Source organism: Alligator mississippiensis, chromosome 3 (assembly GCF_030867095.1).
Source record: "Alligator mississippiensis isolate rAllMis1 chromosome 3, rAllMis1, whole genome shotgun sequence".
NCBI classification, from domain to species: Eukaryota; Metazoa; Chordata; order Crocodylia; family Alligatoridae; genus Alligator; species Alligator mississippiensis.
The window spans coordinates 206,604,740-206,748,918 of record NC_081826.1 but is presented as its reverse complement, the minus strand read 5'-3'; the positions used below and the strand labels follow the sequence as shown (position 1 = coordinate 206,748,918).

The following is a 144,179-nucleotide window of genomic DNA, read 5'->3' as shown; positions in this document are numbered from 1 at the left end:
AGGGGTGTTGATCTGCCCCGCCACACCGCTTCCCTCCCCCCGCCCCATCCACCACAAGAGACTTACCAGCAGCACACAGCTCTCCAAGCTACTGGGCTGTGCTCCTCGCTGCCTACATGCTGCTCTATGGCTGTGCACATGCATGGGCATTTATCAGCCAAATTATTGGCCACATCAGGCTGATTTCCAATATAGTCAATTTTCTTTATATCAGTGCCAATCCAATATCAGACCAATGTATCAGTGCACCTCTAATATTTGTTGTACAGAAGAGAAATTAGGGAGCCTATAGATGTTTAAGGGCTGTGCTGTAACTCATGGCACTTTACACAAAGTACCATAAGTTAGAACACCCCCGTCCCCTCGACCCAACAGACATTTGCTTGTTGGATTGGCGGGAGGGGTTGAGCCTTCCTGCACCGGTCCTGGCCAGCAGGTGGGTGTGCTCCACCAGCCTTAGAGGAGGTTGCTGAACCACCCCTCTCCCCAGCCCTGCTGCCCCAGCTCCAGCCACCCACAGGGCTGTCAGCAGGGATGAGAGGGGGATGGGGTAGCACACAGCTACCAGCTGGGCTTTTCCTGGCTGGAGCTGTGTACTGCTCCCTCTCCCACCCCTCTATCCCCCTCTGACAACCCCAGGGGCAGGGCTGGGCTGGTGCTCACTCCAGGTCACAAAATGTGAAAAACTAATCCTCGAGGGAACACAAGTTCCCTAAGGCATTCTGTTCTATAGTGCCTTCAGCTAATAGCTGATCTAACAAGGTTTAATTTTCACAGGATCAGCCATTTTAAAAGCACTTTGCAGCTGTGCACATGTATTATGTCATGGCTGTAGAGCACTTTCAGGAGCCCAATCACACAAACAATGCAATTTGTGTAAGCTCCCTTAGGGACACTTGATAGTAAAATTGAAAGCAAGACTCTATGACAAAAGAAAAAAGTTAACAGTCTTAGAATGAATGGATTTAGGATTCCTCCAGTTACAAATGACCAAGCAGGTAGACAAAGACTAGCAATTCAGATGAACAGGTTCAAATATCAAATCAAATTCTTCTCTAGCAAAAAGATGGACACTTTTTTGTTTTAGATCAACTCTGAATCTACCTCCAGTCTAAACATTTCAAATATTCAAATATCCAGATGTAAGGGTCTGATTTGGAATCACCTCTATATTGCTGGCTTTGAAACATTTCCATAAAGAAATATAATTAATTTTTAGAAGGAATTTCTGGGTTTCTTCATAGTTCATTCATGTGAGTACAAGTTGTGCTTTCTATTAAAATAGTGGTCACCAACCAATGGATCTCAAAGCACCAGTAGATCTTGCAGCCTCTTCGAGTTGATCCAAGGCTGGGGTGAGGGGCTGAGTGCCCATGTGTATGTATGCATGTGCCCCAGCCCAGCAGGTCAGTCCGTGGGGGAGTGAAGGGGCGGGGCCTAGATCGAGGCCCCTGCGGTGAGGGGCAGTGCCGCAGAGGCAGGACCAGGGGTAAGTTGAGTGGGGCCCCGGCCAGGTGGGACTTACCTGCTGGGGAGGCGCACCCCCAAATCATCTTTTCTCCCTCTGCCTCAATCTGCCCCCCGCTTTCCCTCCCCACAGACTTACCTGCTGGCCAGGGTAGGGGAGGGATGGCAGTGGCACACGGTAGATCTTGGGCTGCTTTTAAATACCAAAGGATCTCCTATTTAAAAAGGTTGGAGGCCACTGTATTAAAATAATGCAGTTTGACCTTTCTGTGCCTCCACTTTCTAATGCTATGCTGGACCTGCTATACAGAATAGTGAACTGAAAGGGGAGCACCTTCTCCCAAAATCCTTGGGGTATCATATTTTCTTGGATGCACCCAGAATGAGCATCCCTGTGTTTTCTTAAATGAAAAACTGCAGCTGCTCATGGCCATTGCACTGGGTACAGAGGAAGGAGTGATGAAAGAGAACCATTGAGTTCCATCCTCTTGTATAAGTGCCACACAATCTTATCTTAAGAGAAAAAGATCACACATCTTCTTAAAAGCAATGTAAGGTAGCTAGTTAAGGAACCTTGATGTTCCTCATTCACTTTATAGAATCCCTTTTCCTAATGAGGGCAAGGGGGAGTTTTATTAATTTATTTGTAGATGCACGTTTATGTTTAACTCCTGTATAAGTAATATTAAAGCTCTAAAAGATGTACTCTCTGAAATGGCTCAAAATGCTCAAATAATGCACATAATGCCTTTTTGGGAAAATATAAGTATGCAAAACATCCCCAGGGGATAAGTACATCTCTTATGAACAGATTCTGTCAGACAATTTCCAGTGTGCTAAAGTATTTCCAATATTTTAGCATACAGGAATATGCAAATAAGAGGAAACATAAAGGTGAGGGAGAAATAGAAATTAATGATGCACATGAAAACTGTCAAAGAAAAGAGAAATCAGATTAAAGGAGGCAGGTGGAGAGTGTGTGTTTAAAACACCCTTTTAAACTTAAATGCTGCTAGCTATAGTTGGTGCATTGATTGATCTTAGGAGACTGACATCACAGCATAAAAGCACCAGTGTGTTATGCTTTTATGACACCAAGTGGTTCATCTGTAAAGCTGCATTTCACTGATTTCTCCCTATGTGCTCCATACATGTGAGAATTTGTGGGAAATCAATTGTACAAAAATCTAAGGTAGTAACATAGATATTCATCCTCACAGATGTTGATGCATCTACCCTCAAGGCCTAAGAACAAACTTTCTTCTTTCAACAGATTTGTATTTTATTCACTCCCTTTCACCTTTTGAATGGATATTCAGCTACTTATATATAAGATATTGTTCTACCCTCCAAAATGAATACTAAGTTGAACAGAGAACGCCCCCACCCCCTACCCCCAGTTAGGAATCATGCAGAAAGTTGCTGTATGCAACAAAGCAACCCAAACAATTTTTTTTTAATAAATAACAAAACAGAAGAAAAAGATAAAGGAGCTGCACCAGGTGTTTAAAATAAGTTTTAACCCAAACTGGCATCCCTCTCTACACTGCACATCCTGAAAGAGAATTTAAAAACCAATAATTAAAAAAGATAAAATATAAAATAAACGAATGGGAATTAATGCAATTTTCCCATGCCTCTGTGGCCTATTTGTCACGTTCCTTGATTTCTAGGACCCATATGACTGTAGGCTGTCTCTAGCTGCTTCTGCAAACCTTAAACACAAGTGTCATAGAGGAGAAAGCCAACTATGCTTTAAAAATTCAATCCTCTATTTAACATCTAAACTTGATAAAAATATTGTTTCTAAGGTTGTCACCAGTATCATATATACATACTTAATACTTGAGTACCTCAAAGGGACTCTGTTCTTTGTCTTTCCTAATTTCGTACTTACAGTATGTTTTAATTTTTCTGTGCCTGTTTTTAGAGTAGGGGCTATTTGTTTCCTTTTCTTGCTGGCTATACAATTACCTTATCTTTGGTTACTGTGGATAGACTTTGCCTGAAAGCCTTGCAAACTGTTCTGTTTAAATTTAGTCTTATTCTTTCCAGTAAGTTCCCCAACACAGAGTTAACTCTTGACCAAAAGTCCTCTTACCAGCTTTTGAGACTTTAAGAGCTGCATGTAGATCATATATATGCACGTTTTTCTTCAAATTTTTGAAGGCTGAGCACTCTTTTTTTTAACAAAAGCTGAGTTTCTGAAGCCATCATTTCTATTCCAGGAAATGGGGTAATAAGTAAACCATCATGAGTCTCATGATAGAAACAACAAGAATTGGTCATTCTTGGGGAGCTAGATCCCCAGCATGGCACCTTCTCATTTCCTTCACTCTGCAGCAGCCATATAAATGCCTCAGTCATTGCTCCATAAAAGAAATGGAAACAAAACTTGGATTCAGAGCCTGACTATTTTTATAGCATGCTCTCAGCTATATCCCATGAATATCCAAAGTAAGAATACATACAAAAGATTAAATAGGCCTGCAAAAGTGAGGAATTTCACGCTGGCACATTAACTATGCAAAAGCCCTCTATAGAAACTCAGAATCTGAGATCCAAGTGGCAAAGTAGATGACTGGCCCCTTCTGGGTTCATTTTCTAAACTCTGTGGAGGAAATAACTAGAAACCTTCAGACAAGCTTTCCCCTCTGAACTCTGGAATGCTTCTTTGTTCAAGGAACGGTGTTGGGCTAACCCAACTATTATTTCCTTTTCCTTCATTTTCTTGTTTTGGAACTAGAGCCAGGCAAATAACTCATTCCGCTAAATAGCAACAATCAGACTTTTCCCAAAGAGAACAGTCCAGTTCAGTAGCGCAGCTTAGATGAAACAAAAGACATATATTTTACGGTACATCAGAGAAACACACAAAGAAACAAAAGAATTGTTGCAGCTAGCTATGGATGTGAAGAGTAACAAGAAGGGTTTCTACAAGTATGTCAGGAACAAGACAAAGGTAAAGGAAAGTGTGGGTCCCTTATTGAATGGGGGAGGCAACCTAGAAACGGATGAGGAGGAAAAATCTGAAGTACTCAATACATTTTTTACCTCAGTCTTCACAGGCAAGGTCAGCTCCCAGTCTACTGAACCTGATGGCACAGTTTGGGGAGAAGGTGAGCAGCTGGCAGTGGCAGCATGCTGTTATCTCGCATGCAGATCCGCAGGCCCACACCCCTGGGGGGGGCTGCAGGGCTGTGCCAGACTCCTTCCGAGGGGCACGGGCCCTGGATCTGCGTTCAGGATGACAGCAGGCTGCCGTCCCTCCCCCAGAGCACTGGGATTGGAAGGGACCTCAGGGACAGATCACAGACACTGGCCAGCTATAGATGTCAATATCAAAGCAGTCCTTTCCCTTCTTCCCCCTCCCTCTTTTTAGTTTCTGTTTCCCTACAAGCCCGGCTCCGAAACTCCGTTATTTTCCAAAACGTTTCAGATCGTTTCATTTTGTTTTGAGCTGTTTCAGAGCCTTCCGTTTCATTTCAGACTTGGTGTTTTGGGCACCAAAATGGGCCAAAACACCTCTGAAATGAAATGGCTGCCAAAGTTTCACACAGCCCTACTGTAAGATAGATAGAAAACTGGCTGAATAATCAGGCTCAGAGGATAGTAATCAATGGCTTGATGTCTAATTGGTGTATCAAGTAGACTGCCCTAGGAACCAGTCGTAGGAGCTGGTTGTGTTCAGTATCTTCATCAAAGATCTGGAAGATGTGAAGGAGTATTCCCCCAGCAAGTTTGCAGATGACATCACGCTGAGGGAAAGTAGTAGATACACTGGAGGGTAGAGTTAGGATTCAGGAAGACCTAGACAAAATGGAAGATTGGACCAAAAGAAATCTCATGAGGTTCAATAAGGAAAATGCAAAGTTCTCATTTAGGATGGAAAAATCCCATGCATAGATACAGGTTTAGGATTGGCTGGCTAAGCAGCAGCTCTGCAGAAAAGGACCTGGGGGTTATAGTGGACAATAAGCTGAATATGAGCCAGCAGTGTGCCATTGTTGCAAAGAAGCCTAACAGCACACTGGGCTGCATTAGTAGGAGCATTGCCAGCAAACCAAGGCAAGTGATTATTCACTTCTTTGGCACTGGTGAGGCCATATCTGGAGTACTGTGTCCAGTTTTGGGCCCCCCACTACAGAAAGGATATGGACAAATTAGAGAGAGTTTAGCAGAGGGCAATGAAAATGGTTAGGGGGCTTGGGAACCTAATTTATGAGGAGAGACTGAGAGAACTGGGCTTATTTAATCTGGAGAAGAGAAGACTGATTTTATATCAGCTTTCAACTACCTGAAGGGTAGTTCCAAAGAGGATGGAGCTAAACTGTTCTCAGTGGTGGAAGATGCCAAAACAAGGAGCAATGGTCTCAAGTTGCAACCAGGGAAGTTTAAGTTATATATTAGGAAAAATGTTCTCACTAGGAGAGTAGTAAAGCCCTGGAACAGGTTACCAAGGGAGGTGGTGGAATCTCCATCCTTGGAGGTTTTTAAGACCCGGCTAGACAAAGCCTTGGCTGGGATGATATAGTTAGGGATGGTCCTGTTTTGAGTGGGGTGTTAGACCAGGAGACCTCTTGAGGTCCCTTACAACCCTAATTTTCTATGATGCCATGATTCTATTATTATTTATGTGATATGTAAAATATCTGTAAAAAGCTGAATGCAGTGTTGTGTAATTCCAAAAGATGACTTAGGGCTTGTCTACACATGAGGCATAACTATTCCAAATAAATATTCCTATGTGACTTTATACTCAATGAGTCCCATTATGCATAATAGCTTCACTATTTGAAAGCTAATTCAGATACGAGTGAAGACGTGGAATCATTCAGGATGAGCTAAACTTTACATACATTTTAAACACTACTTTAACTTGCAAATGCAAATGAAACCTTACTTAGCAAGTTAGAAATGAGATGATTGGTATGATTAACCTGTATTATTATGGGGCTACACAGAAACATTAGGAAAATTAACTAAAGGTGTGAATTTATAGTGTATTAATTGAAAGTGAAATAAAACTCCATATGGAAATTCTTATTCTGAAGTAAAGTGCCCTTAATGCTTGTCTATACAGGGAAATAGTTCCAAAAGGCTAACATGAAGATATACTCATGCTGTGGCAGATCTAGAGATATGGTGGCAGGATTGCACCCCACTTTTGGACTATGCTGGAGGAGCAGCAGATGGTGACATTTTGAAGTTTCTGAAGCAAGTAGGAGTCCCCTCCATGCCCAGCAGCACAACCCCTCCCCTTCCATTCTCCCTCTTGCCCATCTACTACTATGGCTGTCTCTACTGTCCCCTCCTGACCCAGAGGCAGGAGGAGCTCCAGAACCACTCCTCCCCCACTCTGTATGGAGAGTCAGGCTCAGCTGGGGACAGTGGCAGTAGAAGGGTCCCTCCCATCTTCCCAGCTCCCCTAGGTGTTCCCCACCAATCTAAGAGCAGACTCAGGGAGGGGGAACCTGCCTGTCATTGCCACTGCTGTCCCTCCCATTGCAGCCCAATCAGAGCAGAGAAAGAGTGGCTCTGGATTTACCCCCATCCCCAGATCAGCCAGAGACAACAGCAGCAGTAGGTGGGAGACAGGGCTGTGCAAAATTTTGCCGCCAGTTTTGTTTCAACACTGTTTCGACCCGTTTCAAGGTTGAAATGGCAAAATCAAAACAGAACAGATATAGCTGAAACAGCCTCAAAACAAAATGAGGCTTCATGTCCTCATAAGGGGCTACCATTCCTCCAAGTTGTATCCAAATCGAGCCAGAAATGACAAAGTTATAAGCTGTTTTGTCCTTCCCCATTATATCCTATGGGCGAAATGTCGAAACAGTTTCGCCGTTTCAACCCTGTTTTGATGGAATGGAATGGAACAAATCGAAACAAAATTATTTCAAATCGAAACAAAATTCAAAATGATACGCTATTCCATCAAAACGTTGAGACACTGGTCGAAACGGCACACTGCGGTTTCGCACAGCCCTAGTGGGAGAGGGGAAATTGGAAGATGAAAGGATGTACCACCGAGCAAGTTACCCAGAGAGGTTGTAGAATATCCATCCATGGAAGTTTTAAAGACCCAACTAGACAAAGTCTTAGCTAGGATGGTCCTGCTTTGAGCAGAAAGTTGGACTAGATGACCTCCTGAGGTCCCTTCCAACCCTAATTTTGTACAATTCTAAGATTCTTACCTGATTTGGGCACTTGAAATCCCTAGCTGCTGCTCCCACAGCATGGTCCACCCACCCCAGTATGGACCAGGGGAATCTAAGAGCTGCGGTGCAGCCACTTCTGCAGCACCAGTCACTGTTCCTGCACCCCACTTCACAAAATCCTGGATCTGCCTAGGTTCCCATATGGACACTCTTACTCTGCACCGAAAGTCTCTGTGTGGGTTAGCTTAGTTTACTTCCAAAGTGCACTAACTGCCTTTTGATGAAGACACTGCAGAATAAATGCTTCCACATGGGGAGCTAGTACCAAATAATTGTTATGTTCTAAACTCAGGTTGATAGTGTAAGAGTGATGTAGCTGTGATGGTCCAGGAATTATGCGAGAGACAAAGATTTCTTAGGGTGATATTTTTTATTGGACCAACTGTATCCGAACTACATAGTTAGCCCAATAAGAGATATCACCCTAAGAAATCCTTGCTTCTTGCTAAATTTACAACCTAACTAACTTCACCATGACTTCCTCTTGTAACTGTTTGTGTGAACTGTTTATATGAACCTGATAGCTTCAAATTAGTGATCTTATGAACGGAACTAGCAAAGCTAAACTGGTACCTTCAGCAAATACTCAGTCAATTAGCTAGTTGTGTTACTGAGCTATCAGTATCCAAGCTAGCTATTAGCTCATCTGAGGTTTGCTTGGGTATGTTTACTTCAAATTGGAGTGGACTGGATAACCTCCTGGGCTCCCTTTTAGCCCTCTATTTCTATGATTCTATGAACAAAATCAAGAAATGCTACATATGGGAAAATATCAAATCAAACTGAGACCTTAGTTCTGGGTTTTATGTAGTAGGTGGTTACCAACAGAACACACTCTGTTCCCTCACAGCCTAAGTAATACAACACTTAGTTGAACAGCAGCTAAGAGTCAGGACATTAGTTCAACAAAGAGTCTATTTTTTTTTAATCTAGCTACCTTAAAAGAGATTAATTCAGAGATTTCTGTATACCAGTTACTATGTTCATATGTCAGTGGTCCTGTCTGAAGATTTAGGTATTCTTTTTGTACAGTAAGTGGCAAAATCTTGATGTCATTTCTTTGGCAAAACTTCAATAAAATCTACTGATGTTAATAGGAGTTTTGGCAGAGACAGTTCTGAGGTTCCAGTTCAGCAAGTATTCATAATGAAGGCAATGAGAATCCTGCATGTGGAGCACTTTCAGGATTGAGCCCTAGAGAATCGAGCCCATTCGATGTGCTTTACAGCATGCTTATGTTTTTAAAAGGAAAGCTTCTTTCCCTTTCACTGTTTCACTCATAATGGCATAATTTGTTTCAAAAGATTGTTAATCTGCTTCCAAAGAGACCATTTAATTTCTTAATGAAATCAAATTATAGTTTTGCCCTATTTCTCCATGCATTCATTATTCTTTCTTTGTACACACATCTCTATTTATGTGTTTAGTTTTATGTATGAACAAGACTAGAAGCAAAATTAAAACAGAATATAAGGGGGAAATACTGATAAGTCAAATGTACATTTCTAGGTAGAGAAAGCCTTGAATGAAAATGCATTAACATATCAACTGTAACACATCCCTCTCTAATTGGAACATCTGTAAATAATGCAGTGTTATCTATAGTTGCAGACTGGTAAAAGGTCATTTAAATTAGTTGTTCTAATTCATGTTTTGTTGTTTCATTATGCTAGAGTTCTTGATTTGGAGTGTTGAACAACCATCATTGCCCACAACCTTGGATTTCACACATGAAGCACAGAAAAGTAAAAACCAAAACAAGAGAAGATAGCAAAAGAATCACTAGGTTTAGCACTTTCAGTCTCCTATCAATTCTACCCCCAAAAAACCCATTAGAATTCATTCATCTTCCCTGGTGTTCCATTAAAAAAAAATCTATAAACTAAAGCTATTACAAAAGACTAGTATTTTGTTGTCTTTATTGATTACATAAACCTTTAACAAAAACACTTTATATCATTTTGGTTTACCAGTCTTTACAATGGCATCACATCATTTCTTCATCTAAATAGAATCACTCTGTTGGCACAAGAAAGCATGATTGACATCCTATTGTTTGAAAATTCTCATTAGATCCATCACCCCCAAGCCTCAGCCCTGTAATCAGCTCCACTTAGGCACTCACATGGAGCCCCAGTGCTTTCACTAAAGGTCTGCTTCGCCTATGAAATTTGATGGATTTGGACCTTTTAAGTAATATAACAGAGTAACATTTGTGCCAATCCTACTATCCCTTAATTCTGCCAAATAAAATTCTAGAAAGTAATGTTATCTTTGGAAAATATCGGAGGATGGATGAAATTCTGTGCTGACTTAAACCACATGGGAACCCATTGAAATCAATGGGTGATCATCACAGAATTTGGACTTGTCAGGGCATGTTTCCACTAATGATCATTTTCCACTAATGCAACCAATACATGGCCTCTCCTAAAAAAAATTATAATCCCTGCTACCACCCTTGGATGGGAAGTCTTTTAAAACTGAGGCAAATGGAGGCAGTAGCTGTCTATGAGGTTTCTTCTATCAGAGCCCCTCTCCACATTGCATATATGCTGTGATTAACACGTGAATCACAGCATAAATGACAAGGGTGTTTCATAGTTTCTAGGGTAGGAAGGGACCTGAACAGATCATCAAGTCCGACCCCCTGCCCTGCGCAGGAATGAGTGCTGGGATCGTAATACCCCAGCCAGATATCTATCCAACCTCCTCTTGAAGACCCCCAAGGTAGGGGAGAGCACCACCTCCCTTAGGAGCCCATTCCAGAGCCTGGCAGCCCTAACTGTAAAGTAATGTCTCCTGATATCAAGCCTGAACCTACTCTCAATCAATTTGTGGCTGTTATTCCTTGTTATCCCAGGTGGTGCCCAGGGGAACAGAGCCTCACCTATTTTTCGCTGGTCCCCACTGGTGAGTTTATAGACAGCTACCATATCCCCTCTCAGTCTTCTCTTGGGGAGGCTGAATAGATTCAGGCACTTTAGTCTATCTTCATAGGGCCTGGCCTGCTGCTCTCTGACCATGCAAGTGGCCCCCTCTGGACCCTCTCAAGGTTAGCCGCATCCCTCTTGAAGTGCAGCACCCAGAACTGGACACAGTAATCCAACTGCAGCCTGACCAGCACCGCATAGAGGAAAAGGATCACCTCCCTGGACCTGCTTGTGATTCATCTGTAGATGCACGACAAGGTGCAGTTAGCCTTACTGACCGCTTCCTCGCATTGGTGGTTCATGTCCATCTGGGAGTCAACAATGACTCCAAGATCCCTTTCAGCCACTGTGTTGTTGAGAAGGATGTTTCCCAGCCTATAGGTATGTTGCAGGTTCCTTTTCCCTAGATGCAGCACCTTGCACTTGTCTGCGTTGAATTCCATTCTATCTCATCTGCCCACCTCTGTAACCTGTCTAGATCTAACTGGATTCTGTCCCTCTGTGCCCACTTCTCCCCACATCTTTGTGTCATCAGCAATTTTGGACAGTGTGTTTTCCACGCCTACCTCCAAGTCTCTGATAAAGATGTTGAAAAGGACAGGCCCAAAGACCGACCCCTGAGGAACTCCACTGCCCACATCCCTCCAGGTCAAAAACGACCTGTCCACCACCACTCTCTGGGTGTGACCATCGAGCCAATTTGCCACCTATCTGACTGTGTAGGCATCAGTGCCACAGTTGCCTAGTTTTTTTATGAGCATGGGGTAAGAAACAGTGTCGAAGGCCTTCTTGAAGTTCAGGTAGACAACATCCACCTCAACGCCCACATCCAAGGACTTTGTGACCTGGTTGTTAAAGGAAACAAGGTTAGCCAGGCAGGATCTGCCCACAATGAACACGTGTTGGTTGCCCCTGAGCATCACCTCCCATGCTGGGCCCCCGCAGATGTGCTCCTTGATAATTTTCTGAAAGGTCTTCCCAAGGACCGAGGTGAGACTAACTGGCCTATAGTTACCCAGGTCCTCTTTTCTCCCCTTCTTGTAAATGGGGACCACACTGGCCCTTTTCCAGTCCTCTGGGACCTGGCCAGAGCACCATGAGTGCTCATACAGCCATGCCAGGGTCCCTGCTATGACCTCTGCCAATTCCCTCAGTACCCTTGGATGACGAGCATCCGGACCTGCTGATTTAAACACATCCAGCCCCTCCAGAAGTTCCATAACTACATCATCCCTAACCCTAGGCATGGCGTCGTGTCCCCTGAACCCGTCCATAATCCTAGTGGGGGAGTTGTTCCAGTCCCTGCTCAGATATACAGAGGCAAAGAATTCATTGAAGAGATCAGCTTTTTCCTTTGCTGTAATCACCAGATTGCCAAGCTTGTCCTGTAGGGGCCCCACGTTACCTGGTGCCTTATTCTTGCTCCCTATGTATTTGAAGGACTTTTTGTTATCCTTAATTCTGGTCCCCAGCCCTAGTTCTATCTCTGCCTTGGCCTTCCTAACCACCTCCCTACAATCATGAGCAACGGAGGTGTAATCCTTCTTGGTGATAGCCCCTTGCTTCCACTGATTGTATGCCACCTTTTTTGCCCTCAGGCCCTCCAGGATGTCTTTACTAAGCCAACTAGGCTTTATAGCACTCTTTCCCACTTTGGTTCGCGTTGGGACTGACTCCCTCTGAGCTCAGAGGATCGTCTCCTTAAGGAACAACCACCCAACCTGGACTCCCATCTCATTGAAGCTCCAAGTCCCCAAAGTCTCACTTACTAATCTCCTTATCTCATTGAAGTCGGCCCTCCTGAAGTCAAGGACTTTTGCCTTACTGCTTGCTTTCACCACCCTATGCCAGATAGTAAATTCCAGCAGATGATGGTCACTAACAGCTAGGTAGTCGAACACCCGCAGATCCCTCACCAGGTCATTGCCTGTGGCAGGGACCAAGTCCAGCAAGGCATTTCCTCTGGTGGGATTGTGTACCTCCTGGGTTAGGTAGAGGTCCTGTATGCAGGCTAAAAACCTACGTGAGCATTCAGACCTGGCTGACTGCTCCTCCCAGCAGATGTCTGGGTAGTTTAGGTCACCCATGACAACCACATCCCTTGTCCTTACGGCCTCCGTGACCTGACCTGAGAATTCCAGGTCCAGCTCATCCCCCTGGTGAGGCGGTCTGTAGTAGACGCCCACTATCAAGTCCCTTTTCCTACGACCCCCTTCCATTCTAACCCAGAGTGCCTCAGTTTGCCCCTCCTCTGACCCCATCCTGATTGAGGACGTGTACTGCTCTTTAACATAGAGCGCTACACCACCCCTTTTTTCCCTACTCTATCTCATCTATACAACCTGTAGCCCTTAATGTCTACTGCCTAGTTGTAGGTAGAATCCCACCAGGTTTCTGTAAGCCCAACCAGGTCTGGGTTTTTGCTAGCTAGCAGGAGGGCAAGTTCCTCCTGTTTATTCCCCATACTTCTAGCATTTGTGTAGAGGCAATTGAGACCTCCTATCGGTGTTTGTGCTGCCCTCTTGTTCCCAAGCTTGCCTGGGCCTGTTATGTCTCAGCTGTGTGTTCTTGGGAACCCTGGCACAGGATGCAGTCTGTCTGACTCACCCCCACTCCCTCCCCTCCTCTACATAAATGAAACTGATTAAGATGCAGTGAGAGACACACCTAAGACCCTCCAGATAAGGGTGACAAGAGTGAAACAACTGCCCTAGGTCTCATTTACATCCGAGATGGAACCAGATGACCATTCATTTACATGAGAGATGGAGAACAGAAAGCCTGCAGTGAATTCTGGGACCAGAGAAGCAGGGGAGCACTGCATGATGGGGAATCTGTGCTCAAAATGCTAATCAACCCATGTTCACACACACCTAGCTCAGCATTTATCAGACCAGTTCTAATCTGGATTTACTAAGGACTTTTCCCACCCCCCAGACACACACACACCTCTAAGTTTAATAGGCATCTCGGGCCATACATTCCCCGGTCCCACTATGGAAGGCCTATTTAAACTTGATTGACTAAAACTCGGTTGCCGGGTTAGGGAATGCTGAGGCAAGAGACCGAGTCAGAGGGGGTATGGGCAACATTTGAACAATGGTTAAGGGTTCATCACAGCGTCCAGCCCGTTGGAGCCCTAATCACAGGTGTTGTCATACTTTTCCCAAGACAACTGGTGGGAGTCCTCTCCACAAAAGGTTATGAGCACCCCAATAATTATCTTAAGTCTGTTAAAAGACTACAGTAAGATCTGGAAAAGTCATGCTAAGCTGAGGCTTGTGCACAACAAGTAAAAATCCAAAATCCTGATGCTGCAAGCTATCTATTGTTTCTGAAGAAACCATGAGATATCCCATCAGTATATCTGCTATCCATAGGAATTTCAAGCTGGTTCCCAAGTATCTGGTAACTCCCTAACATTATGTGTTTCCTGGTTATCAATCAGTTTCTTGAGATGTTCCAAACCAGATAACCCCTTGTCAATAGAAAAGACAATGATTTACACAATTGAGGATGCTTCGAAGCAGCTGAACTGAGGGTATAAAAATCTGTAAAAAGTGTGGGTGCTTCAGAGAGAAAGAAGGAAAGAGAGAAAGAAAGAAGAGAGAGAAAGAAAGAAGAAAAACTCCTGTGCTGACACCATCCCCTGTTGTTCTTGGGACACTGGAAGAACAGATGATCTCCCTTCAAGGACTGTGCCTGTCAGCTTTGCAGCCCGAGTACCTTGGACTGGTGAGATCCCAGCGCTCTCTCTCTCTCTTTTCTCTCTAGGCATAAATTTCTGAACCTCAACTGTATTAATTAAGCTTGAGCTAAGTTTCCCCAAATACTTAGTGAAACCAGGGTAATATTGTAATTGCTTGTGTTTTTCCTTTGCATGTCTATTACTGTTAGTACCATTATATATTTCATATGCTTAGCAATAAATAACTTTTATTCAAATTGGTAGTAACTGGGTACATTTTTCTTTCTCTGCTTCTCTTTCCTCCCGTGCTCTGCAGCAATGCTTCTTTTACCTAAGCTAAAGATCCCTGTGAAGCCCAAAAATACTGTGGGGTCTGCTCATCAAGAGGCCAAAGATTGGGACGAGCTGAGTTTGAAACACATAAGGGGATCAGCTTGTACAGGCTGATTGACCCAGTTTGACTCAGACGTGCCCTAATGAACTGAATGCTGGCCCATGAGGGTGTCAGCTGGACACCCAGCCGGATTCAGAGGGATTCTGTTCACCTGTGTGCTTGTGTCTGACTGCAGTTTATTGTTGCTCTGATTAACTGACTCTTGACATATGAGGGTGTCAGCCTGTCCATGCTGATCAACCCGGCCAGGTCAGGCGTGTCATGTTAATTTGTGTGTGTTTGTGTGTATGACTGATTTGGTGACTGGAGGAACCCAGTCCCATTGAAGCTGAGTCCTGCAAGATAGCTCCACTGGGGGTGAGGGCTTGCAGAAGGGAGAGATACAGCTCTGTATAGTAACACAAGCAGCACATTGACAGAATTACCAAGACCCTAGAAACTATCCCTAATAAATGAGCACACCCCAAAGTAATAGGCAAACCTGGTAACAGGCCCTTGTCACTTACCTGGGTTGTTCCTGCTCGCATCACCTGACTTGACGTTGAAGCGTCCTCCTGCACCTCTGCATCCCCATCCCCTGACAAATCTAGTTTAAAGCTCGCCATACGAGATTGGGTGTTATACATGCACCTAATTTAATGGGCTATAAAATGGCAAACCAGCCATAAAAATGTCCCACATATAATACAGAACAGTTTTATGGCTGGTTTGCATGGCACCTTAAACTGAACATGTGGCATGTCTAGGTTGTCCTGTTCAAATGATTGTCAGCCCTGGCCCTGATATAGGATTATGATTCTGGGCTCCCCCTTCAGTGGCAAGTAGAAAGGGCATGATTGGTGGGTTGGGGATCAGATCCCAGGGTGCCTTTAAATGAGCATGTGCCAGGAGATTTTGTGTTCTATTCTACCTTAATTCTTAGTCCCTCTGCTAATTATAGGGATGTGGAGACTAGTACCCCAGGGCAGTTCTGTGGGGGTGAACTGGTGCACTTTGCACACTGCTTTGATTCCTAGTCTACCCAAAATTTAAAACCAACAGCCTGGCAGTGGCAGCAACATTTCAAGACAGACAGTGCTGAGGGAGTCTACCTGATCCCTTCTAAACTCTTCATTCCACAGGTGGTAATGATCCTCTCTTCTCTTCTTTTTAATGTTCTTGATGTTCTACCAATATTAAGCTATCTTTTGTTATGCAGTTCTGCAGTCTGTTAGCTGCTCCTGGGAATGAAGCTCCTATTTCTCAGCCCTGCATATTGTTTTTAACTCTTTTCAATTAAGTTATATTTGTTTTTGTTTCAGTTTTAAACTGTATAATACAGTTCTAGGCCCCTAGTGTATTAGTAAACATCTAGTTTATTTTCAGCTAGAGAAAAATGTGTGTTGTTTTATATGCAATGGTACACCTCACCATCTTCAACCCCCTTTTCAGAATTCTAGATTCACCCACGCTATTATTCATAGGTCACCACTCCTAATCCATTTAGTTTCCTGACAGAAAAATTCAGTAATGGAAAAGAGAAAGCTTTGCATTTTCTGGACACTATTTTTATTTTACTTAAATTGTTCCTTCAGGAAGGACACACCTAAGTGAAAATCATGTAGCTTTTATCCCTGAGCAGGGCACTTGTATTACCTCAAGCAGACACACAATAATCAAGGAAGTTAATGGTGCAAAATATTTAATTTTATATTAAAAAAATGAAAAACAAGATATGCACATATATGGTCCGGTGGGCTTGCAGTTGGAGATGAAGGAAGCTATTAGATTTAGAAAGTGGCAAATGTTCCAGTGACTATTTATGGGAGTGGAATGGAGTCCTAAATTAATCCCTGATCAAAGACAAATCCAAAGCATATCTTACATCAAAGTGATATTATCCTTGATTATAAATTAACAAATGAGAGGGATCTTTTTTCAAGGCACTTATCTGCACTTAAGTTAGCAAGAATTGATTAGCCTCTAGCCACTCTATTATACCATTCACTGGCCTTGGGGGAAAAAAATTCATAAACTATAGACAAATGTCATAACTGCTACAAATAATAGAGACAGCATAACTAAATCTAGTATTACATCCAGCTCTCCAGTACACAGAAAATACAGAAATAACCATAGGAAAAAATACTTTGTATCGTATACTTTTGCTATCTAGCCACAAGTAAGATATTAGTGAGGGAAAAAGATTACTCAGAATTACTGCAAGAATATATTTTGCTGCAAGAAAAATACATTTGATTTTTAAAAGTTACAATATTCTGACTTTTCACTAATGTATTATTTCTTCTGATAGTCAGATGCCAACATAGGAGTCTTAAACAATAGAGCAAAGTTCATGCTAATATAAGCATGTGATAACTATCCACTTCTGTTCTCAAGCTTCACCTCCTACTCCTCTATTTAGCTTACTGTACAATTTAACTGTTAGAAATAATTGGCTTACCTTCTAAAAGCTTTATAGACACCCTTTATCACTAACAAAGCGTAAGACAAACTGCTTAGTGACTTCAGTAGGTGGTTTGTTTGTTTGTTTGTTTTTTGCCTCTGTTTTGGGGTGGGGGTTGCAACCTTTAACCTTTTCCTCACCCTTTTTCTGTATGTTGTCTACTTAAATAGTAATTTCTTCAGGATGGAAATCTTAATTCCTTTGAGCTCTGCTCATAGTGATGACTCTAGGCAAACTAGTGTCTACACATGTAATTAGCTTTTCTCCTTAAGTCAACAGCATTTTCTTTCACCTGTTTCTAATTTACAGCATATGGGGCAGACAGCTACAAAGTGGAAATGGAGCAAAATTGTGAGCTCTGATTAAATGCACTGAAGGCTCTGCTTATGCCTTGAGGCTTTTGCAATATTTTGCTCAATATCTTTGTATTTAGTTTTGTTGTAAAGTCTGCAGTTGTAGCTCTCCCTCCATGTTTCTTATTATGGGATCAAATATGACCAAAATCTATGGGCAAAACCTATTTTCATCACATAGAATATTAAGATTAACTTATACAAAGAAATATATTTTATAATATTTAAATTATTTATATGCCATTAAAACAGTAGTTAAACCATATACAGTAAGCCACTGAATCACATGCGGCATTTATAGATGTTTCAAAAACCTCATACGGACTTCAGGGGCTGGAGGTCGGGCATTTATAGGGGGAGGGTGGGGGGAGAACGTTTTAATTAGCACAGCTTCAATAGCCATGCTAATTAAAGCGCCCAGGGCGTCATGTGTATCAGCATCCCCATGCTGAAAAATGGTGGCAGGGTGCTTTGAACTAAAGCTTGTCAAACCAGGTTTAGTTTAAAGCGCCCCACTGCCATTTGCAGCGCAGGGACACTGATACATGTAACACAGGAATCTGCTGGAGAGTGCTAATTACCATGCTCCACCAGACTCTATTAATCGAGTCTGTTCCAATGTGCTGTAATTACAGTGTGTTGAAGCAGCCTCCCTGCACGTGTATAGGAGCACAGGGTCCTTATTTTCATGAACAGTCCCAAATAAATCAACTGGACTTCTCAGAGAAGTAAAGTTTGTAGGGTGAAATTGTTCCTCTGGAAATTCTAAGGTAATGTTTAAAAGTGTAGCTTCTCCTCAAGAATCAGAAGAGGAAAGCTAATTGATACTACGCTGATCAAGAGCTTTTACTGTCTGGAAAACAGAGAGCAAGTAGTTGCAAAGTGACCCATCCAAGGCTTCAGCTGAGTGCCTCTGTCAGATTTACATAGCTAGTCCGAACAGTGCCTGATGGAAAAAAAAATTCTATAACCAGGCAATGCTACACGGGGGAGAGTTGGTAGTCATAAAGGATAACCCCTTGGAAAAATGTGTTTTATACATATACTGTTGCTTTATTACTGGAGAAAGGGATCTGTTATCATAATTTTAAAATATCATATACAAATCTTATTTTAAATACTTAGGAAGTATATCATTTATCTCATCAGAAGTATCATATCAGAATTTACAGTTACATTTCTTTCTTAAATGCTCTTCTAGTTCTTTATTAAAACACCATTTTGCACATTTAATTGTTGCTTGGAGAATTACTTTGGTACTTAATGTGAGACAATATTTTTCATGATAAGACTGAGAATGCATATCTCTCTTCTACTGCCAAGTAATGCCTATACATGTACTGGTATCTCAAGGTGAATCATCTATCAATTATCCCTAGATAAACAGTACATACTGAAATAAATGGAAAATGCTTTTTTTACTTTGCAAAAAAGAATTAGCTATTTAAGTGGATATAGCATGCTAATATTATATAGTATCCTATCCTAACACCCTAGCCAGCTATTACAAATCAATTAATTCAGGTTATGTAATTTCAACTGACAGTTTTATTAGCCAATAAAAAATAAATATATTATTTTACTTCATGTGATGTTAGTAATTCTCTTATCTTATGACTACAGAAATCTTAATCTCCTATCCATAATTCAACACAATTTGAATGTTAATTTAATATTTATCATAGGTCACACTTTAAATAATGTACCTTATAAGTAGGGCCCTACCAGATTCATGGTGGAAGTGGGCTGCGGTTCAGCTCCTTAAATCTTACATGTTCCTCCACGCAACCCCCGCCTGCCCCCACCACTGATTGATGGAGAAGCCCCACTTGTGGCTGGCTCTTGATCAGCAGGGAAGCAAAAATCTTGGTTTTAAACTTGGCACCGTTTTTGTCTCCCAGCTGGCGCCGTTTTGTCTCCCAGCAGCAAGCGGGCACGTGGGGGAACCTGCAAGATTAAAGGAGCCACAGCACAGCCCACTTCTGCCATGAATCTGGTAGGGTCCTACTTCTAAGACATCTATGACCTCTTTCTTTTACTCTTCTGTTGGTGCATCTACACATGCACTTTACTGTGAAGCTGACTAATTAGCTCTGCAGTAAAGCGCCACCTTCTACACATGCACCCATATAGCCCCGCAAAATAGCGCACACATGCCCCAGCCAACCACTCTACCGCCTGATGCCACTACCCAGAGCCCAGTCTGACTCCCCTCCCCCCCTGGGCCCCATACCAACCCAGGGCTATTCCGCCTTTCTCGAATTGCTGCATGTAGAAGGTGTGATTGAATTGCTGCGATCCCAGCTGGACTCAGGACCGGCTGACTCCAGCGCAACCTGTGATAGAGTTTATTCAGTAATTGCATATGTAGTTGTATGCAACTAGTAGGTATAAGCATGTATCCTTTGCACTGAAATATGGACAATACCTCTCAAATGCACTGGAATGAAAATACAAACACAGATGTCAACGTGATAATTATCCATGTCCTTTACAAGAGCAAAGTGAACATCAATACGACAAGTTTCCCTTTTTTAGTGTTAATAACGTTACTATATTTAACGGCTGTAAAGAAAGGTGGCAAAATAAAAATAACTATGTTGAAATCCTTTATTGTTTTTAATGGACCAGTTCTCTTGGCTACCTTACTAGATACAATAAATTGGGAACTGGCCTGAAATCAGCTCATCTGGATTCTGTTCTGTTTTGCCAGTGAAACAAACAGGACTTACACCAATGTTTTAAGTTATGCATGTATCTAGAATGTTTTTGCCAAACCAGGATCTGATGCTAAATTTTTAGAAGGAGCTACTAATTGTGGCTGCCCCCATTTTTGGCAAAAATGTCAACATTTAGCTTTCTGTGCCTCCATTTTCCCATCTGTAAAACCAAAGATGGAAATTAGGTTTTTTTTGTACTGCAGCAGCAACTAGAAACCCCATTTAAGAGATAGGGCCTCCTCATTTAAGGTGCTTACCTTCCTCTGTAAAGTGTTTTGATATCTATGGGTCTGAGAACAATATGGGAGCAAGGTCCTTTTAAACATCAGTGAAACTTTTTTTTCCACAATATTCAGAAATACTCTATGAAGGTCACATACCATGTACATTCAGAGAGTGCAGTAGATTGCAGCATGACTTTTTAAAATATACTTTTTGACAAACATGATGGAAGGCTAAAATAATAGATTTCTCCAAGACTGCATACATAAGGAGTACTTTACCAATATAGGAACACTGGTATGCTATACCAGCAAAATGTTACTAGTACAAATAGAGGTATACTGCACTTTGTAGCTGTGAAAATAAGATATTTCACCCCATGAGTAAAAATAATCTCTACTGGTTCAAACACAGATTTGACGCTGGGTTTACACTGAGGGCATCTAATGGCACAGCTTCATGGGTAGGAGATCATACTTCACATCCTGACTCACAGTTATTTATTTATAGTTATGCTGGAAAAGATCTGTAGCATAAACTGGCCTAATGTAACCTGACTACCCTAAAGCTTTTTTGGCAAAAGGTGTATACCAGCATTGGATTAACACTCCAGCTGGGATGTCAAAATGGGCCAACTCACTACAGATATGTACCATAACTGTTCTGTAGAAAAAAAATGAGGCACAATTTTGAATGTAGCCATCTGGCCCTTTATGGTGGTGTGAGGTTTGAGAAAAGTTTCTTCAAAGTGCAGTTGCTATGCATTTGATGAATTCTGGAAACCCTTTACTGATTTCCATGTGGAAATAATACTGATGATAATTTTTGGTTGTGGTGTTTTCCTTTGCAAAACGTTTATTTTACTTTATGTCATTCGCTTTTCATTTTCTTTTTTTAATGAGTGAACGGAGTGGGGTTTGGTTTTCACCTAATCCTCACATAGCATGCTATTTGTTCAAATCACTGTGTTTGTTCCTCTTAAAGGCATTTCTCCTTTTCAGCCTGGTTTGTTGCCTTCATTCTCTTCTGCCAATTGCACATGTAAGAGGCAAGGATTTCTTAGGCTAAGCACAGACATTCGGGGGAGATTAAATCAATTAAAAAAGGCTGCCTTATAGCAGGTAAATCAGCATGGGGGGTTAGCAGGGGGGTTGAGGGTCCAGCAACCTGGAGGGGATCAGGGGTCCAGTGTGGGATGGAGGAGCAGGTACAACTTGCAGGTGTGGTAGGGGGGAGGCATGACCCATGAGGGGTGGAAGAGCATGTGCAACTCACAGGTGGGGTAAGCAAGGCAGCTGCATCTCACAAGGGGTGGAGGGAGGCATGACCCACATGGGATGGGGGGCAGGTGTGACCTGCAAGTGGGATGGGAGGACAGGCACAGCCCATGGGTGGCATGAGGGGGCAGGCATGACCCATGAGCAGAGCTGACCCAAGCAGGGTGCAGGGCCCAGGGCAACGGTGGCATCAGCGGTGAGGGGGGGTAGCGAGCAACTGGACACAAAGCCACTGTTCCGCCTGACTCTGCACCATTGCTGCTCTGTCCCGCTCTGCGGGACCCCCCCCCCAAAGCGTGGGGGCCAGGGCAGTTGCCCCGATTCCCGCCCCCGCCCCCCCACAGGGACAGCCCTGCCCATGAGGGATGGGGGGCAAGAGTCACCTGCAAGGGGTAGGGGGCCAAGTACAACCTACGGGTGGGGCAGGGCAGGCAGGTGCGTCCTCTGCAAGAAGTGCAGGGCAGGCGCAACCTGCAGGTGGGGAGGGTGGGCAGGCATGACCTGCAAGGGGTGGGGAGGCAGATGTGACCCAAGGGTCGGGTGGTGGAGGCTTAACCCATGAAGGGTGGAAGGACAGGCATGACTCACAGGTGGGGTGCACCCAGAGTGGCTTGTGGAATGTGGGTTGAGAGGTCTGTCTGGTCAGGGGCAGGAGGGAGCCAAGGGGCCGGGCTGGGGGTGAAAAGAGCAGCCCCAGGGCTGGGGCCAGTGGCTGAGTTTTCCAGCCCCAGGGCTGCACAGGGAAGATGGACAGAAGTCCCATGCACTGATGTGTCCTAAACTGAATAAGTTTGATACTAAATAGATCCAGGTTTATCTTAAACCAGGTTCTGCAATGTTTAGACCAGTTTGTGCACATGGAATTTCTATACAGTTATAGGTTTAAACTGATAGCCAGTCATTGAGACTGGGTCTGTAAGTGTAAGGTCAGCCCCAGGACAAGCTATGTTTAAATTGGGTGGCCATTTTGAACCCAATTTAACTTCCTCAAATGTCTGTACTTAGACTTAGGGTGAGATCCTTTATTGGACCAACTATATAACTGGGATAGTTAGACCAGCTTTAGAATGCAAGGCGTTTTTAATCAGGTCTCCTTGCTATCTTGAATTTGAAAGCTTGTCTGACTTTATCCCAGCTACATAGTTGGTCCAATGAAAGATCTTGCCCTATGAAATTCTTGCCTCTTGCATAATTTCTGGACCATCACAGTTACAGCATCACTCTTAGGGCCTTGTCAGCTGTGAGCCGCACAAACACCAGTCACGCTTCAAGCCAGAAGGGGCATGGAGGACTGAAAGGTATGAATCCCCACCCCACTCCCATTCTGGGCTTTCCCCTGTTCCCTGCCACTCCTCTCACTTACTTGTGGCTGCCCATGTGGCCTGTCCCAGGGCAGCAGGCAGGGAAAGGTTAACCTGCCTGCCCAGTCCCTGCCACAGTTGCTGGGCTGTTGCTCTTCTCTGGGCTGCTAGGCAAGCACTTGAATCCTTCCCTGCCTGCTTCCCCAGGACAGACAGCACAGGCAGCCACAAATAAGGTGGGGGCAATAAGCAGGGATCTGGGGTAAAAGGGAGGGCAGCAGGCACCATCCAGGCCAGTGAAGGAGGGGAGGGCATGTGGGGTGTTTACACAAAGATGCAGTAATGCCAAGTGTTGCAAAACAATCACAAAACTGAGGATTTCTAAGTCAAAGTAACTCCAACTTGTTATCTCCCAATCGAACCCTCAGATCTCTGGATTTTCCTAGTTGATAAGTCTGTGGAGAGGAAGGGGTGGGGGGAGAGGGAAGGTGGGAGGGAGATCAAGGCCCCTGGGGTGAGGGAGGGAGTGGGGCAGGAGCTGGGATGAATGGGGCCCTGGGGCAGGTTGTCCAGCGGTGTGGGGGAGGGCGGGGGGTGGAGGTGCGACTCCCCGCAGCAGCGTGCATCCTCAAGAGAGGCAGGGGGGATGGGTTGCCTGCTATAGGCTCAGGGCTCTGAACCCTGCTGCTTTTGCCCAAGGAGCTCAGCTGCGCAATGCCATTGCTACCTGCCAGGCAGGTAGGGGACACAGGTGCGCTGGCCACACAGCAAGTCTCCTGCCCACCCAGAGGCAGGAAGCACTGGCGGGGGGTACATGCCCACCATGCCTCCCCTAGGGGTGTGCACAGCTGAGGGAAGCCATGGTCTTTTACCCCCACACGTCTGGATGACCTGACTTGGCCCCAGGGTCCCATTCACCTCAGCCCCTGCCCCACTCCCTCCCTCAACAGGTCCTCAATCCCACTCCCTTCCCTCTCCCCCACCCCTTCCCCTCCACTTACTAGCTAGGTGCTTTCTGTGTCTCTGTCTGTCTGCTCCTCACTCCCAAGCCACAGCCCACCCAGCCCTGCTGCTGCTTCTCACTCCTAACCCACAGCATCATACCCCGCATCCTGCCAGGGTATGTGAAGACCCTCCCTCCCTGGGCTCCAACCCCCCCACACTTTCACAAATAATGCCCCCCCCCCCCCACACACACACACTTCAAAAATAGTATCCCATGATTTACGTGCTAATTTCTTGTTTTGTTAAGAGTTTGTGTCATGATTTTTGGCATGGTGGGATTGGCAATACTGAAGATGTAGCCTAGCATGGCTGCACCTTAGTGTAACAAGAGCTGAATATCAAGGATCAGAGATCACCCTGCCCTAGAGTGGCAACACTCTGAGCTACTTTGAGTACTCAAAACCAGTTTCAGGTGTTGATGTGTGGACAATCCATGGGTTACGGGCTCCAGAAGCAACCCAAAATTAACATGCAAGAAGGCCCTTACCCTATGATTACATAGGAAGGTACCTATGTCTAGGCTGACCATGGTGTACCGGGGAGTGGTGCCTGCCTACCTGATGCAACATCCTGCTCTTCCTTCTGGCCCTGCTGTGCCCCATACCTGTGTTTCCAGGACTCTCATTTTAATTATCACTAGCTGCATGAGACCAGCCTCTGAAATCCGGGACTGTCCCAGCTAAACCAGGACACCCTACCTATGCCTCCCCCTTCTGTACTTGCTGGGATTACCACCAGAAGTCCAGGCCTGCTGAAGGTCATGGACTTAGACTGCAACAGTGAAAATGAATTGGGGAAGGTGGGGGGGGGGGGGGTATCATTTACTTGAAAACTTCAGCCTTAAGGTTTTCTCCTGCCTCTTTTTTAAGAACCACAGTAGTGTCCCAGGATAGACTCATAGAAATTAAGATTGGACAGGACCTCAGGAGGTCACATCTAGTCCAACCCCCTACTCAAAACAGGACCATCCCCAGCTAGATCATCCCAGCCAGGCAGGGCTCCGCAGCCCTGGGGCAGGGGGTGCAGAGGAGAATCCGAGGGTAGTTTCCCAGGAGGAGGCTGAAGGCGCTTTCCAAACTCTCTTTGGAGAGAGAACTCCCTTTTCGGCCACTGAGGGGTTTCAGGGCACCTGCCCCCAGGCAATCGAGCAGACCACCACTAGAAACCCAGAACTGAGTTTGTTCCTTCCTAGTTTGATTCAGTTCCTTGTCCTGCCCGCCTTAGGAAGGAAATCCAATATAGTGTAGACAAGGTTCTTTGGGTAAATCCAATTTCTTTTATTAGACCAACTCAAAAAGTTGGTCTAATAAAAGATCTGTGATTTACCCAAAGAACTTGGGAAAAGAGTCTGCATCTCAGATACGAAAGGACTTGGGGCCCGATCCAGGATGGGATTTAAGCGTTTAAACTGGATCTGAGACCCAATGACTCCCCTCCTGATTCCTCAGCTGAATCATATCCTCTCTGCTTCTCCCGTTAACAAGTCTGAATAGGGCTCCAACCCCCACCCTTAACTTTAAGATCCCGAGCTGAACTTGGCAATGGGCCTCTAATACTCACAGTATCTCCCAGTTCAAATGTTTTCAAGTTTTTACCTTGGTGTCTGCGGTTGTCTGAAGGCAAACCTTGCTGCTTCACTGCTGCACAGCTATGTTGGCTTGTGATGTCTCCAACTGGTTTGCCTTTTCAGCATTTTTTATGCTACACCTGTAAAAAGTATGTAGAAGATCTGGCAAAAAAAATTCCAAGGATTTTTTACAAGTGAAAGACCTTTAATGTCAGTTTGAATATACATTTTCTGTAGTCCACACCAAATTAGCCAAAACAAATTCCAAATTTGTGAGTCAGTCCAGAACCATAAGTGGCCCTGCTACCGGCAAACATCCTCCACCCCCACCTGGGGCTTCAGATGTTTCCAAAACCTTTGGTGGGCATCCCACTTGCAGGCCCAAGCCCGGAGGTTTGGGGTTCGGATGCCCCCGAGTTTTGCTTGCCCTCAGCCATGTGGCCGCAGGGGCAGGCTAGGGAGGAGTCTCACATTTCCATAAAGTGGGCTTAAAGCCAAGACTTTCCCACTCCAGCGGCTGAGTGGGAGGTTTGTACATCACCCTGGCAGGTACAAACCCCATACCAGGTGAGCAGTCTTCCCCGGGTGCGACTAGGAAGACGGCCTCAGTGGTCACGGTGTTTCCCTTGCCAGGCAAGCACAGGACTGCAATCGATCTGAGCCCACAAGAGACGGATTTACCCCAACACCTCGTGTGCCTATGTCCGTAGACAACCCCGGCTGCAACCTCCACCCATCCATAGTGTTATACGTGATAGTTGCGTTGTGCTTTTGCTTTCTTCTCTAGACAAACAGGAACCATCCCCTGTTTCAGGGCAGGGCCCATGAATGCCACTTTCCACAGCGGGCGAGTTGCTACTGCCCTGAGTGAGTCGCCCCGAGCGGGCGGCTGCTTCAGCCGCTGGAGCTGGTCCCGGAGGGGGCCGGTCCTTTGCAAGCGGTGTCCTCCCTCCCTCCGCCGGGTGCCATGGCCGCCCCGGTCCGGCAGCAGGTCGGGGCCGGGGCCGGGGCCGGGGCCGAGGAGCCGGCGGAGCTGCGGGCCGCCGCGTGGTGCCTGGTGCAGGGGGCGGACGGCGGCCCCGTGCGGTTCGGGGCCCTGTTCCGGGCCCGGCGGGCCATCGTGGTGTTCGTGCGGGTGAGCGCGGCCCGAGACGCGGGGGGGGGCAGGGGAGAGGAGACCGCAGCAGGACCCACGCCTCCCCTGTGCTCTCCTGAAGCAGCATTGCAGCCTCCTTCGTGGCAAAAAAAAAAAAAAAAAAAAAGCCTGCATTTCAAATGCGAAGGGAATCAGCGGGGATTTCAGGGTTTAAACCGGATCGTACACCCTGCCCTCTTTGTTTCTCCCATTAGCAAGTCTGAACAGGGCTCCAGCCCCCTTCAACTTTGGGATCCCGAGTTGAACTTGGCAATGGGCCTCCAATACTCGCAGGATCTTCCAGTTCAAAAATTTTTTACTTTGGCTGTCTGAAGGCAGATCTGTGTTGCTTCACTGTGTTGACTTGTGATGTCTCCAACTGGTTTGCCTTTTCAGCATTTTTTATGCTACGCCTGTAAAGAGTATGTAGAAGATCTGGCAAAAATCCCCAAGGATTTTTTACAAGTAAGTGGAAGGCCTTTAACATGGGTTTGAATGCATTTGAGGGGACACGAACATTAGGGTCTTAATGCCTTGCGTAAGATTTGAGAACGTCCCTGAGGTCAACCCAGGAGCCATCACTAGAAGCCCAGAACTGAGTTTGTTCCTTCCCAGTTTGGTTCGGTTCCTCCTTCTGCCTGCCTTGGGAAGGAAATCCAATACAGTGTTACACTTGATAGTCACATTGTGTATTTTGCTTTCTTCTAAACAAATAGGAACCATCTCCTGTTTCAAGGCAGGGACTGTCCTTCCTTCTATCCTCCTCTTTGAAATGTTGCCATATTTTCCTCCTAGGTGCAGCATATTGCTGGTGAGAGAGGCCAAAGCTGTCATTACCAGCCAGCTCTTGAAGGCACAGGAATAGAAGTGCTATTAAACAGAAGCGGGGAGCATTTTCCCTAGCAGATAGTGGGTTTTGCTAATGCAATGAATTAGTCATCCCCAATATGATTTTTTTTAATCTATCTGCTCTGATAAAAAATATAAGAGAAAATTACTTTCCTCCTTATTTTCTGGTACCATCAATTCATCTTTGGAATGGCTTTTGTCAGCCAGCTAAGTTATTAAAATTGTCGATGTGGGAGTATTGTGCTATAGTATTTAAATAAGCCTGAATTGCAGGAAAAAAATCTATTTCAATACATTACTGAGTGCAGAGTCTAAATTAATTATGATGCTTGGCCACAATTTCAGCGACAACCCTTACTTTGCACCTGCAAAAATGTGCATATTGCTTTGTGTGTTTTGTTTATGTATACACACATCACTATGTGCACTTTGTATATGTATACATGGGCATCTAAATCGGGCAAATACTTATGTGCACCTATATTTGCATATCAAATTGTTTGGGTGCAGACACCTGTGTGCAAATGTTTGCACTTGCAAATTTTTAAGTAACTTTGATAGCAGCTGAAACCTCAACCCTGCAGATGCTACAGGAAATAAAGTTTATAATCAAAGCTTATAAAAGAAGTGACCTAGAGTTACCATTTTAAAAATTAGTAGAAATGTAACCATTAATAAATTCATATCATATCTTCATATGGGGAAACAGACATTCTTGGTGCCTAAGTATCTTTAGAACTAATAGCCTGGAGTCTTGAATACCCAGCTTGTTGAACTGGAATGTACATATTTCTGTTCATGTATTGCAAATAAGTATAAATATTCAATCCCTGTTAATAGCTTTGATATGTATATTCTGTACTCGTTTCCTAGGATGCAAATGTGAGGCTTATAGTTATTGGACAATCATCTTACCATCACATTAAGGTAAAAAAAATTGTGAAGATAATATATTGTATGAGGCCTGTAACAAGTTCATAGTCTATTGAGGCCCGGCTTTCAAAGTCAGTAATATTAATTTATTTCAACTGGAGATATGGATGCTCATCACATTTGAAAAAGCAGATCTTTACTACTTTTCAGGAAGCAATAATAAACACAGTATAGGATAAATCTTAGCTTCCAACCCTGCAGACATTTTGCTTGAGAAAGAAGGCCTTGCTTTCAATGCATGTTTTGTTTGAGTAAAAAATTTAGAATTTGGTACTTCTGTTGGTTAGATTTGTGAATTCAGAAGTTCCAGAATCAGTACTGGGTTTTACCACACCATTTTTACAAAACTTCAAATTGAATATAATAGTTTATGCATACATATATGTATTTTGCAGCCATTTTGCAATTTGACAAGGTATCCTCATGAAATGTATGTAGATCCAGACCTGGCGCTTTATAAAATATTTGGCATGAAAAGAGGGGAAGCAGCCACCACATCAGGTAGGAATGGTATTCTTGCTTTGATTTCTCTCACAAGCAGACATCATCATGCCTGATACAACAGTAATCAATTAAGGAATATGTTCACAGTGTCCAGTAGTACAGACAGTACAGCCTGTTTTCCTACATCATTTTAAAGCATCTTTAACCCCGTTGGTGGAAGAGATTCATGACTCACAAGGAGCTTGATCCTGCTCTTACTGAAGTTAACAGTGAAACAGCTCTTGATTTCAGTGGAGCATGAAGATACACTAGATCAGTGATTCTCAACCAAGGTGCTGTAGTGTTACACAGTGCACTGTTAGGTGTGCAAACACAATTCATAAGATAAACTTAGAAATTTCAAATAGGAATCCACAGTGTAAAAACCATTCTGACCTAGTCTGGTCTTTCTGAGTTCTTTGCAACAGAAGAATTGATCTATTATTTTTCTGTAGTGGGAAAAAAAACCCAAATGAAAACTCAAAGCTGGCATTCTCAAAGGGGTGCTTGGAGTCTAAAAAGGTTGAGAACCACTGCCTTTGCCCACTGATTATATGGGCATTACAAACCTCAGTGAACTAGTACTAAAAAGTGAATTGGAATATTGCTACATTGTATCTAATTTTAAATGTCTATCATTTGGGGGATTTACTACAACTTTATTCCAAATCCTTGAATTCCTTATTCCTTTTCTTCTCAAACTTTGATTTTGGGGAGGCGGGGTGTGATTTCAGGCTAGTCACATAGGACTGGCATCTCCTGATTTTCAGCAGTTTAATCTCAGAGAAGGTAAATATTCACAAATATTATCCTGATGCTGCTTTTTTGCCTGCAAATAATGGCTGCAGGAATTCCTTGGTGTTATGTGTTGTTATATGGGGGGATTGTGAATGGGGTAGGGGGAGTTGTCCATGAAAAGCTCTATTTTAGATTGTAGCCTACTCCCTGAGACTGGCAAGATCCCCTTATACAGTGTCAGGGAAACTGTAAACCATTAATGACAGTGACTTCAGCTTGTTGTTTTGCCTTCTAATGTGTTTTTACAGCTGTAAAACCTTGTGTAACTCTAAATAATAATGTTCTGCTGTCATCTGTTTGTTTGTTTTTCTTTGGGACACTGATTAAATTATCTATTTTTAAAACTGTTTAGGTAAAACATAAGCTGTTCTCTTATGTTTTAGCACAAAGCCCTCATGTGAAATCCAACTTGCTGTCAGGAAGTATTAAGAGTATATGGAGGGCAATGACTAGCCCCGCTTTTGATTTTCAAGGAGATCCAGCTCAGCAGGGTGGGACTTTGATTTTAGGCCCAGGTAAACTTACTTGTTTTATATTAAAATTTCTCATCTTCTTCAGCTGATTTCTTGTATACTTCCAGGAGATCTTTTACACCCTAGAGGATTCCCAAGAAAAAAACAATAATCTTGTGCTTATAGCGTGGCTCTGTTCATAGATTCATAGATGTTAGGGTCGGAAGGGACCTCAATAGATCATCGAGTCCAGCCCCCTGCATAGGCGGGAAAGAGTGCTGGGTTTAGATGACCCCAGCTAGATGCTTATCTAACCTCCTCTTGAAGACCCCCAGGGTAGGGGAGAGCACCACCTCCCTTGGGAGCCCGTTCCAGACCTTGGCCACTCGAACTGTGAAGAAGTTCTTCCTAATGTCCAATCTAAATCTGCTCTCTGCTAGCTTGTGGCCATTATTTCTTGTAACCCCCAGGGGCGCCTTGGTGAATAAAAACTCACCAATTCCCTTTGTGTAAGTGAACACCGTGCAAGTGTCATTGGATGCATCTACACGTGCACTTTAATGAGCAATAGCCTATTTTACTGTGCATTAAAGCGTCACGTAAAACACCATGCAATAATGCTAATGAGCAGTAAAATAGGCTACTGCATATTAAGCGTCACTTAAAGTCCATGCACATTCACTACTGTGCCTTAAGGTAGCCTAATGCCCATTTATTTAGTGGGTACATCAGAGGTACTAAATTTAATGCGCATTAGAAAAAGCACCTTAATTCACATGTAGACGTGCCCATTATGTATTTCTACCTCTTATAATAGTGATAGTGACAAGATAGTGACCTATCTTGTTCCTCAGGAAGTTGATAGGAATATAGTTTTTGACGTCAGTAGAGAAGGATTCACATTTTTGTCTTCTGACATCTAGGTATCTGTCTATTCCATTTTATTCTAGGCATTTGATTTGATGTATTCTATAATCAAGCATTGAAGCATGAAAGGAGACTGTAGCTTGACAAAGTCATTCCTATGAGATATTCAGAAACAGCAAGGTGTGGTCCTAATGCAATCAGATCCCTCATTATGCTGCTGTAGTTTAAAAAACCATGTGTTGTGGAATCCACATAATGGACAGATTTAGAAAAATTAGTAGGCAATCAGACTGCCTCTTCAACCCCATTAGCCTTTAAAAGAAAGCAATACTTTATTCAGCTAATGCTATCTTTATTCTCATTCTGTTCCAGGTAGCGAAGTCAATTTTTTGCACCTTGACAAAAATAGGTTGGATCATGCTCCCATTAACACAGTTCTGCAGCTGGCAGGAGTTAAAACAGTAAATTTCACAAACAAGCCTCAGGTTATTGATGTATGACTCAATAGAGAAAACAGATTACAAAAGAAACTTGATTAAAGAAGACAAATAACGCTCCAGAGAACTGCCCTGGATGTCAGTTCTGCTATGTCCTTGTAGACCGTCTGATACCACAGGATTTCAGAGCATCAAGTAAATTACCTTGTAGTGAAGATGAAGAGGAATCCACTCTGCTGTCATATCCAAGAAAGCAATAATTAAGACTTACTTGTCCTACCACAAAAAACTTGTTTATTACTGCTTCACAAAAATTCTTCCTAGCGCAATTTAAAATCTTTGTTCAAAACCAAAGGTACTAACCAATATGAAAATAATACTCTAAAGGCTTGCTATGTTCAGGAGAAGCTTGAGATTTTTGCCTTTCAGCTTTCCATTTAGAGCTTTTCGTTGGTGACATAAAAATTCCAGTACTCTCAATTTCATACTTTAAAAGTATACATCCAGAACAACAAGTGTGAATACAGGGAGGTTGAAATGAGCTTATGCTTATTCTTGTGTACATTTGACATTAAAATAATAATACTGAATGCATTGTTTTACTTTAAATAAGTATTGTAATTACAAAACCCACTGTCTGCATTTGCCCCTCATGTATGGAATCAAAATGGTAGTTTAAAAAAAAATAGTGGTTTTTCAGGCATTCCTAATCAGGTGTCAGTTTTAGAGCAAGTAAAATTGTAAGCCTTAATTGTACTCCCTAACATAGGGCAAAATCTTCCTTTATGTGTGCAGGAGGAGGTCTTTGAAGAAATAGCTCTGTGCATCAGAAGCAGTAGAGGTAGGAACAGAATAACATTTGAGCATATGGCTGTTTAGAATCTTTTGTGAACTGAAGGGATTCTTCCTAAAAGAATTCTGCCTGTTTTCAGAATCTATTGCTTTTGTTGAGATAGAATGTGCCCTCTTTCATCCATAAACTGCATTTCATCATTTTATAACTAACATTGAGAAATATTTATAGAGGAGTGTGTACTTACACTCTGCCTGCAATTTCTGATCTTTGGCCTCCACTGTAAACTGCTCGTGTTCATACATCTCACCTGCAGAATCTTTCTAGAGTTAAGCCTCAGCAAGTAATGCACTTGGAAAAAAAGATTTTCGTTGTACAAAGGCCCTGCACCGGCATATATTAAGGTCATTGGCAGGCCCAGAACAAACTCGTGGTTCAGCATCATTAAAACATGTTTGAAATTAAATTAAGTGTTCATTGAACATACAAAACTTAATTTAGAGAAATAATGATAGTGAGCAACCCAGTTACCCTTAGGGGATTTTATCTCTGCAGATGTAAGCATCTTGTTCATTTAAAAAATATATATATTTATAGCAACTGCTTAGAGAGAGACTGCTTAGAGAGAGCATTTATTCAAATGCTTAGAGAGAGACTTAATTTGAAAAATTGGTGCTAGATCAGTGGTTTTCAAACTTCTCAAAGTCACAGAACCCTTTCATATCACTACTTCTGCCACAAAACCCCTACCCCTGTCCTAAAGACTGAGGCAGAATCAAGAAGCCAGGGCAGGCAAAGGCGGCGCATTGCCTCCCAACCCATTCCACCATTACCCCCCAGTCTCTGCAAAACCCCTGAAGACCTCTCATGGAATCTCAGGGTTCCCTGCAACAGGTTAAAAACCACTGTGCTAGATTTTTACTCTGGTCACTGCATTCCCCACAGGGGGAACAAATGTAGTTATGTACTAACTTTGAGCTCTTATGACCCTGGCAGCTGAGAATTGTCATAGAATAAGAATGTTCCAGCCTCATTTCCTGTTCTTTCAGCAGCACCTCCTAAAGCCAGCAGTGGAAGGCTGTTTCATTGGTCCTGATGACATTTGCCTACCTGAAGAAAGTTCTGGGTTTTCAGCTGCTTTATGTTGTAGGATATAAGGATATAAAAAAGCTGTTTCAGACCCAGGAATTAGTTCTCATGTATGCTACACAAATATACCCTTGTCTGTGTTACAATTAATATTTTAGTATTTGGGGAAACCATATTCAGGATCTAATTTACTTGTCACTTTTTCTGCTTTCTGTTTACTTTTGATGTTATCACCATTACGATGAAACAGAGATTAGTTTCACTTTTGTTTTAGTCTCATTTCATTTTTGGATTCTTAAAGCTGCATGTTTAAGTTTTCAAACACTGTAAGGGAGTGGCATGTTCTGTCTGAGCAATTCCCAAGCATAGCTGCACCACATGCACACTCCAGATCTGGAAATATACTGGTGAAGACACTCTGGATCTGCAGCCACTGCTCTAGCATCAGTCAATCTCAGTATGTCCACATGGTAAGGTAATGCCATGCTTGCTGTGTGTGCTAGCTCCAGAACTGAAGCAAAATAGCAGCAGTAGTGCAAAACTGCATGCTGACCAATAAGTTCTGCTTCTCAAGGCTCTTCATGTTCATTCAGTCCTTGGCTTCCCTACTACCAACAAGCCAGTGCCCATTACAGCAGTGGCTTATTACACAGGCATCTGTTTACCAGGAATTGAAATATCACAACTCATTGCTTTCAATAAAAAGAACAAGCTACCATCAAATAAATGTTATTCACTACTGAAATGGGCCGGAACCCTCCCTTGATCTAGAGGTGACTGGCTTAAGAGCCCATTATTAATGTCTTGAGAAATCTCATTGACTATGAACAAACCGCTTTTTTATTAACTTCTGTACAGCGTCATTAATTTAATTTCTGGATTTCTCTAAGAAATCAATTATGATTAGCAATGTCTGTTTGACCCTCAGAGGAAGAAACCATAGATTTAAAAGCAGAGTTGAAGTTCAATGTAATAATCATTACAGTAACAAATGCATTAGGGGTTAGCTATAACTTCTAATTTTGTGCCTCCAGTCAGTTGCAGCGTTTGCAAATCTAACTACATGATGTGTGGAGGAAGACAGGTTAATAGCCTAAATTCTGTCATTTGTGCATTCTTTAACACAAAGGTGAGAAAGAAGCTGGATAAAAACTCAATTTGAATGAGGTTGTCACCTCCCTGATTTTCAAAAGGTGTACTGTATTTGATCTCATAGTTTCCATCCCATTTCCCCTAATTATACATTTCCTCATTAGAAGTCCCATCCAAATTCTCCCAATGATATGAGTGCTGCCCAGACTCTCCCCACAGCTAGTTTGCCTCTCCTGTGCTTACAAGTCTTTTGATTGGCCTTCCATTTACTTTGAAGGACAAAGAAAAAATATAATAGAAGGGTATGGAAGGAAAGGGTTTTGAAGTAGGGAGAAATTATTAAGGAAACTGAGAAACTGGAACTGATATAAGAAGAAAAGAGCTGCCAGATTCGAAAAAAGATACCAACAATACAAAACCATCTCCGCACCAACAGGAGAAGGAAGTCAACAGCAACAGGGTACAGTTCAGTGCCAAGAAGTGATGGTGTGGAAGAAGCAATGGTAGTCCCAACAGTGTTTGGTAAGAAATGCAGCAACCTTACTTCTGAAACACATAATTCTTGCTTTTACATCAGCCAAGTATGTTATTACAGAGTGATACAAAATGCTTCCACACCTTCCCAGCCTGGAGAAACCAAAGCCAGGTCTCTGATATGCAAAGCGGATATAGCATGTAGCTCTGTGGAAAGGAAAATAGTTCTAATATTTCACATTTAAAAATTCCAAAATAAAACTAGAATTCTAAAGTAATACAGCAACATTCCAGAAACAATGGAAATTCTAATATAGTATAGAAACAAAACCAACCAAATAAAAAGAAGAAATGGAGGGAAGGGGTACGGGGGGGAGAGAAAGAGACCCAATAAGAGAAGGACAGTCTTTAATGAAGGTATCAATCCTGTCATTTTATATGTAGGTCAACTACACCATCCACAGGCAATCTCACTGACTTATTTGGAACTCTGTGCGGCACAGCAATCTACCTATGCATAATGAACTGCTAGACTGGGTCCATGTTACCACTAATGAGAAACATTTCACGTGGTGTCATTATAATCATATGTCTCTTATACAATTTATTTTAACTTTTATTTTTAAAAAATATTTATCTAAAAATGATTGTAGTCAACAGCGAAAAAAGCAGCAGGGGATAATCATTGATCTCATACCCAGCAGATGGCAGAACACTCTCAATAAGAGTGTTTATTAACTTCTGCCATGGTCCATGGATATTTCTGGAGATTCTGAGAGGAAAAAAAAAATTGTTTTTTTCAAAAGCTAACTTTTAATTACCTAACTCTGCTTTGGACTTATTTAACTACCAGTTTAAAATGAGCACCTCAATGTGTAATGCCTAAAAATAACAACTTTAAACTATTTTTAATTGAATTGCTTGCTTATAACATACAGCAGCAAACGCACACAATCATTACTACAAAAATGCATCTAAAATATTCTGCTCCAATGAAGAAAACTTTATATAGGAATAGGTATTTCAGACCTTTCCATGAGACCTACGTTGTCGCTGGATAGATTATGTTCCAGTTGTCTTGCACTGTACACCCCAGTAGTGGTTATATTGCAGTGATGTTTCATGTGTAGTCTGATTTTATTTGTAACCCTTTGCTATACATTTGGATACTTTAAGAAGAGAGGATAAATGCATTTTTTGTGAGAGTGAGCAAGTAGATAGGTCTACTTTATTAACTGATTACTTTTATTTATTGTGTTTGTTTCTAATGTGGTCTCATCGGAGAGCGTGAGTCACAAAGCAGACCGCTGTTGGGCCAGGGAAGAAACACCTAACAAGTTGGCCCTTGTCCTTTCAAACTTGTGTCTTGTGTCTGTCAGGTCTGTAACAGACCTAGGTGTCTTGAGTCTCTGAGGTCTGTAACGCATTTGGAAATGAATGGGAACGTGTGTGGAAGAACACAGAGATACTATATTGATTTGTATATTGGGCATCTGTGAAATGTATGTCAAGTTATATTTATGTAAGGAAATAGAATATATCAGGTGTTTGCAGGGTTGTACTGGCACTGGGAGAGCAGGAATAGATGCCGAGCAGGGTTTTTGGTTGTAGCCGTGTCAATCTAAGGACATAGGCAGGCAAGGTTCTTTGAATAGATGTGATGTCTTTTATTAGACCAACCAAGTAAACTCAGCTGGGCTAATAAAAGACATCACATCTACTCAAAAAACCTTGCCTGCCTAAATGTGCGAGTTACGTTTATGATAGTGAAGGGAAACAGTGTGTACTAGCAGGCTTTGAATAGGACTCGGAGCCTGTAGGCAGTACTAGCTCGGCAACAGCACACAATAACAAGGGGTGGGTGTATATGGGGGCAGATAAGTGCTCGATAGGTTCCTTGTGTTAGGGGCCACGCAAGGAGATACAGGAAGGGGCAGGGATCCTATGCGTACAGGGTCGTTGTGTGGGCTTACGTGCTAGGGGTCGGGGGCCAACCATGTCAGAGAGAGGATCCAGCGGGGAGCCACCCCGCTCCCCTTCTGCTCCTGCCTCCTGGGCTGCCCCTGCCACTTGTGGCACTCCTTCGCGGGGTAGAGCCCCTCCGCTAGGGGTCACGGGGAAGAACGGGGTTTCCAAGGGCCCCCCTCCGCCCAACACACCTGTTCTGTTCCCCACTATGACATCACTTTACCCACTGCGCCCTGTTAGTGGCGTCACACCGCCCCGGCCCAATCAGAGGCAGCGGAGGGGGCAGTGGGTGTCCCAAACGCCGGAGCTGGCCGGGGGGCGGACGAGGGGACTGGACGGGACGGGAGCGGACGGGGTGGGAGCACAGCCGCCGCCTCCGCCGCCCCGGGCTGGGACCCCCCCCCGCCGGCCCAGTCGGGCCCCGCTGGGGGGATGAGTCCGGCCGCCTCGCACCCACCGTAGCGGTGCCGCCTCCGCCATGAAGCGGAAGAGCTGGGCCGGGAGCCGGAGATACTCGGCCCCGGCGCCGCCGGTCGTGAAGAAAACTCGGAGCGCGGCGGAGGAGCGGGAGCAGGGCGAGCCGCCCCCCACCGGCCCCGAGACCCGCCTGCGCCTCACAGGTGAGGGGCGGGGAAGGGGATCGCGGCCGTGCCCCTGCCCTGCCCTGCCCTGCCCTTGGCCGGGGTCGCCTCCTCCCGCTGCGCCTTCGCTGGGCGCTGCCCTGGGCCCGATCCCGGGAGCTCCCTCCTCCTCCCGCCCAGCCAGCGAACTTCGGCGCCTCCGCGCTCTGCTGTGTCTTCTCTGCAGACCTCAGTGCTGGTCGCATCGGCTCAGCCTGTCCCCTTCAGGTCTCCCTGTATGATCCAAAAATGCCCCTCCCTGTTGTAGCATCCTTGTCCGTGTCCCTTTGAAACCCCCGCCAAGAAACCCCCCAGCTGCTACTTTGCAGAACTCCGTGGAGAAGCAGCCCGCAGCTGAGCACAGCCTTTTTACACAAGCAGGATACAGGCTGCCTTGGTCTGGGTCCCCCTGCTTTACCTGTGGCAGGGTAAGGTGTTATATCTTGTGTTAGGTCCGAGTTGACTCCAGTTTTAGGAAGAGTTTTTAGATCGGGGTAGGCAGCCCCCAGAGCGTGGCACAAGAAGGCATTTTACTTGGCATGTGTGCTTCGGGACAGACAGTGGGGAAGAAAGGAGCCCGGGCTGTGCTGCCACAAGGATCAGGCCCCTTGCGCCTCCCTTGCTATCCGCTCCTGGCACACGAACATCTTGCAAATCGAGGTTGCAGGCATTTTTGGCACTCTGCCCAAAAATGTCTCCAACCTCCCTTTTAGATGATGGATTGTAGGGTGGGGTATTTGATGGGTCAAATAACAGTCAAAAATTTTTTAAAAAATAGCCACTATAGATAATAAAGAGAAAAAGCAAAAAAAATGTCCATTATGTGTCGAGAATAAAAAAAAAAGTATCTGTCAAGAAAGCTGATATATATATATTTGCTCCCCATAAAACTGTTATAAACTTTGACCTGTCAAAAAATATGCAGTCAATTGACCAGTCAGTTGACAGTGGTTAACCGGCTTGCCAACCCTAGTGGCTTGTATAGGATGGTTTGAATGGAGATGATCCTGCCTCAGGCAGGGTTTGATCTAGGCATGTCTACACATTCAATTAATGCACTTTAGTTAATGCACATTAAATCTAGTATCTCCACTGTGAGGTACTAGAAAAATGTGTTAGCCCGTTTTAATGCACGTTAGCTAAAGAGCACGGTTTTTTTGTGACACTTTAATGCACATTAAAATAGGCAAATACACGTTAAAGTGCACATGTAGACATGCCCAACGTCTGAAGGTCCCTTCCAGCCTGACTTCTCTATGAAGTCTGGTTAAAAACCTCCTTATTTGCTGTAAAGAAATGGCGATGTTTTCAGACGTGCCGGGTTTAGGAGGGGATGGTAGCCTGCCCACAATCTCATGCTTTCCCTTGCATCCAGTGAAATATACCCTGGGTGCACCTTGGAGCTGCTGGCAATTGTATCCATCTACAAACCTTTCTAAAGGCAGCTCCGCACAAGCCGATTCCTTGAGATGCGCAGAGCCCCAGTGAGTTCAGCTGTGCTCTGTGTGGGCATAGGAGTCTGTTTCCCTAGAGCATTTTGCAGGATTGGGGCCTAAATCATTCTGGCTTTTGAGTTTTGTGTCCCCACTGTGAGATGCTTGAATTCTTTTCCCCCTCTGCTTGTGTGAGAAAGTGATGTGGGACATTCTGTGTACAAGGGAAAATTCAGATTACACCCAGTAAACAGGCCGTGCTAATCCTTTTGAGCCTGGTAGGTGGCACGTGTAACTTTAGTGGATTAAGGTATTTTGGATTAACAGTACTGGATTGACAGAAAATCCGACTTGATGTATTTTGTATTTTTCTTTCCCTGATTGGTTGATTTAATTTTATTTTTTTTAAACTAGAAATGGCGTGTTTTGAAGTTTTAAAATAATTTTATCATGATAGAGTGACAATATTTTGGGGGCGGATAGAGAGGTGTGACAATTATAAACTTCACATTATGCTAACCTCATATTTAAAAAATAAAAAAAAGGTGGCGTTCTAAAGGTATGTAATCCAGAGTAGTCTAGTCTAAAATAATAAATTATGTTAGGGCTTGTCTACGGAAGAAATTTACTGGGAGAACCATACTGATGTAATGCCTAGTGTGGATACTTGTATTCCAGATGATCTGTATAGCTACACAGGGTTTTTATACTGGTATCATTTTGATGATACATTCTCCAGGAAATCAACCCTTAGTTTTACATAATCTGATAAAATCAGGTATTTGTTCTTGGGTAAAAGGGTGTCATGAAGGCCTATGCTGATTGGATGTTTAGTAAATAGGCTCCTATAGCCTCTGTAGAAGATGGGAAGAGGTGAGAAAGCCATGTTTCCTAACTCTTACAGTTGTCCAAATCGGACTGTAACTTGGCTCTCCACTTTTTCTTGTGCTACTTAAAACTTTTTAATATATTATGAATTATGATCTATTTCTAGTAAACGCTCACTTGCTCAGATGACTAAAACCGCTATGACAAAATTAGGTGCCTGTCATTTGGGCTCTGGGATGTTGCCATGGCTTCAATAAAATGTTCACCAGTTAATAACCTAATTGGTTTGATTTGGGAGAGTCCTAGGATTAGAATTAATTCATTTCGTTTTTATTTATTCCCTCTTGCGTGTACATTCTTGTTCACAGCTACTGAGCACAAGCTTTTAACTCCCTCACTGTAATGGAACCTTTATTTCACCTATTTGTAAATGTATTTAAATTTTAGTCCAGAAACCATGAACTAAATGCAGATAAACTGTAAAAAGAAATGTTCACACTTGCATTTAATTCTAAAACTTTATCTGAAGTCTTGAAATGACATTCCTGCCATTTCATACTGCAGCACATTGCACAATTATTCTTTCTTTTCACTAAAGATAAGCCGTAAAGCCTCACTCCTCAAAACAGATGTATGCTTTAGTAAATGGGACTGTGCTAGCACATCTGTTTACCAAATCAGTGTCAAAATCATCATGAACACTGTACCCCTCATTTTTCACGTTTTTTTTTCTCTTAAGGCAGTGAGCCGGAATATCTTTAAAGCTTTTTAATTCATGGGTAGAACAAATCATGGTGGTCAGATGTCACATGCATGGATTACAAATTCTGTTATGCGTGACACCTTGTGGATTTAACACAACAGGCAACCCTGCTTAATGCTATTCCACTTAGCGCTATTTCTCTATAACGCTTACTTGAAATTGATACCTGATTTCACTTAGTGCGCAGGGAGTTTTGTTATATCACTCGCAGTTGCCATCTTGATTCATTAAAAACAATTGCAGTTGCCATCTTGGGTTGTCAAATACTTTCGGTTTTGCTTAATGCTCATTTTTTTTAAGGAAGCAATTAGAAGCGCTAAGCGCGGGTTGCCTGTATAAGCTATATAAACTGTAATGCTACAGTTACTACTGTATTTCCTAACAATTAATAACTGCTGTATATCAGAATCCCCTTCAGTAATGACCTTTTAAAAATACTTATTTCTTGTATTTTTCCCTAAATATTTTTTGGTGCAGTCCTATGTTTTCTGAGATATTTTACTCTGAAGACTTCCTAATGCAAGAAAAGGCACTATAAACCACTACAGGTTTTCCCATACGCTGGTAATAGGCATACTATACAGGTGTGGAAAAACAGTGGTGTAAGGAGACCGCAAAACAGTTTTTTTCCCTATTGCCCCTCTTGTTTTTTGCATCGTTGTAACCAGTTGCTATGGTCATTGACCCCTCAATTTAATAAACTGGTGGTAGGTAATAAGAGCTGAAGCTTGTTGCATTGGCCACCCATAATGTCTTGGGCCAGGTCTAAAAATGATTTGGGTGCCTAAAGTGGGATTCAGACACTTAAGTCTAAAAGTGAAAGCTGCTCAGGTGCTGCCTAACCATGGTCGGATACTTAAACTCCATAGTGCACTTCTATCTGAAGGTTCCCAGGCACCTTAATAAGTTCTGCTGCTTTTCATGCCCAAAGACAATTTTGTGCCTAAACTTGTTGGGATACATACACTAGATGTAAGTCTTTCTAAGTCTACCTGTGGGCTTGATTTGATAGGCATTCTCAGGGTATGTGTAATACTTGCATACAGGATTGGGTTTCAGGAAAAAAAAACACCAACAAACCAAAACCTGGAGACTCCTGCTTTCTTTTAAAAGATGGGTGGAAGCAGCAGTATGCACTTAAAACATTGAAAATGGTTCAGGCTGCTCCTGCCACCTGAGGGGTGTCCTACCCAGCACTCTGAGGAGTACCTTAACCACTAGATTAGGCAATTTTCCATGGGCACATTCTTCATCCTTTTGTCAACCTGTTCTACTGTAGAGAAAAACATTGAAAAGATTCATTGGGCCTCAGAGGAAAAACATCCATGATCTAAAGCAGGGTTGGCAGCCTGTGGTGGCCTGCAGATCCTTCCTGCAGAGCAGGAGCTTTGGGGTGCTTGGCAGCAGAGGGCTTCAACTGTACTGCACTGCAGCTCGGTGTCAGGGAAAAGCAGCAGCAACTGCCAGGTTCTGTCACAAGCCTGCTTTGGACCTGAGCTGGGCCATTCTGGCATGCTGGCAGAAAATACTAATGGTTACTTGAGTGTATTTGTCTGGGAGGAGTGAGACTTCAATTCTGGTCCCTCTTTTCAGGAGTGTTTCTGTATTTTGCATTTCACAGTAATTGCTAAAAAACTGTAGTAATTCAGGATTTGGAATTCCATTTTAGGGGCCTGGAGCCCCCAAATTAGGGGTTGCAGTACTCAGCATTGCAACACTCAAGTATTTATTTATTTATTTATAAATAAATTTATGGATCTAGTCTGTAGTCTGGCAGTACTGTGTTGGCATTATATGTGTTGGCACTTTACTTTTTTCCTTAGTGTCTCATTGTTGGAAGGATCCCACAGTTTCCTGCATCTTGGTTACGTTCAGATATACTGCGTAAGATGGGCTGCTTTATTTTGCATCTATCCCAAATGCAGTGTTTATCTTATGAGGCTCTTTCATTGACGAAAAATATTTTTGAGTAGGCTCTCTCCTAGTTGAATAAAGCTTAATTTTTTAAATCTTCAAATGATTGCACTTCGTATCTAATACTGGAAGAGACTGTTTTCACTATGTGACTAACTTACATTATGAATTAAATCTTTTTCTTGTTTCTTTTTTTTCAGTCAAGGCTAAAATGACAATTATGAAAACTTTGCTATTAAGAGTAGTTAGGGAATTGATTGTTTTAAAGAAAATAATTCTTTAAACATTTACATTAAGTTGGATTTCTAATATTTCTATTTTTCTTTCATGGATAATGCTTGGCTGAATCTGAATTTAATTTGCTAAGGTTGAATTCATTTTTGCTCTTTATTAGATGCATATACTTGTTCTATTGAAGCAGTACACTTTTATATAAGCTGAAAAATAAAGATTTCATTTGAGAAACTAAGAAGTTTTATGATTTCCTTTCCTTGAATATTTGTTAATTTGTTATGTAATTTAACATGAGAAATAAGATTTCTAAAGTATGTTGTAGAAAAAAGTACTAGCTCCTTTTAATTCTAGAAATTTTTTTCAACATGGATATTTTGGCAGTAATTGCATTTCTTTCAGTTTTAATACTCTGGAGTCTTTATTTAGGTTTGTGCTGAAAGGGAATATACTTTGTCTTGGAAATTAATTGTTACACAAAAATACTACAGGTTTTGCAATATGCATGTGCATGCTCTTATGACTCTTTTCACCTAAGATATCACCTAGAATTTTTGTCATATATGGGGGTTTAATATTTTCATTCTTGCTGTTCACTGAAACAATTTAACTCACTAGTCTTTCTTTGGAACTGTTGTTTTGCTACTCCTAAAGCTTGTGTGTTATAGAGAATGCAATTTTCCATGATTTTCTGGAACAATTAGAACATTTCTATTGGGTTTTAGTGTCTTTCATAATTATACTGATTGTAAACTCTTGTTGAGTCTTCACTGTAAAATTTTCTCATTAAAGAAGCTGTATTTAATTTTTTATCTGACAACATTTTCATGTCACTCTGAAAATTATCTTTTGTTTGAAAAAGTGGTTAAGACTTCTGTAATACAGTGCTGAAGGTGTGGCAACTTGTGTAATATAAACCTGTACTGGAAGAACAGTAAAGGATAAGGGCTATAAGTAGAAAAACATAATTGATCAAGTGTATAATCTTGGAAACATTTTTAATTCTCTTTTATTTTCAAACACCTTCTTAAGGTTTTAAAATATATTTATTTTTGAATCTGAATCATTATACTTTTGTTCAGAAGCCATGTTGATACCAGGTTTTTGTCACAATTACCTGTTTTATTATTTTTGCTCTGATCTTTGCTGTAATGAGAATAAGGTATGCAAGATGATGATGGATAGAGGATGCTTATATTCTTCATAGTTATTTCCATGGTGCTACCCATCTGTAGAAACAAGAAATGCTTCCTTCTCTGACTGTTTCTACCCTACAATAAGGTGTGTTAATTGCAGCATATGTAGACATACCTGAGCTATGTATGGTACCAGTGAGATCAGGTCCTATGAAACCTTGGTCTCAGAAGCTTCAGCATGGCAAAGCTGGGGCTCAAGACTTCAGGGCTCTGAGAACTTATTCAAAAGAGAGTAAGTCCCTGCTGTTACATTTTGCAGTTGGTACCTGGCTTGCTAGATGAAAGCTAGCTCATGTATGTGCAAGATGCGGTAATCACACCTCTGATTGTGAAGTAAACAGTACAGCCTGGGAGACAAGTGGCTGTACTTTTTTTCCAGCTGTCTGACATAAGTTAATGTCAGCTTTCATTTCAGTTGAAATAATTATTTCCAAATGTGGGATTTTAACATAGGAAAATACTGTGGTGCTTTTTTCTTTTTTTTTTTTTAAGAGATACTAATTTTTATATGAATAAATAAAGAACTGCTCAGTCATTTGAGTGGTCCCAGAGTCCACAGCATTTGATTGCAGCATTGGGGCCTAAAGCACAGTTCTTATACTATAACAGTATTATATAATGTTGCTTTCTGAAACCATACTAATCTTTGGCTACTGCAAAACTGAGATGGAAATGCTTTTGAGGAAAAGTGAATACAGTAGCTACAGTGAGTAGTTTGTCATTGTGCTGACAACACACTAAGCTAGAGGTATGACTAAGCAAAGGTAAACAAACTAATTCTGTTCTAAAGCACTAGTATTTTTTTTCACCTCCCATTAGGGAATGCCTTCAAAAGACAGAGCATGCTACTTTCAGTTTTATTGCAGAACGGTTGTTGGGAGCGTGCTTAAATTGACAGTTTCTCTTGGTGATGGCACTTATGCACAGTTCTTATTTTAAGGCTGCTGTGTAAACTGAAAACCTTTAAACTTCAACTCTCTAAAATCATTCTCATGTTCTGAGGATAGGAACAGTTGTGATCAAAAAAATGAGACATAATAGAAAAGTGCTAAGAGTGGTTCTCGCATAGTCCTTGTATGCTGCACACCCAAACCCTGGACCCTAATTTTCACTTATTTAATGTCATGTGAAACAGTATTTAGATTTGAAGGTTAACAGTGTACATGTATTACTGAACTGTTGGTACTGTGCACTATTGTTAACTCACTATTTATTTATATATTGATGCATTTATATATTTTTTGAAACCTACAAATTTGTATAATAAGCAAACTGAGTATACTTTTTCTTGGGGGGAAAATAGCCAGGCCAACAAAATACTGTCAGTTTTTATAGGTTGTCAAAAACTTTCTTCTGTGCTCTGGAAGGTGAGAGAATAGCACTTGTAACTCCTCAAATTACAGATTTTACAGCCTGTCTGAACTGTTTGCAGCACGCAGTCTTAGCCCATAATGACTTCTAATAAATGCTAAAGACAAACTTTTTACATACACCTTACTTCATGAAGAAAGCATGCCTTCCTTACGTAGGTTCCTAAAACTGACATTTGGCAAATGTTATGAAAGATGCTTCCAAAATGCTGGTATAATGTAATCAACATTTCAGTGATTCATATTTGTTTGAAAAATTGGTTTTCACTTTTTAAAAAATGCTAGGGTGGTTGTTTTATACATGTACGCTTATTTTAAGTGTCTTGTCTCAAAATGCCAAGCATCCAAGTCACTGATAGTTGGATTTTCAAAGAGGGTGGAGGGAACTAAGCACACAATGCCCATTGATTCTTTCAGCTGAATTTTGGTATGTAAATCCCTCAGGCTGTCTTAAAATCCCAGCCTCTTGAAGATCTAGACCATAGACAGCCATTTTGTAAATCTGTTACCAAAAATCCTCTTTTGCTTGAACAAACCCTACATTGCGTTTGTAGGGGGAAGGAAGATTAGAAAATTAGGCTATCTTCCCTGCATCAGTAAATTTGAGGCAAAGAATATGAAATGGAGGAATGGTTGATATCTCTTAAAAAATGTTTGCTTTTACATTTTTTGCATAGATGATGTGTGTTTAATATTGAAGTAATGTCACTTTTTAATTTTGCAAAAAATAAAAAAAAATCCTTCAGGCTAAAAGTATTCAGTACATCATAGCATTTTGCAGGACTTTTTCTTTTTTATCTCTTTTTAAAAAGTGCTACTGCAAAGTCTTATGCTTATGACTACTGAGTTAGACTGTGTGGTAATGCAATCTTCAGCCAAGGTGCCCCAGGCACCCTGGAGAGATCCTTTAAAGGGAGGCCTCAGGAGATAAGATGATAAGGGAGGGTTCAGTCCCTGTTTGGCTGTTCCCTTGCCCCCACTGCCTGGAAACCTAATTCCCCGTAATTTTCTGGAATGGTTGAGCCCGTGTTTATTGAGTCTTGGCATTGTGGAGAAAACCTAATTTGCTGGAATATTTAAGTGCTTGTCATTGAGCCTTGGCCTTGTGGCCAAAACCTAATTTCCCATCATTTTCTGGCATACGTAAGCACACGTCACTGAGTCTCGGTGTTATGGAGCGAACGTAGTTGTCCATCATTTTGTGCTGTACTTCAGCACACGTGTCTTGAGTCCGGGTGTTGTGGCGCAAACCTCACTTGTCGTCCTTGGTGCTGGCGGGCGCGCACGGCGGCCGGGGCTGCGGGGAGGCGGCTGATGTGGCTTGTGCCGGCTCCGCACAAGTTTCCTCCCGGGCGCCGGTGTGGGAGGGGCGGGTGGGCTCGCGGTGCCTGGGACGGGAAGCGGTCTCCGCGTTGGGCGCGGGCCCGCCTGGTCCCAGCTGTGCGGGGAAGGGGCACCTCGCGTCCGGTCGGGAGGCGGGGGAGGCCCTCGGCCCGGCCTGTGCCGCCCTGTCCCCTGAGGCGCCGCTCAGGGCAGGGCCCAGCCACTCCCCCCAGCCGCGGCTGCGTCGGCAGCGGGCCGGGGCCGGGGCCGGGGGAGGCGGGAAGCGCCGCCCGCTCGCCCTCCTGTGGCCGGGGGGTTCCGGGGTCCGGCGGATGCGCGGGGAGCATGAGCAGCCGCAGGGCGGCGAGGCCCGCCGCGGAGCTCCTCCGAGGTGAGGAGGGCTCGGGGCCGGTCAGGGTGAGGGGTGAGGTCCGACCCCCCCCCCCCCCCCCCCCGGGTGTTGCCAGAGGAAGGAGCTGCTCGGGCCCCGCCCCCTCAGAGCCCGGGTGCTTGCACGCTGCAGCAGGAGCTGTTTGGCCAGTGGCTCTTCAGGTCCAAGGTGTTTTTTGGGGGTCAGGGGTCGGGTTGTTGGTCTCTGAGGTGGTCCCTGGCACGCTGGGTTGCTCTGTCGCTTCCGAAAGCAGCCCCAGGTTTCCGCCTCTTGGTGTGGGGGCGTCTCAACCACAAAGCCTCCAAGAGGCAGAGGTGGCTGGCTCTCCCCTGAGCAGCCTCTCTGGCCAAGTCTGGAGAAAGCCCTTTGAATCCAAGCCTGCATGGTTTCCCTGGCCTCTGAAAAAATGTGAGCTAAGCTGGGGACCCCAAAAGGACATTTTTGTACGTCCCGCTCTAAAAGTTACTCATGTTCAAAGCAACACGTCTTTGTTTCTTTGTCTTCCTTTTCTTTTTTTTTTGTATAGAAAGCTGTGACATTGAGAGTAGTATTAGTTTAAAATCTCTTGCGTTTCAGATCGCCTTTATTTTGCAATTCTCTGCCAAAAACCAAAGAGTGGTGCTGCAAACACACACCATTTCTGCATAGATGACGAACTTGTATACGAGAAGTAAGTATAAGTCTTCTTCTTCCTGCCTTCTACAGAATATGCCATGCCTTCATCAGGAAAACCCCAATGAGCAAGGGTTTATGAGTTTTAATTGACTGTAGGGAGCTTACCCTTTCAAAGCTAGTGCATTACAGTCACTTAATTTTACTTAGAATAGGAGCAGGTTATCTCTGAAGAGGGTCTTCTGGCGCTCTACCCATTTCTTTGCTAAAAAATTCCTAACATTTTCTATTTTTAATTATAGAGTGCCTTCCTGTTGGAAGATGATACAGGACCATGTTTTATTATAAGACAGCCCCTGGAATATTGAGCTAGAGCAGGGGTCAGCACCCCCCAGCACACATGCCAAGCATGGCACACAAGGCCATTTTGCTCGGCCCACCACTGCCAGCCCAGGCTTTAAGCAGCTGCTGCCAGCCACAGAGCCCAAGCTGCTCCCAGCAGGCAGCTGGGAGGCTGCAAGCCGTGCTGCAAGTAGACCAGGCTCCATGGGCCTGCACTCCAGCACCTTCCAAGGGAGAAAAAAAACATTGCCAACCCCTGAGCTACAGGGATGTATTTAGTGGTCCAAAATATCTAGGAGAGAATATCTCAACTTCCTAGAACAGTAGTTCAAAAGTTAACAAAGGTGACTTCTCCCTTTAAAAGTTGGAGGTCAAAAAGTTTTGCACATTGAATTGCAAATGAGATGATGAAAGTCATTTATGCTGTACATGGATGGTAACGAATAAGCATGTCCTTAGTTAAAACTTTCTGTTTAGCTTCTTGGTGTCGGGTTTGTACATGTAACAGGGGCTCTAGATGCTTCGGTTTGTTTTGAGCACTTTGGAGATTAGTCCTGTGGAACTCTTTTAATGCCCATTTGACAGTTTTCTGCTAGCAAAACCATTTCAGAATATATTCATGACCTTGTTTTAAAGACCTGCTTTTGTGTTGTCAATTAAAATCAAGAGTTCCTGATGTGTTGCCCAAAAATACTATTTTACTGTAAACTTCCAAACCCTGAAAATGTCCTTATTTTGTCAAATTTTTAGATCTTGTGTGTAGAAGAAAAAATCAAAGTTCTATAAGAATAAAGACTATAAAGTTGTGTTTTCTCCAGTGAATTAGTGCATACTTCCACTGTACTCAAGAAAGGAATTTCAGTGTTTTTGTACCTATTTGTACTTAATATTAGTCTTCATTTGATGAATATGGGTTTTTAAACACATTTCTATACTGCATATACAAGCAAAATCTTTTCTTTTTTTTCCTTCCCCAACAAGCTTCTATGCAGATTTTGGACCACTCAATCTGTCTATGGTTTACAGATATTGTTCCAAGCTAAATAAGAAATTAAAGGTAAAAAAAAACTTTTTTTTCTTTTTCTTTAGTTTTCATTTCAGTTGTACCAAATAGAAATCAGCTTGTGTGGTCATCTCTATAAATTACTCAGAAAAGATATATATTTATTTGAAGTGTATGATGGATATTTAGGTTCTTGGTGAGATTTGTCATAGATTAATATAGTGTACAATTCTGTTCTGGAGTTTGGATAGTGGAAGTGAGGGAAAGAGAATTGTTTGCTCGAAAGACAGTATACTATCAAAACAGTTAACTTTTAAATATTGTTACTGCTAGGTTTCTAGTAAGAAACTTTCTTGTGGTTGGAGTCTTTAAGGAGAGGGTCCCCTTTTCTGGAATTTGGTCTCGTTGGCAATCTGTCATTTTCTAGTGAACTTCAGGGTACAGTGAAACACACGCTTCTATTTAGGCAAAAGGCAGAACAGGGTAGCACCTTAGACTGAACCAGTTAGACTCTGAGGTGCTACACTATCCTGACTTCTGCTTGACTTGAGACTAAGGCAACTGACCTTTTCTTTCTTCTTCTATTTAGTTTTTGTTACATTGTTTGCTGTTTGTGTATGTTGATTTTGACACCATCTCCTGTAGGAACCTGTGTTTTGCTCTTTAAAATATATATTTTAGGCCCTGGTCCTGAAAGGGAAATGAGTACTTTTAATGCTAGGAGATGAAGTTATTTGTTTTCTCACAGACAGTCCTCAGTACTTTTTCAGGATTTAAAAGTACCCGGTTCTGAATGGATTAGCAACTAGTTGCTGTGCCAGTATCTCCATAAATCAAAACAACTAAGTTAAAAATGTCCTATATCAATTTAAAAGGAAGTAGTTGAATTTGGTCAAATTTTAACAGGGGTTGGTGTACAAAATTTGTTAGCCAAATTAAAGAGTTTGTTAAAATACATACTCATAATTATTGCTTGCCTGTTCATAGCAATTGAATTATGAAAAGTTAGGAAGTAGGCAACATATAATAGCAAGATGCAGAGATTTCTCTGTTTTAAAGAAAGTTACGTGCGGGCTGGAATCAAGTTACCTGCTTTGGATACATTTGTAATGCTTGTGGCACAATGAACAGATTTGCTCATGTATGAAAATTTATACTTATTTTGCCTGCAGATCACTTTACAGAAGAAGTCTGTGTTCAGAAAAAAAAAAAAGTGAATAAATTGTATTGAGAGAGGTTGGCAGCCTTAAAGGAACAGTAGGCCAAATAAAGCAGCTAGGGCTGAAGGTACAATGAAACACATCAGGCTGCAACCAGATTGCCCTTGCTGTCACTTCTCCTGCAGCTGCTCCAAGCTGCTTGCTGCTGCCCAGCTTTGTGCTGAGGGCTGCTCTCTAGTGCTTTTCCCCTCACTGCTGATTCCCATAGTCACTAACTGCCACCAGTGATGAATTCAGCAGAGAGAGAAGCAGCAACTGCTGTAAGAAGGCAAGAGAGACAGAGAGGAAAAGGGAGGCCTGGGGCAGCAGCAGATGATATTGCAGCAAAACAGTTCAGGCGTAGAGGAATGCAGGGAGCAAACCCATCTCAATTCCTCTAGGACCTTGGCAGCTAGATAAAAGATGGGGAAGTGCAGTTGGGATACAGTTGACTGCAAGCTGGAGAAGGTGAGAGAGAGAAGGCCTTTACTTAAAGGATCCTTTTCAGACCTCCCATTCCTTTGGTTAGCCTACGTTGCACTGAGGGTGGGAGCTGCCTGCTGCAGCTGTCAGCACCCTACACTCTGAAGTAGTTGGGAAATAGGGTTTGCAGAAGGATACAAATGAAGGAGCCAGATCTGCTTGTGACAGCTCAAACTTTCAACATCTGTCATAGCAACATAGTTCAGGTCAAAGTGGAAACTGCCAGGAGCTGCTTTGTAAGAAAATTATATTAATGTTGTCTATTTTCAGGGCTTCTGAAAATGAGTTGACAACACAGGACTCAAATAGAACATTTTAAGCCATGAAAACATTTGGCAGTGCACAGGGCTGGGGTTAGGAGATCAAATTTAACTACAGTGGAAACTATATTTGAATAGTTGATTACATTTAAATTTCTGTTTTAAATTAAGTGCATCTTTCAAATGGTTAAATATGTTGTAACACTTAAAATGACTGAAGAAAATACCAAAAAAAATCTAACAGCCTTCTACTTATTCATCATAAAACCATTCATATTGGTAGTGGAATATATAGGGTTCTTTTTAATATTCACTTAAGGCATAACATGGTGAGTGTTACTGGCTTATCAATATGGTAGATATTATATTGGTACTATGCTACACTTAAAGATGTGATCCTGCAAGAATACTGAGTACTACTTATGATTGCATATGAAATAATGTACTTGGTTATGTCTTGGTCAGAAAAGCGGTGATTGAAATGTAATTTTGAAAACCTCAGTTTTGAGGAGGCCATTTGTTTTGGCATTTTTTCTCTTTTTCATTGATTTTAAAAATTGTATCAGGCCATGTAGATTTTAAATCCAGTGTGCCAAATACTGTTGTTCATTTCTTGATACAGTCATTTACATTGATAAGGAAGAAAATAATTCATTATACTGGCTTTGATCAGAAAAAGCAAGCAAATGCTGCATTCCTCATCGGCTCTTACGCAGTAAGTATTTAACATTTTACTATAAAGTAACTTGTTTCTTGTCATTCTTCTACATGCAATTCTTAAAGTACCGAGTGATACCTTTCCTCTTAGTGTGGTGGGAAAGGTTCTGAAGGTAAGAATATGGCTTCTTGCTATGGCTTTTCGCATGAAAATTATCCTAACTCTTTCCCATCAAACTGATTAGAGTGGGGTAAGGGTGTTTGCAGGCTTGACACCTATGCTTCATAAAAATTTTCGAGGTTTTTGCAAAAGCCTCTGTGTGCTCCGAAGCCACTTAGGGTGTTTTTTTTTTTTAAAGTGCATGTCTTTTTCATTTTCAAGATGTTTTTATAAATTTCATTTGTTTAAACATTGGTTAATTCTTGATTCTTGATCACATTTCTTCTGTTTTCTAGTGGACAGCTGTTATGTCTTTTATAAAAGACGATGTATTATTTCAGAGTTATATATTGGGGAATGTGTTGCTTTCCTGCCAGAATTTCTAGATAGAACCAAGAGCAACCAAGAAGACCACGTATGATGTGCTCAGCACAGACATGATGTTTTGGAGTATAGAGGGTGCTTGAGGATATGTTGTCAGGTGTTTGGCTGTGTAGCGGAAAACCTATAACTTTCTGGGTTTATATTGTATTGCTCTCTCCCAGAAAAAATGTAACATTTAGTAAGAATTTCTAACACTTACAGTGAAGGACTAATGCACAGTGCTTGAGGAGGTTGTGGTGTACTGCAGACCAATAAACTATGCCTTGATCTGTGTTTTATCTTCATTTTGTTTCTTGACTTTTGCATTTCTCTTTTATTACTGATTAAAACTAAGGAGTAGGGTGAGAAGCATGTGCTCTTCATCTTACTGGAGACTTGAGAGATCAGATTTCATGCAGCTGTGAGTCATTCCCTTTTTATTAGTTTGGGAGGATGTGTAATTCTTGCATTTCTGGGAGTCTCCTTGCTGCTGGTTTGCATTATGAAGTAAGTCCATTTCCTGCAGCCCAGGATCTCTCCTAATTGCTCATCCAGTTATATTAATAAAAGAAATTGACAGTGTCAGCTTTTCAGTAACTGAAGCATCAGAAAGGTTTATTAATGTTCTTGTCCTTAGCATTCTAAAACAGAATGGAAACATGCAGAGTACCTTGCTTCAGCTTAATTGCTTGCAGTTGGGATACTAACTGAATAACATCAGCCACAGATTAAGCAAAATGTAATCTTTAAAAGTAGGTTGATTACATTGTATGCCAAAAAAATAAAAGGAGAGTGCTTTCTGTTATGGTCTGTTTCTTTTCTTCTTTTGCAAGCTTTTGTACTGAGTGCATGTAATATTTGTTATGTGTAGTAGTGCTATGGTCTTGCATGGCACCAAAAAAGCAGTATTTATAACTAGTGGCAACTTGATCTTAAAATTTAAGAATCATACCTCATAATTCATACAGTGCCCATGCCATACAAAGGACACAGTGGAGGGGCATGCTTACATAAATGTGCATAAAAGTATTGGACTATGTTGTTATCCTTAATCATGTGTTAAGGTGAACTGAGAATAGAAGTTTATGCCAGGCACTGAACAGAGTAGTAAACTATTTCTGTCACAAAGAGCTTATTATCTAAATGGATAAGATGGGCACAAAGGGATGTAACACATGAATAAAGTTAATTGGAGGAAAATGTCATGATAGTTGCATGACTTTTTGAAATGGGCTTATTGAAGAGGGAATGGAATGAGAGGGGCTGGTTTGGAGTGATGTTGAAGTGAAGGTACTGAGAAGGGTTGGATGGTCAGTGCAAACAGTCAGTTAACACAGAGCAGATGAGTAAGTTCAGTCATAACTGTACAATGTTCTCTGCATTTCCACAAGTTCTGTTTTTTGGCTGTTTCTGTACTAGTGGGGTAGAGTCTTTGGTCTAGGTGGTGCCTCTTGGCAGTCTTTCTCCAATACCACATGGCAGAGGAAGGGGAGGCATCGCCTTGATCCTAGTGCCTTTCAAATGGGAGCAGGTCTTAATTGTAGTTTTAGGTCCTCTAGAAGTGCTACTGGGTGGATCCCATTTTTCTCCTCTACTGTATTGCAGTTTCTACTTTTGTTCTGTCAGCTGGATCTTTTCTCAGGTTAATATGGTGAGGATGTGACTTCTATCAGTTGAGTGGTATTAGCTGCCTGAAGGGGTCCTAATTTTACCACCTTCTGTTCAGTTGAGGGAATGTGTTGGCCATATTTGTAGGCTGGGGAAGGGAAAAGTTTGCATGGAAAAAGTGCGTGCGGAGGAGGTCAGTGAATTGAAGAGCCCTGTATAATTGCTGTAAGAGAAAAGAATACAAACCAAGTTGTGTTTTCATTATTACACTATCTTGTCATTAAATAAGTGAGTTCCAAATACTCAAGTTTTAAAATCCTTTTAAATGCTTTGCATGAAGAATGAAAAGAATGGTATTCCTGCCATCTCGAATTTCCTGCCAGGTCACAGGAGTGAAACAGTTATACTTAATCTCTCCTCTCAGATACCAGTAAATGTAGCAGCGCAGGTTTGTTGGAGGGACATTGAGCCTTTTAAAAGTAGGTTTTAAAACCTGCTGTGGCTATGACTTTTGAGAGCTGATGGGGAACATTTTTCATGGAATGGTCATATTTATTAGTCTTGTCAGTTCTGATTGACTGCTTTTAAAGACTGGTCAAATTTGGAGTACAATCCATATCTCTGCAGAGATGCATTTAAAAGTGAATTGAAGATTGGCATTGAGAGAGCAAAGTCTTAACACAGCGTGGTAGAATTTTTAATGCAATTAAGTGGTACTTCTCTTAGGTTGAATGTCTAAAATTAAACACAAGTAAGCACTCAAGTGCTATACCCTTAGTACTAATTGGAAAGTCTGTTTTTTAAAACTTGTTTCAACAAAAGGTGAAACTTGCAGATTTGCATCATGTGTAGTCATAAGCAGATGTGACAACACATCTGCTTAAGAGTCAGTGCATATAGTAGCAACATCTATCTCTTGCATTTTTTTCAGAAAGGGGAAAAATCTCTTGAAAGAATGCTGTTCTGCCTTTTTAAAGCAAGTATTAAAGTTCTAGTTAACTGGTGTGAGGTGAACAAACATGTACAAGCAAAACTGGGTTCCTATTTTTCACAGCTGGTAGTTTTTAATATGCTTTTCCATCATTTAACTTGCCTTTCTTCTGTCTTCAGTTAAGAGTTTCTGAATAAGCCTTCAAGGCTAAACGCTGTTTCTTCTACTCCCTTATAGGTATGTGTTGATGTACCAAATCTAGCTCAAGAACTGGGGCTCTTCATTGTAAAAACGTCTTAAACATGAAGAGCAAAGTTTTAATTTTTTTCCAACAAAATAAATGTATTTAACAATAAATGCCCCAATTTCATGATTTGGCACCTTAATTATTTTTATCAGTGGTCCTTCACTATACTTACTATAAATAATGTCATAGTCTGTTAAATTTTCACTGAAGTTATCAAAGTACATAGTAGGTATACATGTGTCTGACCATATCGGACTAGGGCATATCAAGCATGTTCAGTAGCACAGAAAGTATATTGCACTGAAACAAGAAGTCCTGAGCCTTAAAGTATTCGCTTTAATTTTCTTAAAGCTTTGCTCTTAATTGTTAAAACCAGATTTGGTTTTATCTGGAAGCCATCTATGCTCTTTTGGCCTTACTCTAACAGCCAGCAGAGGTTCTTTGAGATGATCTCTACAGTGGTTTCGTTTAATCCTCACCAGGACTTGTGTGTGGATGAAGAAAGCTGCCTCTTTACATTTTATTTCAACTGTATTAAGAAACAAATTTTACTTTTCATGCCCCACCTACCCTGGCTCCTATCCCTTTTACTGCATTAACTTAGTAACAGTGTTTCTTTTCTCAGGCCTGGCACTAATTATGTACTTGGAGGGCAACCCTCCAGGGGTACCGCCCCAAGAACTGCTGTAATTCAGGTCACCTTCTCCAGGACTCATCTCTGTACTTTGTCTATTTTCTCACCTTCTTTCTTCAGGGTAAGCAGTGTTTCCTTCACCCATTCTGATCCATAGTATTGTTTTTGCTTTCTTAATTTACTAGTGTCCACTTCCTAGGTATGACATTATTTTGGGTAGAAGGGGAGAGAGCTGTAGGAAACAATAGCTCCACTCTGTGTAATGTTTCTCCCTTAGTGTGGCAGAGAGATTTATCTCCAGCCAGGAGTGAGTATGGAAAGGAGTTGACTCTGTAGGGGAGGGGTGAGGTGTGGGTAGGGGGAGAGTTGGGTGTAGAGAAAGGGGAAGTGGAGCAGAAATATAAAAACTCCTTTGCTTATTATTAATTTAAGTAAAAGCTGCCTGAAATAGTCTTTCTCCTTCAGAATTTGTCATTTACGATAGGCCTACAGTTATTATTATTTTTAAAGTTACCATGGTGGCAGTTTTTCCTCCATCTTTACCAAGTGGTTCTAGTTAATGTACTTTCCAGACTGTCTCCTTGGTAGAAGCAATGTTGTTTTCTAGGATGCCTTTCTTTCTGCTGCCTTTCCCTTTTGACATTTGTAAGCTGGGGTACATCCCAGTATCTCATCACTAATCTGTCCTCAGGTAATGGCTTTCTTAGGCTTACCTCTCCATTTGCAAGGTTTTTGAAGGTTTGTTTTTTCCCCTTCCCTTTCTTTCAGGAGGAACTAGATGAGGTGCCAGAGACGGGAGGGTCACTGCTTTTGGGCCTGTTTTGATTAATATTTCTGCGCACATGCATGTAATAAGACACTTAGCTATCACTGACCACCTGCATGTTTTATCCTAATGTAAGAGATTATTTAACTTTTATTCATAGGCTAGTTTTTCAAAGTATTTTTAATCTTTTTCCTACTATCTGAATATTTTCTTGTAAGAATAATATTAAAGTGAAAAACTATCAGTTAAATTCTAGTCAACTGAAAACTTAGGTTCTGTATTTGCAAACAAATTTTAATGCAATATAAATATTTAATGCTAATAATTTATGGATCAGTATCATAATATATTAGCTTTTACATTCAGCGTGGGGTTTGTTATTTATTGCAGTTTCCTGCTGTTAGAATGATTATTTGGAGAAGTGATTTTTAACAAGTGACTCATAAAATATGTTTGCAGGCAGCTGAAATTAATCTCATTATTTTCTCTTTTTTTTAACTCATTTATAAACTGTAAGATTGTGTAGCAGCCTTTAACTATTTTATAACCCAGGATTTGGGGGTAGATGTTCAAACATTTCAAATGCTATAAAAGACTTGCGTTTTTGGGATGCAAACAATTTATTTTGTACAATTTTTAACTAGTTCGGAATGGCGTATTTACTGGTAAATAAGCTAATCTTCCTTGAAGCATAAATATGTATAGTGATATTACAGAACAAGGTAAAATCTCTTTCTACGATCATATGTACTAGATGTTAAGGTGCCCCTTTCAGACAGCTTCCCGTTCTTCACTCTCAAAAACCCCCTTTTTGATGGTCATGTTGTTAATTGTGGAAACCTACATTTAATACTTGGGCTGTAGTTTGAAACCACTAGTGGTGCCAAGACAGTTACAGACTAACAAATTCTAGTAAAAGAGTTGTTCTCTCCTTCATTCAGTGGTAGATTCTAAATTTTCCTACAGAGCTGGCTGGGGAGGAGACAGGGCATACAGAACTATACTTTTTCCAATTTAATTCAATTTAGTATCAACAGGATTATGTGGAAAAGACTGCAAGATCCAGACTGGTGTTTGAGAACAGCTGTGGAAAAGCACAAGTACTCACAATAAACTCTTCTGTGTCTCCCTGTTTAATTCACATCCCATATGTTTTTTAACTCAAAAATGATGCCTGTATTGAAATAGCTGTTAGCAATAGCACGCCAGTATCACCCCTGCTAATCACAAGGTTCTGACTGTGTTTTTTTTAAGGCCAGAAGGATGTTTCTTATATTTACATATAAAGCCAAAATGGAATTTTAGATGATTACATTCAATGTTAGTGTTGATAATTCAATATAATGGCAAATGCATAGTTATTCTGGATTGAAAAGTGCTTGTTCTGGGTCCTAATGATTTCATTGACAGCTATTCTAAGCATATTTTTAAAAACCCTTTTAAATGTTTTTAATAAAAGCAATTCCTGCTGGGTTTTGAAGTGAAAATTTATTGTGTGCTCATGAGCAGAGCAACAGATATGTCCATTGTACAAGTCATTTTTTCTCTTTTAGAAGCCTTTTTTTATTATTACTATTATTATTTTTAAATAAACAGCTGGCTTTTGCCTGCTTGAAAAGGGGATCCCAGGGAAATTTGTGCTGTTGTATGTGTACGGATTATACAAGGAACGTTTCCAATTTATTTTTGTATGATTTCTTGTCCTTAAATAGCTTGTTTCTAAAATTGCATTTGATAGTGTTGTTACTTCCAATTCTCAGTAACCTCTTCTCTCCTTTTAAATATTGTGTGTTGTTATTGACATTAGTGAAAGTACAGATTTCACAAAAAGTAGCTATTTTTAAGAGTTTATGAAATCCTGGAAAATATCTCTGGGTTTCACTGATGAAAGCTAGTCTGTTCTAACAATCTGATTTTCAGCTCTCACAGTTTTTTTGGTCTAGTATTTTCTTCCCCATGTCCTAATGCAGTGCCTGTCCCAAAATGTGTCGGGACCTCTGTCTCCAGCCCGTCTTTTGCTTTAGTTTGCAGTGGTTTCACGTGAAGGAAGCTGCTGAGCGATGAACACTTGCTCCCTTTGTTCTTCTCAAGTGTTATACCTGTAGTCCATTCATTGTGTACCTACCTTGGTGCTCATCCATTGGTGGTCCAGTCCAATGTACTTTGTCCAACCAATGGAGGTACTGTCCATATGTGTTTCACGTGCCAGGCATCTAGTAAGACGTGACCATATAGTTGGAATCTTTCCATCCTTAATTGGGACTTTTAGGTACCAGGACAAGCTAGCTCCTGCAGCTGCGTTCTTATCTTTTGAATGCATGGAAGATGGGGCCACTTCTCTTCCCAAGATGCACTCTACTCCCAGAAAAAAACATCTCTATTTCTGGAATGTGTGAGAACTGCCTTGTTACAAAGCTGCTCCCCTGCTAGGCTATGAGGGCCTGATTTTGTTTTGTAGCACACTAGTTAGCCACACTTTTATATTGAATGATAAGCAATAAGCACTAAATAAATAACATTCTAAACATTTGAAATTTTAGCCATCACTCATCTGTGGTATTATTTTTAGTTTATACTGTCCCCCTGCCATCATAAAAACTTCACTGCTGCACTACAATATTTCCATAATTCAACCGTTATTTAGTGTCTTCAGTACCATGTGTCTGGCCTCTTTTCACCTTGACTGCTTCTTTCTCTATGGTGTTATTGCCAAGATATTTTCCTTATATATGAGAAAAATACTTTATGGCCTTCCACTTGCATATAAACACTGAAACACTCTGCTTCAAAAGTAGGTCATAATATCGGTTTTCCTACATTAACTAAGTTCTATAATATCCTCTTGCTTAGAGATGCATGTGATTTGTTTTATCAAGTCTTGTGGCTGCAACAAGTTACATATAAAACGGTCTCCCAAATAAAGTTCATTAAGACTATTCTTTTTTAAAAGCTTATGAAAAAGCTCCAGTATCCCTTCATATCTTTTGTCTTCAGTGGTTGTGCTCCATATTACTTCTCTTTTGCTCTGTACTTTCTCCTTTAGGGTTTCTGTCTTGGAAACTGACACCTTTTTTGTGTTGACATGATATTAGATGTGCTTATGCTCAGTGTAGTTAAGAACAGTCAGGGCAAATAATCATCCTGGACTTAAAAAGAGCCCTTGTCTATGACAAATGTTGATATTGTGTTGTGTGCATGTGTTTACAGTACTATTTTAATAATAATATAATTTCTCAGGTGCCAAGTCTGTACTTAAACTTGTTGGTATAGTAATGTTAGTTAAGGATATAATGACCTTTCTATACTTTCAGAGCCTTCCTGTAGATGTGCTGGGAAAAGAGTGTTTTTGTCACTACAGACTTGTAGTAGAGAATATCTTTTATTATACCAACAAGATTTTTGCAGAAAAAGGTTGTTTAATTTCTTTTTGTCACTACAGCTTTTGTTCAGGGAAAAAAATTTAAGCTATAATACTGAAAAAACACTCTACTGTACACTGAATTTGTGCGAGGAGGGTAGGCAGTGTAAGCTACATTCCTTCTGTTTGTATAGACTAGGCCTGGGCTGTCCAACTTCTAAGCAGCTGGGGGGGGCTGCATCAGTAAAGGCTGCAATCGGGGTGAGCCATGGGACCCCAGGCTGCACACTGTGGATACTTTTGCCACTGTACCCCACACCTGTTCTTCTTCGCCACCCCTGCCTTTTGCTGCACCATGATCCCAGCCTCACAGTCTACAACACCATGCCACACTGCCCTACCCTCTGTGATGGAGGCAACAGCCTGGAGTCTCCTGCTGCTGTTGCAATCAGAGCAGTATGGAGAGTACTGGCCAAGCAGGGTCACATGTGGCCTGCAGGCCACCAGTTAGTCCTGGACTAGACCGTAGTATGGACAAAGCTTTCCTGTTTGCTTGTACCATTCCATGCATATATTTTGTAAGCTTTTGGAGGCAAGGAAATTGTTTAGTATATTTATTTATGTTTAGTGTATTTGACTGACTGCAAATTGCAGTGCAAGGCATTTGCTGCTACTTGGATTAACAGTAACTTGCATTTGTAGTGCTACTGGATGTGTAGCCTATGTTTACCAAAGCAGGATTGAATGTTCTTGGAATACAGCCTATACTTCCAATCCATGTAATGAATAAGTATGGTGTTTAAGCTGTATAGTCCTGGGAATACTAATTAGGTAGTTAACACAGAATAGTAGTTGAGGAACAGCTTTTGAACAATGCTTGCATTCAGGAGAAACAGGAGACTAAACTTTGTTTATGCAAATTAGCATAATTAAATGACCAAAAGTAAACTGTCTAAAGTTGGGGTTCGTATGAAGAGAGCTGTATTTTTATTTTGTTCTCCTACTAGCAATAGCACTTATTTTTCTAGTTATTCTGCTTGTATGTGGTCAAGTCAGAGTATAAAATGGTAAAAGGTAACCATTGGTGTAGGGATTTTTTGGGAGGTGACTTGTTTTTTTTTCTTTTGTGTAAATGCTTCCAGCTTTGTTACCAATTCATATTCAAATCCTACTCTTAATCACCTATCCCCATGGAAAATAATTTGTTAAACTTCAGAGCTATGCTAAAACATGACTCAAGCTGTCTGTCAAGCTGGGTAAACATAACTGTAAGGCAACACCCACTTTTCCTAAAGAAAAAAAGAAAATTAAAACTGGCAAATGAACCTAGATTTGTCTTTAACTTTGAGAGGAAAGTTCATTTTAAGTAGATTTTTGTTCATTTGAACAGAAACCATAGAGAATCTATTAATCTAAGAAATATTAATTGTCTAATTTAAATTTTACAGGCTTCTTGTTTTTACATTTTAAATTTCAAGTAACTTCCTAAAACAACTAGATTCTATTTGCACTATTGAAAAGCTATAAACTGTCAGCTGAACAATTCAAAAGATTCTTACCTCAGTAAATGACAGTTGTTACATGGCAATTTTTTGTTTTATTTACAAAGGTGGCCCATGGAATACTTTTTAATGAGAGAAAGCAGATATTTCCTCATAAGGGGAAGAATATCCAGTTCTTTGGTGTGAAGTTTCATATTAAACTTGGACCATACTAAGGGCACTTACATTGGGAGACTGACCTACTACAGCAGTGGTTGTCAACAGGTCCTGTTTAACCAGTAACAAAACCAGTGAGTGGTTTGACTCCTCATTGTTAGTCATCAGCAATGGATCAGTCTCCCAGCAGTTTTAAAAGCTTCTGTAATGAACTAGGGCTTCATTGAGCTGATGTTTTTGTTTTGCCAAGTCTCTTTGACAATGGAATGTTTTTAATATTTGGTACTAAAAAAATTTTGCCCTCATTACATTCTCAGGTTTTGTTGCTTCTATTGAGGTTCAAGTCTGCAGTTTTTCTCTTCTGTTGGCATCTGGATTTGATTAACGAACACTGTTTTAACCCAGTGTTTGTTCAGGCTGTGCAGTATAGGAAATGCAAGATTTGGATTGCTGCACATCATCTACTTCAGCTTTTGGAGGATCAAAACACCTACTTGCTACTACTTATCTTTGCCTGCTGAGTAGATTGGTTACTTTTACTTTGTTGTTCTTTTGGTATGAGAGAGAAAATAAAAATCCATAGATAATATCTTAATTTTTAATATTGTTTTAAAATTTCTAAATTTTTCTTTTCTCTGTAATGCCTCTTCATAGACATATTGCAGAAGCATTTAGTAGGTAAAGTGTCACAAGCAATTTCACGGGAATCTGAAACTTCACAAAAGTCCTGCAAGTCTGTCCAGTAGATAGACTAATTCATATTCTTGCTAATATTGGCATAATATTATGTGGCATCTGCTCTATTTTAGTTCACTGCATCATCTGCTTAATTTTTTGTTGTTGTTGTTCTTGATGCCATGCTTGCATGGCATTAGTGAGCATATGTATTTAAAGGCATTTTGGTTGCGAGAGATTGTTATTGAACTTAAAATTACCATTACAGATTTTTCTTTTTCCTTCTTCTAAAAACAGATAATATACTTGAGAGAATCCCCAGAGAATGTGTACAGGCTCTTATTGTCTGGAACCATCTCTTACCTTCCTTTCAGGTAAATATAAAAGCTTTATGCATTCTAGTCTATGAAAATATGAATCTTGTGCAGAAGTGCTGATTTTGGGTCCTTTGGTTATGACTGCTGTACATTTTGTCATATGGAACTGCCTACTGGAAAGGAGGTCAGGTAGTGAAATGACAGACATATGGCAATGAAAATGTTGGAGTAATAGTGTAACTATGATGGTCCAAGAAATATGCAAGAATCAAGGATATTTTTGGTGGTAACATCTTTTATGAGACCAGGTCTGAGAAAGTAAAAGGTAAGGTAACTGTGAACAGTATTTATCATAAGCTGCATCTGCTTCTTTCTTGGACTTGAAGAGTACTTTGTGCTCCAGAGCTTGTCTAAAATCTCTCCCAACCATGCAGTTGGTCCAGCAAAAATATATTGCCTCCTATCCCCCACCCCTTCCCCTCCTCCCCCTTCCAAAAAGCATGCATCTTGCCTCAGAAGTGCACTAGCAGAACTGCACATATAAGTCTTATTTGGCTGCATGTTTATTTTCATTGGTTCTCTAATCTGTTGTGTATTTTGCTGGGATTTGCACCGAAAAAGCAAATTGCAATGTTAATACATTTTAAATTTAAAATGTTAGTCGAACTACATTCTCTTAAGCACTTGTCAAACACTGTATTGATATTTTTGTGATTTGCCATAGTTTTGATATTATATCTTACTGAATATGCTACCAAGCTAACTAATGCTAAATAATTTAGCATTTTTGTGTGTGAAATGAAATTTTTGTGGTTGCTTCACCTCCTGAGGTTTATATAAACCTAGGAACTCCAGGTTATAGACATCTGTCTGTTATTTTATCAGAAAGCTGAACTGGGTTGATAGGTCATGAAGATGAGCAACTTTCTCATTTTTTCTCCCTAGCCATCTAACAATTTAAACTGGGTTGGTACCTAAGAAGTCAAAGGAACAATTAAAAAAAAAAAAAAAAAAAAAGTGCACGTCAGAACTGTTGTTCAAAATTGTGGTTGCTACAGGATGAGTAATCTAATTACAACAGCTAAGCTTTTTTTACTATAGCAGCTGTTTTCCTGCTTTCCTACAAAAAGTAAAGTTTCTCTATGGCATTTTTCAGTTCCTATCATGTTCTTTTTCTCTTCTTGACAGTGGCAGGATTTTGGGAAGACTTCCATCTGTTTGTAGAGTTCCAGTAATGGAAGTAATAGTTCTCTTCTCTTCTTTGAAAACTGTATTTAGCTTGTAAAATACAAGGTGAAATCCAGGTGTCAGTGGCAAAACTTCCACAGATTTTGGCAGAGCCAGGATTTTGCCCAGTGTTCAAATCTGATTACAAGTAGAGGGGATACTAACGAGAACTATGAATTACAATGGTGCTCTAGTTTCTGTTCTGCTCATAAGATGTCCACATTAAAAAAGCAATTCCTTTCTCATATCCAAGAATATATGCAGTTTCTGTTCATAGTCACTATTATAATAGTCTAGGGATTTCTGTTAATGTCTTGTGGAGAAATTTTTTGTATCCTGTTATCAATTTCCTGAATGAGTTTCTATTACTTCCTTCCCTTGGCATTTTTCTCTTTTTATACCAGCTAGGGAAGTGGATAATGTAAAAAGGGAGTGCCAGCAGTTAGACCTCTGAAATTCTTGTTCATACCAGTTTAATTCAGAACATTAAAACACTTTTGTTATACGTAAATTTTATAACCTATGACATTATTTCACTCCAATGCTTCAAAATGCATAGTTGGTGGGGGGGGGTATAGTTTACAGTGAGACACAAATACAAACTGGAGGAGTTTGGGGGAGTGGGGAAAAGACTTGAAATAAGAGGTAATTGAGTCCAATTTGTGCTGCATGGTATTATTGTACAATTGAAGTGTCACTGATATTAAGCTGCTGCTTTTAACATTTTAGTAGAAAAGCAAGGGCACATTATGTAGGATAGCATCTATGAATGGGGGAGGAGGAAGAGGAAGTGTTGTGTGTTGTCATAAATTATTTATTGCATTTCTAAAAAATGGAATAACTGCCAGATACTGCACTAGAATATATCCTGAAATTTTGAGCCATACTTTTTCTTGATTTATTATTATTTTTTAACTTGGCAGAGGATATAGAGCATTCCCTCCTTAAATCAGTTGCAAGTCTATGGCTGGCAGTTTCATACAATCATTTGTCAATTGATATTGTACTAAGAAAGCATTCTGTTCTTAGCTTAAGAGGATTTAAAAAGAAAAATAACAAAAATAACGTTATTTTTCCTTCCCCACAAGATTGAAGAAATAGTTGTATAATAAAGAGCATTTTCTAAATTAAGACTTAAAATATTTAGTTGGATTATGCTTCAACATAATAAGAGACTTGTTTTCATGTAACTACCATGTAATAAATTAAAAATTAGGGAACACTGTTATTAGAAGGAAGTAATCTGGTCATCTACATATACATACTTCTTATGGGTTTTTTAAAAATCTTTTTCAATACCTAAGAAATTGGAGTACACTAGGGATGTAAATGATTAATTAAGTACCCATTTAAATTCCCCTAATGTTATCAGTTAAACAGTTAACCAGTAGCACGCATCTACTGGAGACAGGCCCCCATCTGTATGTTCTTTCTTGAAGTGGCTGCAGCAGGCTGGGAAAACCCCTCAGCCATGCTGCCAACTGCAGTTTTTATAGGGCTGTGGCAGGTCTCGTTGCTGCTGCCTGCAGCCAGCCTTGACCCCCAGGCAGTTGTGTGTTGGTGGCAGCAGTGGATTGGGAAAGCCTCTTGTCTGTGGCTGCCTGGGGAGCCAGGCCAACTGCAGGCAACAGCGGCAAGCCCCACCACTGTCCCTGTGAAGCCTTGGGTGGCAGCAGCAGGCTGGGGAAAGTTCCTCACCCGCTGCGGCTGCCAGTACATGGCTGTCTGAGGGCTGGGACTGAAAAGTGGCTACACCATGGTCCTCAGAGCCCCGACCTGGCTCGTTGCTGGCAGTGGATGCACACATACCTCATGGAAAACGGCAGGGGAGCCACAAGAGTCCCAATCCATCTTGTGGCAGTGCAGCCCTGGCCCCTTCCCCACCATCTGTCCAGAGGCACAAATGTATCCACTGCTGGCAGTGAGCTGAACCGGAGCTTCACAGACCCTAGTGCAGCCGCTTGCAGCCTCCCCGCCACCTGGCACAAGCAGCCCTGCCTACAGCCCAGGCTGGCTGTTGCAGGTGGTTGGGAGGCTGCAAGCAGCTGCATCAGGATTTGTGGAACCCTGACCCTGCCTGTTGCCAGCAGCAGGTGTATGTGTGCCTGAGGGCAGACAGTGCGAAAGGGGCTGGGGCTGCGCTGCTACAAATAGGATCAGGCCCCTTACAGCTCCCCCGCCATTTCCCTGCCATAGTAGGTACTAGTTTGCCCTCCCTGCTTCTCCCTCCCTAGGTACTAGTCCCCAATCCCTTCCTCCCTCCTTCCTGCCTGCCCTGCTGCCATCAGGGGCACCATGCCACTTCCCTTTTCCCGCCCCCGCTTTCCTGCTGGACTGTTCTTCGCCTCATGCTAAATGAAAATCAGTAAGGTATTACTGGTTATCAATATGTGAACAATTAAATGTTTAACTGTTCACATCCCTAGAGTATACAGACCTTGCTGGAAGTGCAATTCAGAAATTTTATCAAGCAAGATAAACATTTTGCTGAGAAATGTTGATATCTAAATTTCTGACACCCCCCCCCCCCAACTTGGTTAGCATTGTGTTCCCAATAAAAGTCGAAAGCAGCACTTCTGCAAAGGTTAGGAGGAGGGAAATGGCTGGAATAATAAATATTAAGTGTGTTAATATAGAATGTCAATAAAACAACAAATAAATAAAGCTGGAACTGCAAGCAGTGGTGCATTTCTTTTGAACTAACAAGTAACTGTCTTTTACTGAAATCTCATGAGCAATAACTGAATTTTTGCTTACAGAATCAGAAAAGGTTTTCAGCTGTCCATTGATTTGATTTGATTTTTTGGGGGGGGGATGTATTTTTACAGGGATGCTTCATTTGGTACTTGCAGTTTTCATCTAACACTGCTTGACTGCTTTCATGCAATAAATAAGGTTAGTAATATGATAGGCTTACTTACCTTTGCAGCTGCTCTGGCTCTGTTTCTGCAAGGGGCATAGAACACTCAGTGGGGCCAGGCAGTAGGGGTGGCTCCAGCTCCAGTCCAGGTCAGGAGTGGAGTCAGACCCACAGTTGCTACCCCTGAACTCTGTGTGCCCCTTCCCCATGCTCCCTCTTCCCCATGCCCTCCTTGCTACATGCACCCCCTCCCTGTGCCCCTCCTGTACTCCTCCCTTACCCTGTGTCTCCCCTTCCTTCCTTTTCCCCTGCATTCTTCCTTGCCCTGTGTACCCTCTTCCCCCACACTCCTGTCCTGCTTCATGCACCCCTGCCTGCCGCATGAGCTGCCCTTTTCCCATACATAGGAATGGCAGCTGCTTGCCTGGCCCATACTAGAATCTTAAAATGAGGGGTTTTTCCCCATGCTGAATGGGGGGGAAACCCCATTTTAGATTTGAGTAAATACAGTAATTTTTTTCAGTGGGCTTTGGATATAACGCATCACAATAGCAAATGATTAAAAGCAATGTTCATGTCTCCAAAGTTATTCTTAATCCAGTATATCCAGCTCCTTCTAGTGGCTAGAACATACCTCTAATTTTATAGAGTTAAATTTTGTAAATTTTTTCACAGAAATGCTGCTGCCTCTCTCTCACTCCGTCAATAAGAAGATTGCATGCTGCTGCAGCTTGCAATTTGTTTTTAGTTAATTAAAACAAAAATCCCATTGTTCTTATTTATTCTCACTTGCGCATATTAGCATTCATATTGGAATGGAAAGATTTGTGTTCAACTGAGATTGAGTGTCACACATTTTATACAAGTGGTTTCAAAAGCAGTAAAACATTTATGAATTGGATCAAGCTTAGTCCAGTTAAGGAAGTTAATACTAAAAGTCACTCTGAAAGGGTAGAAATATTGGGCATATAAATGGTATGCAGAAATTTATCATGTTGGTAAATTATTTTTTTTCCACAGTAGTTTTTTTTCTATGCTAAAAGTTTCTTTGTGGATTTTTAGGCTTTGCTACATGGCTTCCTGGATTTCAATGTTTTTGACGTAGATGAATATGAGCATTATGAGGTAAGCATTCTGTATTAGTCCAAATATTAAAAATTATACAGTATTTAAATGTTATTTTGAATTACATATTTTAGTCATGTCATTACATTGTTTTACAAAAGGTGTAAATAAACTAGTACTACTGTTATATTGGTCTTCTGACTACTGAATTACTTTAATATAACTGGTTATTTTTGTAGCATTAGCTTCGATTTCTGTTTTTAGACTATTTCAGATCTTTATTTAAAGATGCATTGAGAGCAAAATAGATAATATAAATTAAATTTAAACAGCAGAACTGGGTAGGTGCATGTGTGATTAGGCCTGAGAGGACTATAGAAAGTAAAGATGATGAGGAGAAATGTGAAAAGAGGTGTACAGGTGTGTAGGTTGCAGTCATCTTGGTCTAAAGACACAGGCAGACAAAGTTCTTTGGGTAAACCTGATATCTCTTATTAAACCAACTCAAGTAGTTGGAAAAATTCTTCTTAGCAAGCTTTTGGGTATAAATACCCTTCATCAGGCTGAGGAAGCATCTGTAGTTGGTGAGTGCTCTTCCTGCATGGTAGCTTTTTTTTTTAACATTGATTTTTACCGTTGGAGGATGCTGAAAAAAACCTTCCATTCAAAGGCCACTTTTTATAGGCAGTGTGTGCTGTTAGGGGAAACTTAATGAGCAACCTGAAGAAATGCAGTTTTTGGACCAGTTATTTAACTAAGGGAAACAAGTATGAAGTGGTGAAGAATTGATAACTGAATTTTGTGAATTTCAAAGCCAAAAAATCACCTCAATTCTTTGAGGAAACTTCAGTGTAGAATTTTAGCTTTACAACTACACACCATATATAAATATTACCTTTTTAGGGCAAAAATTGTGATAAATATAAAGGAAGATTAGATTAGAACTCTTAGAGTTCAAAAAATAATTTGCCAAACATTTCCAAGTAAGGCCTTATTTAAAGATAGTTGATGCTCCCTCCCAAATTTTGGTTTAGGAAGAGAAACTAAGAATAGATGATATTTTCCTGATGAAGCAAACAGCAGATTGCAAACAGAAGCAAGACTTGTCTATCACTTGTATTTAGCTTTGATTTTATGAAGCAAATAGGAATAAGGTTTGTTCAGGTTGGAGAAAAGGTTCTTAGTAGGGGACATGATAGCAGTCTTCAGATACCTGAAAGGCTGCCATAAAGGTGAGGGAAAATACCTTTTCTCTCCTGTAGCGAGTAGATCATGGACTAGTGGTAAACTTCTTTGCTATAAGAATAGTGAGGCACACTGTCCAGGGAGGTTGTGGACTCTCCGTCGTTGGTGATGTTCAGGAAGATGTTGGACAGACATTGTTCAGGGATGATCTAGGCATAGCTGTATGTGTGTTGTGTTATGAGTACTTCCCATGCTTGTGGGCTTTGGTTGCCACACAAGGCCAGAAGAGAATTTTTTTTCCCATTCTGATGCTATGTTTTGGGGTATGTGCAGATGGGTTTTTTTCAAGCCTTCCTTAGAGTCATTGGGTGTTGGCTGCAGCTAAGGCTGGGGATTTTGACTTGGCTGCGCCAGTGCTCCTGCTGGGACTTAAACCCAGGGTTTCTTGCCCCTCTGCTCAGTGTCAGACAGATCACCAGATTTGAAGCTAGGAAGAAATTTTACCCTGCAGTCAGAGGGGTACGAACTGTTGGGGTTTCTGCCTTCCTCTGCAGTGGGGCTCGTGGACCTCTTCCTTGGATCTCTCGTGTGTATTTTAAACATCTTTGCAGCAGCAGAATATTAGCTCTCTGGTCCTCCTGCTTTACCTGTGGCAAATTACAGTATTGTGTCTTGTGGCTGTCAAGGTTGACTGTAGTTTTGTTAAGAGGTTAGATGATGGATTTACATAGGATGGTTTGACTAGGGGTGATCCTGCCTCTGGTTGGGGGTTGGACCAAATGAGTTAAGAAGTCTCTTCCAGCCCTACCTCTGTGGTTCTAAGCTAAAAATTTAGGGATATTGATAAACCAAGTAATTTTTTTTTTTTTTCTTTTCAGAAAGCAGAAAATGGAGACTTTAACTGGATAATACCAAACAAATTCATTGCCTTTAGTGGACCTCATTCAAGAAGTAAAATTGAAAATGGTACGCTTAACAAAAGGTGGGGGACACAAACCCACATGCTACTGCTTGCTTAGTTGGTTGTGATGAGTAAGAGCAACTTTATCAATTGTTTGGGGGGGGTTAATTATTCATCAAACTCTGATTTCCTTAGCTGTTTTTCTTTGTTTAAACTCAGCAGTAAAAAAACCATAATGCTTATTTTAATTGTACTTAAATTGGGTTTTGGTTCAGTTTTTATGTTGAACATACCTTCTTTTAAAAACTGAATTGATTGTTGTTGCTGCAGTTTTCAAGATTGTTTCCTTTTTCTCTACCTATAGGTTATCCCCATCATGCCCCTGAGGCTTATTTCCCATACTTCAGAAGACATAAGGTCACCACCATAATACGCCTCAACAAAAAAATGTACGATGCCAAACGATTTATTGATGCTGGTTTTGAGCATTATGACCTCTTCTTTGCTGATGGAAGCACACCTAGTGATACTATTGTCAAAACATTCCTAAATATTTGTGAAAATGCTGAAGGAGTTATAGCAGTGCATTGTAAAGGTAGATCCTGTGTATTTATATTGTATGTGGGAGTTTAGATGGCATGACACTTTGTTTTAGAAGTTCTTACTTCCAGTTGCTTATAACTTTGTCAAACTAAATGTTTCAGCTAAAATGTTCCATACTTGCTGTCTGCTGCATCTGACTTTTTTAATTTCAACCATCTCTTCAGCCATTTCCAAGAATGATGTCAAGGGAGAATGGGCCTGCCAATAGTAATCTTTTCAAAGATTTGGCTAGGAGAAAGTGCTGGTGTTTCTATGCTTTGCAGCAGAAAATTGACATTTGGCACGTAGATAGCTTTAAAAAGAAACAAAACAAAAAAAACCAAACCAAAACTCCAGCCACATATGGCTAAAATATTTGTTTTTAAAAATCGCATTGTGCACATAATCTGAACTGTACTGAGCATGTTTCCAGGCCCCTACTCGGCTTCCAGTCAGTTCTTCCAGAGCCCAGATAGAACAGACAGAAGTTGAGCCCCAAACATTTTTCTTCTATTGAGCAGATCGTTCTGAAGTCTTCTGTCAAGAGTATAGTGCATTTCCTTTTAGTAGCTGGTTCTGGATACTTAGCAGTCTACTATAGTTACTCTTTTTTAGCTCAGCTGATAGAGCGGTCTTCTGCTGGGGTATAAATATTGTAGGACATGAGCAGTCAACCACCAAAGGTCAAAATATTTCTTAATTTTTTAAGATGAAAACTAGGAAATGTAGATGTGTTAAAAAAACTTTTTAAAAACTATCACAGTTAGTATTGAGCATTCAAAGTCAATTCTGTGCCATCTTGACTTCTGCTTCCATTTGATGCAGTCTATATAACTGCATACTATTTGCTCTACCTGATCCTTCAGATTAGTGCAAGTGTTTCTTGATTTAAATGAAGAAGACATTCTGGTCTCTCATGGTCAGGGCTGTTGCCTGGTACTCAGGAAAGCCTTTTTTTGTTCCTGGTTCTGCCACAGACTTGCTGTATGACTTTGTTTCATGAAAGTCTTGTTTAACTAGAAAAATTGGTGAAAATATTTTGACATCTTGATTTGCTGGTCTTCATTAAAGTTTACAGTTTGAGCAGTTTCCTTGATTGAGCAATGTACCTGAATGTCATGTAACAATAGTACCAAGAGCTTTTTTTTCATATGAATGTATTAAGAAGGTGCTGATTTTGTTTCTCTCCAAAATGCAGTTTGTTATATTCTGCTGTGTAATGCTACAGCAAAAGCAGAAAGTGCTGAGGCTTGTTCATGAGCACATCATACCCGTCTTGCAAAAGTAAATCAACTTTTGGGTTCCTAAATAATTTGAGACTTATGTACCAAGTGGTATTTGTCTCCGACTTGGAGTTCTGTTGAGTAAAATTGATTGAATTGGAGATATTTTTACCTTCAAACCCTTCTCCCATCTCCTTTTGATTATCACTTAAGTGGTAGGGCCCAATGATTTGAGCATTTTTCATAGAGGATTCTTGGCAGGAAGTATCCTAGAGTCACCGTGCCAAAACTTGGATTTGTTCAGGGAATATTGCAAAGCTTGTCTCCTTCCTTGGGCTTTGATAACAGTGATTTGAATATTCACATTGAGATAATAAATTGGTGGTTATTGTGTTTTAGGATAGTTGAATATTTGTTTTTTGATTGTATGCAAATTGTATTTCTAAGTATTTTATGCCACCTAGGTATATAGATGACTCTAATAATGAATGAAGAAATAATGTATTCCTGTATTCTAATATTATAAAAGCCATAGTCTGTCTGTCTGACATGCTTTATTCGCACTCTGATTAGCTGATGGAAATAACCAATCAGAGTGTGAATACAGCATTCGAACAGGAGGTGGCAGCATGGCGGAGTGCTGCCATGATGGTGGGGACGCAGGGGCCGGAGCAAGATGAGGGGGAGCAGTGGGCCCAGGCTGACATGGCAGCAGGGTGGGGGGGAGATGGGAGAAGCAGGCCTTGCCCCAAGATGACAGCAGGGAGGGTGGGGAGGAGGCACACTGGGCCTGGCCCAGCCCTGAGACAGTGGTGGGGAAGGTGGGGAGGAACTGGCGCTGGCCCCTCAACAGTGGCAGGGAGGATGGGCAGGGTGCACCAGGCCAGACCCAGCCCTGAAACGGTGGTGGGGAGGTTGGGGGGAGGGGCAGGCCTGGCCCCACAGCATAGTGGGGGAAATGGGGAGTGGGCCTGGCCCCAAAGTTGGGGGAGGAGTCAGACGCAGACCTCTGTCCCCACCCGCACCCCCTGCCCATCATTCTTGATGGACAATTGGCTAGTATAAAATATAAAATAGTTGGCTTTGAAAGGCTACTTGATTCAACAAGCACATATTTATTGAAAATTTAAATCAAATGTAGTAACTTTGTAAACCAAAACTACAAGATGGGTATATCTATTATATTGGTATCACTTGATATCAATACAAGCTGTTACAATGCAGTTACATCTGCGTGATAGTGTAGCAGTAGCTCTTTCATGCAGAGCTGAAGTTAAAAGTGATTTATCTAAAATCGGTAGCATGGCAAAATCATGGACAGATAACTGGTAATTTATGCTCCTGAGTGGCAACTTTCCCCCTCTTGCTTCCAAGTAGCTAAGAAGTGTGTGTGTTTGTCCGTTGCCTAATACTCTTATTAAAACAATATGCTACGTTATGAATATTTGTATGTAACTTTAGAAACCGATGGCCATCTAAGCTTTGCCAGGTTAAGATGTATATTTAAGTACTCATCAGCCATAGTAATAACATGAAGGGACTGAATAATTTTGTTCCTTTGTTTTTGGTTTAAATTTCAATGTCCATTTAAAATGTGGTGCATGAAAAACCGAGGCCTCTCTTCTGTCTTCCACAGCTGGTCTTGGCCGGACTGGCACACTTATAGCCTGTTATATTATGAAACATTACCGGATGACAGCTGCTGAGACCATTGCCTGGATTAGAATAAATAGACCTGGCTCAGTGATTGGACCACAACAACATTTCCTGGTAGAGTAAGTAAACTGTTACTGTGCTAGAATAAGCAATTTGGAAAATTGTGGAAGACTGTTTTAATAAAAAAAAGATTAGTTCCTTTAAAACAAAATGAAATCCTACTGCTATTTTCTGGAACGTTTGTATAGCTATATATCTTTTTCCTTTTTGTAATAGGAAACAGTCAGAACTTTGGACAGAAGGAGATATTTTCCGTGCAAAGTTAAAGGGGAACAGTAAAATTACTGTTACGAAAATCCTCACAGGAGTAGATGATATTTCAATTAATGATGCAAAAAACCGGAAAACTAACAGAAAAGGCACTGAACTGGTAATCGTCCAAATGTTGTGCTGTTGTAAAAGGGCATAACAGCTATTGAGGATTTCTTGGGGCATGGACAAAGCTGTGGGTATAATAAAACTAAAATTGTCAGATTATTCTTGTATGTTCTGCTATATTCTTTTTAATACCAAAATATTTGGAAGATGAAATATCAAAAGCAGGTATTAAAGATGGAAGCATTCTGTACAAGTGAAAGAGTGCCACTATTATGCCTAAAACTTTTAATTAGGTGAAGAATCAGACAATGAATCAAGATTTTGAAGTTTGCCAACAGAAATACCTCAATTATATTTCAAGTGGGCTCCCGTATTGAAATGCCTTTTTCTACCAGGAAAACTGATTTCTATAATACTGTCACTTAACCATAGGCATCTACTGTAGAGGGAGGTGGTCATGGTCTTCTGAAGTCAGATAGGAGTTGGAGAGGAATGTGATAGCTGAGGAATAGAAGTCAAGATAATGCAGTGTATAAGCAAAGGTACTGACAACATTTTTATTGTTTCAGTGTCAGATGCTATTCTGGCCAGATAGCTCATGCAATAGTTTAAAGGTCTGAAGATTTAAAAACAGTAAGTGAGAGCATGAAGGATATTTTTCATAAAGCTAATTTAGACCTCCCAGTTTTCTTCTTGAGGAAATTATATCAACCCTATCAATAGTTACCTGTAAAACAGACATTAATATCTCAAGGGGCATATCTTAAAATCTTTGGCTTATTCCTTGTTTACTTATGCAGTACAGTGATGAAGATGAAACGAACTGTGTAACTCAAGGTGATAAACTTCGTGCTCTGAAAAGCAAAAGGCAAGGAAAAGCTACAATCACAGTTCCACTAACGTAAGTTAGGTTTTTTTTCGATATATGTAAATACCAGTATTTTTTTCCTCCTCTGCTTTCTAAAGGTTCATTGACAAAGTCTTTTTCCCCAGTGTTTAAAATATGGATTCCCCAGCTTACTACAGGTTTAGTGTGGTGTGTGTGCGTGTTTGTTTGTGCCAAAGAATTGCGTTCAGCTTTCAGTTTTTCTCATTCTTATTTTTTCTCTGCTGTTGTGCTGCATGTCCCACCACCTACTGCCCTGTATCTTAATGTTCTTGACCGCTCATTTCGTATGACTAGGAACACTTCCTTGACCTCACTTTATTGGAATGTTTATAGAAATAAGATGTTTATTGGAGAGCTTCAAATGCAAAAACTAGTTTGAAGTAGAGATTTCTAAATCTTCCCAAGTGTGTGGTAAGTTGTTACTTGGGGGGGCGGCATTTGGGGTTTTTTTTCTGCCTTTCTTTGTTTTATTTTTAAGCTAAGGGTAGGCTCAAAGAGTGAGGCCTAGTAGGAAACAAAATCAAACAATTTTTTTCTAGGCAACTTTTAAAAAGTTTTTGTTTTGGTTCACATATTTGGAAAAACTTCTAAGAAGTAAAAAAAAAAAAAAAAAAAGTTATTTAAAGTATAAAAACAGCATGGAACTCCTTCCCCTGCCTCCAAAGGTTTGAGCTTGTGGTACAGTTAAGGTGGTTTAAAATATTTACTAGACTGACAGAAATAAAGCATTTGATATAACCTAGAGTCTAAAATTGAGTAGTAACATTGTACCAAATATAAATATGTATTTTATCATAAAATGCCTTTCAGTTTCTGTAAGGTAGTACTTGTTCAACTGAAATGGGTTTGGGGGTAGGATGTTCTTTTTTGTTTATTTTAGTTTGTTTGTTTTTTTAGCTTAGCTGTGCAAAAAGACCAAGCTTACTTTCAATATTAATTCCTGTTGATTTATTTTTCTGGAGAGAACATCCTTCCCCAGATGCTACTGGTTTTATGAGTAGGGACCTACCAAATCAAAGATTTCATGATATTCATGGAAACCAAGAATAGCGTAGGTCCCCTGTGAAAAATCCCAGTCCCCGTGAAAAAACATGGGGGCTGCAAATAAGCAGGAAGAAGCGGGGGGATGGGGAAGGATGGGGAAGCTACAAACGGAGGCAGGAAGCCCTGGCATCCTGAAGCGTGGGGGGAGTTTTGCAGTGGAGTGTGCCCCGCCCACCAAATGCCTCTGGCCAAGGGGCCCCAGAAGTCCCACTCCCCTCCCCAGAGATTGACAGGTGTCCATATGTCAATCTCTGGAGAGGGGCAGGATTTCTAAGGTGCCTCAGCTGATCAGAGGTGTGGGGGAACCCACCATGCTTCACCACAAAAATGGTGCCTAATGCAGGCTAGGACCGCAAAATCCAGAAGTAGCCACTGTGAATTAGGTAGGTCCCTGTTTATGAGAACTGCTTGCAGCCTCTCCTGTGAGCAATTCTGTCAAAGCAAGGTATAGCAGTACTTCACTAAAATTGTTGCTGGATAAATTTTAAGAAGAGAGGAGTGTATCTATGGTGATCCATAGATAGTCTTGTGACTTTAGTCTGTGGTAGTTAATGTAGCATCTGCTGCAAGGGAAGCTGCATATTCACCTCTCTTAGCATCTCTTGATGCCTGTAGCCTCTTCTGCAGTTAGCAGCTCCAGAATAGGTAGGAAATGTAAATTCAGATATTCCAAAATGCAACTGAAGTTCATCATTTGACCAGCAAAATTATTTAAAGGAATAAGGCAAAGTACGATTTTTATTTCCTCAGAGCAAGAATTGCTTGAAACAGTACATTGTGTACTAAATGCAAGTACTGGAAGTTTGGAGAATTTAATATCTTTTGAGAAATAGAAGCATTACTTTTTAACTAAGGCACAAGGGATTTGTATTTAATACTCATTAGTGTTTATCAAAGTTGCTCGTATAAATCCTCTTTACCTGGAAGAATGGATCTTTTGTGTCAGTGTTATAATTAGTAATATGCTGTACCTACAGCAGAAGAACTACTAAATTAGTTTTGTTGCAATTTTGATTGTAGAAAGGTAACCTACTCTTGCCATCTGGATGTCTTTGAATAATTTTTGTTCACTGTTTTAGTAATAGTTATGACTCTGACAAATGATTTGATATTACAACAGCATGCAGCAGTGAAATAGGAGTGGCTAGTCCAAAGACTTTTCTGTTTGTTCAGCTGGGGTTTTTTTTAATGAGAAGAGACGCACAAGAGTTTAGTGCTATGCTAAGCTCTTCTAGAATTCATTTTTCATTAAGTGCAGTGAACTTTTCTTGGACTAGAAGGCCCACATGGAGTTATTTCATCTTGCTGTGAAACCTGTTTTACGTTGTTTTCAAATAACTTAAGGACAAAACTTTCTATGGTTGCATGGGCTATAACGTTGGGAAGGGTGAAAATGCTTGGCCCAGTTTTAAAGGTTGATTTGCTTTTTAAAACTTAACTAGCTAAAATGCACCAATAGCTTTTGCGTTTGAATTTTTGTTCATCTTTTCCTCCCCCTCACCCCTTTCTAGATGGCTCCTAGCTATGCTGGTGTCTACACTGTGTAGCATTGTCATCTGGTGGATTGTTTGTGGCTCCCTTCTTCCCAGCCTGCTATTCTGTCTAGATGGTTTAAGAACATAATAACCATCAGGACTCCTTGTGAGAGAGCCACTGTGTAAGTGTCCCATTCCATTTCTCTACAACAGTTCACTTTTTTATCCAGTATGTTTCATAATTGCATGCTTTTCATATCATGTTTCTTACTGGCTTTGTGGCAAGGGTAAATTTCATTGATTTAGCTTTTAAGAAAATAACAATAAGCTCTTTTGAGTGATCATGTGGCTGGCTTGCAATATCTCTTTGAAATATGCAGAGCAGTTACAAGTAGGATATTTCATAGTTTTTGAAGATTTATTCTCTGAATGCTAGTGCAAATGCTGATATAATTTTAGTTAATATATATATGTTGTTTAAAGGAAAATCTTGTCCTTCACACCTCACAAGTACATCAAGAGGTTAGTTCTCCTTTTTAGTTTAGATTACATAAACTAGTTGGAAAATTGCTAAGTTCCCTAAAGTATGAGTTGTCTTTTGAATCAAGATTTAGAATTTGTCAGTAAATCTACACTTACTAATAAGTCACATTGAACTAAAGGAGGCAAAGTAAAACAGGGCAGAAAAAATCTTTATCAGGGATTTTAATAGTGTTAAGGAGAGCTGCATTGTTCAGTCTAGCCATGAATGATGACAGCAAATTTACTAATCGCAGGAGATCTATTTACACATTCTTTTAAGTGATGGAAAAAACCTGATATTTCGTTGAAGAGCTGTTTTCAAGGGGTGGGGGGGTGAGAGAGTCCCGCTCTTCTCACACATTGTCAGCAGACTTCAGCCTTGGATCTCTCTACTTGTTCATGCCCTCTAGTGGTTTTGTGGATGGCACTTTCATTTTTCTTAACCTGTTTCAGAATGAATGTACTGATCAGCTTTTGCCACAGGAGCCTGGTTTCCACCTTTGAAGTCATGAAGTTTTCTTTTAGACAAGTAGGCTTTGTAGCAGAGAGATTTGTGGGGGCAAATCCACTGCACATTTTCCTTTCCTGTATGGCATTGTCACTGGAGTTTTTTCCTGCAGAAAACTGGCAAACAAAGATTTTTCTGGGAGAATGCTGAAGATTTCAGTTGCTGTCATAAAAAGTAGGTAAAAAATGTTGTGCCCTACAATGGTGGGAATGCCTTAAAAGGCGCTTTCAAACTGAATATTAAAGTTAAGCCTTTTAATCTGTTGCTCTTCTGACTTTACCATGTTTTACCATTCACAACTCCCAAACAGCAAGGAAGTTGTCTTCCTCTAAAGTTTAAGGGGGGAAAAAAAAACATCAGAAAAGGAACTGGGGAAATCCTCAGATTCTGTTGAGCGCTATCAATTCGTAATCAGCTGGCATGGACCTACAACTGCAAACCCCATCACAAGAGAAATGCATGTCTTTAATCAAGAAAGAAAATGTGGATTACGCACTTCCTGGCCAATGAAGAACATGGGACGCATCTTTTAAACTAAGGTTTTGGGTAGTCTACAATGAGGATGTAATCAGAGATTGGATTAAGCGCTCTCTTCTCTCTCTCTCTCTCTCTCTCTCTCTCTCTCTTTTTTTTTTTTAAAGGCACTTAATGACTCGGACATTTTTATAAGAAGTGTGATTCCTCCCCCACCCCCCTTGTCCTAAATTGAAGTTAGAGTTGACAGAAGCTCAGCACTGGAACATTAGGTCTCATTTAGATGCACAAATATGGACTTGAAAGCTGAACTTTAAGTTTGGGGCTTTGATTTCTTTAAGCATTGCTCTCAATTTTCCTATTGTAGAAAAGCAATCCCTACAATTTCCTGTTCCCTTCTTTTCAATGCTTCTATATTCTACTTAGATGCAGTTGTTTTCAATTTTTCAAACCCTCTAACATGATTGAGATGGCCATCATGTGAATAATTGAGTACTGATGTCTCTGTCTGATTTCTAGGGATGTCATTGTATAGAGACTTGTAGCAGAAGAGAAAACTTAATAGTTTTCCCATAGCAAGCTTACAGATCTTCACTTTTTCAAAGTTAACATGTTTGGTATGTCTGGGGGCATGATCAAACTGCTAACTAATTTAGTGAGCAGTTCCTTGCTAGCAGGACAGAAAACTCCATTGCGCCCTTCAGAGGAGACCTGCCTCTGTTTGTCTTTTTCTCCATAAAATGTCATCCTTTCAAATTAAAATCTAATTTTCTTACCTTTCTCAGTGCGCACATTAGCATCTTAACATTTTGATTTTTTTTAGGATACTGAAGTATTCGTTCCTAAAACTGTGAACTGCTTAAAAGATTAATTTTGCACCTACCGACCTTACTACTGTCCTGTTTAAACAGTTATGCCTAAGGTAAAGTGTACTAGCCTGTATAGAGGTGGCTGAGTAAGGAAGATGCCTTTGTGAATAGCCGAGTATATGTGTAGTGGACCTACAAAATGAAGGTTCCATTACTGATCAGCTATAAACGAAGTCTTTTTAAGTTGCGTGTTAAGGCAGAGTGCTTACCAAGTCTTTTTGTGACGTACTTTTTTGTTTGTTTGGTTAAATAATATTTCATTGGGGTTTTCATAAAGTGGATTCAAAATATAGAACATAATTGTCTTTACTAATGTGAAGTGGAACAGGTACCTTACACAGTCTAAGGATTTTGATAAGTACAAATAACACTAAAGGAGATGTCCTGTGGATTTCATTTCTAATTTTCTTCTGCATGCTGATTTGCTTCTAAGGTATTTGATATCAGCAGGAGTTCCAAGGTTATATGATAAGGAAATGATTACCTCTTCAAAAGCAGTAGTTTCACCTTGCATTAATGATTAGATTGATCTAATTGTGTTTTGGTTCCAAGTTCCATGTGCTGAAACTGGTTTCTTAATTTCTTCTTCCTTATGTTGAATATTCTTCCACGTTTATTCAGGGCCTGTAAGAGGTCTACACTCTTACTGTATACAGATGAGTCAGACTCTTGATGTGGGTTGGTGACTAATTCATTTATAGTGTAGTTTCAATTTGTAGTATAGATTAAGGCCCTGAATGTCCAAAGCTCTAGCTCAGGTTATAGAACATCAGGTAATGCCCTGATTGTTTTACAGATCAAGGTGGGGATGTGGCAAGACCTCTACTTTGTTGTAATTCTCAACTCTTGGGTGACGTTCCATGCAGCTTCACAGAGTAATGTCAGTGAGGTAAAAATGTGACACAGCTAACAAGTAGGTGATGTAAACCTTCTGGGCTACATCCAGGTTGTCAGACTCATCCAGCCCCCTGTGCTAGCACCAGATTATGGGGCTTCTTGGGAGGTTCATAGGCTATGGACCTAGCAGCAGCAGTGAGGTGAGGAGTGTCTAGGAGCTGTGGGAGTTCATGCTGTTGTCACTCCTTCCTCTGCCCCCCCAGCTGCCAGCATGCATTCCCAACATAGCTCTGTGCCTCATATTTCACTGGCAGGTTCCACCCCCAAATTCCCAGGTGGCCTTGGAGTCCTGCAGGTTAGATGGCACACTTCTACAGGCCAGATATTTGACGGGTGATGCTCTTGAGCTATATCATTCAAAAAAAATTATTTCCAGCTGTCTTTTAGTCCTTTCATTTAACATATAGAATCATAGAAAAGTAGGGCTGGGAGGGACTTTGGGAGGTCATCTAGTTCAGTGGTTCTCAATCCTTGGGTTATGACCCAAAAGAACATATGAAAGGGTCACAAACAAATTTTAAAAATGGGTACTCCTTTAAAGGAGAAAAATGTGGGAAACCATGGTTTTTTCCTTTGCAGGCTGTCAGAGTTGCAGCCTGCAAGGGGCTGCTTGGGGTCTCCCATGTCACATCCACCTTCTACCCCACGCACAAGGGCACTGGGTGTGGGGAGGTGCAGTGGGACGGGAGTGAGGGGCACTGGGTTAGGACCGGCCACCAATGTTTACAGATAGGTCCTGGTACAAAAAAGGTTGAAAACCACTGGTCTAGTCCAAACTTCTGCCAGAGGCAGGATCCCTATCCATGCTATCCCATGCAAATTCTTGTTTGACCGGTTACTAAAACTACACAATCAACCCTACTGCACAACTGCAAGCCATAGCACCCTAACCTACCACAGGTAAAACAGAGGAACAATGGCTACTTTTATCAGAACATAAACAAAATTGTGATTTTTATGGGGATGTGGTGAGGGGCAGGTAGGTAGGGAGCTGAGGGGGAGGAGTGTTTCTTTTATCTTGATGTGAGTGGTGGTTGTGAGGTACAGTTGGAATTGGAGGATTTTTGCATAAGGATTTTGGTAGGGGGGTGGTGGCTGGAGGAAAGGTGGGGGTTGGAGTTCTCAGGTTTTAGGATACCCTTTGGGGAATCTTGTCTGTGGATTGTTTGCTTTATTGTAAGCCACTCTGCACTATTTTGATAGGGTGGGCTATAAATAAACAAATGATGTATGGCATCTGTTCAGGTAGCCATTGTCAGCTCTGCATTAGAACCTTTTCAAAGATTCACTTCTGGTTTTGAATTCAGCATCATTTCTAAAGTTATGCAAGGGAATGGATTTGAGTCTCTTAATCCTGATATATTGAAAGATGGATATGAGTGTTTGTGTAGGAGAGTTTCTTAGGGATTTGTATTGGGTCTGGGAGCAGGATTAAATCTTTCATTGACATCAGTCCTAACTTGGTAGCGTCTTGGGAGAGCATGTCTGCTATATACAGCAGTACTTACTAAATGTGATCTGATAATTGTAAATGTTAACAGTTTTTTGCATTTTTAGATCTTTTAAAATAAGGAAGTTAAAACCTGACAGCCAAATTACCATAGGAACCTGGCTTAATATGCAGTTGGCAGTAATTTTTTTTATACTCCCATACACTTAGTTAAATGTGTAGCTCAATTTTTGCATGTTCTACAACAGGGGTGGGCAAAATGCAGCCCACAGGCCAGATGTGGCCCACCAGGCGATTCTATCCGACCCATGGGGCCCCTAAAATATTTAGAAAATTAATATTTATCTGCCCCTGGCTGCCTGTCATGCGGCCCTCAATGGCTTCCCAAAACTCAGTAAGCAGCCCTCTGCCCAAAATAATTGCCCGCCCCATTCTACAACATATAGATCATAAAACAAAAAATTGTATAGTGACAGTTAACATATACTACACCTTAATATATGTAGTTAGCTTTTTCCATTTTACAGCTATTTTATATGAAGAAGTTATGGAGGTTTTGATTTATTATATGAAGAGGGGAGATTGTCTAAGTCACAATTATGCTAAAGCATACTTCTCTAGCATTTTATGTTTTTGTTCATACAAGCAAGAATAAACTATATTGTAACACACAGGTAGTCACAGTCTTCGTTGAGAGAGAGATTCTTTTATTTTCTTTTTCTAAGGGTAGACAAGTTTTTCTTTGTTCCAGTTACGTTTTGAAGTGCCTTGTGACAGATGGGGAAGAGTGCCAGTCTCTTGTGGCTGTTGGCAATATTTGTGAGGCTTAGTTAGCAAAACGGTAGCCAACCTGTTCCTGTTACGTGGCCATATCATGACAATGAAAAGAGAACTTTATATGAAAACTTTAGAGTTTATATCGCATTGTAGAAGACAGTAGAAATGTATACAGACCTTATTTTGCAATCTCTAGTTCTCTTATTTCATGATTTCTTCCTCCTTTCTTGCCTTTTAAATGTTTAAATGTTCTAAGTTTTTGTGTATGGTGAGACATGTTGCAGTCTCGCAGATCTGTCACTGTTTTCTGGAAATATCATCCCCCACTTGGCTGAGTACTTATATCCCTTCAGTTTTGAATGGGTGTTGCTATATGTAACGGTGTGTATATGACAACATGGCTTACTGTTGCAGTTTTATGTTGCACTGGCATTTGAAAGGAAGATTGCTGATGGTTGAAATGTGGAGCAGGTTTTGTTTGATTTGATTAAAAAAAAAAATGTTAGTTGCTAGATTGTATAAATCTGAAACAAATCCAGATCAATAAAGCCTCCATAGACAAAGGTACAGTGGCTTAGAAGTCTCTTAACTACCATCCTTATTGATCCCTACACAGAAGGTAGGGCAGCTGGCACTTTAGGGCATTTGCACACATGCTTGCACCGCAGTGCTGGGTGCTTTTAAAAGCACCCAGCGCGTGCATTTGTATAAATGGCAAAATGCACGTCAGCACTGAGAAAATGGCAGCGGCGCACTTTTGAACTAAAACACATCGAAGGTGTTTTAGATCAAAGGCACACTGTCACCATTTTCTCAGCACTGATGCGCATTTTGCCATTTATACAAATGCATGCGATGCAGTGCCGAGCACATCCTCTTGTGTGAGGAGCAGACTTGCTTAACTGAGTCTGCTCTGATGCACCAGATCTCAAAGCAGACAAATGTATGTGTATAAATGCCCTGACATGCCACCCTGCTGTTCTTTCTGCCTGACTTCAGACTAACACAGCTAATCATCTCTTGCTTTATAGATCGTCTGGGAGCTGGTTGTAAACAAGCATGGCTTGTCTGGTCATCAATTTGTATTGGCAAAAATGGATAAATAGAAATTTATTATGACTGTACTCTGTACTGTGCTGTCTTAAATGATGCTTCATTTGGATTGATTTCAAATGCAGTTACTTACAAAATCATGCATTGTCAGGAGTGTGTATTCACACTCTCGTGTGTGTGTGTGTGTGTGTGTGTGTGTGTATGAGTTGGCTCACAAACAATTCTGAAGTGTTGTTATATTTCTCTTTTTAATACCTGGCTTCACATACAGGAAGATGTTTTATTTAAATCAGGGATTCTCAACCTTTTTATGCTGTGGACCAGCAAACCACAGACCAGAAATGACCGCAGACTGGCAAACTACAGACCAGCAGTGACTGGTATAGCAGGCAGCTATGCCAGTCACTTAGTCTAAAAAAGGGTTGGCTACTGGTCCTCAGTATGCCAGTCACTTCTGGACTTCCGGTCCAGCAGCCAACCCTCCTGCAGACCGACAACCAACCCTTCACAGCCCAGTACTAGGCTGTGGCCTGGGGGTTGGGAACCTGATTTAAATTATGGAAATCCTTTTTCTTTTCTCTCATTTTAATACATTTCCCTTTTACATGTGCATTCAGTGTTTGAGTCTGGAATTCTTTAAAAACATTGACCTTGTTGTGTGTTTTTTGATCTAGCCAACACTCATGCTATAGTTGATATCAGGAGTGGCCAACCTGTGGTGCAGCTGCCAGAAGTGGCATGAGCAGGCTCTGTGTGTAGCACTTGGCAGATCAAGCAGGGACCAACAGCATAGTACCAGACAGAGCAGAAAACAAAGCAACAAACTGGGCAGGGAGTACAAAGAAGGAAGCAGAAAGAGCAGCAGATCAGGCAGGTAGCATAGAGATAGGAACAAAAAGCAGAGCATCAGAGAGCACCAGGGCAAGGAAAGGGAATTGAAGTGATGCTTGGGGAGGATGCAGAGCTAATATGTGACATCTGCCATAAAGTTTGGCCCCCACTAGTTTATATCAGTGGTGCCTGATCATATTCAGCCTGTGGCCAGATGAGCAGCCCAAGGTTTATTAGGGAACCAGATCCTGTCTGTGGGCCTGATACAGCATCCATGCTGGCCCAACTGGGACCCAGTGCAGCTGTGTGGGAAGGACCAGCCTAGCTTGGCCCCAGCCCAGTCCAGCTGTGCAGGATTGAGGCCCAATCCCTCGGTGCAGGGCTGGCCCAGGTGGATCCAATCAAGCCCCACAGTTCCAGAAACTTAAAATCAGGGGGAGCAGTGGCAGTGTTGATGTGAATTGCCACCACTACCCCACTGCCAAATTTCTGGACCCATGGGGAGTCTTGTGAGGAGCTGAGACCCACAATCTGTCTACTGGATGGGAGTCAGACCCAAAAGTCAGTTAAATTTCTCTTTTAAAAAACATAGATGTGCGTGTGCATTTTTGAACTGCCTGATTTGCAGCTGATTTTTTGGTCTCAGCCCTAGGATCACATGGGAGCTGGTTCAAGACTCCATTGCAGTAGTGTGATCTATATTTAGATCGTTGTAACCAGTAACATGCAGCTGCTCAGGAAACTCTCTAAGTCATATTAATGCTTATGGCTCTAAAAGCAAAGTGTGGCAGGCAACAAGACCATGTGTTAATGATAAAAGCATAACTGTGCAGTAGCACAGTTATCCCTTGTGGTGAAAGCATAATGTTTTTGCATTAATTGATTTCAGATTTATCTGTTGTTACAGGTATGATGTTGAGTAATCAGTTGTATAATAATCTTAAAATATATGTGCACATTGGTCCTATGGGTCTTCAGAGTAACTTAGTACAGTAGTTTTATAGTTATTTATAAACAAAATTCAGAGAAGAAGGTGAGAAGTCTGCAAGCAAAAGTGACCTTGAAGATTTTTGTAGTCTGCTTGAAAGCATATAACTGAAAGAGCAACTGAAATGTTTCACTTCCTAATACCAGCAACCTAATTCAGTTTCTTGAAGAAAATTATTTGTAATATTAGTAGAACATAGTTTTGGATCTACACATTCAGAGTTAAAATTGCATTTGATGCACCTTGCTACAATAATTTTAATGGAGGCACACGAAGGACAGAGTCACTTTGTCTATCGGTAGTTAGCTAAGTTGCAGAGGCCCAGTTAATAATTACTATCAGGTGAAGTAATCAAAAATACATTCTTACCTTATTATCTCACAGCCTAAGTAAAAATAAAACTTGGCAGGCTTGTTAAAATCGAATGAAAGTAGAAGCTAGGGAGTGGCAAGGGAACAAAAACACACCCCTGATTTTTTTAAAAGGCGTTGAAAATCTTGATCTCTCAGCAGGAATTGCAGATGATTAACACCTTTGAAAATGGGACTGTAAGTGTAATGTCATTTGGTGTGACTAAGAACTTTGTCAACTAAAAAGCATTCCTAGTTCAAGATAACCAGGATTTATCCAGTCTAGTATTTTAAATGTTGCACATTAACATCTTGTGGATGTAGTGTTTCTTTGTAGTCTTTTTGTGTTGCTTTTTCTTCAGTACAAAATATTTAAAAACTCTAAAATGTCAGATGCCTTGCTTCATTTCTACTTCCTTCCCCTCAAAGATGAAAAGAGAGAGACTCCAATATTCTTAATAGTGTATATCTTTGAAGGTAAAAAATAAATCACTTGAAACTGCTAACACTACTCCTCGAATTTAACTTAATTCTGAAAAGAACTACTTCCAAGGACATGTTGTATATTTCACTCAAGACAACCCTCCTCCTGAAATCATGTAGAACGTCATGACGTTTTTACTAGAATATGTTCATTGTGCTTGAAATGTGATATCTTCTTGCCAGTTTTGTCTGAAACATTCAGGTTATAACTTTCTTTTTCCCACTCTTTTCAGAGTAATTCTGCAGTCCAGTGTTCAGAAAACTAAAACCTCTGAACGTAACATTTCTGACAGTACAGACATTACTAAAAGAACTACCAGGTCTGCTACAAGAAAAAGCAGTTTAAAAAGGTGAGAGTTATTCTCTTTAAAGCTCCAGACCGTTGTTCTCAGGTAAAGCTTTTTGACCTGGCTTGTCCATTGCTGATAGCGGACTTCTGCCTTGGGGCATCCTAGTGAAAAGGATGCAACTGAAATGCACTTTGGCCATGGACAGATGTTACATTTATAGTGCTACCAATGCCTTTGTGGAACTACAAAAGCCTAGGACAGTGTTTCTCAACGTGTGGGTCACAAGAATATATGAAAGGGTTGGGAACAAACTTTAAAAATGGATTTTCCTTTAAAGGAAAAAAAAAATTGGGAAACTCTGGTTTTTCCCTTGAAGGCTGGCAGAGTTTCAGCCTGCCAGGGGTTGCTTGGGGGCCCCCCATGCTGCGCTCTCTCTCTCTCTCTTTCTCTCTCTCTGTGGGGTTTGGGGCAGGAGGCAACAGGTTGGGAGTGCAGGACAATGAGTTAAGACTAGCCATTGATGTTTACAAATGGGTCGTGATACAAAAATGGTTGAGAACCACCGGTCTAGGAGACAGATGTGCACACCCCCCGTAGCACTATGAAAATGGCAGAAATACCACAAAAATGTATCTGGCAACTTCCCTGTAAAGCTACAAAACGTGGCATTACTTATAATGTCTGTACAGTGCACCATAGTGCTACAGGGGGTCTCTCCATCCCTCAGTGCTCTGTTCTCCTTCTTCCCTCACCTTGCAAGTTTGGGGGGAATGGGGAGGGAGACCAGGAGCTGGTACTGTCACCCAGACACTGACAAGTTGCCTGCTTCTCTCCCTGCTCCAGATATTGGTTTGACCTATTGTAAAACGGGTCCTTTCCTTATCCCTTACAAAGCCATCAGAAGCTGGTGGGGGCTTAGCGGGCTCTGCAGGAGCCATGGTGGGCTGACGAGTGACAGGACTGAGCCTACAATCTTGAGCCAGCATCTCCTGGTTCAGTTTGGTGGGAAGGGAGGGGTGGAATTGGGATCAGGCCCACAATCTTTGTGGCTGGTACAAACCACTGGGGGCTAGCCTGGGTGAGGAGGAGCTGCCCGGGGAAGCTGCAGTGGAGCAAACAAAAGTGGTGGGGGTTAGGAGAGGTGGCCTAAGTTAGAACTGGAGTGAAAGGCAAGGCAGGGCAATGACACGAGGGTTTTTTTTAATTTCTTACCCAGCTTTCATTTTTTTCTTCCTTGAGTATTAAGTCTTTGCCTGCCTAGAAGGGACTGCTAAGATCACTGTCCTGTAATTTAGCTAACAGGAAGAGCAGGTAGGCTGTCAGTGATCAGACCTGGTGGGGGGAGGGTGAGCAGAGCTGTGCAAGCCCCTGTTGCAGAGGTGTAGCAAACTCATTCAGTGCTTGGGGTAGGGGTGGCATGGGAACCCTGGGGTCCCATTCATCCCCCTGTCTCCACAGATATGCTGTGTCTGCTCTGAGAGAAATCCCTGGGGGGCAGGAATTGATCCCCCACTTAACCCCTCAGATGCAGTGCTGGGTGCAAGGCTGCATTTCCCATAGTAAAGACTCTTGGGGAGACATTTTGGTGCCCCCTCATAATCAATACCAGGGGCTGGTTCACTGTTCACCCCATCAGTTACACTGCTGCTCTCCTGCATCCCCTGGCAAGTCACATTGCTGAATGCCTTTCAAGTGCTTTCCTGATGCTCCGGGGAAGTATGTGGGGGGGGTGTTCAGCACCTGTGTCCCAGCCTATAGAGTGTTTCAAAGTGCTGCTACATTTGTAGCACTATGAATGTAATGTTTATCCATTACCAGCATCACCTATTGAGAACATCTGGAGCTTTGAATCTCTTGTTATACCTTTTACAGTGCTGAATGAATTTTGAAAGTTGGAAGAGTTGTGTTGTGGTTCTTCACATATGATTAAGGACTGCTGAATTTAAGAGTTTTAGCTCCTGAAGCAAAATGCCAGTAGGCACTGAAGAAACCCTTCAAGAAATTCCTTGTCTTGAATGAAATGAGGGAACCCACAGTCTTGAGGGAAAACAGTATACAGTATTATGTATGGAAAAGGGATTCCTTCTTTCTCTTAGTAAGAGGAATATAAAAACAAAAAGGAGTTAGATTGTGTCCTGCAACATGTTAGAAGGAACCTTAGAGTTGGGACTGGCTTTAGATGCCCTGAAAATTATTTTTAAAAATGTAGGCAATATATGCATGTATGTAGCATTAGTATGAGATTTTTTGTAAGGAAATAAGCATTCGGAGTCTGAACATGAGAGTCAGCCTTACAAGATTCTTGAGGGTTAAAAACTTGAGGGGTCTGAATAAAAGCAAAAATGCCTTTTTTGTTGAATAAGCATATGGGTGAAATGCTAATTTGCTTGACTGCTACTGCTCTAGTTCTTGGCTTCACACATGTCTAAAGTCACTTCTGCAAACATAGACCAGACCTCACAGGTTTTACTAGAAATTAACATATGCGTGCACACAGGTTCAATGATCATTGGAGGACTTAACCCATCAACATTTCCTTTCTGTGCTGTCTCACTTTCATGTTCAAGGACATCTGCACACTGCAAAAGTGGGATGTTAAATTTTTCCTTTTGTTGGGATTGAAACTCTCAGGAGAGTTTACAGTTTAGCTTGAGTACACCTGAACTAAACAAGTTTCTATATGTATGGCTTTAATGGCATGTAGTAGTTCTCAAGCGATTTGATGGTTGGAAGTAACAAGTTTTCCTTGTGCTTGTTGTGGAATCACTCTAAAGGGCTTGTTATAAATGCTGAAGGAACACCATTTTCTGTTAGGAGGAGTGAGAGGAGGTGGATTATCTCTCTGACTAGCCGTCCTTGGCTAGGACAGAGGTGTCAAGGTCAGCAGGCCCCCCAGGCCAGATACAAACCTTGAAACCTGGAAGTGTTGACATAAGGGTTTTAATGCAGCTGTTGTCCACTTCCCCCATCTTCCCCCTGCTGACATGTTCCCCACCAGGACTCTGTAGCTGGGAATGCAGAGGTAGGCCCTGTCCCTGCTCTTTCTGGGCCCTCTAGGAGCCTCAATAGACTGGGTGAAATAGCTTCACAAGTTGGATCCAGCCTGCAGACTGCATCTTTGACACCCCTGACCTGGGACATATGGATTGGTGACTATTTGCATAAATCCAAACTTCACCTGTTGTGTTCCACTGAGATAATTTATTTCTCTCCTGCTTCTGCTTGCCTTATTAAAGGATAATGCAAGCTATCTATATCTATATAGCTATAGCTTGCATATAACTATATAGATAGATATATAGCTTGCATCACTCAGTGTGTGTGTGTCTATAATATATGCACAAATTTGTGTGTGTATGCATGTACACACATGCACAAACATACATAAAGAGAGTGTGTGTGTGTGTGTGTGTGCGCGCACATGCATGCATGCAGTATATTTGTGTATATATGAACAGTGAATGTTGAGGGATTGGGGACCTTAGTGAATATGAACGTATACGAAGTGTGTGTGTGGTGTGTTTAAAAACATCCTTTATGTGTGCTCATGGCATTTTCAGGAATAATTGCATAAGTGACCTTTTGATAAATATTGACCAATAGCTATAAGATAAAATGCAACCATTTTGTAAAACACTAAATCTGTTCTGTGTGTGTCTTCTGATGGTACTGACAAGAACAGTACATATTTTGGTTCACCCTGAGTTTTCTAGTTCTGACTGCTATGTACTTCTTAAGCCTCTGCTGGTTTATTTTCCTTGGTTCTCTAGCTAGTTTTCTGCTAAGTTATCTCGTTTTCAGTCCATTTCCTTTTCTCTCACTTTTTATAAAGAAAAGGTTCTTCTCATGATTTATTGTGTGAAGCATTTTCCCATACTTGATGAAATTCTTCAGGCATGATGCCAAATTTGTGACCGACTTGAACTCTTACTGATGGATTCCTTGGCTCATAAATAGCATTGAACACTGCAGAATATTTGTGACTCAATGTTCTGATGCTACTCAAACTTCTATCTAGGTCTTTAACTTCAGACCGTAATCAAATAGTGCTCCTCATGCTTTACTTGGAGACTATCTTGGTCTAGTATCTAACTGGCTGGCTGTCCAGTTACCATCCTTTTCAGTTCCTTCTGAGTAAATATGCTCTTCTGGAGAACAGTAGGGATTTTTATTTCCTTGTGACAGATGAGAAGAAAAGAAAAAGTAATTCTAATAATTTAGCATATGAAGATCAGATCCAGCCATTGAAAATGTTGCAGAACAAAATGATGGTCTCTACCAGTAGCACATTGTGGAATTCTTAAGTACTTTTTTCCATCTGAAGAGGTTGTTGAGCTGCAGCCAGTTTTAAATAGCATGTGACTAAATTCCTAGTCTTGTGGGCATTTTACAAAATGACCTTCCTTATCACATGGATGTGTTCTTATTTAACTATAGCCTTTGGCAAAATCCTGCATAGAGCCAGTTTTTGTTGCACACTGAGGTAATGATTGCTGGGCTCGATCTGGTGAAAGAAAGTGGATGACATAATGGAGCTTCTTTAGTCTCATTAGAAAAACAAAAGCAAAAATACTAGCTCTTCCATCTTTTTCTGCTTGAACTTTTATTCGGTTTTGTATTTTTTTTTTTAATGGTTGTGCCCCAAACTGAATTCTTTTATTATGGTTCATGTCTGAAGATGGTGTAGAAAAGAATAAGCCTGATTTATCCGAACTGTGTAGTATTGCACTTAATCTAATCCAGCATTTCTAAGACTGCATTAGTTTTTCCAGGTAATTTTTTTTCACCCTTATCTGCTATTGCTGAACCTGGATTCTCCCATTTTGTGTCTCTTGTTCTTTATTTTTCCCATAAACATTAATTTTGGGGGAATTTATTGGATCTCATTTTGTTCATAGACACTACAACTGATTTCATTCTTGATGTAGCTGAATCTCATTATTCTCAAATTTGTGATCCTTTTTAACATTATCATCCACAATTTGAGTAGCATATTTGCTCCCGTGACTTTCAAACTGTTAAGGAAACTATTTAATAATGGATCCTAAATGACTCGCTTCCCAATAAAATATAGTAATTTATGACTACTATTTTTTCATCAGGTTTTCAGATTTACAGCCTCATCCCCTTTTCCATTCACAGTGTTCATTGCATTTCCTTTAGGAGCCAATCTATACCATGTGGCAAATTCCCAGCACATACCTGCCCAGTACCAGTTTTAACACATCTCTTATCTATCGTATGGATGGATCAGCATGATGATTGGATTGGAAGGGATTCATAGCCTCTAAGGCATGATCTTGTCCTGTGACCCCAGTCTGAGTCATTTAACTTACAGATACTTTGTTTCTCCCATCTAGGGTGTGCCTGGTGTAGCTTGACCCAGAAATGGCCGGCCATCGTTAAGTTTTCACTGTTGAATTACTCATTTTAGCCATCCTAAAAAGTAAAGACAAATCCAAAAATCTTCTGTAACACTTGCCATATTTTTTATTCATTCGTCTGAAAGCACTTAAGTACAAAAGTGTCAGCATCTTCACTACAGAGATGGGAAAGAGAAGAGACAGAATTTAGTCTCTGAGCCAGAAAAAAGACCCCGGTTTCCTGACCTCCTAGTGTCCTTTCCAGTAAATGTTTGAATAACTCAAAGCAGCAGCCGAACTACAGCTAAATAACAAAACAAAAAAAATCCTCCCTGCAGAAGAATAGAAATTTGTTGTTGCACTCGTTAACAGCATTTGAGCTGTATGTGTTTAGTAAGCAGTTTGTTCTCCTTCCCTAGTCAGTAAAAGGGATAAAATGGTTTCCAGTGAGGTTTGAAGAGTTAAGGACTTCAGTGTAATTCCGGTGCTGGAATCATTGTAGAAAGGAAGAAATAGTCGCTAGAGAAAGATCTGTAACCATTATTTTGTAGGTGTTTTGGCATTTTTCTAACCAGAGCAGCATGTCATGAAAATAAACAGAAGCATGCTTTAATAACCCAGTATGCTTTCACCATTTCTGCTCCCTTAAGTTGGAAACTGCTTGTGCACTGAGTTTGCCTATATGTAATCTAAATTTTAGCTTTAGAAAAATAATATTTCTTTACCATTCACTCTACTTTTCCTACAGTCTCATACCTCAGAAGGAGAGAAGGAAAACGCAAATGCGCTTAATGAAATTATGGTACTTTGCATCCTCTGCTGCTTTTCTGTGCACAGTTGAACCTCTTTCTACACGTTATAATCAGACCAGTGTGATTTCTTTATAATTGATACTGCATTGTCTCTGAATGTATCCAAGTCTTTTACAGTATTTTTCTTTGAAATGTGCTTTGCTTAATTTACATGGGCAGAAATGTTTGTTTGAAATATTTCTGTGCTTGCTTTGGTTTTTGGAGTGCACATTTTGATTTTGATTTTTTAAACATGTTTTTATCATTTCAGCAGTCATTCCATCACAAGGACTAGGACAGTGTTGTGTTAAATTAAAAATAAGCAACTAGAGCTGAAGAGGACATGGAGGAGGAAAAAAGGGATATCGCTATGGGACTTGATGCAGTTTAGGAAGAAAATGCTTTGGCTTTGTTTTGCAGTAAAGATTTAGCAGAAAGCTCCTTATTTGTGGAAGACACGGACTGGTAGAAAGCTGAGCTATCTAATCAAGCTTTTTAATTCTAAACATTTACTCAAATGTTTTAAAAAGTAATTGTAAATTTAGACTCAGGTGTAAATATTTAAGTTCTCTATTATAAAGAGAGCCTGCTAGTCCATATGATGCATGTGTATAAATTGTGATGGCAATCACTTAGCTGCTGGCCACCATAAAAAGTGAAAACATGGTGAGGCTTTTAAATATTTAATTCACTGTTCTCCATCCAAGTCAGCCTCAGTCTCCAGTTAGAGACTAAGCTTGGAAAGGCAGTCTTTTATTCTCATAACAAGGTACTCTCATGTTGATTGGCTCTCCTTTTCTTATTTTGTATGAATTTTTTTTATGAAGCTGCAATTGTAAGTACACAGACTAATTACTGTCCACCAAAGAGTGCTTTATTTCCAAGGATTTCTTTTTTAAAGAACCTAATTAAAAGCTAATGCTATTTAAGCAGTTAATAGCTTTTAAATTGCTCAGAATGCAGTGGTTCTTTCAACCAGTAGTATTTGCTTGAATCAGGTATATTTCCTACCAGAGTTTAATATAAAGAAGTACCATCAGTGTTTAAACCCACGCTGCGGCCTGAATTATTTTACTTACTAGTGCTGCATGTAACACTTAAGAATAACATACCTGAAAGATGAGAAAATTTTTCTTATGTCTTTGCGTATTCGACCACACTTTCTGGTCATTGTCACTAATTACCTGGTTTAGTCATTTTCTTTCATGCAATAATGGTGGAGGCTGGAGAGAGAGAGAAAGAGACTTAAAATAGGAATATGTATTTATAAAACCACTGAAATGAGCAGTGGGACTCAGGGGCAGGTGTAATTAGAAATGTTAGTTTGAGGTGACAGTGTTTTTTAAAATATCCACATATATTTTTTAAAAGAAATGCTAGATATCTAATTATCTATTTAGTGCCATGGTAATTTTTTTTAAAGGGAATCTGTCTAGGGTTTGAAATATCATTTCTTTCTTTTACAATACTATTTTTTTCAAAACTAAAAGACATTTTTTAAATTTTCTCCACCACCTTTGTCCTGTTAGATTTGACAGCTGTTTTTTTCTGCTGTATCCTTGTCTGCCAACTTCACATTTGACACCCACACAACCCTCAGAATAGATCTGCCTGCTGCATAGTCAGGAGTAAAAGAACACACTTGTTTATTGTTTTTTTTGGAAATGTGTTGCGGGGAGGTTTGAATTATTAGTCAGTGACAGACATTTGTTTTAATTGAATGAATACATATTGATTTTGAGAGACAGAACGTTCCTTTTGTATTGTAAACAGGTGAAATTCAATGCCTAGTTTTGAATGAATCTCCCTTTTTTAAATTTAAAATTAAAAAGATACCTAATGGCAATTTGAGGGTGTTACCTGCATTTCAACAAATAACTGTGTTGCGGCTTGAATAAAATTGGATGGTAAAGGCTACTGACTGTTAGCCCAGAATACGGTAATTTTTAGTTGCAAGAAATACCTCCCAAGTACTTGAACTTTAAATTTGTTCATTTGAATACAAAGCAAATAGAAGAGCAAACAAGTTGAAAATGTAGAGAGTAAAATAATGAAGCTTGGGAAAAAAAGGGGGGGGGGGTGGAGAAAACCCTTTAACTCTCTTTAAATTATCTGGCCTGCCTCCTGTGCTTTGTACAGCACTGTCCCCAGAGAAGTGGCAGTATATCCTATTTTATATTATATTTCAAACTTAATTGGCAATGGGGGGCTGAGGCATACTTACTCTCTGGGGAAAAGAGCCTTACAAACTTTGTGAGGGAAGACATAGGAAGAAAGAAAATAAGTCGACTAGGGTTTTAAACCAAAGGGGTCTACTAGCAAAAAGAGAAATGTTTCCTTTTATTTTAGGAATACTTAGTCATTGTCCCCCATCCAGGAGATCATGGATGTCTAAACTGTGCTTTAGCATGTAGGTGACTTGCAGAAAAAAATGCATATACATGCTCCTGAATTGAAAGAGTGATGTCTTTGTTATGCCCTGCAATTTTTAAACCAAAGCACTTGTTGCGGGCCTCCTTCCATGAGAGAAGGAAGAGCAGCTCCTCCCAAACCTCTCTATCTGACCTGCCTGTAAGCATCAATCAGCCAATAGCAGTTCAGTCAAAGGAGAGTCATAGAAAAGTAGGGCTGGGAGGGATCTCAGTAGATCATCCTGTCTAATCACCTGCTCAAGGCAGGTCATCCCTGTTGAAACTATCAAGTGCAAGTCCTTCTCTAACCTGTTCCTAAAACTATACAATTGACTACAATGTATATGGCCCAAAGACACCCCAACCTGTCAAAAGTCAAGCCAAGGAACAATGGGAGTCAGTGTCCCGCAGCTGCAAGGGCTGCTAAAATACACTTGAGAGACCAGAGGAAGAGGACCATGTCCCCTGCTAGAAGGCAAAAATCCCCACAGTTTGTACCAGTCTGACCATGGTGTAAAATTCCTTCCCGCTCCCAAATGTAATAGGTCAAACTATATGAGCTGGAAGGGCAAGACCCTACACAGGAACCCCCCCATTGCCCAGAAACCTTTGGGTTTAAGTCCCAGTCGGAGCATTTAGCACACTCAAGTCAAAATCCCAAGCCTTGGCTGTAGCCAACACCTAGTGTAAACACAGGAAACGCAGCTAAAACATGATTCTCTGCCATATGCAACTACAGCAACTTGAGTGTTGCTTGTCAGCTAACATACTAGCAAGACAGGCAGTAGGTGCAGCCACAAATGAGAACATGTACTGGAAAGTAAAGGCCTTGGTTTAGTGACCTCACAATTTAAATTTGAGTGACTTTAATAGGTGGATGAAGCAAATCAAAAGTGTGAAAGGGTGGGAGAAGGCGATGGGACTAAATTAGAGTTTGTAGGATTTGGGCAGTGAACTGTAAAGTCTTTGGGTTGCCACCTACCTAGTGATTTCTTTGCTTTCTAGGTATTTTAATCTTTTATGTACATTTTTATGGTCATTTTCATAATGACTAGTTTTTTCTGCTTTGGGGTTAGGGAGTGAAGTAGAAATAATGTCTCCTTTTTATAATTGTACTGGCAAATACTGGATACAGAATAAAAGATCAAGCAAATTACTTGGATTACATCAGAGCCCCAAAATGATGGTTTTTAACAGGTGTAGGTTAGTTACACGTTAACAAAAACTAAGTTGTATATCTGTTTTACCTGCAAGTAGTCAAGCTCTTTTGTTCTAAAGAATCCCCCTAAACAAAATTTCAACAGATTTTAGAATTTCCTTTTTTTAAACAAATAAAATTGAACGCTTTCAACTTTTTTTTTTTTTTTTAAACAACAAAAACGTAGTTGACTGAAAAACCGTCAGTCACAAATGCTTGTTGCATATCGTGAAATTAAACGAAGTTTTGCATTTTTGTTAATATGTATGTTTTGGGCTTCCATCTTTTTCCATCTCTCTACATCTTACTGTTACGGAGAAATGTGTGAGTGCCGCTGGTGCTTTGCATTTGCACACTCAAACCAGCCTTATATAATGACTATGTCATATCCCATTTATTTGTAGTATTTAGTTTGTACTTGGTTTGATATTTGGCCTTACATTTGCACCATACATACCAAAGTTGTCTTAGCATATGACTCTGAAAGATGGGGATGGGTAAAGGAGTCTTTCATTTCCAAAGGGCCATTGACTTGTGAAATAGTGTGCCAAATGTACATATAGAATGGATGCATTGGAGATTTTAAAAGAAGTGTGACTGCTAAGTAGGTTATTCCTCCTATCATGGAGTTGTACTGAATTAGTGTTCTCTTCTTGCTTTTCTTGTTGTTTGTGGGTTTGAGGGGTTTTTATTCCCCAGGATTGGGAAATGCAGGAAGAATCATACTAAAAGCATATAGTAAATACTCTGAGTATTTACAGGGCAAGTCAATTTGCATTAGTGTCAGTGATACATACTGAATTTGCTTTCAGATCTTGACCTGATGCCCTGACTAGAATAGGGAAGTGCTGCTGTTTTTAAAGTTAGATGAAAAATATAAAGCTCTGATTTGTATGAAGAGATGCACATTCTAAATGGAAGAACACTTGTCAAGAGTTACGTTCACCAGATTGTTGTACTTCAATTTTATATTAATAGTTTTTGAGACTTCTTTGTTCGTCTTGTGTGTAAACTCATGTACAGAATATCAGGTTTTGAAAGTTACTGACTGATCAATACTGCTCATCCTGATTTTTTTTTTAATTGTATATTTCTATAATTGTATTTTTTTAATGCTGACTGAATGACAGAATGGGAGTTTATTTTGCTGAAAGTATTTTTAAGATAAAGCTTCATAATGTCTTGTAAACTTAGATAGTTTGATATGCATTAGTCTCATTTGAAAACCTTGCATATTGTGTCTTATTTTATACCAAATCTTGAATAGTGAAAATTGTAAACATAAGTTGTGTACAAATTAAAATGATTAACCAAGGCTTTTTTTTATTTTTTTCCCGTCATTTTATTCTCAAAATCTTCAAAAATCAGGAAGTGTCATAAAGCCTAAGTGTGCATGTAATTCCTAACACCTTATCAGTGAAGATACTATTACTTTAAGTGAGAGCAGAGCACTGAGACTTAAATCAGGATTGTATTTCAACTCTGATACCAACTTTATTTAAGATAATCATTCAACTTTTTCCCCCACCTGCAGAATGGGTTTAGTGCCCATCTCTAAAAAGTGCAGCAGAATAGGTGGGTAAAAGATTGTCTGGCTATACTTGACATGTGTGGCAGAATTTAATTAATTTTTTGAAATAATTGACATTTTTTAAACTTTTGGAAATAATTTTGATCAAATTAAACAATTTGAACACTTTTTTCCTTCTTAAATATTCCACTAAAATGTTACATATAAAATCAACATCAGCTTAATTAGATCAGAATGTGACTGACCTTTAAAGTCAACCTTTGCCACTAACTTCCTCCCTCTTTGGGAAATGTCTGTAATTTTAAACCTTTAATTCCTAAGTCTCTCTCTTGCCTGCTTTCTGATAAAAGTGTAATTATGCCTGTATTTATGAGAAAAAAACATTAACAACATCCTAGTGTATGTGTCAACAAAGTGTACCTCTCTAACCTTCTAGCTCTTCATCCACTTCAAAACTGATTACATTTACTTGTCTTCTGTTCAGTTCATATGACCATTTTCCCAGCATGGTATATCAGAGTGTAGCTGAATCTTAAGGACAACATTATTTCAATGATAAGAACCATTTCTAACACTAAATCTTTGGGCACATGTATTTAACAGGTACAAAGAACATGGATCTTAAAGGAAAATGCAACAAAATAGGTTGACTGGAATTCTAAGACTACTTAAAACAAATATGATAGATTATGATTTATATGGGGTCACTTCCAGATCTGCTGATTTAGTTTAGGCTAGTTTTTAGTTTTTTTCATGCTGCAGTGGTTCCACGTGGCTATCTGTAGAGGTGCCACTAAGCAAGGGTGCCAGAGACACAGCACAAGACCCGCATCTAGTCCATCCGGCTTACTAGAAATAGAGGGTATAGCCAGGGATATGTGTGGCCTGCCATAGAATCTGGGACCCCTTGGCCCTGGCCTTTAGCAGCAGACATGTAAGCAGTGGCCTGGCCTGCGGTTGTTTGCCCCACTGCCATTGCAGTGGCCACAGCTGCTTCTAGTCACCGTTGCTGCTGCAGTGGCTGCGGAGGCTGCTCTATACAAGATCCAGCCCAGCGTGCCAGGTGCATTTGATACCCCTGCACTAAAAAAAAAGGAATGGCAAAGGTGGTCTTGGTTAGCTTTCAAGTTCACTTGCAAAAAAGGGGTTTGATAAGAAATGACTTTTTTTATTCTAAGAGGAGTCATTTTGTCTTCAGCAGGAAAATAATATAGCTTATCAGCCTAGTATGTGGCAGCATCATGTGGGGGAGTCTCCTAGATCACCTATAAAGTTAGTTTCTAGCATCCCTTCCCCTGAACAAACTAGCACCAAGTAGGGTCACAGGATACTGACTAAATGAACTGCTTCTGGCAGAGGATGAAAACATACCAGCAGTTGACTTGAGGCCTCCTAGGTTTACAGTATGTTATTTAATGCCCTGTCTCCATTACTTGTCTAAGGATCCACCAACTGGGATATAAATGGGAAGAAAACAGAAAGTGTTCTTAAGAAGTAAAAGAAGCCTCCCCCACCACCCAACCTTGGCAATTTTAGATGTTCAGCCTTGTAGCCAATTTACTTTAATCAACTATGGCTTTGCAGTGTTTCATTATGACAGGATTCTAATTGGTGAAAAAGCTTCAGCAACTGCACTACATTTCCCCTGAGGATAACTTCTTCACATTTATAGAACAGTCGGAAACTCTTTCCCCTGGGGTATTCCTCCTCCTGAGTGGAAACATTTCCTTCAAAATACTTTCTACTCTCATGCTTGAAGAGAAGAATAACATGAGCAGGACTAGAGGATGACAGGTTTTATCATCCCATTTTCCCCCTGCCCAATTTCCATAATGGGACTTTTGAATCCCAAAGCATTTACCCTGGGCAAGAAAAGCCCAAATCCTCAGCAAAACTATACTTATTTCAAGTCTTTTTAAATGATCATGGCTTGAAGAGTCTCTTAAAACCTTAATTCCCTACTCACAGCATGTAGCATATATCCTGCATGCCTTGAATACAAAAAGGGGTCTTATTTTAATGGAGTTGATCGCATCTAATCCTGTTCCTTTAAAGGTACATCTTTTCTGGCAAGGGACAGTGCAGAAGAATTATTCTTTATAAAAAGTAACGTTGAACCTTCTGACCAGATTAGCTGGGGTCGTAACTGCTTAGTTACCTACAGTACCTGCTGCAGGTCTTCTAGCATGAACTCTAGACATGGTGAAGTGCAGAAAACTTCCAAAAATTAAAGGAAAGACAGGAATTAGGAAACCAAAATATAATTATCCAAAGAACAAAACAGATTCCAATTAAATGAAAAGCACTATGGAATCCTCTGGTGACTAGGGTCACATTTTGTTACCTGGAAAGTTGGGGAGGTTTTACACCCCCATCCACAGAATGGTGGGATTCAGAAAAGTGCATTCTGCACCTGGACTCGAAGGCATTTGCTCAATGTCTCCTCCCCCCCCCGCCAAAAACAACCACACCCCAAAACCCTCTCAAAAAACCACACCCTTACCTCCAAGGACAGTGAGACCTAAAAAATGTGGCTTGCTAGTAAAAATGTCAAAACTATGAACAAGTGGAAACAGGATGAGAATGAAAACAGCTGCTGCATATCATAAATTTCAGGTTTGACTTCAAAATGCAGGGCTCCAATTTTATGTAATAAGGGGCATTTGTGTACTCAGCCTTGGCCCATGCTCCCAGTTTCTACCAGTAACAGGAAAGATAAAACCCATCTGAGGTGAATATTTTTTAGTTTTTTGGGATTTTTTTAAACAAAACTTGCCATTCCAAAAATAGAAGTCCTGGATGGCTTTTACCAGAGGTATCTGCAGTTATTGGCAAAGTTTAAACTGTTGAGCACAAATTGGGAAAATAAAGCTTTGCTGATATAGCTTCTGAAGCAAGTTAAGTCTTAAAATGGACATACGGCACAGTATGCAAGTGCTAGTCAACACATGAGGATTATTACTTTTAGTTTCACAATGGGTGGGTCTTCAATTTGCAGATTTTGGCAAAAGGAAAGTTGAAATTGGTTTATCAGCCAATTTCTTTACTAGTGCTTAGGCTGGATAATTCATCTCAGGAAAAGAAAAAAAAAAAAGCCCTAAAAAACAGTTGCTAGAAGGAAAGGCAAGGTTGATGTAGGAAGCAGGAGCTGTCCCATGTGTTCATAACGAAGCCTATTACCAGCTTGGTTGCTTTCAACCATGATAACCAAGCAGAATATTATTTCAGGTGTCTAGAAGCAAGCTCATGTTATAAAGCAAGGTTTTAGCTTCTGTCTCCTAACTAGGTTCCTACTATACATATAGTCCGCCTGCTTAGTTACCCTGAAAATGAGAACACTGTGACCTCTTCTATCCTAAGTTAAAACATAATACTGCTATCTCCTATTAAAACAGCTTCCACTACTGCAGCAATTAAAGTCTGTTGACAGATTTAGGATGACTTCATTTCAACACCTACTGCAAGGGGAGGGAAGACCCCCCTTTGAGACACTGGCTTATCCCCTCCTTCCCTTCTGGTGAGAAGGCAGGCAGAGCGGCTGCATACCCCGAGAGACAAGTTTCACTCCCAAGAATATATACCACCCAATGTTTCCTTTCCTGTGGTGTAAGAGCAGAAGCTAGTCAGGTCTGCAGCAGCACTGATAAAAAAGCAAATATTACTTAAAAACCCACAGGCAGATAGGATTTTGAGGTCTTCTGTCAGAATTTCTGTTTTCACCCTTACAAGAGGTAGCCCCTGCCCAGAAGGGCATTTAAAAAGACAAATGTGTTCTTAAAAGGGTTCTTCCCTCCCTCTGTGAGGGGGGTTTAAAAAAAAAAAAAAGCCTTCCTCCCAGGAGGCTGTTCAGAACAGTTCTTCTCCCTTATTCTGCATCTAAGCTTCACTCACAAAATTGCTCTTGGAGGAACAGCATCCAAGCCATTCATTCTAGTCACGTACTTGAGCTACCTTGAATCACAGGAGTTGCTCTTGCAACCTGTGGGATGGTTCTGAGGGAAACAGGTAGTGCTCCTTTAGAAAGAGCTGGGGTCACCTAATGTCCACCCAACTCCAACAGCTCTGCTGAAATCTCCAAGCCTAAACATCTTGTCTCAGCCCCTCCACTCAACTTCCAAGATAAAGGCAGGACACTTGGTACCAAGACCTTTTCATTTACCTTAAAGGGGGCAACTGTAGAAGTAGGAAGTTGCATCAAGCAAATCATTTTAGAGCAAAAGGGAGAAAACAGGACACTTCTCTTCAATTACTCTAAAAAAAAGTTCACTTGAGGCCGAGTTATTTTGTGCAACTGAGGAAGAGCCCATGCTTGCCTCAGAAGTCAGTTTTAAATTAAATAACCTCTCCAGTCATTTTGGCTTAGTACAGACAGTCAAAAAGCCCAAGGCTGAATCAGTTCAGTTTTTGCAGGTTAGGTGTACAGATTGAACCAATTTGTAAGTGAACATTCACTTTTGATTCAGAAAAAGCAGGCATATGCTTTCAGTGGCTCAAGAAAGAAGCTGGTCGGGCACTAGAGCACACCTCCCAGCCTGTCAGCTCCAAAGCTTCTCCCCCTTCCCTGCTCAAGTGGAGGGGGCAGGGCAAAGTCCCAGCCCAGAGCTAGCTGGATAGGGGGAGGGGGAAAGTGTCGGCCAGGCTGAGAAGGGGTGGGTGGGAAAAAAGGTAGTGGTATTTAATTCATAAAAGCTTGAACAATAGTCTTCTCTCTAAAGCAAGCATGTATTGAACAGAAGGGAACAATGCTATGGAGTCCTGCTGGCTGTGATCATGGAGTACAAATCCCAGAGGCACCTGGAAGCAGGAAGAGGAAGTGATGAGCAACCCTGCAGAGTCTCGTTGCTGTGGGTCTGGACTGCAAGTCCCAGAGACCTCAGGGGGCAGTAGGAAGAAGTAGTGAACACACATCCTATGCTGGGGGACTCTGGTTTAAGGGTTCTAGGACAGAAGTTTCGTAAACCTGTTTGACCTAAATCAGTTAAGTTTGATATTACATTCAACTAAATTTATCTTAAACCAGTTTCAACCACTTTGAAACTGGTTTGTGACTGAGCTTCTGCTCCGTTACAGACTTAAACCAGTGTACGTTTAACTTCTGTCCCTAGCTTTGAGACTGTGGACAAAAAATTAATGTCTCAACCACAACAGTTTAAGTTTAGCTGAAACCATAAGCAAATACAGTTTTCCAGATTAGTCAAGCAGCAGAACCCATGATTCACTGTGGAGATCTAGGAAAAGAATCTACATCCAAACCAATGAGCAGTTTCCTTTATTTGCCAACTTCCGAAAATTGCCGTGTATTAACTGCTTAAAATATGCAAAGGTACATTTCACTCAATGAAGTAAGGAAAGCAGCTTTCAAATCCCTATAGAGGGTTTGCTATAGAGTCCCAATCGTAGACCATGTTGTACAGCTTACATTTCACTGTGCTTTCAAGAAAAAAAAAAAAACAACCCCTCAATATAATCTCTATATACACATTTTAAACACTGTACTGTTGAACTTTTATTTGAAATCCCTCGAGTATAATAACTGTGTGAAGGTTTTATGGTATCTCAAAGAGGCAGATGCTGGAATCAGTAGCAAGATCCCTGTCCTTTAATATCACAAGGTCATTGTTCTCAATAGCATGGGAGTGTAATAGTTTCACACAAGGTGGGGGAGGAGGGAAGAGGGGGAGAAATTTCCTGTAGACTCAGACAATCCTTTCCCACAGCAATGTAAAACTGGTCTCTTCACAGCTATGCCAAAACTGGTCAAGACAGTTCTTTCAAGCTAAAGCAGGAAAATCCTCAGGATCATCAGGATTTGGAGCAGCAATTTGTGTCTACAAAAAGAAAAAAAGGAAGATTAGGGGAGGCGGGGGAACCAAAACAGTACATTGCAGGCCTAGTTTTCATTCACATACCATTTATGCAAGATACAAAAGATGCAAGCACTAAGAAAAGAATACTCCTGAAAGTTATAAGTATTTTAAAGCAGGGACAATGCCTCAATGCAAAGTAATAAGAAATATGATATTTAGTGGTTAAATCATTTCCATTTTGATAGTCTACCAAAGATGATATTCCATTTATACAAGTGGCAAACATGCCTCCTACATCTAAGCATGCACCTGACTCCATAAATTAACTAAACTTGGGGGGTTGTTTGTTTCATTTGTTTTTAAGAACAAGGTGTTTGTTAAATTTTAAAAGTTGCAGTTATTCCATCCTGCATCCTCTCTTCTCAGCAGAGTGACCATAACTTTGACCCTCTGAATACTAACTTTACTAGTATTTCTCCCCGAAAATTAAATATCAGGTTATACTGCAACCACACTATGGATCAAAAATCACAAATCAACGGACTCGCAAGCAGAGATCCTAATTTTCCATGGGGGAAAAAAAAAGCGGAAAAATCTCAGTTTAAAATACACAAAAGTCCACGTGTTCCCACGACCTACCAGAAGTCTAGCAGTGTCCCGAAGTGAGCAATGCAATTTCTTGTCTCTTATTTATGCCTGCTGCTGATTGGCCAAGAGGCAAAAACCGCAGCAAAAATAAGAAAGCGCAAAACTAGCACTGCTTGCTGCAGGGCACCGCCTCACTTTTAGCATAATTGAAGGAAAACGTGGATTCCATGGTGAAAACTAGGATCCCTGCTCATGAATACTCTAGGAAAAAAAAAAAAGCCACCCAGTATAAAGAAAAAAATGTATATAGTCACAAAATAAAAGTACCACCACTTCTGGTTTAGAGCCTGGGTCCTCAACTCTTCTGCCACGGCCACGGCCTCCTCGCGCTCCTCTAGACCCACGCCCAGGGCGAGGAAGATTCCCGAAGTTAATATCCAGCTGAGAAGTTATGTCATTAGCTGCTCTCCGGAAAATGTGGGAGTCATCCTCAGAATCCTCCTTTTGCATCTATAAAAAAAATATATCCGATTAGCTTTCTACCTAGTTTTACAACGAGTTGCTTTGCCACACACCAAACAGCACACTAAGCATTCAGACTTCTTGACTACAGATAATTCAGTGTAGGATGAGAGGCAGAAGGGAGACAACTATAACTTGTCTCATCTCTAGAACTGTTTGGAATTAAGAATACAATTTCCCATGCTACTGTTATGCTATTAAAAGGGTGGACTGAGTGACCATAAAGCCCTCACACTGAGCACAGTGGCAAGATCTAGGCAGTTTTCAAATGGGATCAAAGCATTTAGTATAAAGAGGATTATTTACAAGATACCTTCTAAATAAGCATTGGAAAGGTTATATGAAAGAAATAGTTAACAGCTAAGCTGCACTGTTTTTGTTGGACCATTTTTGTGCTGACCTTGCAATACAGCTATTGTGACAATTATAACACTCCCTCAATATTTTCCATTACTACCTTTACACCACACCAGTAGTACACGGGTATACAATTCAAATGCAGGGACTCATTCCCTGCACTTGAAGTCTGATACATTGCCCATCTTATGCAATACCTGTACCAAACAAGGCAAGCCACTACAGCTAAGCTGTGATTTTCACTGGTGTCCCTCGACACTGCCAGCTAAAAGCCTAGGAGTTATACAAACAAAACACAACCTACACTCAAGTTTATTGTAGATCTAATTTAAGGCACGTTCTCCAGAACACAAAAATTAATTTCTTGCTAGACAGTTTTTGGGAGGGCAGGCGAATTTAAAACCACACAAAACGTTTTTTTTAAAAAGCAAGCCACACAAGTAAACCTGTGCATGAAGCTCACGGCAGCCCAACAATAACCAGAATATGCCAGCAGCCTAATTATAATTCAAATAAATTCATACTGCAATAGGTCATAGGAATCCTAATTAAGGACTGTAGCTCTCCCATCATGCTAGGCATTTAACACATACAACTACTTCACTAACCACAAAGTTTCTCCTCTAGGCAGTCTACGTAAAGTCTTGTCCTAATGACATCACTAGAGCTACGATTTCACCATATTAAACTTTAGTTATAAGTACTATAGTGGCACCAAGTAGAAGAAGAGTTCAGAAAAAACAAAATAGTATAAAATAAGCTCTTCAGGGTTACTTGTAAGAGGCAGGACCATAACATCCAAAAAAACCTTCAGGTTTTGTTAAGTTTTCCAGCAATAGTTGCAGTGCAACAGTGACCTGATACAAGACACTTATAGCACCTGCGCTAACACTGATGCTAGGAAATGGAAACTCTAAAACACATGCAATGTGCATTAGTATAGTGACAAGTAAACTAAATGGGTATTTGAAAATGTGACTCAAAGTTAAAACATAAGAGATGCGTAGTGAACCGTGAGTTTCTCTAGTGTCTATTATGGAGCGCTCACAACTATATACAAGTGGCAGCAGCAAGGAGACTGACTTCCAATTTTGTTTTTAAGAATAAATCATGAAATGGAACTGAAACTTAGTTTAGATACACATTTACGTGATGCCAGGTGTTCATGTATACAATGCAAAAGTGATGCTTGAAGACAGGCAGGGGAAAGTAAATCAGTGATGGAATCAAAGGCAGGATTTTCTGACATTCATGACTATAGCAGGTAGAAGTTTGAGTGCCGATTTCCAAACTGTTCAGGTTCATCTCGTTCGCTACTTTTAATACAAAGCCAGCTTCCTAATCCTGGACCAAAGTAAGTTTAGAGAATTCCTAAGGCAATGCTTACATCATCACTATATTTTGACTTGTGAATCACCACTGCTTTGGAAGGAACAGTGGATTCTGGCTTCCGGATGTTGAATTCAGGCTTTGGTCGATTCTGTTGCTGAAGATTTTTCCACTCATCTAACGTCATTTCTTGAACTACTTCTTCCACTGGCTCCCCTTCAGCAACTCTAAAGGTTTATAGTTGTAAAGTAAAAACCATTAGCTTGTAACATACCAGGTAGAACAAAAAAAACAAAAGAAAAAAAACCCAACAAACTTTCCCTCCCACTAATCTCTAAAATAAAGGTACTTAGACCAATATTTCTTCTCAGACGATTCTCTAAGCAAGAGTATTTCCCAGGAACTTTTCATGATATTTGATCCTAGCCTCTTAGTTACTTACTACCCGCTAATTTCCCTTGTTGTGGTAAGGCTCCAACATGTCTGTAGGTGAAGGGCTGAATTCCTGATGACAAGCAGTCTGGCTTTTAACCTAGTATATCAATCACCCTCAAGTTTTGCTAGTAAACCTACTCCTAGCAAAAAGGATCAAGTTTTGTTGAGTTATTCAGGACTAACAGGTTAAACAAAAGCACAATTTCAGGGGTTCTCTCACTTCAAGAGATCCCACAATGTGATTTTATAAGCAATTACTATTTGCTTCAATGGCCTTCTCTTTGAGAATTCCATAACATTGTACTTTACTCCCCTCACCGTCTCTTATGCACATGCAATAAATAAGGATAAGAGAAATCTTGGTTGCATAGTTGGTAACAATTCACTCCATCTGGATCCAACACTGGAGCCATTTTTTTCCTCATCATGGCAGAAATGGATTAATTCAAATTGTCCAAGGGTCAAAATGAATTAATTCAAATTGTCCAAGGGTCAATCAGGTTAAAAACTACTACTAGTTCTGTCCAGGGGAATTTCTAGAACATGGCAGAGAGTCTGCCTTGTGTGAATTTACCATTTTTCTGACAGGTCAATAGATGTTTCTGTATCTTATCATTCAAGGATCCCCAACACTGAGGCTGCTGGAGACCGAAAAGGAGCTTCTCCATGAGAAGCTGACACAGACTACCTATCATCCTTTTATGCAAACCAGGACAAATCTGTCTGGCACAGATAATACTACAATATGCTCGAAGTGATTTCCTTTCAGGCCCACTTGGAAGCTACAGCTGCTGCAGAAAGCCATTGCCTGTTTTACAAGATTAGCTGCAGAGAACACTTAATATATTTACTTTCTTTACAAGCCTATTTTCTTTTGGTTGTAGATCATAGTCTTGATTTTGATCTACAAAGTCTTTCTTGATTCAAATCATGGCTGCTTGAAGCTCTTTCATTACACACCATTGCAATTATTGAAAACTCAGTGTTGATTAAACTGTTTATCTTAAAAAAGTATGTTAGGCTATGTATGGAAAAGGCCATTGCCTCCCAGTCCTGTTTAACTTGTTGGGAAAGCTCAAGCTCGAGGTTTTTTTTAATCACCATACACAGTACAGACAGAAAAGAGAGACCGATTTCCTGCTTCCATGTCAAAAGGAATGGGGGGAGGGTCAAAACTGATAGTCAGCTGCACATCAAGTACATTTTTACATGATACGAGTGCATCTAGTAAATATTTGCAGGACACATTCTGTACTCGAGTAATAAGATACAGAAAAAGTAATTTAAAATTTCAGCTTCTGGATAAAAAGGGTTTTGTTTGTTTTAATAAAGTCTGTTAAAAAAAGCGCATGGATCTGATTTTCCTTCATTGGGAACTGCACTTGCCTACCTTTGATCTGAACTTTCCACACACACACACACACACACCAGGTTACAAGCAAGATTAGTCAATACAAGACCGAAAATTGTTTAAGAGCATCTAACAGTGACCTTTGAAGTGTAAGAAGCAGTTTGGAAAGAAGGAAAAGAGCTAATCCATTTATCTGCCAAGCTGAAGTGAGGAACAGTGGAAGTTAAGAAAGTACAGTGGAGAATGAAGCCAAAAGATCATGTCCCATAAATAAGGACATAAATGATTTCTTCTTGCACCCTCCTCGTTCTCTCAAGAATTACAGATATCGGTAGAAGAGAAAGATTCTGCTACTTAAGAACAAGTGATCATTTTGAATACTAGAGTTCAAAAAGTAAGAGGAAGCTATAACATTCAATACGCAGAGATCTGAATCAAAGCCAGTCTCATGTCAGTTGCCAAGGAAGCATATTGGTATATACATTCTAGAGACATCAGACAGTGTCATAACCAGGGATCCAGGTTCTCCGTTTCCCATGGGAAAACAAAGTAAAACGCGGATTTCCCCCCTTCCTGGAGTAAAAAGCATTTTTGTCATTTTATCAGAGAAACCCATGGATTTTGCAGTTTTGCCATGAGCCCTCAGCAAGCTGACAGAGTTGCAGCTTGCAGGGGGCTGGAAGGGAGCAGGAGGGTGGTCAGGCAGGGTGCACCGCGTGCATACATACACATGGCCCCAGGCAGCCCAGAGATCAGCTCCCGTAAGTAAGTGCAGGGGTGAGGCCCCCACAGAGAGGGAGGGAGGGAGTTGGGCAGGGCTGGAGCTGCTGCCCAGCCCAGCAGTGCATGGGGCTTGGGGCCAGGCCACAGTGCACAGCTGCAGGGCCCCAGTGAGGAGTGGGACGGCATCGGGCAGCTCCCTGCTGCTGCGTGCACTTCTGGGGAAAAGGGGTGTCCTGTGCCCCCCAGACAAGAGTGTAGAGTGGGGGTGCACTGCAAGCTTGGGCTTCCCTCCCTGCTGCCCTCCCTGGGGTACTCCGCAGCCCAGAAGGTGCGATCTGGTGCTGCAGGGTAGAGTGCAGCCACACAGGAAAGCTGCTTGCAACTGCGAGCTCCACGGTGCCCTTGTGACACGTCCCCTGGCACGTGCAGGGGCAACACGGAGCAGTGCGGGGTTGTGCTCGTCGCTGCAGCCCCACACACGGGATGCATCACCAGGGCAGTGCAGAGCTTGCAGCTGCAAACAGCTTTCCTGCGCAGTGGCACTCTGCCCTGCAGCAGCTAGTCACACACAAGCTGCAGAGGCCCCAAGGGAGGACAGCAGGGCAGGAGCCCGAAGTGCGCACCAGCTCCCACCCCGTACACAGATCTCAGGGACACAATTCCCTTCTGTCTTGCAGGAGTGCACAGTGTGGTGCAGAGCTGGCACCACCCTACCTGAGCCCATGGCAGGCAGTGGAGGGGGAGGGGGAACCAGGCTCTGCTCCGCTGCAGCAGTCACTGCCTTCTTTCAGGGGCAGCAGGATGCAGACCCAGGTCCCTGGCCCCACAGCCTGGCAACTGGGGGGCTAGGAATGAAGTGAGGAGCACCAGCAGGGCTGGGAGGGGGCCTTTAATCACAGATTTTGTCATTTTTTTTAAATCATGGAAAACCAGGATCCCTGCCCATAATAAGTCAGATGATTTAGGTCAGGGTTCCCAACCCCTGGGCCCTGGCAAACTGCAGACTGGCAGCCAACCCTCTTTTCTACCGAGTATAGAAAAGGGTTAGCTGTCTGCCCACAGTATGCTGGTCACTGCTGGTCTGCAGTTTGCCAGTCCGCGGCCACTTCCGGTCCATGGTTTGCCGGTCCGCAGCATAAGAAGGTTGGAAACCCCTGGTCTAGGTCAGTGGTTGGCAACCTACAGGCCACGAAGCCATTGGATCAAACCTGAGGAGATGAGATTTCAGTGATGGACACTTCCCCCCCCATCCTGTGATGGGGAAAAGCATCTAAATCATAGTACCCTACTTCCTCTGCCCCACCTCTGACCTTAATGGGTCTTTCTAGCCTGACGCTTGAAAAAAAAAACCAAAACAAACGCTGACCACTAACTTGAAAGTACCAGTTCTCTAGCAATTAAGTAGTAAATCCAGACAAAATTCTCCAAGAACAGCAACTCCTATTATCAAGACAGGAGAAAGAGGAACATACATTTAGCATTTTAAATGGACTTCTAGTGCACATGCAACTGGGCACACTCAAAGCTACCTGTTCAATATACTGTATTTATTCAAATTCAAGACGATGCTTTCCTACCACCCCAGTTAACATGGAGGGGGAAAAAAAAAATCTTGCTTTAGATGCAAGTACTGGCCGCAGTTCAGCTCTACTTTTGGCCCCAAGCTCTGGGCTGAAGCCAGAACCAAGTTGTTACCTGCCCCAGGCTGGGATAAATCATTTGGCAGGAGAGGGACTTTGCAGCCAGGAGAGACTGTGGCAGGTAGGGGGGGAGGAAATAGAAGAGAGATGAAGAGGGGGAGATCCACATATGCAGCTTGGAGTGCAGGAGAGACCACAGAACCTGCCCCTCCACCTCTCCCCAGCTATCCCCTTCCCCCTTTACCTTCTGCTCTAGCTCAGGTCCCTCCAGCCCCAAACAGGCTGGCCACTTCTCCCCAACCAAGCTGGGCTGGGGCTGGGGTCACTGCTGCTGACCACCCAGGACCAGGAGCAGAATTTCTGCAGAAGGAGAAGGTGAGGCCAGGGATGGAGGGGACATGCAACAAGGGTCAGAGGTCTGCCTCCTTGCCTACCACACCACAGCAGTGTAGGGAACAGGGTGGAGAGGATAGCAAATTTACAAAAAGGTAACCCCCTAACAAAACACATTCTCTACATGGAAAATTATAACAAATTTATAATGTTTTTCATGTATAGAATCTAATTGGGGGGGGGGGGTGTTGTCAAATTCAAAAGGGATTTGGGTAAGTATATAGTATATTAAGTCATCTTCCCATCCTTCACCATTATTGGTTTGTTCTATCCAGTTGTTGCATGTTGTTGTTACCCAAGTTTATAGGTTCCTTTGCTAATAGGCAGTGAAATAAAGAGATACTGCACAGTGTTCAAGCCCCTAATTAAAGCCTATCAACACAACCAATTACGTAGAAAGTTGCAACTCAATTATGGTATTTCTGGATATATTTAAGTTTCTAGAATGGCTCCTATTACTCTTTTTCAAACGTGTTCAGAGTTCTCTGGAGCTTTGTGTAGTTAAGGTTTTTTAACCTTTTTACTTTGTATTAAGGTATTTAGAACATCTTCCTCTTTCTTTCTAATTTTGAGCAGCCTTTTCAAGATGAAACATACAAAATGTGGAGCTGGGAAAGGAACTACATCCAGTATGGCTGCATTAGTAACTTGCTAGTGACAAACAAGCCAGGGAGATGCCTTAAAACACTGTTAAGTAAAGACTTAAAAAACAATCTTATACTAGCAGGAGATATTTATCTTCCATTGCAGAGATTCAATTTGTACTGGGCAGCTAGTTGATGAGTCCAATTCAAAGAGTCCCAGCAACAATACATTCAAGGGCCAAAGTATAATGCTAAAAGAAAATAGCCAGATGCTGAAGAAAAAAAAAAGGAGGTTAATCAAGATGCCAAGAAACAAACTAACCAGCTTGAGATCTGAGACATTCCACACTACCAATTTAGCAAAAGAATGAGAAATTGTTAAAAAATAAATAAATCCTACAAGATTCGGTCAATTCTACTGATTAACTTTGTATAATGATTAAAGGGTAGTCAAATGGATCACTGAGCCAACACATGTGAATTGAAGTTTTCCTAAAGAATGGCTAGGAGCACATATACTGGCACAATACTTAACTGAAACCTGATTAGATGCCAGAAGACAGCTGGAGGGCAGATCCAATACCAGGTATAAATACTAATAAAAAGTAGCAAGGGTAGCAACAAACAGGGAGAGGAACTTGTAAATAATTAAATCATTTGCATACCAGAAAGCATCAGTCTAGAAATGAATTTTGAAGATTCCCAACAGAAATATTTCCAAATTATAAAAGCAGGATTACAAAATGACCAATATTTGTTCATATTTTAACCTAGCTGTAGCACAAAACATAAAATACACTAATAAAATGAACAAAATTAGGAGGCTTAAGAAAACAGTAGAGAGAAAATACTAAATAGACCAAACAATTTTGAGGTATAGGCAAAACTAAACTAAGATAAGGTACACTAAATACCAGATTAACTGGTTTCCTGGCAGCATCTGCAAATGGAAATTTAACAGCAACATTGACAAGGTTTTAGGGATGGCAACAGACAAGCTTGCAGAGAAATGCTGTTAAGATTTCCCAGGTTATCAAATTCAAGCCCAGGAAAGTAAATGGTGCAACTATCAAAAAGTTACAACTAGCTTGTTTTAAAGGACTGGTGATTATACATTGAGGAGGTAAGGAAATGACTAAAATGGATCTTCCAGGCAATGTGCGAAAACAAGCAGTCATGAAAAAGTCACTGGAATCACAAAAATAGCTGTATTCAAGAGTCAAAAGAGCCTTGACACAACCTTTCCCCAACCCATTTAACAAAGCAAAAGCAGAACTGGGGTCAGCTGTGCTACCTCACCTGCCACAAAACAGCAACTCTAGAGCACAGATAAGCACACTGGGCACACAAGCATCCCAAAAACTAGATCATTTTAAAGGAACCCAGAACAGGTAACTGTTGTTTAGAATGCTCTGAAACAGCAAAAATTATCAGTTAAAAATGCAGTTCCAGTCAGACTTTCAGCAAGGTGTTATATTGGGAATAGACTTTATTGATTTGATTCCCCACACCTAGACTCTGTAGGTGTCACATCACTATGTTGTCATTTTTCAACCCTTAGGCAGCTGCAACAAAAGCTCCAGCTCTGAGGTCTTAGGGTAGAAATCATTTTTTAAAATCTGAGATACTATATAAAAATCATTCACAAAACCTGTACATACACTGCACATTTTTGCATGTCTCCAACATCTGAACTTTCGTTTAGAAGGAAAAGTTTCTAGTCATCCTGTCTGCAAAACAATTTCATCTGCACTATAGCCAAATAGACTCAAATGGCACCAAAGCGATAAACTTGTGGATTTAATCATTCTTTATAGTCAAGAAGCAACTAGCAGACTCGGGCAAAAGCCTCTGCCTGCTGCTGTTGGATATACTTTTCATGTTTACGTTCTATAGAAACTGATGTCAGAACACAAATTACAAAGAGCCACAACAGCTGGATTTGATTTCTGCTTCTAGAAATCTATGCAAGTGCAAGTCTCTGAGATGACTCGTGCCACTAGACAAGTCTGAAGGCACTGAATTGCTATTTTGTTAGATTATACCGGTATGGTGCCCGCCCACTGTAAGAGTTGGTTTATTGCCTATACACCCACATTAAGTTTCTGGAAATTCAACAACCTTAATTTAGTTTAGAGAAAAACCCTCCCTCACCCCCTCCTGCACCATTACTTTAAGTCAGTTTAATCTATACATGCTAATCAATTGGTTTAAAGTCAAAAAATGTTATACTTGAAGTTGTAGGTGAACATCTTTGTAAAAAACATGCATGTGCAAGTGATGTGAAGCAACTGGCAACTTAAACAACTATAACTCCAAGTTCTAAAATTATATATTTAAAGTTTTAATTTTAAAATTTGGAGTTGTAGTTATCCAAGTACTGTATTTATAACTAGATAACTATATCTGCACCTCAAAGTCAGCCAAAGGAGAAAGTTAAATTGTTAGAAAACTTCTTCCTAAACTCAAAAGGTAAGAGCTGGTTGGATCCTTACTTTCCTATCACAAGTCCTTAACTACAGGTTATTTGCTAGTGTTTAAGTTTGACATATTTTAAACAAAAAGTCTAGCCAAAATCCGGGGCAAATCACAGGTTTCTGAAGCAAGACTTCTCAGTTCTCACACCTTGACACCAAACAGGAGCAGGGGACAGACTCCATTTATCTTCGTTTTAAGAAATATATTTAAGCAGTAGAGATTTTTTGTTGGTTTTAAGCGGGGTGCAAGAGGAAGGCTAACTATGAACTTATGGGTAGGTCTAGAGAAACATTTCCTTTATGGATCTCCTTAAATAACAACTAACTGATATGGAGGGAATTCCCTGATTTACCTGCCTGCTTGTAAAGTAGTCCTTCACTCTGTGAAGCCACAGAGTAAAGTGACTGTGCTGCACTAAATCTTAAATTAGAACAGCAACATGTAGCATGCCGTTTACAGTCCTCACAAAATTAAGTTTAGGGAACACTATTTAGTTAAAAATAGAAGTTTACAAGAAGCTATAGGAATTTAGATTTGTATATATATAGACCGATACTGCCACTACTTTGGAAGTTGTTTCTCCAATATTTGTATGGAAGATAATACCTAAAGGCCCCAGTTGAGATAAGGACCCCGTTCTGCAGGCAATATAAGAGAAAGTGTGTAATTTCTGGTGTGTTTATACAGCATCAGAAATCCTGGCAAGCCAGTAAAGACATCCCTTAGGTTGTCTCCTTACAAGCTAATATTACAACCAATGCACAGTTTTGTTTGAACATCTTATTTCTAAAATGCAAATCAGACTATACTTGTTCACAGATTCTCCTTCAGGTGCTCCTTGTTGTTCCACTGTTTCCACAGTCTCTTCCATGGGGGCAGTCTGTTCCATCTCACTATAAGACAGCAAGAAACCCAGTTGTTCATATTGGGGGAAAAAAAGCCTTACACATCAACATATTACTTCCCTTACAAATATCCCTATCTTCATATTCTTTGACAAACTCAGAGCAGAATTCCATGGGGGCTGCTACCAGAAGATTTTACAAACTGACTGATCACCCAAGAAAATTAAAGGAGACCAGTTTGATGTAGTAAGCTGACAAACAGTGGAAATCCTGTCTCTGGAAAGTACTACCCTAGAAAGAGTGGAAACAAAAAGCATACTTGTTACGATTAAGACAAAAAAAATCCAGAATGATCAAATCTAAAATCACCATGCTATATCATTCTACAGTTCTATGTTAGGCCAACATTAATTTCATGGTTAGACAATTACCACAGAGCATATTTTCTGTAGCTTTAGTATCAGTTCTTATTCAAATCAAAAGTAACAGTAGCACTAGGGTTGCAGGGTGTGTTGGTTGCAATGTGCATATGCATGCTATTTTACTCATTCATCATGTAAGCAAACACTTCATTGGATCAATATTTATCTTAATTATGCCTAACAATGTATTAAAATAGAAAGCATTGAAAAAAAAATGTATAGCCAGATAAGAATCAACACACTACTATAACTGCAAATAATATTCTTGACCTTTATACAGTTTTCATTAATTCCATGAAGTTGTCTGTCTAAACTTCTTTTGGAAAACCATATTACAAACTGGTGGTATACTACCAAACAAAAACAAACAAACAAGTATTGTCCTAGATAATTTTGATTTTTAGACTTCATGGGGTATTTCCCATGTTTTATGAGAAAGTAGTAGCTAGAAGTACAGAAAGCCGTTTGGGTGTTGTTTCACATACCTAGCTTCCCTTATTATTGGCTTTTTAAGCTTTCAATGGAATTGGATAGCCGAATATTTTGGATTTTTTTTTTTTTTTTTTTGTGTTTTAGAAACGCCTTCCAATTTATTATAAATTTAAAAAAAAAAAAGAACACTATTTTCTCTCCTGTACTTGATCCTTGAAAATCTTATTTCAAGTTAGCCTGAAAAAATCATGTTTTAATAAATCTAACAAAGCTGGTTATATGCAAAAATGTAGCAAGTTGCTCATGAAAAATCAATAGGAATAAAATAGGCCTGCTGTACCCCAGAGTTTCACTACCCCACACCACCATAAATCAACTCAAGAGGACTTAAGTAAGCAACTTAATCCTGTACTCTCTTCTGGACAGAAGTTGCTGGGGAGAATCAACATATCCACTCACAACAATAAAGTTTAGCTGAAATAGCCAGTAGCACAGCCAGTAGTCAAATAGGCCAGCGGCCCCAGGTATCAATGTAGAGGTGCCAGAAAGACATCCTCCAGGCGCTTTGGGCAGCAGCCCCTGTACGAGGGGAAAAGTACTCAAAACCCCTCCCGACCTGCAGCGCTCAACACCTAACTCCCCTCTCCGTAGCACGAAAATTCTTATTTATGTCTCGAAATTGCATCACAATTTCAAAGGAACCACATGAAAGAATGAAAAACAAGGCTTGTTTTAAAGGCAGAAAGAGATCCCAAACAATAGATTTAAATGAGTGATTATCAGCCAGGGTGAGATCCTCTGAAGGGCGTGATGCAATATTGTTAGGTATGCACACACCTACATGATTCAAAAGAAAAAGGCCAGAAGAATAGGAATAAATAAGAATTCATAACATCTAAAACACTGACCTGTTGTGATCTTCTAGTTCTTTGCAACAACATTTTTCTACAGTCAAAAATAACAAGTGAAAGCTAAGACAGCATTTTCTGAGGGGTGCTTGGAATCTAATAAGGTTGAGGACCACTGATTTAGATAACCTTTCCTAAAAGCTCTATGCTACTTTAACATTGTACATAATTTTCATAAGAATGTATTTTTCTAGACAATATCCAGCACCCTATTTACTAGGGCACTAAAAAGAACACTACATAGATCACTCTAGTCAAGAGACTATTTCGCCATGGCAAGCAATTTTGGGACATTCTCCTTTAGGCTAGGACCTACAGTCTCAGCAAACAGAAAAGCAGGCTCTTCAGTGTTTTTTATAGGCAAGTTCAACATAACAGAGTGAATGACACAAAGCATGAATTACTGAGAAGTGGGACTACACCAAGTCTATTACTTTATGGAAAGTGTCATAATCCAGAACAGGCACAAACCCGCATTGTACCTCAGATCATCTTTAACTGTTCCCCAGTTGCGCGTTCCACTTCCACCCCTTTTGTCTTCTGCTCTGATTCCTCTAGAGAGACAGAAACAGCATTCTTTTTAATACTGAAAGAACTTCCTCTCTTATTGATGCAAACTAAAAAACAAGAATCTGATGACACCTGTTTCACCCCAAAGATATCAGTATTTTGGGTATATTTCAGACAACTGTTTCCAATACACTAGCTGACACCAATAGAGATAAAAAGCACCTACGTTTTATCATTCCCACTTTGCCTTTCGAATTCCCGCTTCCCTCTTTGGTCAAAACCATCAAAGCTTCGATTTATTCCACCACCTCTTCCTCTGCTTCGCATGCCACCTCTTCCTCCCCCACGTCCTCGCATTGGCCTTTCCCGGTCAAATCGGTCTACTGGCCTGAAAGAAGACGACAAGTCAAGCTGTTCCTACTGGAGAATTAAAAACTAAAACTGTGGTGACATGAATACAGTAGTCACTGTGATAGGGCAACTTGATTTCCAAATTAAAATTACCAGATTTTTTTTTTTTTTTTCCCCCGATTATACCTTAACTAACAGACCTCTCATATGGCCCCACAACACTTCGTCAATTTTACAGCCAGGAAACTGAACATGAGCAGAAGCATACAACTGCATTCCTTTGTTCCAGCTGCAACTTAGTTTTACCCATTTGCTTTGTTCTTTAAGGGTAAAACCATTTTAGAACCGATTTCTCTAGATGTACCAAAAACCTTCATATTTTGATAGGTAATAATAAACCCTACTTTTTTTTTCTCCCATTTTCATCTTAGAAATTCGCATGCATGTTTTTAAGATAGCCTATCATAAAAAGACAACTTCAGTCTCAAAGGTGTTAGAAACTTCAATCAGTCTTTATACATATAGACTGGAACAGAACAACTTGTGTTCACTGGCAGAAAGTAGACAGCATAAGAAACAGCCAGTTTTTAAAATAAATTTGCTAATATGGGATAGCATAAGTCCTCAACCCTCTCCCCCTACACCACTACCATATATCCCATGATCAAAGAAACTAGGGGATGCAGAACAGTTGTGTTGTAGGGTCTGAGCTTTCTTGTAATTTTAATCTGTAGTCATAGTTTCATAATAGCTAGGGTCAGGAGGTACCTGAACAGATCATCTAGCCAGACCCCCTGCCACAGGCAGGAATGAATGCTGGGTTCACAAGACCCCAGACAGGTGATCATCCAACCTCCTCTTGAATTTCCCCAAGGTAGGGGCAAGGACCACATCCCTGGGAAGTTGGTTCCAGATTTTGGCCACCCTAAATCTGCTGGGAGACGCAGACAGCAAGGTCCCATCGCTCACGCAGGTTTCTAACCTGTGTACAGGACCTCCACCTGACACAGGAGGTGCATCGTCCCACTAGGGGGAATGCCATACTGAATCTGGTATTGGCAACAGGGGATGACATGATAGGGGACCTCCAGATCGGTAGCCATTTGGGAGACAGTGATCACCTAATAATAGAATTCAACATAAGACGTCGAGTGGGTAAGGTAGCTAGTAGGGTGAAAGTGCTAGACTTTAGGAAAGCTGATCTCAATGCACTCAGGCGATTAGTCAAGGACGCACTGCAGAGTAGGAGTTTTGAGCACTGCAGAGTAGGAGTTTTGAAGGGATGGGAGCCCAAGAAGAGTGGCTGTGCCTTAAGGAAACGATCCTTTGGGCACAAAGCAAGACGATCCCCGAGCGAGGCAAAAAAGGGAAAGGGGCCAGGAGGCTTCCATGGCTGACCAGAGAAATCCAGGGCAGCCTAAGGGCCAAAAGGGGAGCACATAAAAAGTGGAAACAAGGTGAGATCACTAAAGACGAATATACCTCCTCTGCTCGTGCTTGTAGAGAGGCAGTTAGACGGGCCAAAGCTACCATGGAGCTGAGGATGGCAACCCAAGTAAAAAACAACAAGAAATTGTTTTTTAGATATATTGGGAGTAAAAGGAAGGCCCAGGGAGGAATAGGACCCCTGCTAAATGGGCAGAAACAATTGCTGACAGACAGGGGGGACAAGGCTGAACTCCTCAACGAGTTCTTTGCCTCAGTGTTCCTAAGCGAGGGGCACGACAAGTCTCTCACTGGGGTTGTAGAGAGGCAGCCGCAAGGTGCCAGACTTCCATACATAGATCCTGAGGTGGTGCAGAGTCACTTGGAAGAACTGGATGCCTTTAAGTCGGCAGGCCCAGATGAGCTCCATCCGAGGGTGCTGAAGGCACTGGCTGACATCATTGCAGAGCCACTGGCAGGAATATTCGAACGCTCGTGGCGCACGGGCCAAGTCCCGGAGGACTGGAAAAGGGCTAACGTGGTCCCCATTTTCAAAAAGGGGAGGAAGGAGGACCCGGGCAACTATAGGCCAGTCAGTCTCACCTCCATCCTTGGCAAAGTCTTTGAAAAAATTATCAAGGCTCACATTTGTGAGAGCCCAGCAGGGCAAATTATGCTGAGGGGAAACCAGCACGGGTTTGTGGCGGGCAGATCGTGCCTGACCAATCTAGTCTCTTTCTATGACCAGGTTACGAAACGCCTGGACACAGGAGGAGGGGTGGATGTCGTATACTTAGACTTCAGGAAGGCCTTCGATACGGTATCCCACCCCATACTGGTGAACAAGTTAAGAGGCTGTGATGTGGATGACTACACAGTCTGGTGGGTGGTGAATTGGCTAGAGGGTTGTACCCAGAGAGTCGTGGTGGATGGGTCGGTCTTGACCTGGAAGGGTGTGGGCAGTGGGGTCCCGCAGGGCTTGGTCCTTGGACAGATACTCTTTAATGTCTTCATCAGTGACTTGGACGAGGGAGTCAAATGTACTCTGTCCAAGTTTGCAGATGACACAAAGCTATGGGGAGAAGTGGACACGCCGGAGGGCAGGGAACAGCTGCAGGCAGACCTGGATAGGTTGCACAAGTGGGCAGAAAACAACAGGATGCAGTTCAACAAGGAGAAATGCAAAGTGCTGCACCTAGGGAGGAAAAATGTCCAGCACACCTACAGCCTAGGGAATGACCTGCTGGGTGGCACAGAGGTGGAAAGGGATCTTGGAGTCCTAGTGGACTCCAAGATGAACATGAGCCGGCAGTGTGACGAAGCCATCAGAAAAGCCAATGGCACTTTATTGTGCATCAGCAGATGCATGACAAATAGGTCCAAGGAGGTGATACTTCCCCTCTATCAGGCGCTGGTCAGACCGCAGTTGGAATACTGCGTGCAATTCTGGGTGCCACACTTCAAGAAGGATGCGGATAACCTGGAGAGAGTCCAGAGAAGGGCAGCTCGTATGGTCAAGGGCCTGCAGACCAAGCCCTACAAGGAGAGACTAGAGAAACTGGACCTTTTCAGCCTCCGCAAGAGAAGGTTGAGAGGCGACCTTGTGGCTGCCTTTAAGTTCATCACGGGGGCACAGATGGGAATTGGTGAGTATTTATTCACCAAGGCGCCCCTGGGGGTTACAAGAAACAATGGCCACAAGCTAGCAGAGAGCAGATTTAGATTGGACATTAGGAAGAACTTCTTCACAGTTCGAGTGGCCAAGGTCTGGAACGGGCTCCCAAGGGAGGTGGTGCTCTTCCCTACCCTGGGGGTCTTCAAGAGGAGGTTAGATAAGTATCTAGCTGGGGTCATCTAGACCCAGCACTCTTTCCTGCTTATGCAGGGGGTCAGACTCGATGATCTATTGAGGTCCCTTCCGACCCCAACATCTATGAATCTAACTAAAATATTGCCTTCTGATCTCTAACCTAAACCTATTCTCCATCAGCTTATGACCATTGTTCCTTGTCACCCCAGGTGGTGCTGGGGAGAAAAGGGCTCTGCCTATTTGCTGTTGATCTCCCCTGATGAGCTTGTAGGCAGCCACCAGGTCCCCCCTCAGCCTCCTCTTGCTGAGGATGAACAGGTTCAGGTCCCTCAGTCTCTCATACAGCCTGCCCTGCTGCCCTCTCACCAAGCAGGTGGCCCTCCTCTGAAACCTCTCCAGGCTGGCCACATCCCTTTTGAAGTGCAGCACCCAGTACTGGACACAGTACTCCAACTGCGGTCTGACCAAAGTCACACAGAGGGGGAGTATCACCGCTCTGGACCGGCTTGAGATGCAGCTTTGGATGCTTGACAAGGTATGGCTGGCCTTGCTGGCTGTGGTCTGGCATTGGTGGCTCATGTTCATCTTGGAGGCAATAATGACTCCAAGATCCCTTGCTGCCTCTGTGCTTTCAAGAAGGGAACTCCCCCAGCCTGTATGTATGCTGTGGATTCCTTCTCCCAAGGTGCAGCACCCTGCATTTGTCTACGTTGAACCCCATCCTATTCTCGTCTGCCCACTTTTGTAGTCTGTCTAAATCTACAGTCCTTACTGTAATCTTGATGTCTAAACCAAGCAGTGCCTATAAGGGACTTTCAGAATACTCAGCCCCTTGAAGAACACCTTGTCATTCCATAAAATGGAACATACTTTTCCACTGAGAATTCTGTTTGTCCTTCCACGTCATAGGGACGGTATTCCCTGAAAGAAGGTCTCCATTCAGTTTTTTCTTGTTTTATTTCGGCTCCCCTATTATCATTCCATCCTTGCTGGTCTCCCCGTTTAGGGGCTCGCTTCTGGCCTGCAGAACACAATTAAAAAGTTAAAACTTATGCAAGGTAAGTGAATAAAATTGCAATTACTTGACTATTGGCTAAAATGTATTGGCTACAACTTGCTAGACTCTGTTTTACCTCACCCTATATTCCCACCAACATACTTTATCTGACTACAATATTGCTTACAGCTTATACTGGAAAGTGTTTGGCAACCATGAAACCCTATTTTCAGTTAACCAAGTTCAGTTGTCTTTGTCATCTCCCTGTCCTCCCCACAACTATAATCTCATTCTTGGAATAGCTGAAGCAACCAATAAACCAGCTCTCTCTCCTGTACTCTCAGTAATCCTGTTGCTGCACCCAAGTAGAAAAAAGAAGGAACAACCTGTCTAGAATAGAAGAGCAAGGAAAAAGTTTATAGGCTATTGGAGAAACCATCCAGTGGAAAGCAGCAGGGACAGAAGTCAAAAACCTGAGGGGCAGAAAAGGGCAGAGACCCCACATGATCTAATTCCTCTAAAACTGAACCCAGAACTCCTGAGTCTGTGCTCCTGTACAGCAAATAGCCATGAAATCCATGGGCAAAAGCACAGGTGTAGACAGATAAAAGTTATGCTTCTCTAGGAGTACATAGATGTAAGCAAATTAAATCTAAGGTAAAATTTAAAACGAAACTGGTTTAAAAAGTTTAACTCCATTTACACCAGTACAACATAAATAGAATAACAGTTCCTACACGCTCCTGAACTGCAAACACCCCTCTCTCCTTTTTAAAAACAAACATGTTTAAAGTGAGGGGTGACACGTCTGCCCATAGCTTGTGCAATGGTGGATTGCTATCTGTCAGTCCGCTAGTGCAAGTAGCAGGAACCTATGTTGTCCACTTAAGCTCCAACCCAGAAGATGAACCCTAGGATTAGAAGCCTTGCCCATGTAATCATTATTTGGCCCCTTGTACATAAGCAGCATGGAAGTCTAACTACACAATCATGTACTTCTACCCATCGCTATGATCCTTTTCTTCCTTTTTCTGCAAATGCATAAGACCATTGCCTATAGGACACTCATCTCAACTGAGAAGGTTGGAAGGCATGTAGTAGATAAAGCAAGAAACTGCATGAATCTACTATTTAAGACAACTGAACATTACTGCTGCAGAGCCCCTATGTGATGCTCAGCAAGTTATTCAAATCAAATTCTTTAGTCAACTACTAACCGGGGATTCCTCATTTTAAGTGCCTAATGGAAAACTACTATTGATGAGTCCTGTGCACTTTCAACTCCAGCTAAGCTAAATAGGAGTTGAGCAGTGAAAACATTAAGTATTCTGGAAAGTGCAAGGCATAGCTGTGTCCACTAATCTGAAATGCCTTACTTGAGACGTGACAATTTCATAGACTTCACAGACATTAGGGCTGGAAGGGACCTCGGAAGATCATCGAGTCCAGCCCCCCACCTGAAGTGCAGGAAGTCAGCTGGGGTCATAGGATCCCAGCAAGATAAGCATCCAATTTTCTCCTGAAGGTGTTCAATGCAGGTGCTTGAACCACCTCTGATGGCAAGCTATTCCAGACTTTGGGGGCTCGGACAGTAAAGAAGTTCTTCCTTACGTCCAGCTTGAAACGATTTTGCAGGAGTTTATAACCGTTCGACCTCGTCATACCTTGGGGCGCTCTGGTAAACAAACCTTCTCCCAGATACTGATGGTCACCCCTGATAAACTTATAGGTGGCCATCAGATCACTCCTGAGCCTGCGCTTTTCCAGGCTAAGGAGCCCCATAGCTCTCAGCCTGTCGTCGTAAGGTCTGTTTTCCTGACCTCTGATCATGCGCGTGGCTCTTCTCTGGACTCTCTCAAGCTTCTCCACATCTTTTTGAATTGTGGGGCCCAAAACTAGACGCAGTACTCCAGCTGCAGCCTCACCAAGGCCGAGTACAAGGGAAGAATGACATCCCAGGATTCGCTCAAGAAGCATCTATGGATGCAAGCCAGCGTTTTGGTCACTTTACTAGCCACAGCATTGCACTGCAGGCTCATGTTCATCTTGTGGTCAATGATGACCCCCAAGTCTCTTTCCTCCGTAGTACTAACCAGCGTAGCACTCCTGAGCCTATAAGGATGCTGCGGTTTTTCCTCCCAAGGTGGAGAACCTTGCATTTTTCAGTGTTAAACACCATCAGGTTCTCGTCCACCCATTTGCTGACCCTGTCCAGGTCAGCCTGGATCGCCCTCCTGTCTTCAGGTGTGGATGCTTTGCCCCAAAGTTTGGTGTCATCAGCGAACTTGGCCAGTCTGCTTCTGACTTCAATGTCCACATCATTAATGAAAATGTTGAACAATATGGATCCAAGGACAGAGCCCTGGGGTACCCCACTGGTCACAGGGCACCATGACGATTGACTTCCATCAATTACCACCCTCTGGGTCCAACCACAGAGCCAGTTTCCCAGCCACTGGATTGTAGTGGACCGAAGGCCACAACTGGCCAGTTTCACCAAGAGGTGATCATGGGAGACCAGATCGAAGGCTTTTTTGAAGTCAAGATATATGACATCAATCTCTTCTCCCTTGTCCAGGTGATAGGTCACCTGGTCGTAAAAGGACATGAGATCGGTCAAGCACGACCTACCCGCAACAAACCCATGCTGGCTATCCCTCAAGATGTTGGCATTGGCCAGTCCATTAAGCTACAACTGTGGCTTCTGCCTCTATAAAATGGGAATAGCAGCATCTTAAATTTCATAGGGGCATAGTTGACATTAATCCACACCACTAGGGACATGCTCATAAGGAAAACAACTTTACTGACAGCAGGACCTTAATGGTATATACTAAAGCCCAATGTCACAGGCTGGAAAGAAAATACTGAATAACTAGCCATTCATTGAAAGAGGCAATACCCTAGTGGAAAGCATGTTATCATGAACTTGAAAATGTTAGATGTCCACAAGTGGACTGAAGGAATATTCTGGCACTCCCAAGATTCAGGGCTTAATTTTGCAGCCTTATATACTGGATTTCATCATTAGCCCACTGCAGCTTTACTACAGTTCAGAGTGCAATTCTGGATTACCCTACCTAAAGATGGGCAAGGTAAGAGAAAAAAAAAGGAAAAATAATATGGATACAACTGTCCATAGCATGGGAGATGTTATACTTAACATGTTAATGTAGGTAACTTAAAATGCAACTACACATAATAACGGGAAAGACATTTCTAACGTGCACACTCCAGTAATGACTTCTTTACTTTGCAACTACTGTTTAGGATTTTCAAATTGGAATTCAGCTCTTCACCGCATACAAATAAATAACTGGTCAGCAAGTCCATTTTGAGTTCAAATCCTGGTAGTCATTAGAAATATTTTCTAGTTCAACTGGACTTGTCAGCTGAGAAAAAAAGACTCATCTAGATTTAGTTTGCATACAGAGCCCCTTTCCGTTCAGTCTCAGCATTAGCCTCATCAAATCCACACAAACATTCAGAGCACCACTTACAAATTTTGCTTAGGAATCAAAACTAGCACAGATGCAGGCAAGGGCTAAGTTATTTTAAAAATAGGTTCTCTGTCCGCTTGTTCAACACTGTTTAAAAAATACTTCCTATTTTATTTTTCAGTACATAAGCCAATTTATTGCATTTCACTGCTTTAGTCTGGATAGCCACAGACAGCCAATTTCACTTTGATTCAACCGTACTGATACAATTGTTGCAAACACCACAGATGAGGATTTAAATCCCAAAAGCTTTGTTCAGGATGCTTACAGGCTCTATGAAAACATTTCTATCCATTTTCTAAAACACAATCATAGACCACTAGCTTTATTAGAAGGGTAATGGAACGTGTGCTTGCTCCTGAAGGTACAAAGAGTATTCCTTTTGGAATACAGAATATTGTGAAGCCTGAATCCAGGGCCTAAATATATAAAAAGGAAGAGAAAATGAATATTTGAATCACTGTAAACCATTCATATATTTATCATTAGTGAGGAGTAATGACACCCCGTTGCTTTTGGAAAACCTAACGATTCCACAGAAGTTTATGGGACTCTGCAGATGCAAGAAGCATACTCTATGAGAAATATAAGTTATAAGGTTGAATTGTCTAGAGCATTCTAATTTTAAGCTGAAATAAAAGATAACAGACATAGCATCCTGAATAAAGAACAGGAACCTAAAGCAATGTACAAATTGAATATAACCATTTGTAATCTGACTGAGATTTAGTCATGGACATACATACTGTGTATCCATAATGAAAGGACATTATCCATCTGCAACTGAACAAGAAATTTGTATACATTAGGTAATGCTAGAATTTGGCCAAGATGGTTAATATCTCCAGCAAGAGTTACTTGTTAACATAACAGGAGCTGTTGTTACTGCCACAGTAATGCATCTTCTCAGAAAGAGCACTTACAGCATTGATCTTAACATGGGGCCTGTTACATGTTCAATTCTCCACAAAACAAAAACACTCTGGAGCAGAGTTTTAATATAGACTCTAAACCTTACAGTCCTGAAGGCTAACTTTCAAAAAACAACAACAACAAACAAAAAAAGCAACTGATCCAGGTAAGTTTGCATGAAGTTATAGTACCAGGTAGATCAAAACAAGTGATTCTGAAGGAGGTTAAGCTACCGCACTCATCTCACTGAACTGTTAACATCAAAGCTTGATGACAAAATTGCAATGTTGCAAGGTATTACAGAAAATGTACAGGAGCAAAGAAGCATGAAGTCAGACGACTACAGCCCAGTCCGCTACCGACTTGAAGCGAACAAACTGAGGAAGTTGGCTGCTCTCAATTGTTCATACCAAAAAGGGAGAATTTAAAGCCTCTTCCATTCTCTCCCCATAAGCATAGCCATTTCAAATCCCTTGTGGATCTCAACACAAAATATGCACTGATGAAGCTTGCCTCTCATAAAAACCTGCAGCACAAAAAATTCTGAGTTTGGTGAAAGATCAAAACAGATCAAATTATATATTAGAGCTGGCAGGAATACCATGTGGTCTGGCCTGAAGGAGGGCAATTAAAATGGTTGGTAATGAATAATTCTAGGATGACTACCATAAAATATGGCCCATAAAAGGGACATTCGTTTATTCCTGACTCAGTAAGTCAGAAATATTAGATTAATTTTCTTCCAAAAATGGTATATTGTGTTAAGAAAATAATAATAAAAACCACAAAAAGTGCACTCTAAAATTAGAAAGAAACATATGCAACTTGCATGGGCAAAACTATTTTTTCAAGACTGTTTACAGAACCCTAACATTTGACTTGGCAATCTAAATAAATCCTTTAAAATGTAACTGCTTTAATTACTTCCTACTAGAAAGTTTCCCCATGATAAATACATTTAGATTTCTCTAGGTCATGCAATATTTCAAAAGGAAACTAAATTAAAAGATACTTCCAACCTGTGATCTTGTATGTTCAATATGCCAGCACTCAGTTACAAAAATGCCAACAATAGCTTTCCCCTGCACAATCCCCATGACTACATATCTGGAAGAATTATATTCGAGTGAGTCATTTATAAATCACTGACTGCAGAGTTCACACAATTTAAACTTCCTCAAAACATGCAGTACCCTGTTGCTCAACGATGGTGACAACAATACAGTCAGTCAATCTTAATAATCAGGGATTATGTCCCAGTTTTGCCACCTCCAGAAATTCCACAAAGATAGGAAGGAAGTCATTTAAAGTGTTAGTAAAGAGAGTAAAGAGATTTTGGACACTTCAACTAAACAGAGCTTTTTATTAATGCAGGATCAGCAGTTTTAATTTGCCTGGATTGGTAGAGAATGCAAGCTCTACATTTTACTGGGCCTTTTCAAAAGAGCTGGCAAATGCAATTTGCCCACAGTTCTAAGAACGAATGTTAATTAACATCAAGAGACACAATTACAGATGTCACACTACCTACAAGAGTTCACATCCCACTTCCAGGCATACAAAGTGTTCAAGGCCTAGAAAACAAGAAATGTATTAAAAAAACAAGAGTTAATATCCATGCCAAACCAGAAGAGTAGGGAAGGAATATAAATATCCTAGTCCAAAGAACAGAGAGATGTTTAAAAAAATAAAATAAAATAAAATAGTAAGATAATTAGCTACTGCCAAAGGCACTGTTCTCACTTTGTCAGATACTTCAGAAAAGAACATTCTGGATTCCCAAGCGTTTACTACGCAGGGTTTTTGTTTGTTTGGTGTTTTTTTTTTTTTTAAGGTATCTTGCAGCTTTTACAGACTTCACTAAATAGAGCTAACCTGAAAGTATCTGATTTTTTAAACAACAGTTGAAACGAGGCAAACAAGGCAGGATTTATACAACTTTCTAAATACAAACAGAACTTCTCCTGTAGCCACGAAACCATAATATTAAAGTATTAATCTTTCAACATAAAGCACTTGAGTAGCCTGAAAGCTTATTTTAAATTTAGTATGTTTTGAATCAACACAAGATGTTCAAGCTGGTAAACTTCAAATCTTTCTGAAAAAAAGACTTTAATATATTAAACATGAGCTAAGTGATTTAGCAAATCATTTGCCTGGAACACACTAAAACTAATAAAGAACTGCTTCTTGCAACATTTAAAATCTGAATTTAAAGAAAAAAAAGTGTGAAAATTACAGATTTTAAACCCAGTCAATACCAGTCAGTTTTAATTTTTCAAACAGAAGGTGACTAAATGCCTTTGAGAATCTGGACTTACCTCCCATCAGTTTTGACAGAGTTAAGCACCTGAGGTATGTCTACAAGGCACAGAGCAGTACAATCCAGAGATGCCCAACCTAGCAATGTTACACTGCTGCTGGTTTCAGAGCTACTTTGGATATTTCAGTTCAACACACTTTGTACTGGGTATATACATTAGTGCAGGGGTGGGCAAAATGCAGCCCGTGGGCTGGATGCAGCGTGCCAAGCCATTCTATCTGGCCCATGGGGCCCCTAAAAAAAATTTAGAAAATTAATATTTTTCTGCCCCTGGCTGCCCGTCATGTGGCCCTAGATGGCTTGCCAAAACTCAGTAAGCAGCCCTCCGCCCAAAATAATTGCCCGCCCCTGCATTAGTGCATGAAGACATGGGATCCCCAAGTAGCACTGCATTATTAAACACAGGCATCCTTTAAGTACCTTTTGAGGATTTGTACACATACCCCACCTCACTCTTTCTAATTGCAGTGAGCCTAGAAACAACATGAAGAAATTCTGAAATGTATTTAAAAAACAATTCTAAATATACACTACTAATTTGCAAAAATAAAATTGCACCCTTACAGAGATGTGGGCACTATTCAAAAAACTCTGTGGTTATGATAATTCAACTTAAAAATAAGCAAAAGCTTGGAATATTCTCCCAACCACTGGCAATTCCCTGGATCCTATACCAGATCCCAAAAGGCTTTCAGGTGATGAGGTCCCTACATATTTTAGTTACCCACAGGGAAAAGCCTGGAGTTTTGGTGATCTAACATTACAGTTCACAATAAACCATGATACATTTTTCAGTGTTGTCCCTAACCAGTCAATTCTGCAAGGAAAGCATATATATTTACCTGTTGTGCAAATATGCTTCACTGCAGTTGTAGCCTTGCATCTTCCCTGAGTGCTATGGTGATCCCCTTCCTCTGCTTTCCTCTCCCTGCCCTGTGCTCCCTCCCATATGTGCTGCAAGCCACACAGAGGTTGCCCTTGCCACTTGCTGCACACACGATCCAAGGTGGCCAAACAACTCTGCTTTAAGACATAGCAATACCAGGGGCCACCATCTTCAATATTTGACAAAAATATTAATTTTAGTTTCCTGAGATTTGGAACACAAAGGACTTATTTTGATTAGCAGGCAATATGTGGAATAAAGCACCCTTTCTCCTTCTCTGCAGAATGGCTGTAGGTTAGTGGCTCTCTGCCTAGAAAAGGATGGATTTCTTACAAGTTGTCTTCCGGATACTGAGGTTGCAGGCAACATTTACGTGGAAAGCCTAATGGCTGTGACAATATGATTGCACAGACCCAATGAACAATGCTCAGGACCCAAATGCACAAACAAAGTGATGTCAATCCACCAAAAACATCAGAACACAGAACCCAAGTGTCAGACTAAGTTCAAAGAGCATTTTCTCTGCCCCATGAAGTCCTACAGTTGCAAATGCAGACAGAAAGGTGCGTCTTGAGAATGGTACTATTAGTTTTGCGGCAGCACTTTAAAACAGAAGAAGTACATCCTCTTTGTTTCATGTACATACTTGGCAAAGTAAAGCTTGAAGGATTCACATTATGGAGCTGCTAACCATCTCTACAGTATCTACTTCCTCTTTATAAAATGCTCCCATATAGTGACCTGAGGCTGAGCACCAATGAACTCAAAGACCTCAAATACATCAAAGGGCCATCAGGTGCATTTTCCAGCTCTGAAGATAACACTCCCAGACATTTGATGGAAAAGCCGCCCTGACAGACTGAGAAGAGCGAGATCTGCACTGCAGAGGCAGCTCTAGCATCAAATCACTCTGCAGTCTTGGGCAGCTCAAATATTAGCTTCCTGGAATTGCCCTTTGAAGAATTCCAAGCCAGTTTAGCCACATTCATAGGACCCTCTTTGCAATGCTTGTGCTTTGTCTTGCATTTGTTTTTGACCAATGTCACCTATACATAAGCACGCGCGCGTGCGCGCGCGCGCACGCACACACACACACACACACACACACACAGTTTAACTGGTATAATGCAATGAAGACAAGGGATGAACAAAACCCATTAAAATCCTGTCCATGGACATGCACACCCACAGAGCATACACTGGTATTGACCTGAAAAGTTTTAGAGAGCTCACTTTGATGGTGGCATTAACAAGAAAGCATTCCTGAGTACCTGGAACCACTGATGACTGCAAAAATAACAAACTCTGGCCAGATTACACTATAAGAGGTGCTACAAAAACACAAGGCAAATAGATTTTGAGTACCAGAACAAACACCTAAATGACAAAAAACACCCTACTGTGGAATTCTTGCAATTAAGACATCACAACATTGGCAAACATATCTAGCTACATATGAGTTAGGGGCACCATTAATAAGAGAATACATCAGACTGAAGACTGAAAGGGACAGAGAAGTCTAACAAATAAGATGCTCTTTTACAAACTACGTTCAAGAGTACTGGAGTGGAGCAGCGTGCGATAGCCATTCAATCAATAGGAGCCAAGGAATTTTGCTAGTCTTGAGCTAAGGAAATAAGCAGCATGCATACCGGGAAGCATTTCATTTGGGTAACAAAAAGATACACTTTGCCACTGCTGAAAGGCTTAGCAACCAATTAGGTGAATCATGTAGCCCAATACACAGCTGTGATTATACAAAATCAGATCAATCCAGAATTCATTTCACTTTCTTCCCCTACAACTGTTTTCCCTTTCCCTTCCTCTTGCATGTCATATTGAATGAAATAGTTTGAATGTTTGTAATGGTTGCCCATTAGCCAGTTTCAGGAAGAAGATAAGATTTATCTCCTTATCTAAGTCATTGTTTTGGACTACGTGCAAAAGGTCCTGACTTTGTTTAAAGTCTTAACTTCTGAATTTTATCTTTAGAAGTCTTTTACAAAGAGCAAATATCCCGAGTTCCGAGAGATCAAACCCTAGAGCCTTTTGACAGATTGGTAAGAAAAGGGCACTTGCAGTGATATGGAAGTTCCCCAAAAGTAATTTAAAATAATCAACAAAAGAAACTAATTACTAAGCAAAAGAATCTGTTGAGTAATGGGGGTAATGACAGATTTGAGTAGGAGTGGCCCAAGACGGCAGCTCACTCAATAAAAACTGTAACTTACTGTCCCAATTTGGAGGTGACTTCACTTGCAGAACAACGAAGGAAGAATCGCAAGTGTAGGCCAGATCAGACTGATCACCTGAACCACCCTCTCCGTGAACACGAATCTCTTAGTTCACGCTGAAGCTGCAGAGCACCCGAAAGGGACTGAAAGAAGGGGACTTAGTCCTATCAGTATTGAGGCCAGCTCATTGAATTGTATTACTGAGGCCAGCCCATTGAACCGTACTACTGAGGCCAACCCATTAAATTGTACTACTGAGGAATTAAACCATATTTTGGTATTTGGCTTCTCGGAATTCTAGGATTGTAAATATATTATGAAAATAACAGTATTGATTCAAATTTAACTTTTAGTTGTAATTGTAGTTGTTTTTGTAACACTAATTCTTATAGCATTGTTTGGGAAGGAAGTGCATTCGGAGCATTGTTTCTGATATATGTAATTATTGTGTTCTTAATGTTTGTGGTGTTTCTTAAAGCTAAGCAGTGTTATATGCGTAGCAAAGAATTTTAAAATAAAATTGTGTTGTATGAATTAAGTGTGTAATCTTTGTGAAATCGTGCAATCAACTAACTACTCCCCCAGCCAGTGCATCAAAACGAATCAGTAAATTGTGTGGGATTTTCTCTATTCCATAACCCACTAGAGACATTGCATACCTCAGTTCCAGGAACAGACTTCTACTCTTAAATGACTGAGCCTTCTTTTAACATGATCTGGACTCAGATTCAAAACGCCAAATGAAACAAAACAAAACCAGCGTAACAAGTCACCAGTTAGTGCTCTCCTAAATTCTTGATTCATGTACTTTGAAGAGTAAGTTACCTAGGCTTTGTTACATTTTTCTCTCCTTTCTGATTTTTGGAGTAGTTTCACTGCATCTGAATATGGTAAATATCCATGGTGTCTTTGCAGAACTGACAGGTTGCAGACACTGCTCTGAAAAGTGAATAAGGGCATCACAACAAGTGAACTCATAACATTTAACTGGGCTGTCTGGCCCTTCCCAAAGCAGAGACTGTGAATCAGATCATCTGTTGCCCAAACAGTTTTCAGGAGTCCATGAGTGTTCCTCTCAAATCACTAAAATAGTGTCAACTTGAATACAAAGATCAAAATCACATCAGCAAAGAATCCATGACCTCCTGGACAGTCTTGCTGCTTAAAATCTGGGCCTTCTGGCTACAACCATGCATGACAGGGGCTGATAACCTGATAATCAATGGAAAGAACCAGCCCAGTTAAAGATCATTGAAGCTTGGCTGTAAGCCCTTTATGAAGCCTACAGGCCTAGGACCTGCACTGGTCTCAGGTGCCAAATACTGCCTGCGGGTGTTCACGATGCAGTTACTGAGCTGGGGGGGGGAAGGAGGCAGGATTCAGGACTATACTGGATTAGACAGGAAGAAACACAGAAACAAGAGAGGAAAAGTACTGGGGGGGAAAGCAAAAGCCCAAAGAAGCACTTGAGAGGAGCATTAATACTCGGGGGGGGGGGGGGGTGCGCGCCTCTGTGTGTGCTCAACACCACCCCCACCCAGGCCCGCTGCCCCTGGGCATGGTGGGCAGGGCAATGAAGCCTCCATCTGCACTTCCCCCCCCCCCAGCCCACCAGTGACCTTGGCCGTGAAGGAAGATCCCCCCCACGGGAGAGGCGCGCACCGGGCTGCTGCGGCAGGGCGGCGGCGGGAGGGCTGTCCGGCTGCCTACGCTCCCTCTGCGCCTCCCGCCGCCCGGCGCCGGGGCGGGGACCCGGGGCGGCCTTCCTGGCCGAGGCGGCAGCGACGGCGGCGGCGGCCTCGTCGCGCTTCTTGCGCTGCTGCTGGCGGCGCTCGGCCTCGCGCAGGATGTCGAAGGGGTCGGACTCGTCGTCCAGCAGCTGGTAGAAGCGGTTGGCCACGGCGCAGCCGAAGCTGTCCTGCATGGCGGCAGCGGCGCCGGGGCTGCCCACTGCCCCCTTCGTCATGGCCGGGGGAGGGAGCGGGCTCCGCTCCACTCCGCGCCGGGCCCGGCTCGCCTCGCTCAGCAGAGTTCCTGCCACCACCACCCCCACGCCATGGCCGCTCAGCTGCCTCGCCGGCCAATCCCCGCCGCGGCCAATAGAGGCCGGAAGCCCCGCCCCGCTCAGCCAATCGCAAGCGACGGGGGGAGGCGGCGTCCAATCACGGGCTTGGTCCCCGCCCCCCGGAGGCCTCGGCCGGCCAATGGGAGGGCTGGACACCGCCTCTCCTCTCGCCAGCCGCCGGCCAATTGAAGCGCGGCCTCTGTGTCGTCACGCGGAGCGGCGGTGACGCCAAACGAGAGGCGCGTTGAAAGTTTCTCCTCCACCCCCACCCGGCTTTTGGGTGAAATATGCATAAGGATGATTGAATATTCATGTTCGCCGGGGCGGAGCGAGCGCTGGGATTGGTCGCGGGGCGGTGTAGTGTCAATGCCTCGCGCGTGCGTTCCTTCCCCCACACTACGCAAGCGCGCGCGCAGACGCGTGGGCAGCCACGCCCTGCCAGACCACCTGTATTACATCCCCGCTCCTTCTGTATCACACACACATATCTTTCATTACACCCCTCCTGTATTGACACGTCCCCTGTATTACTTAAGCTGGCACGCCAGTGTTCAGCCCTCACTGATCAGCCCTGCTGAGAGCCTGGAGGTGCCTTGTGCTAGCCTGGCTGGCCTGATTCTGCTAGCCAAGGTCCCAAACCTCTTGAGTCTTGAACATCCCATTTCCCTGCCTTTTTGCTGCACTGGGCGTGTCACTCGTTCCTCCAGAAGCAGCCCAGTCTGAATCACGGTGGGCAGCACCTGAGAAGAAGATTGTGAGGGCCAGTTTCATGGGAGTTGAGATGCCCAAAGCAGTGGTCGCACCCTGTGCTAAAAAGGTCGCCTCAGGAATGGTCACACTTAGTTTCCCTGCTCCCTACTCACTTATCTAAGGGAAATGGGTGGGAATACAGACATTTGAACCTGGACTGTATAAAAATCCCCCACACACTGACATAGGTGTGGGAGTTCTGCCCCCAGAACCAGTCTGTACCTGTAACAGAACAAGTTCAGCCATGTAGACTGGTTTAAAAATGGAGGAACCCAGTCTAAATTTCCCCCCCCCCCCCCCCCCAGGCTTCCCACAAAGGGCAAATGTGCCTTCTGTTCACTACCCACCGAAACTACACTGCTTACAGAAAACCACATAAATTAGATCAATTCCACCTAGGGGGTTTTGAATGTCTGTACTTAGCCTTTGTTTTAGACCAGGGGTTGTCAACCAGAAGTACACATACCCCTGGGAGTAAAAGGGGCTAGGGGGTACATGCAGGTGGGCAGGGATAGAGTGCAGTCACCCAGCATCCCGCACCACACCATGCTACACTGCTGCCTCCCAGGAGCAGGGCTGTTGGGGGCAAGGGCAGTGGCTCCTCTCTGCAGGCCACACAGGTGCTGTCTGGCCAACCAGATGCAGGGGGTGGAAGCTCATATGCGGCAGTAGTGACCGCCGCCATCCACCACCTTGTGTTGCTGCCACCGCTTGGAATCCTCTCCCCCCCCCAGCCCCCCCCCCCCCCTTTGCATCTAGCAAAAATTGATCAAAAAAATATTTTTTTTACTGTTTTCTAGTTGGTCTAATGAAAGGTATCACCTCTGAACCAGGAGTTTTACAGTTCTGTATTACTGAGAATGTCACTAGAAATCTATGCAGCATGATCCAGAAGAGCAAAGTGTTTCCTTTCCTTCATGCTTCTTAATAAGTTCTGTTTGATTTGGAGGACTTTTACTGCTTTGGGATACACTGTATCCGCTGCTTAAGGATACACAATAAACTCTTTCACTATTCTGAAAGAGTTTATTGTCCTTAAAATTCCTGAAAAAATATGGGAGTATTTCTTCCCGTCATCAATCCAGGATTAAGCTTTGATGTTAACATAGGGATGTCAAATTCATTTGGCCCGGTGGGCTGAATCTGAACCACAGAGCTTCCTGCAGGCCTGATCAAAACTGTCATGTGGATCAGACAGCCTGTGAGTAGTAGCGGTTTTCATTCCCAAGGCTCTGGAACTCAGGAGCTATCACCACAGTCATTCACCCCTGACTCCCTTTTCGCTGGCCAGTGATCTTAGTTACCAGGGGCAAATAACAAACCAGATTTTGGCAGTGTGTAATGGAAGCAGAGGCAAAGGGAAAGAGGAGAGGTGAGCGGCATTAATTCCCTGGGTTCTGAAGCCACAGATTTAGCAACAGCAGGGATTAGCATCACTGCCCAAGGGGCTTTGGCAGTCATGGTGACAAGCCCTCAGGATGAATCAGGTTTGTGGAAATGAGTGGTTCAATCCATGAGAAACCTTGTGGGCTGGATGACCCACCACTCCACATTGGATCTGGTCTGATGTAACACGTTAGCCAAAGTCTTATTTTGGCTTCCTGTTTCCTATCCTGTTACGGTTTCCCTGAATATTAGTTTGTATTTAATAAAAACTGTTTTTCTACTTCTCTAAATCAAATATAAGGTAATCATCCACAAAGAGGAAGACTACCTTGCATTCAAAAGCTTGCTTAACTTTATCCCAACTACACAGCCAATCCAATAAAAGATATCACACTAAGAAATCCTTTCCTCTTGCGTAGTTTCTGAACTATCATGGTTACAATATCACTTTTACACTGCCATTCTTTAAAAAATTTCTACGCTCTGTATAATATAGTATAGCACAAAACAGTATTAAATTATGTAAAAAATCTATAGCAAGTGTATTTTATATCACATACCAAGCATCAGCCATCACTTGGAACTATTCTTTATAAAGTTAAGTTACTTATGGAAAATTATGATATTTCTGCATTGCCTAATGAACATTCAGTGTTTTGAGCTTTCTATCCCACAAGCATTCTGGACATTCTTCATTTCTTCTCTCTCCTCTTTCCACTTCATATCTATTGCTGTCCTGTAGCTCATTTTCAAGCAGTACAAAAATGACATAAAGGTCAATCCTCTCCCTTTGCTATCAGTTACCATTCAATGAATGGAAAGGGATTGTGGATTAGTCTAGTTATGGTATCAGAAATTATATCAGTTCACTTGTCCAGTCTCATTGTTTGCCTAGTCCCTTGTTTTACATAAAAAGAACTAGAATTATAATTTATAATTGGATTAGATGGGAGAGATATAATCAAATATACAGACAAGCATGACTGTAAATATGTTTAATTTGTATGTTAACAGAGCAAATAGTAATCACAGAGCCATATTAATCACTCAGCATTACCTTTACTCCATTATATCATTTGCAGTACACATGTGCTCTATTTAAATCTAATGTTGCTTTCATACGTATTTGACTCTTTGATTTATATGCATTTATATACACAAGCAAAGAGAAATTATTTTAAAACTTGTATTTAGCTGGGGAAGGGGGAGGAAAGGGCATGAAGAAATTAATTAAGTTGACCCTTCAAGAGTATGGAGTCCCAACACACTAGGTCTGTAGTCAATGATACAATTTATGACTTATAGGAGCATTGAATGTGGGTTTCCAACTGTTTAGGAAGAACAGAGGGCTAATTAGTGACTGCACATAGTTATACTAATACTCTTCCCTGCATTTTCCTGTTCTGCCTTCAGCTGTGACATTGACAGCACTCCTGCAGACTACGGTTCCCTGGCATGTGAAGTTATGGATATGTTTCTACGGTCTGCACCACTGGTTCTGTTCTAAGTAAATTCTGTATGCTGTGGATGTAGTAAGGAGGTGTCAGGATTTAGTTATTTGTGTCAATGTTTCTGATTTGTGTGATATAAAACAGTGGTTCTCAACCTTTTTAATACCAGGACCCATCTGTAAATATCAATGGCCAGTCCCAACCCAGTGCCTCTCACTCCCAACCCACTGCCCTGCCTGGCTCCAGGCTTCAACCCTCCAGTGTGTGGGGCAGCAGATGTGTGTGCGGGGTGGGGGGGGGGGAGCATTCTGCCAGCCTGCAAGTGAAAAGCCACAGTTTCCCACCTTTTTCTTCCTTAAAGGAGAATCCATTTTTTAAATTCATTGATCCATTTTTAAAGTTTGTTCACAACCCTTTCATATATTCTTGCAACCTACTTTTGGGTCACGATACATGGGTTGAGAAATACTGATACAGAACATACGTTTATGAGGCCAGTAGTTAAATACTAGCAAGTATAGATGTACTACATTTTTAATATATTATAATAATCTTTATTAATACAGTTAGAAGGTAATCTATTGTATTGTTAGCTTAACATTTCAAGGCCTGAACAGGTTGCCATAAAAGATTTCTCCTAACGTACACATGGTATTCAACAACTGGTTGCTTGCATGCTGAAAAAAGGGATGTGGAACAGCATCAGAGTTAAGGAAATATCACAATACCTGTCAAAGTCACAACCTTCCTTTCTAAGACAATAGTGTGCATTTCAATACAAACATAATTATAATAAATGAATAACAATGGTTATATATATTTTAGAAGAAACAACTATAATTTCCTATTTAAATCCAAACTGGAATTTGCCAAGCTAGTTACAAAGCTTTCCTCTTTATCTGCTAAAATCTTCATCCAATGCTGAAAAACCTGAAAAGACAAACAAACAGTATACATCTATTAAAGATGAGCAGACTTCGGCGGTTGTGTGTTTCTACACTTTCAGTCTTGAACAGTACTTTTTAAAACTCTCATTAATCAATTACAAGATGATACAAGCCCTGGCCCCGTTAGTATGAAACTTTGGACTTAAAGGCACTTGTACACATGACAGGGGGTTTAGTATCCTAAACTTAAACAGTGGGTTATTAATTGTGATTATAAAAATCCACCATTTCAATTTAGGGGCTTCTGTCACTGTTACTGCAAGGGGCCCAATGCTATTTTCTCTTTTATCACAAAGCCTGACCACCTCTGTCATGGCCCTGGGGGGAGCTGCCAGTGGGCTAAAGCAGCCCATGAGCTGCAGGGTGCTCTGGTCCTTCCCTTCATGGCAGCAGTAACCCCCAGAGCCACCCAGGTGGCCTGCTAACAGGCTGTGGGCTACCTCAGCTCAGAGGCACCAAATCCAATGCTTTCCCAAGCCTGCCCAGGCTTCCAGTGTGCTGTGCACCATTCCTGCCAACTTCTCTAGCTGCCAGCACACTCAGTTGCCCTCTTGCTACTTCCCTGCACTGCCCATGGGGCAAGGCAGCCCATTCCCAGGTGTTCCTAGGCACGGGGCACTGCTCCCTGGGCAGGCTTGGGGAAGAGTTGGATCTAGCGGGTGCTACCTCCAAGCTGGGGCAGCATTCGGCATACTAGCAGCCCACCTGAGTGGCCCCAGGGGACACCACCACTGCAGAGGGAAAGACCAGGACTCCCTGCAGCTCAGGGGTCACTTGTCCCACTGGCAGCTCACCCCCCAGCTATGGGAGAGGTGGGCAAGTTCCATGGAAAAAATAAGAATCGGGCCCCCCTCCACTGCTGCTTTCACCCCACCTCTCCTGCAAGCAGGGGGTGAGCTGTCAGATTAAAGGCTGCAATATTAAAAGTAGCTACATTGCACACTAAACTACAAGCAGATGTGGTTTAGTTTGCAATGTAACAAACTAATTTAAATCACAACAACACCTGCACTTGTAAAGTGATGCAATTAAACTGCAAAAACAGGCAAGTTTTGTCATGTGTACAAGCACACAAAACATGGCTAAGTTGCATTCATTTCCTAATGCAAGAAGGTGCTTATTGCTGGCAGACATAGGATTGGTACTTTGACTGGAAGGGATGCAAACCAGAGCTTTGCAGTGATAGCATGAGATGAGATATCATGTTGGTGATTACAACATAAATGCTTAGGCAAACAGTTAAAACAGTTTAAAAAAATTATAATGATGTGGTGTAAAACTAAGAATTATCCTGTCCAATTTCAGGCAAAGTGTATTGGATAACATTTGGGAATTTTCTTGGTATACAAAATCATGTACCTCTTTGCAATGATGCAAATTTAGGCCAAATCTACAAACATACTTTTGTGACTCCTACTCATTTCAGTGGTCGTTGTGCCTAAATCCCTTTTCAGCTCTGGTTACTAATTTGCAATGTTTGTTATAGACTGTGGTGGCAAGAAGCACCCACGGGTGCCGGGGGGCTAGGGGAACCCCCGAGAGCCCCCACAGGAAACAAACAGGTCCCCCACACCCCAGAAAACTTACCTTTTAGAGCTCAGCCAAAGCCAGAACCGGAGCCATGCCCCCGTAAACTGGCATTACGCTGGCTCTTTAATCAGCTGCTCCCGAGGCTGGGGAGCGTCAAGGCAGATTATGGCAGCTGGGGATGCTACCGTGGAAAGCTTAAAAACCCCGCCAGAAGCCAGCAGGGACAGAGAGAGAGAGAGCTAGCCGGGAGCATGCCAGGGAGGCGGTGACTCCTGAGGCTGGCAGGACCGTGGCTGCAGGCACGGCTCCTGCACTTGGGGCCGGGGAAGCAGTGTCCCTGCATTAGGCTGGGGAAGACCAATCCCCGACTGCCTAAATTTCAGATTCCATAAGAGCATCTCTCTTTCTGAGAGAGAGAAAGACACAAGATCATGGGAGCCCAGCCCTCTGGCACCAGGGTCTGGGGGCTCCAGTTGCCCTAACATCCAGGCAACGGATCGGTGCCAAAGCTGACGCCTGACCCCTTAGTAAAGGGGCTAATAGGGGACAGCAGAACAACAGAAGCAACACCCAAGCAGTTGGCGAGTGGATGGGGTGTAGGGGAGGCAAAGCCTCAAGAAACATCACGTAATGAACGTGAGTACCTCTGTCACCGGGTCACCCGAGAAAAAGAACACCACTGAACCCCTCTTTTCACCCAGTAACAGCAAGTCGTGGCAGACAAGTTGAGGGGGCGCCCAGGTAAAGGGGAACAGGACAGTACTCACCACGCCCACTAGAGACGCCACATAGACCAATTCAGTTATGGTGTCTGTGTGAAAAGACTAGGGGCCTCAAATGTTTTGATCACTATAGGAGGACTGGGTTTAATACATTTTGGATTTAAAATGTTGAATCAGAATCCTTCAATATGCTTGTTGGCTTCTGGGAAAAAGTGTCAACAGATAAATACTAGAAGAAACTAACTTAGCAGCTATTCCTCTGCAAAAGCATCAGAAGAGACTGGCCTCATGCCCAGAATTCTAAGCATCACAGAATGGATAAAATCTGTTAGTATACTGAATAAGCTTGAAAAGTTAACTTGCTCAGCAAATAATTTTCTTGATGTATATGAACAATTCCACATACTCTCAGCTAGGGTGACTATATTTTATAATGTTTAAAATTAATACAGTTACTGTGGATTAATTGTGAATCAGTACTAAAACTTCTGAATTGTTTATGATAGTTGGATAATCACTGTTGCTCATTTCAGTGACAAGCTATACCCCATGTTCCATGATGACTTGTTTTGTTTCGGGGGGTTTTAGGTTTGTGGGTTTTTTGGTGGGGAGGGGGGTTGTTAAACGTAAAAAAAAAAAAAATTGTTAATTGAAAGGATGAAGATAGGATTAGCTGAAATGCACCACACAGAAAAATTACCCTGATTAAGTAGACTGCGATATTGAAAAAAATAAGCCAAAAAGTGAGATCTTTACTTTTTAAAAAAGGTGAAGCCAGGAAACAAAACAGTTGTTGAGAGTGAAGGCAGCTCTTCTTTTTTTTGATAGGACAACAGTTCTGATCAGGAAATAATAACAGCCACAGTGCATATGGAAGCATCCAAAAAGACTGGTGCCAACCAGATTACTGTCATCTAGTATACTTATGGTATTTATTCAGTATTCAGTATACTTAGGGATACGTTTAGTAAGCACTAGAAAGTATTAGTATCATTGCACAAGGCTCCATCTAGAATACTGTCTGCAGTTCTGGTCACCAGCATTTGAAACAGATTAATTTAATCTGGACAGGAACAAAGAAAGGCCACTGAAACGGTTATGGGAATGGGGACCTTTTATGAATGAAGATTAAAGGAGTTTACCTTATTTAGATTAAGAAAATGGAGATTGACAGGGGATATGATTACTTTTTTCAAATGAATATACGGCATGAGTGTCAAGAGTGGAACAAAGCTTAGCATCCACTTGATTTGTCAACAGAGGCAAATTAGCTCTCTGTTGCTTGGTCGCCTTTACCCACTAATACAACACTTAGGCATTAGTTCCAAACACAGTTAACCCTTTCTTGTACCAGCTAATCAGAGAAACTGTGGCATACAATATTATAGAACCATAGAATAGAAGGACTGGAAGGGACCTGTAAGATCATCAAGTCTGGTCCCCTGCCATGGGCAGGAGGTTATTAGGCTCAAATGAACTCAACAAGGTGCTTGTCCAGCCTCTTCTTGAACACCTCCAGGGATGGTGACTATACCACCTCTGCCGGGAGTCTGTTCCAGATTCTAGATACCCTTACGGAAAAGAAGTTTGTCCTTATTTGTAGCCTAAAATTTTCCTCAATTAACTTATTATTATAACATGTCAATAATAATGTTTAAAATTATCATATTTAAATCAGAAATATTACAATAAAAGCACAGTCTGTTATACTATGCCAAACATTTTTATTGCCCCATGCTGTGGGGGTGGGAAGAAGGAAGGTCATTTCTGGCAGTGGAGATTTCAAGTGTATGCCTGAAGCTGACACTGGAGCTCACTTGAAGTCTACAGGCACAGGCATTTGATAGCAAGTAGTTTCCGCAATAAAGGCTGCCCAAAGGCATTCATGGTAAGTCTGGGTAAAACTGGAAAACCCCAAGGCCTGTCTTATTTCTGGAGCACAGTGCTGAGGCAGGTCTACAAAATGGGGGCTAGTGCTTGATGGCCCCCTGTAACAGGTTGCTCTCCCCAGCAGTATTTTAGTGGCCTATGGGGGGCACCCTTGAAGTCCCTTAATGTTTCACTTTCGTCTTGTATCCCGCCTTTACTCATCTGCCACATCTTGATGTAAATATTATTTAGATGTTCTTACAAGTGGGAGACTGCCTATTGTACTTCTATGTTGGGGTTATCAGCCACACCATGGGCCTTGCCCCCCATCTTTTTCTAGCTAGGCCTACCAGTCTAAACCCACCAGGTAGGGTTTGACTCTGAGGCTCTAGTTCCTTAATCTTCTCTGGGCCCATGGCCCTCCTTTTTGCTTTCAGTGTGGAGACAGGCCTTCTGGCCCCCTTTCACCCTGCACCCCCTGGACACCAAGTTGTTGGGTCTTCTGCCCCCTCAGGCTTGGCCCTTTCTTATAGCTCGGGCTACTAGCCAGGATCCCCACCACTGGTTCCCAGCTTCTAAGTCCTGCAACCAGCTCTGGGCTACTGGCCCTATATAGCTGCACTCACTAGTGCACTAGGCCATTTGGCCTTTTATGACTGCACCCCAAGGCACTGATGAGGCCTCCTCCTCCCCTACAGCCTCAACCACAAACCACTGATCTGTCAGTCAAAATATAAAAAGTAAGTCCATGGGCTATAACCACAAAAAAAGAATTAAAAAATAAAATAAAAAATTAAAGGAGGCAGTATTCTGGCTTGTGTTTTTTTATGGCTCTGCGCTCCTGCTTCCCACCATCGGTTATGCTCCGCCTTGTGGGGCTGCCACAGCTTGTCTGGGAGTCGTCAGGAGTTCCCCCTACAGCAGCTGGACAGGCAGCCAAGCATCTTCATGGAGCTATTATGCACAAACTCCTTCTCCCCCTGGCTGCTGCCCCAGAACTGCCACTAAGCCCAGGGTTTTTGTAGTTCTGGCCTGTCCCCTTCCAGTCACCTGACTAGCCAGCAAGGCTCAACTTTTAACCCCTACCCTGCCAGCAGGCTGTGCCCAGAAAGTTCTGGTCTTAAAGGGACCAGCCTGCTTTCTGGTAACAGGGCTAGGGTTCCCTGTTACACCCCCAATGACAAGGTCCAGTCCTACATGGCTGTCCCTGGATCTTTGGGGATGTCCCATGGTCCTTGTTGGTCACTGCTATTGTCTAGCAGCCCCTTGTGGCCAACCTGACCCAGAGACTATCACAAGAGGTGGAAGATAAGCAAAGAGCTGGAGCTGACCTGAATGGATTTTCAGCACTGGGTCCTACCACAAGACAACAGATACAATGGTTTGGGACAGCTATAAGGGGATAGATACAGAGGGGCAGGGCTGGTCATAGAGGGCTGCCAGCAAGGGCTTCTTTTATTTTCACACCCCCTGGGAGTTAAATTAACAGTCTCTACTTTTGGGTCTCAAAAATGTCATCCTTCTGTAGGTTCAGCCCTAGGCTGAGCGCCTGTCAGGGGATGACATAAGTTCAAGGCTCTCCTTTATTCATGGAAGAGGTGGCTGCCCAGTTCTCAACAGCCAAGTTGCTGGCTGGACTGGAAAGCCACATCTACTGCTCCATGCAAGCATAACTCAGCCCAGCTCTCTAACAAAGGAACGTCTAGAACAGCTTCGATACAACCCTAGCCCTACCGACTACTTCTCCAACTCTAGCCTGCAAGTGCCTTCTAAGCCAAAACACTGACCCTTACTTTGTGAGCCTGAGCTGTAGATCAAAACCTGATGAACCCTACCAGCCATGATCCTAAGACTAGGCTGTGGTTTCATACCAGTGCCACCTCTAGAGCCAAACTGGCTGGAGTGGCTTTTAAACTTTTTTTCCGCTGGGAAATAAAACCGTGTAGTTCTACAGAGAGAAATCCTGGGTTCAGGGAGCACAGGCCCTTGACTGTCAGCCTTCTAGAGGCTCACTGTGAGTTTAGGGCTCTCCTCCCTGGTGCCTTGCCAGGGTGAGGTTCTGGCCCAGCCCAGCTGAGCTTGGCTCCATGGCCAGCCATACCAGATTTTTACTTGCTCCC

At 41.6% G+C, this 144,179-nt stretch overlaps 3 protein-coding genes across 21 annotated transcripts; 2 read left to right on the top strand and 1 right to left on the bottom strand.

Moving 5' to 3' along the window:
- The first annotated feature begins 26,484 nt into the window (after window positions 1-26,484).
- PRXL2C (peroxiredoxin like 2C) lies at window positions 26,485-33,697 on the top strand. Its single transcript, XM_006263861.4, has 6 exons — window positions 26,485-26,729; window positions 27,126-27,194; window positions 28,452-28,505; window positions 28,907-29,012; window positions 30,176-30,307; window positions 31,484-33,697. The coding sequence occupies exons 1-6, from the start codon at window positions 26,562-26,564 to the stop codon at window positions 31,609-31,611; spliced, it is 657 nt and encodes a 218-aa protein (XP_006263923.1). The 5' UTR covers window positions 26,485-26,561; the 3' UTR covers window positions 31,612-33,697.
- Window positions 33,698-37,287: 3,590 nt separating this feature from the next.
- CDC14B (cell division cycle 14B) lies at window positions 37,288-108,213 on the top strand. 17 transcript variants are annotated; one of them, XR_009460998.1, is made up of 15 exons: window positions 46,933-47,033; window positions 47,610-47,703; window positions 48,969-49,044; window positions 51,555-51,647; window positions 62,287-62,363; window positions 66,362-66,428; window positions 67,456-67,518; window positions 69,522-69,609; window positions 69,909-70,139; window positions 72,986-73,124; window positions 73,282-73,435; window positions 74,184-74,284; window positions 76,828-76,973; window positions 77,934-77,995; window positions 92,709-97,361. XR_009460998.1 is itself a non-coding variant. In XM_019478022.2 (14 exons), exons 1-14 carry the CDS (start codon window positions 37,443-37,445, stop codon window positions 107,283-107,285), a joined length of 1,491 nt encoding a protein of 496 aa, XP_019333567.1. In that variant the 5' UTR covers window positions 37,289-37,442; the 3' UTR covers window positions 107,286-108,213. The 17 variants fall into 17 exon arrangements, 14 of the variants coding, with proteins under 14 accessions (XP_059580840.1, XP_019333567.1, XP_019333571.1 ...); XR_009461000.1 differs by having other exon boundaries at window positions 77,767-77,995; XR_009460999.1 differs by lacking the exon at window positions 92,709-97,361 and adding an exon at window positions 86,227-86,315.
- Window positions 102,831-133,433, bottom strand: HABP4 (hyaluronan binding protein 4). Of its 3 annotated transcripts, none has more exons than XM_019478031.2 (8): window positions 133,002-133,433; window positions 121,358-121,508; window positions 117,128-117,289; window positions 116,874-116,945; window positions 114,594-114,677; window positions 106,239-106,407; window positions 104,303-104,482; window positions 102,831-103,405 (listed from the first exon to the last, which is right to left on the bottom strand). In XM_019478031.2, exons 1-8 carry the CDS (start codon window positions 133,303-133,305, stop codon window positions 103,349-103,351), a joined length of 1,179 nt encoding a protein of 392 aa, XP_019333576.1. In that variant the 5' UTR covers window positions 133,306-133,433; the 3' UTR covers window positions 102,831-103,348. The 3 variants fall into 3 exon arrangements, with proteins under 3 accessions (XP_019333576.1, XP_014464166.1, XP_019333577.1); XM_014608680.3 differs by having other exon boundaries at window positions 104,300-104,482; window positions 133,002-133,432; XM_019478032.2 differs by lacking the exon at window positions 117,128-117,289 and having other exon boundaries at window positions 104,300-104,482.
- Between the last annotated feature and the right edge of the window lie 10,746 nt (window positions 133,434-144,179).

Excerpts from the sequence above, each read along its gene's own strand:
- PRXL2C (XM_006263861.4), top strand. The coding sequence starts at position 26,562 with ATGGCCGCCCCGGTCCGGCAGCAGGTCGGGGCCGGGGCCGGGGCCGGG. Across the intron at positions 28,506-28,906 it reads CATCTTACCATCACATTAAG|CCATTTTGCAATTTGACAAG; the intron begins GTAAAAAAAATT and ends TGTATTTTGCAG. Across the intron at positions 29,013-30,175 it reads GGAAGCAGCCACCACATCAG|CACAAAGCCCTCATGTGAAA; the intron begins GTAGGAATGGTA and ends CTTATGTTTTAG.
- CDC14B (XM_019478022.2), top strand. The coding sequence starts at position 37,443 with ATGAAGCGGAAGAGCTGGGCCGGGAGCCGGAGATACTCGGCCCCGGCG. Across the intron at positions 47,704-48,968 it reads GACGAACTTGTATACGAGAA|CTTCTATGCAGATTTTGGAC; the intron begins GTAAGTATAAGT and ends TTCCCCAACAAG. Across the intron at positions 73,125-73,281 it reads CAACAACATTTCCTGGTAGA|GAAACAGTCAGAACTTTGGA; the intron begins GTAAGTAAACTG and ends TTTTTGTAATAG.
- HABP4 (XM_014608680.3), bottom strand. The coding sequence starts at position 133,305 with ATGACGAAGGGGGCAGTGGGCAGCCCCGGCGCCGCTGCCGCCATGCAG. Across the intron at positions 117,290-121,357 it reads ACAGAATTCTCAGTGGAAAA|GCCAGTAGACCGATTTGACC; the intron begins GTATGTTCCATT and ends GTCTTCTTTCAG. Across the intron at positions 116,946-117,127 it reads CAAAGTGGGAATGATAAAAC|AGGAATCAGAGCAGAAGACA; the intron begins GTAGGTGCTTTT and ends CTGTCTCTCTAG.